The 137509-nt window shown below is 37.7% G+C and overlaps 20 protein-coding genes, 2 long non-coding RNA genes and 1 other non-coding gene across 32 annotated transcripts; 11 read left to right on the forward strand and 12 right to left on the reverse strand.

The window, feature by feature from the left end:
* Window positions 1-2167: 2167 nt before the first annotated feature.
* Window positions 2168-2260, reverse strand: MIR162A (microRNA MIR162a). Its single transcript, NR_120875.1, has one exon. It is a non-coding gene; the product is annotated as a microRNA MIR162a (primary transcript).
* A 5197-nt stretch (window positions 2261-7457) lies between these two features.
* LOC103455577 (probable calcium-binding protein CML15) lies at window positions 7458-8104 on the forward strand. The gene has a single exon (XM_008395163.4). It carries the CDS (start codon window positions 7514-7516, stop codon window positions 7994-7996), a length of 483 nt encoding a protein of 160 aa, XP_008393385.1. The 5' UTR covers window positions 7458-7513; the 3' UTR covers window positions 7997-8104.
* Window positions 8105-8309: 205 nt separating this feature from the next.
* Window positions 8310-14432, reverse strand: LOC103455466 (putative phospholipid-transporting ATPase 9). The gene is made up of 11 exons (XM_008395055.4): window positions 13470-14432; window positions 11688-13024; window positions 11468-11578; window positions 11085-11361; window positions 10879-10967; window positions 10675-10783; window positions 10238-10447; window positions 9997-10122; window positions 9796-9894; window positions 9377-9568; window positions 8310-9255 (listed from the first exon to the last, which is right to left on the reverse strand). Exons 1-11 carry the CDS (start codon window positions 13866-13868, stop codon window positions 8626-8628), a joined length of 3579 nt encoding a protein of 1192 aa, XP_008393277.2. The 5' UTR covers window positions 13869-14432; the 3' UTR covers window positions 8310-8625.
* A 2409-nt stretch (window positions 14433-16841) lies between these two features.
* LOC103415343 (G patch domain-containing protein TGH) lies at window positions 16842-24803 on the reverse strand. Its single transcript, XM_029092479.2, has 16 exons — window positions 24494-24803; window positions 23920-24010; window positions 23725-23819; window positions 23143-23246; window positions 22653-22714; window positions 22470-22544; window positions 22048-22199; window positions 21405-21480; window positions 21215-21301; window positions 20347-20424; window positions 19826-19973; window positions 19154-19643; window positions 18655-18939; window positions 18430-18558; window positions 18114-18332; window positions 16842-18025 (listed from the first exon to the last, which is right to left on the reverse strand). The coding sequence occupies exons 1-16, from the start codon at window positions 24626-24628 to the stop codon at window positions 17279-17281; spliced, it is 2973 nt and encodes a 990-aa protein (XP_028948312.1). The 5' UTR covers window positions 24629-24803; the 3' UTR covers window positions 16842-17278.
* Window positions 24804-26008: 1205 nt separating this feature from the next.
* On the forward strand, window positions 26009-29337 carry LOC103431214 (protein Dr1 homolog). Of its 2 annotated transcripts, none has more exons than XM_008369349.4 (6): window positions 26009-26866; window positions 26987-27048; window positions 27761-27850; window positions 28079-28173; window positions 28544-28612; window positions 28897-29337. In XM_008369349.4, exons 2-6 carry the CDS (start codon window positions 26994-26996, stop codon window positions 29056-29058), a joined length of 471 nt encoding a protein of 156 aa, XP_008367571.1. In that variant the 5' UTR covers window positions 26009-26866; window positions 26987-26993; the 3' UTR covers window positions 29059-29337. The 2 variants fall into 2 exon arrangements, with proteins under 2 accessions (XP_008367571.1, XP_008367572.1); XM_008369350.4 differs by having other exon boundaries at window positions 26011-26866; window positions 26954-27048.
* A 1164-nt stretch (window positions 29338-30501) lies between these two features.
* On the forward strand, window positions 30502-31856 carry LOC103431213 (protein MIZU-KUSSEI 1-like). The gene has a single exon (XM_008369348.4). The coding sequence runs from the start codon at window positions 30636-30638 to the stop codon at window positions 31497-31499; it is 864 nt and encodes a 287-aa protein (XP_008367570.3). The 5' UTR covers window positions 30502-30635; the 3' UTR covers window positions 31500-31856.
* Window positions 31857-37351: 5495 nt separating this feature from the next.
* Window positions 37352-42119, forward strand: LOC103431211 (uncharacterized). 5 transcript variants are annotated; one of them, XR_003768358.2, is made up of 9 exons: window positions 37352-37678; window positions 37773-37835; window positions 38346-38417; window positions 38531-38588; window positions 38933-39148; window positions 39301-39380; window positions 39481-39786; window positions 40461-41198; window positions 41667-42119. It is a non-coding gene; the product is annotated as an uncharacterized lncRNA (long non-coding RNA). The 5 variants fall into 5 exon arrangements; XR_003768360.2 differs by having other exon boundaries at window positions 40461-40569; XR_003768362.2 differs by having other exon boundaries at window positions 40461-40569; window positions 41682-42119.
* A 130-nt stretch (window positions 42120-42249) lies between these two features.
* LOC103455469 (kinesin-like protein KIN-8A) lies at window positions 42250-46591 on the reverse strand. Of its 3 annotated transcripts, none has more exons than XM_070812067.1 (7): window positions 45441-46591; window positions 44751-45024; window positions 44390-44440; window positions 44203-44295; window positions 43752-44117; window positions 42849-43580; window positions 42250-42591 (listed from the first exon to the last, which is right to left on the reverse strand). In XM_070812067.1, exons 1-7 carry the CDS (start codon window positions 46256-46258, stop codon window positions 42562-42564), a joined length of 2364 nt encoding a protein of 787 aa, XP_070668168.1. In that variant the 5' UTR covers window positions 46259-46591; the 3' UTR covers window positions 42250-42561. The 3 variants fall into 3 exon arrangements, with proteins under 3 accessions (XP_070668168.1, XP_070668167.1, XP_017192703.3); XM_070812066.1 differs by having other exon boundaries at window positions 42250-42595; XM_017337214.3 differs by having other exon boundaries at window positions 42250-42663.
* Window positions 46592-49413: 2822 nt separating this feature from the next.
* Window positions 49414-53753, forward strand: LOC103455470 (DEAD-box ATP-dependent RNA helicase 51-like). Its single transcript, XM_008395057.4, has 12 exons — window positions 49414-50029; window positions 50282-50467; window positions 50638-50823; window positions 51167-51250; window positions 51519-51560; window positions 51749-51826; window positions 51981-52280; window positions 52560-52598; window positions 52702-52806; window positions 52930-52998; window positions 53080-53205; window positions 53343-53753. The coding sequence occupies exons 1-12, from the start codon at window positions 49616-49618 to the stop codon at window positions 53517-53519; spliced, it is 1806 nt and encodes a 601-aa protein (XP_008393279.3). The 5' UTR covers window positions 49414-49615; the 3' UTR covers window positions 53520-53753.
* A 1276-nt stretch (window positions 53754-55029) lies between these two features.
* LOC103455471 (early nodulin-like protein 5) lies at window positions 55030-56227 on the reverse strand. The gene is made up of 2 exons (XM_029093070.2): window positions 56001-56227; window positions 55030-55526 (listed from the first exon to the last, which is right to left on the reverse strand). Exons 1-2 carry the CDS (start codon window positions 56182-56184, stop codon window positions 55186-55188), a joined length of 525 nt encoding a protein of 174 aa, XP_028948903.1. The 5' UTR covers window positions 56185-56227; the 3' UTR covers window positions 55030-55185.
* A 2706-nt stretch (window positions 56228-58933) lies between these two features.
* LOC114820843 (uncharacterized) lies at window positions 58934-62651 on the forward strand. The gene is made up of 7 exons (XM_029092089.2): window positions 58934-59109; window positions 59408-59630; window positions 59876-59999; window positions 60125-60462; window positions 60658-61576; window positions 61824-62002; window positions 62291-62651. The coding sequence occupies exons 1-7, from the start codon at window positions 59024-59026 to the stop codon at window positions 62387-62389; spliced, it is 1968 nt and encodes a 655-aa protein (XP_028947922.1). The 5' UTR covers window positions 58934-59023; the 3' UTR covers window positions 62390-62651.
* On the reverse strand, window positions 62565-63996 carry LOC114820844 (peptidyl-prolyl cis-trans isomerase CYP26-2, chloroplastic). The gene is made up of 2 exons (XM_029092090.2): window positions 62904-63996; window positions 62565-62816 (listed from the first exon to the last, which is right to left on the reverse strand). Exons 1-2 carry the CDS (start codon window positions 63815-63817, stop codon window positions 62714-62716), a joined length of 1017 nt encoding a protein of 338 aa, XP_028947923.1. The 5' UTR covers window positions 63818-63996; the 3' UTR covers window positions 62565-62713.
* Window positions 63997-64117: 121 nt separating this feature from the next.
* LOC114820845 (single-stranded DNA-binding protein, mitochondrial-like) lies at window positions 64118-65974 on the reverse strand. Its single transcript, XM_029092091.2, has 4 exons — window positions 65600-65974; window positions 65274-65500; window positions 64492-64592; window positions 64118-64378 (listed from the first exon to the last, which is right to left on the reverse strand). Exons 1-4 carry the CDS (start codon window positions 65888-65890, stop codon window positions 64299-64301), a joined length of 699 nt encoding a protein of 232 aa, XP_028947924.1. The 5' UTR covers window positions 65891-65974; the 3' UTR covers window positions 64118-64298.
* A 5538-nt stretch (window positions 65975-71512) lies between these two features.
* LOC103415346 (protein ASPARTIC PROTEASE IN GUARD CELL 2-like) lies at window positions 71513-73042 on the reverse strand. Its single transcript, XM_008353686.2, has 3 exons — window positions 72385-73042; window positions 71813-72288; window positions 71513-71719 (listed from the first exon to the last, which is right to left on the reverse strand). The coding sequence occupies exons 1-3, from the start codon at window positions 73040-73042 to the stop codon at window positions 71513-71515; spliced, it is 1341 nt and encodes a 446-aa protein (XP_008351908.2).
* Window positions 73043-77067: 4025 nt separating this feature from the next.
* On the forward strand, window positions 77068-80285 carry LOC103455472 (uncharacterized). The gene is made up of 4 exons (XM_008395059.4): window positions 77068-77402; window positions 77641-77762; window positions 79405-79608; window positions 79862-80285. The coding sequence occupies exons 1-4, from the start codon at window positions 77181-77183 to the stop codon at window positions 79962-79964; spliced, it is 651 nt and encodes a 216-aa protein (XP_008393281.2). The 5' UTR covers window positions 77068-77180; the 3' UTR covers window positions 79965-80285.
* A 460-nt stretch (window positions 80286-80745) lies between these two features.
* LOC114821205 (uncharacterized) lies at window positions 80746-81561 on the reverse strand. Its single transcript, XM_029093183.2, has 2 exons — window positions 81144-81561; window positions 80746-81051 (listed from the first exon to the last, which is right to left on the reverse strand). The coding sequence occupies exons 1-2, from the start codon at window positions 81258-81260 to the stop codon at window positions 80833-80835; spliced, it is 336 nt and encodes a 111-aa protein (XP_028949016.1). The 5' UTR covers window positions 81261-81561; the 3' UTR covers window positions 80746-80832.
* Window positions 81562-83344: 1783 nt separating this feature from the next.
* Window positions 83345-85356, forward strand: LOC103455580 (zinc finger BED domain-containing protein DAYSLEEPER). The gene is given in 8 exon segments (XM_070812565.1): window positions 83345-83776; window positions 83840-83983; window positions 83986-84172; window positions 84175-84241; window positions 84327-84447; window positions 84450-84638; window positions 84641-84956; window positions 84958-85356. Coding segments are annotated over 8 exon segments (1500 nt in total). The 5' UTR covers window positions 83345-83478; the 3' UTR covers window positions 85136-85356.
* A 996-nt stretch (window positions 85357-86352) lies between these two features.
* Window positions 86353-90346, reverse strand: LOC103424579 (uncharacterized). Its single transcript, XM_070812206.1, has 7 exons — window positions 89675-90346; window positions 89348-89482; window positions 88550-88917; window positions 87311-88055; window positions 87094-87190; window positions 86962-87016; window positions 86353-86809 (listed from the first exon to the last, which is right to left on the reverse strand). Exons 1-7 carry the CDS (start codon window positions 90150-90152, stop codon window positions 86750-86752), a joined length of 1938 nt encoding a protein of 645 aa, XP_070668307.1. The 5' UTR covers window positions 90153-90346; the 3' UTR covers window positions 86353-86749.
* A 6738-nt stretch (window positions 90347-97084) lies between these two features.
* LOC103424580 (oleosin G-like) lies at window positions 97085-98036 on the forward strand. The gene has a single exon (XM_008362671.4). It carries the CDS (start codon window positions 97200-97202, stop codon window positions 97713-97715), a length of 516 nt encoding a protein of 171 aa, XP_008360893.1. The 5' UTR covers window positions 97085-97199; the 3' UTR covers window positions 97716-98036.
* Window positions 98037-106687: 8651 nt separating this feature from the next.
* On the reverse strand, window positions 106688-107179 carry LOC103455583 (uncharacterized). Its single transcript, XM_008395167.4, has one exon. The coding sequence runs from the start codon at window positions 107177-107179 to the stop codon at window positions 106688-106690; it is 492 nt and encodes a 163-aa protein (XP_008393389.2).
* An 18341-nt stretch (window positions 107180-125520) lies between these two features.
* LOC103424602 (uncharacterized) lies at window positions 125521-131404 on the reverse strand. Of its 2 annotated transcripts, XR_011575322.1 has the most exons (11): window positions 131214-131403; window positions 130967-131089; window positions 129980-130100; window positions 128595-128720; window positions 128284-128393; window positions 128008-128194; window positions 127265-127468; window positions 126886-127122; window positions 126530-126719; window positions 126090-126234; window positions 125521-125736 (listed from the first exon to the last, which is right to left on the reverse strand). XR_011575322.1 is itself a non-coding variant. In XM_029092624.2 (10 exons), the coding sequence occupies exons 1-10, from the start codon at window positions 131234-131236 to the stop codon at window positions 126143-126145; spliced, it is 1413 nt and encodes a 470-aa protein (XP_028948457.1). In that variant the 5' UTR covers window positions 131237-131404; the 3' UTR covers window positions 125521-126142. The 2 variants fall into 2 exon arrangements, 1 of the variants encoding a protein (XP_028948457.1); XM_029092624.2 differs by having other exon boundaries at window positions 125521-126234; window positions 131214-131404.
* LOC139191313 (uncharacterized) lies at window positions 131215-131494 on the forward strand. The gene is made up of 2 exons (XR_011575323.1): window positions 131215-131383; window positions 131436-131494. It is a non-coding gene; the product is annotated as an uncharacterized lncRNA (long non-coding RNA).
* Window positions 131495-132660: 1166 nt separating this feature from the next.
* Window positions 132661-136536, forward strand: LOC103455584 (transcription initiation factor TFIID subunit 2-like). 2 transcript variants are annotated; one of them, XM_017322476.3, is made up of 4 exons: window positions 132661-133414; window positions 133912-134057; window positions 134147-134213; window positions 135138-136536. In XM_017322476.3, the coding sequence occupies exons 2-4, from the start codon at window positions 133973-133975 to the stop codon at window positions 136069-136071; spliced, it is 1086 nt and encodes a 361-aa protein (XP_017177965.2). In that variant the 5' UTR covers window positions 132661-133414; window positions 133912-133972; the 3' UTR covers window positions 136072-136536. The 2 variants fall into 2 exon arrangements, with proteins under 2 accessions (XP_017177965.2, XP_028948815.1); XM_029092982.2 differs by having other exon boundaries at window positions 132738-133414; window positions 134845-136536.
* Window positions 136537-137509: the final 973 nt, after the last annotated feature.

Raw genomic sequence — 137509 nt, forward strand, 5'->3', positions numbered from 1 at the left:
TTCTTTAATTTATCCGATCCAATGGCCGAAAATTAGAAAGGTGTGTAAGAAGTAAAAAAAGATGTGTGATCCCCGAACTTGGAGCAAGGATCCCCGAACTTGGCTCAATTAGAACTTTAGTCGCTGAATTAAAATTTTGAGCATTAGTCCCTAAACTTATTATAATGTGGAGCAATAGTCTTTTTCGCCAACTTCGTTATTCATTGATCCAAAATAAATGGTTTAAAGGGGCAAAAAATGAATGAAAGTTCTAGCAAAGCTAGCCAAAAAAATCATTGCTCCACATCATTACAAGTTCGGAAACCAATACTCACAAATTTTCGTCCAGAGATCAAAGCTCCAATTAAACTAAAATGGAAGGACCATAGCTCCAAGTATCTCTATCGAAGAAAACCAGAAACATGCAACTAACTACTAACATTTGCTCATGTCAGATCAGTGGTTTCTCAAAAGTAGACCAAAAATAGGAAAGGAATACAAAACCCTAGCAATTTTCATTAAATATACACAATCTGACATCACTTTGGTACAAGGAATTTGATACCAGGTTCTACAAGTAAAAATCAAACACAGAAGATTCTCTGGCAACTTGGTACTCCATGTAACTGCAGTTTCCTCTCACTTACATGCAGTCATGACGTTGTGTTTCCCAATTGCAAACCTTCTTTCAGAACACACTTTTTTACCATTAAAAGGGAAAGCAACAAGTTCAAACTTTTAAACCACCTGCTCAATAAAATGACAAATATTTTGGAAGCCAATTAATTGCCCTATCATACATAAAGATTTTTGGCCGCTATATCTTGGTTATTGGATTCTCGATCAAGAAACTAACGGCAAAAAACTTAGCGTAGAAGATATTTCGGAGCATACTACAAAATCTCCGTATATATATAGTTCCAGCAAACACAAATGAGGGAAAAGAAAATATTCCCCTTCTTTATTACAGCCAATCCTTCAGCTCTTTCACAAAAAAAGGGAAAAGAACTGTCAAGGGAACTTAAACAAGTATTAATTACACAGGCAAAAGTAAACGTTAGTGCATTAGAAAGATGATTAGGAAATAATCCAACGATTAAAAACATCGTGTAATACATTACGAGCGCGAATAGGGAAAATTAATTCCGTAATACAGAAGTAATGAACTTAAGAGGAAGCAAAATACTTTGAAGAACATAAAGTCGATAAACAAGGACATCAATTCCAGCAAAAGAGAAAGAACAAGAACATCACAAGACCCCCAAAATTATTGTTCCAGGAAAAGAACAAGTTCGATCAGAACAACTGCGTAAGGTTGGTTACTTGAAAACGAAATTCAACCCACGAACAAAGACTTCTAACCAATTAATTCACCCCAAAGCATCTTACAGAAGAACGAGAAGAACAACTGTTTGGTATCCATTGAATTACAACAACAAAATCTTATCTCACTAAGTAGGGTTGGCTGTATGAATCTAAGAACGCCTTGCGCCAAGTCTTTCATTAGCTCCAAATACTCAATTGAACTACTAGATATAGAAATTCAATCATTACTATCGGTTTCGCCATCATAATCACAATGATGAACACAATAAACTCAAAATTCTGCACCCAAAACGACTAAATCTGAACACAGAACCACATACACACTGTGTACTCCACTTTGAATACACATAAGTTCATCTCGACAGGTAGATCTATACTCTAAAAATTCAATCATCTTCTCATCACATATATTATCAAACACTAAACGTTCTGTTAACCAACATGGAAAATATTAAATTTTCAACCAGTAATTAATAAGTTAAATAAAATATAAAGCTTCAAACTTCAGTAGAAACAAAAGCATGTCATAGATCATAGATCATGTATGTTCAAGTGCAGAATTTAGGAAAGTAAAACCATAATCTAGATAAATAATTAATTCCCCATTTAATTCCCTGCAGTAAACCACCAATAGCACATACAAACAAAATAGCAAACGCAAATTACCCACAAATCTGGTTTTATTTACCTTTTTAAAAAATTGACAAGCTCCTTGCCTTCTGGGTTCAGATCAGAAGCTGGAAAAAACCCCCAGAATTCAATCTTTCCCATATTTTCCCACACTTTCTCGGCAACCAAACAGAGCAGTTCAAAAATACCAGCAAGAAATTAAAAATAAATAAAGAGAAGAATGAGAGAGTGAGCGCTGGATGCAGAGGTTTATCGACCGATTCATGTTCTGTGTTTTTTCACAACAAATCTCATAAACAGATCGATGAACCGCTGCCTCCAGTGCACTCCCACCCGACCCCAACAACCAATAATTATTTCATAAATTAAAAATTAAAAAGAAAAAACAAAGACAAAAATATGTCAATCACCAACCGTAGATCTAAGAAATGAGAGATCTCACAACAAAATCAGAGATCTCACAACAACATTATATAAAATAATAATAATATATACTTACATACATACGCTGATGCATGTATTTATAGGGTGTGAGAGAAACGGATTGAGCCCAGGAATCTGGAGAATCGCATCACGCATACTCTCCCTCTCTCTTCTCTCTCATGAGTTTGTTAATAAGTTAACAAGAAATGCTAAATATACTCTCTCAAAAGTCTCTCAATTAACTCTGTCGTTTTTTGTTTTTAACATAATATTTTATAACGTTAACAATGAAAATTAACGTTAAAATTGAAAGTGCAAAGAGTCGTTTTACTTTAAAAGAGTCTAACAACGAAAATTAACCTTAAACTAGAAACTGCAGAGAGTCGTTTTACTTTGAAAGGGACTGATAACAAAAATTAACGTTAAACTAGAAAGTTCGTAAAGTCGTTTTACTTTGAAAGAGTCTGCTTAACATTTCATTGACTTAGTCACGGACCGGATGTAGTACAGTGTATTTTCAAGGGGTATTTAAGGCAACGTGGGTTTTGAACGAATTAATAAAGAGATCAAAATTATATTTAAGTTACAATTAGGTCTGAGAAACACCGAACTGCAAACCTGTAGAACTCCTGTTCTCTCTCTCTCCCTCCGCAGTTTGCATCTCATCGTCTCTCTCTTGACAATGGCAAACTCATATGCCCTCTTCTCAACTGGACCACCTTCCCTCTCTTAAACCAAATTCCCCAGCAAACCACCACGACGCATCTGCTGTGCAAACTAAGGCGTTAACCAAAGCTTCAGACCTGTTTAACCCAAAGGAAAACGAACTTCAGACGGACAAGCATTAAAAACGGAGGCAAAGAGAAAGAGAGATGAAGTGGCGGGGGCTGGGTTTTAACGGAGAGAACGAGAGTGACGCCGGCGCCGGTGAGGGGCGCTGGGTTTGACCGATGGAGAGGAGAGAAAGGCAGATAGAAAGATCATTCTGATGGGTCACAATTTTTCGTCGTACAGCTTCAAATTTTAATTACAACCGTTCAGATTAATCCAATGGTTATAAAATAAAATGTATAAATAACATGTGTATTTACAAATGTACGCTACAGAAGCCCTCGTTCGGACTACTCCATCCCCCAATCATACAGCCAATACGCAAGTGACCATTTACCATAGTGCTGGAAATATGTTGAGTTTTGTATGCTACAAAAGCCCTCGTCTCGTTCGGGCTAATCCATCCTCCAATCATATAGTCAATATGCAATTGGCTCTTTACTATAGTGGTGGAAAAATATTGAGTTTTTATATGACGGTGTGAATTCAAACTCTATCAATAATTAATTTAACATTTAATATAATAAAATCTATTGTTTGACAGAGAAAAATCATACAGCCAATACATCAAATAAATAGATAATAATTAAATGAAGGTGAAAGATCTCTGCCGTCCATTAATGTTAAATCCATCGAGGGACCCAACGCAGTCCACAGGTCAGATTCGTCTATGAGGATTGACGACCGAAGCTCATACAGACCGATTGGCATATGGCTACAGCCCAAAGTCGTAAAACGGATCGAGCCATGGCAGGCTTTTAATCGTTTTCATCAAGGATGGGTTAGGCCTTAAATCTAAACTATCAAGTACGAGCGTTTTTAAACGAAAGTTCATATTGGAAAATAACTTACTTTAATGTTTGTAAATAGAGTCTCGCTCTCTCTTACTCGTCGCATGATTAATGAGATTTTTAGAGCTCGTTTGAATGTGTTTTTGAAATGATTAAAAATATTTTTTGTGAGGTATTTGAATTCCCTAAGGGCAAAGGAATCAGGAATGCATCTTTTATTCCATTTATGCCCTTACTTGTTTTTTATTATCCCAACATTGCCATTTATTTGACACTCATTATGTCATTTTTAATAAATAAATAAAACCTATTTATATATTTTTATATAGATAATTGTATTATATAAATTTAATTAAGAATTTAATTTAATTAATTAGTATGAAAATAATTTATTTATGTAAGGGCAATTTAGTCATCAACTTAGTTTTCATTCCGATTGAAGTGAATTAGTAAACAACTTATATGGACTCAACATCATTCTTGCCATCTTTTAATAAATAAATAAAACCTATTTATACATGCTTATATAGATGAATTTTATTATATAAATTTAATTAAGAATTTAATTAAATTAATTAGTATGAAAATAATTTATTTATGTAAGGGCAATATAGTAATCAACCTAGTTTTCATTCCGATTGAAATGAATTAGTAAACAACTTATATGGACTCAACATCATTCCTACTCCGATTCCTGTAAGTTTTAGTAAACAACTTCAACAGGAATCAGATTCTGATTCCACCTCATTTCAATTCCTCCTCAATCCAATTCCCCCTCAATCCAATTCCTCTCAATTTGATTACGGATTAGTAAACGTGGCTTTAGTGTTTGACAAGGATCCTTACTCTTTCTATTGGGGCTACATATTATTTGGACTTGCTTTTTTTTTTCTTCACTATTTGGTGTCATCTTATTTACAAAATTGAACTACACTTCACAAATTTGACCTACTCAAATATTTTTCCAACTTTCACAGCTGCATTCTATGTTAAGAATCGACACAACAATTTACCCTTTTGCATTAAAATCAGAGACTTCTATTGTTCAAAGTGGACAAAATAATCCCTTAATTTGATGAAATAACTGATAAACTAACGATCAAATGACATTTGAACGAATATAAAGTTTAGAGAGGTTCAAAGTCAAATTAAAAATTCAGAGGACAAAGTGAAACAAGACCTATAATTTCATTAAATTATTCCCAAACAACGAAAGAGACTTGTCATTTAGATTAATCATTAAGTAAACTTGATGGATAAGAAATTTAATAAAAGGGTGATGTAAAGTCAGCTTTTATGGATGTGGCCATCTCCACGCAAGGCAAAGCTAAAGTAAAACTCCACATCCTCAAATAAAAAAGAAGATTAAACAAAAAGATATGAAAAGAAAAGTCACTGCTTTTGCCACTTTCCATCATGTCTTCCACTCATACAAGCATGCAGTGAAGCTATGGCCACCAAAAATTATACATTAAATTTGTACTATGTACATATGTATACATCTCTCTCTCTCTCTCTCTCTCTCTCTCTATATATAGCTATATATTTGCATCTAAATGCAACTTGATTGTCTGCTTCAAAAATTTCTATAGCCATGGAAACAACATCACAAACATTGCCTGGTTCAGCGGGCGATCAAATCTGGGGTGGTGGTGGTAGCAGTAATAATATTCCCCAAGCAGTACCCTTAGTTTCTTCTTCTTCTTCGTCTTCGGGTTCCATTGGGCCATTCTTTGCAGTGATCTCCGTCCTAACCATCCTCGCAGTTCTGTCGTGCTTTTTGGGCCGGAGGCTGACTCGTGATCAGATGGTACCGACTCCGGTGGAGAGCATCAGGGATAGAATCGATTGTTTCGGGTGGTTGAAGCGCAAGTGCCGGCAGCTGCAGTGCATGGTTGCTCATCATGACCTCGAAGTTGGATCAAAGGTGATGGTCATGGATCTTAGTCAAGAAAAGAAAGGTGATGCTAGGGTTAAAGAAGGTGACCATGAAGTTCCTCCCCAGAAGGCTTGATTGTATATTTTGAAGATGTAATGTTCTAATTGGGAGATGGGGTTAAATTGTTAAATGTTAGGGGGAGGAGATCAATGGGAATTGAACACTATAATGCATAAGTATTATTGCTTTCCGCCTTTGCGATAAAGCGTCATCTGCTAATCTATAACATTCTTAAGGTTCTTGTATTTGGTCACATAATTAATGAGAAATTGATTGATATCATGTACAATATTAATCTTGTATTTGGTCATGTATTAATCTTGTATTAATGAGAAATTGATTAATATCATGTACAATATTCTTTAGGTTCTTAGGAGGTATCATGTATAATATTTAGCATAAATGTTGATTGACTTTGTTTTAATTTTGATAGACACGGTTGCAGAAAATTATTCAAGAAATAACAAAAAGTAAAGTCCGTTACAAATTTAAATGGAGCTCCAATTTAAAATCCCATGTTAATTCTGTGGTTTTATTGATCAATCAAATTATTTCGATTCTATTTAAAACAAATTTAAATTTCTGTGGTATGATTTCTTTGTATTATTATTTGGTATATATATTAATTGGATTGGAAGCAGTGTTGAAGGTTTAGAAAGCAAGACACCTCAACTGGGCTGTACATGGGAATCATGGTTGAAAGTGTTACTAAGGATAAAGATTTGGTTTGACTTGCATGCATGGATCCAGCCTTGCACATCCTTAATTAATCTTTTCCCTTAATTCAGCTGCTTTGATTCAACAATACGATAAAATTTTCAACTGAAATACAGTCACGTTGTGTTATGCAAACTATAACACGTGTAATTTTTTTTAAAATATACAATTTAAAGACGATGTATCAAACTATGTCGTCACTCGTATTATAATATACTTTAGAACTATACACCACGTTTACAGATATTCTAAAGGAAGAGTAATTATCACACCCCTTATAATTTTCGACCATTAAATTAAATAAGTCAAATAGAATTAACGATCAAAATTAAACATGTGTAAGAGGTTAAAATAATTTAATCAACTCAAGAAAAATGGCCCAAAATTTAGCTTCCTTCCAAGAAGCCTTCTATTCATATGATTCCCTATGCGTGTGACAAAAAAGGCAAAAAAGAAACCACCGACTCATGTTCCAGTCCTTAGTTGTCTTCCCCCACACCATATTTTAGCCTTCAAATTCCATTCACCACCCAAAAAACCACCTCTCTCTCTCTCTCTCTCTCTCTCTCAACACGCCAAACCAAACCACCACCTTCATCTCCTCCGCCTCCACAACCACCTCCTAATACCAAATATATTGCCACATTGTGCTACAAACCATACGTTCTCATTAACTGTTGGCGCATTGTATCACTTTTTTTGTTGTAACAATATTTATAGGGGTGTGCTATCCACACCCATTTTTACTTCTCACACCCTTTGTTAATTTCTATGTGTTGATCTTCTTCAATTCATCTAATCCAACGGTCGAAAATTAAAAGGAGGTGTGAGAAGTAAAAAGAGATGTGCGGATACTACACCCCTATTTATAACCCTAATGCCTGCACTACGAGTTGATCAAATCAACCAGCTAAGAGACATATTTGCAAGATTCGACATGGACTCCGACGGCAGCCTCACCATCTTGGAGCTCACCACCCTCCTCCGCTCGCTCGGCCTCAAGTCCTCCGGTGACCAAGTCCACGTCCTCCTAGCCAACATGGATGCAAACGGCAATGGCTCCGTGGAATTCGACGGGCTGGTCAGTGCCATATTGCCCGACATGGACGAGGAGATTATGGTAAACCAAAAGCAACTCTTGGAGGTTTTTCGCTCTTTTGAACATGACGGCAACGGTTACATTACTGCGGCAGAGCTGGCATGGTCCATGGCGAAAATGGGGCAACCGTTGACGTATAAGGAGGTGACGGAGACGATCAAAGAGGCTGATACGGATGGAGATGGTGTCATTAGTTTCAATGAATTTGCTACAATAATGGCGAAATCGGCGTCGAGTTTTCTAGGCCTTGCTGCCTCATGACCTGAGGTTTGATCTATAGAAATCTGATGGTACATGTTCATCTCTACTGCATTTTCCAAACAAAACAGAAAAAAGAACAGAAAATCTTCTCACCTGCTTATTGACTGACGTAGATTTTGAATCCTTGTTACGATTTTGACTAATTTCTGACCAACAAACTGACAATCTGAGTACTTTTTTTTCTTTATACGTTTCATTAATGGAAACTTTAACAAAAAGTTTCAGGTACTGTTCACTAACGAAAAACCACATTTTAACACTAAAAAGTCAATCATGATACTATTCACTTTACCCTTTATTTATATGCAAGCGCTTTTCCAAAGCAATCTCAAACATTCGCTAACCCTTTCTTTATTGAACATTGTGGTTTATGATACATCGGATACATCATACATGATACAATATTTTGACTATACTATTCTCTACATGAACATTAAAGCGTAGATCTTTGGAGCTTCGAGAAACCGAACTATCCTACGCGAAAAACTTGGAAGGACACGAGTGCTTCAGGTTCGAGTCAAACCCTCATCTCTGGGAAGATGCTCTTGAACCATTATGTAGAAGAGAAGAAACTTCTTACTGGTATAATGTACATTCTTTGGATAGGAACGTGAAAATAAGGCCGCTGATTAATGAACCTCGAGCTTCTCTCCAAAGCGTCTAGATGTTGCTTCGATGCGGGCTGTGTAACCTACTGTTGTGCTTCTTAGGGATCTCTGCCGCACCATTTGACAGAACTCGGGGTCATCTGATTGCCCGTCTGTTCTTATCCACTGTATCATCTGGTGAAACATTGGGAAAAACCGCATTTGGATGGCTGCGTAAATGAAGTATGGCAGGAGGGAAGAGATCAAAACAAACAGTGTGAGAAGCCAATAAAACGGAGCCGGTGCGCAGGCTTCAATGAACACCTTATATGCAGTGGTCGATATGTCGGGGTCAAGGGCTCCATATCCCAACTGGAATATATACCATAACACAATGCCACCCCAGATGAAGAGATGTTGTATGTAAGTGAAGTAGTTGATGGACAGCGCCATCTGACAGTTGACGACCCATACCACACATGAGTACATCGTCGCACCAAAGATTTCCAAGCCAACCACTTGCCCGCCTTTACGAAAGGCTTGACTGCCCATTGCCACAAGGCAGAAGAAGAAGACTAGGGTAGCAGTCACCACCCCATTCATTGCCCATCCAAGTATCCGGAGCCAGCTAAATAAGACATTTTGTGTACCTTCTTGGTACAATAGCGGGAACTGTAAGAGAGAGAGAGAGAGAGAGACTAAAGATCACCATAGGATCATATGCTATATTTCTGATTGCAAATAAGACTCATGAATTTCTCACCAGTTATCTTTTCAAGTAAGGAGGACCTACCTTGAGACATAACTTGGCCGAGACATCTTGGTCAAAAACTCCCAAGGCAATCACCGGAAGTGACGTGAAGAAGACATTGTATAGTGACAGATACCAATCATTGTACGCAGTTTGGCCGGAGAATGAAGCATAGATCTGATAGAAGAAAATGGTGAAGCCAAAAGCAATGTTCTTGTAGAAGAAATAGCATATCTGTTAGACAAGAAAAGAAGTATGTCAACAACATATACTATAATTGTACATATAAATTCTAAATATAAGAAGTCTGTATTTCATATAACTAAAGTTTTTGACGTCTAATAGTTGTCTAACAAGAATGATGGAATTCAGAATAGCTTCTGAATGTATTACAGATTAATACAAAGAAAATGAGATGAAAAAAAAGCTATTATTTGAATTCTAGAAAGAAAAGAATTTACCATTGATGAGATTCTTCTGTAACACCAATGGCCATGTACAAGTAGCAGGCGCTCCAAAAATCGGAACTGTGCAATTGCAATGTCGCTTGACATGACTGCCTGAAATTTTTGATTGGCAGAAAGGATAAGTCAGAATTCATCATGCGGAAGAAATTTGAAATAGAAGTAACAGATGATGAGTGCAATTTGTTAAGAATTTACCTGCATTCCTTCAACACCACTGATACCAACTCCGATATCTGCTTCTTGAAGCATTCCAACATCATTTGCCCCATCACCAATGGCCAGAGTTGTGTTGCCAGTTTTATCTTTTACCAGCCTTGTAACCTGCATTATTTTAAATAGAACTATTTAGGACTTAATTCTTTACAAACCATATATCTAAGAAAATGATTTTATACTTTTGGAACTTATTTAGTGGAGGCAAAGGGGAAAAACTTACAAGTGCTTTCTGCTTGGGAGATGAACGACAGCATATAACAGATGCGCAGCCGATGGCAAGCTCTAGAAAGAGGTCCTTGACATCGTTCTCTAAGGCATAAGCGAGGGAATTCCCATCAATGATCAAAGCCAATGCCTCAGAGTTCTCTTCTGGTGCAGCAAGCAAGGCCTTTCCCTGACTTATTTGATGGACTACGCTTTCCTTCAATGCCTGTACAATCAGCATGGTTTCATTAAACTCTCACAGCATGACATTTTATCAGCCAAGAGAGAACAGTTTCGAACCCTAGCATGTTAAAAGTCCGATTTAAGTGTCAATGCAGTAACTAAAACACGAATCTATAATCCATTTACAGCACTACAGCCTGAATCACATATTACGCCATAAGAGAGCTGAAGTGGAAGAAAGAAGAATATTGCAAAAGAAATTAGGTTTACCTTGGTTACTGCCGTCTTATCCTCCACCTTCTCTAATGCTTTAGCTTCTGCAGTCTCAGAGCTTATTACTATTCGTTTCATTCCTTGTCTAAGCAAACTGCACGCATATCTGGAAAGAGAAAAACAAGCAAAAAGGTATGCAGTGAGAAATATTTGTATACTGAAATCCATCTTCTGATACAAAACTGTTCACTAATCATCTACCCAATATTAATCGCTGTCTCCATTTTATCTCCAGTCAAAACCCATATTTTAATTCCCGCCTGAGCAAGCTTGTCAATGCATTCGGGAACCTGTTCAGCACAGAAAAGAACAAAAGAGAAAAATGATATTTAGTCTTGAATGTTATACAAATCTCCAACAAAGTCATCACGAGCAGTACCAGACTACCAGTAAAAATTAAAACGCACCCCATTTTGAAGTTTGTCTTCAACTGCAGTAGCACCGAGAAGAATCAAATCCCTCTCGATCTTCTCTGAAACTTCCTCGACAATTTCCTCCTGATCTGAACTCACCAACGTTTTGGCCTCAGTGAATTCTTTGTTGAACTCATCATATTCTTCTTCGTCAAGTTCGCGATATGCAAGTACCAAAGTCCTCAAACCAGCATCAGCATACTCGTTAATGTGTTCCCTAGTCTTCTCTTCAAACTCCCTTCCGTTATTTGCAAGTCTTTCAAACATGACACTGTTTGTGGAATAAGCACATTATATATAATGCATGATACAACAAACACAATTTCATTTGATTATCAAGAAACTCAATTAGACTAGCAAGGAGTAAGTTAACAGACCTGTCAGCGCCTTTGCATAGCAGTAGTATCCTTCCCTCTTCATTTCTTACAATTACGGACATCCGCTTTCTTGAACTACTAAACTCCAATATGTTCAAAAGTTTATAAGTTCTGAAAAAAGGAAAATGTACACAGTTAAATATTTATTTATGAAAATTCAACAATAGCTTGAGAATAACATATATCATATAGCAGCTAAACTGAAATGCAAGAAGCATACCTTTCAATTTTTCTTCCGTAAATAGGGTCTAACTCATGCAATGAGATGCTTCCTTGACTCCTTTCATAAAATTCAAACCCAAACTCTCTTGCTGCAATCACAAAAGCGGCCTCATCTGGTGATTCAGCTTCATATGATACAATTCCGGTTTCTTCATCAACTTCAGGTATTGCAGTATGACAGATTGCAAGTAACTGCAGAAACTTCTGGATTACATCTGCGCGAGGCTCATTAACCCATTTTCCATTCATGATCCTTTCATCCATAAAATTAAAGCCTTTTATCGATGTGGCTTCACTCAATTCTTCAGCATGGATCTCTTCTTCTGTCAACTCCTCGCCTTTTCTCCTAGCTAAAGCTCTCTCAACTTCAGTAACTCCACGCCCGTAAGCAGTGCCAGCAATAGAACACTTGATAAATTCCATTGAGTTGCAAGTTAATGTTCCGGTTTTATCTGAAAGTATAGTATCAACTTGGCCAAGTTCTTCATTCAAGTTTGAAGTAAGCGCTCGGGCTGGCTTGTCAGTTTCCTCATAGTACATGTGCACATCCTGGTTTATGAAAGTGCATTGAAGAACTTTGACAATTTCTATTGACACATACAAGGAAATGGGGATCAAATAACTATACAGCATAATGGCAGTTAAAAATTGCAAAACTGCTGCAAGCGGTGCCCTTGTCGGATCATAGTAAACTGTGGTATCATCTGGTCTGAGGTACCATCTGATCAATTTCCCATCATCCAGGTCTTTACTAGTATTAACCCCGAAGACAATTGCCCCAACAAAAGACATCAGAACTAAGAGGAAAAACAAGAAGTAGATAATTTTATCCATCCGCTTCTCAACTTTGCTTCTCTTAGAAGGAGGATCTGTTGAATTCTGCATAACTTTTGTATCGTGACCTGTAAAGATTACCACCCCATATATAAAATCAGTGTTTCGCAGCTTGGAGTCACGAAGAAGAAGCTGCTGTGGCGTAAGAGGGTACGGTTGATCTTCAATCTCCATAGTGCCAACAAATGAATACAAATTTGCATTTGGGTCTTCACATCTGATTACAGCCTTGAAATTCTCAAAGCTCGAGTCTTCGTGCAGATTAGAAGTTCCTTCCAGTGCTTGTTTTAGTTTCAAATTAGTCTCCCCATCAAGGTTGGTGGTCTCAACATAGCAAAGCGCTTCATCATAGCTTGATGAAAGTAAGATAAGATCAGCAGGAAAAAACTCGTCCTTTTCGACCTTCACTATATCCCCAACTTTCAAATCCCTCCATTTGGTAAGCTCAAAAGTGCCCTCACCACGATGCACCTTAACTTTTCGGTTGTTCATTTCAATGTCCTGATCACAGTTTTACAAACTAGATTACAAAACTGTTTTACCATTACTAATAGCACTAAATATAGTCAAATCCAGGACGCCCTGTCTTTCTCAAAGACATGACACGTCGAGAAAACTTCACTTCTACTCGATTTTCTTCAATTTTGGTCGCAGTTATTGACATGGTTGATTGTTTTAACCTATACAGTCATTACTCTGAGCTTAGTCTTTTGGTTTCTAACCTCAGATTAGTTCTAAATTTTGATACTCAGAAACTAAAATCGAAGATCTAAACGAACATTCTATACACCGAACAATCAAACCCTGTTACCAAATGAGATCAAAGTTACAAAATTTAAGTCGAAACGAGGTTGTCTCAAAGCGTGACGTTCTGTGCAGAGAATTTCTATACATCTTATACCACATGAAAAATGCACCAAACATGTTATTAACATAAAAAGTATACCTGTTTTTTCCTCCTCCAATCTTCAACAGCCTCCTTCCCCATCGTAACTCCGATCACGACGACGAGAGGGAGGACGGTGCTAACGGCGGTGTAAGGCGAAAGCGGCGTAAAAGATAGAATTGCACAAATGAGGAAGTACAAATTGGCAACCCTTCTGAACTGCTCGAACACTGCCTTGGGCAAGAATGTAGCAAGTGTATACTTAGTTGTTCTGACATAATTGCCCTCGTAGTTCCGAAGCGTGGCCTCCAAGCACTCAGGGTCATTACAGTAAACTACCCTCGAGAACCCAGGGCCGCCAATCCGTGAATGTTCGCCATTGAAGGAAGCTTTCCCACATGAAAAAGCATGGATTCTGCCAAAATGATGCCTTCTTCTTCTTCTACTCCCACCTCCCATTTTGCTCAATCCACCACTTCAACACATAAACGGGTGCACACAGCCACCACAATCCCCCACCCAGTCAAACAATTTTCTCAATCCACCAAAGAACCAGTTTTTGAGAACAAATCTCAGAAACAGAAACTTACCCAATTCAGAAAACAGAATGATCTGCAAACCCAGCAAGAAACCCAGCAAAAGCCCAGCAGGAAAAGAACTTGCTGAGCTAGAATTCTGAAGTCCCAGAAGAAAAAGACTGAAACTTTGCAATCAAAATTCACAAAGTGTTCAACTTTATGAAAGAGGACAAGAAGGCATTGCTTCAACTGTGCTTTTCACCTTATTTTTCGGATTTTGATTTTTTCTTTTTCTTTTCCTTCTGTGTTTTATGTGAAGCAGCTGGGCGATGGCTAGCTTGCCAGTTTTGACTTGTAGCTAGAGAAGCACCAAACTTTGAACGTAAGAGAGAGAGAGAGAGAGTGGAAACTCATCTGCCAAGAGTTGTTAATTAATAAATGTATGAAAGGGAAAGAGATTTAAATAATGGTTTCAAACTTGAAAATTTGACAAGAGTTGTTAATTAATAAATGTATGAAAGGGAAAGAGATTTAAAGAATCGTTTCAACCTTTAAAATTTGGACTCGTGCAAAGAAAGTCTATTGATGCTTTGGTTAGACGATGCAACTACGAAACAGAGGTCTAGGATCGAAGAGATAGAAGAAGACCTATAAAAACTTTGGAAAACTCTAAAAAAAAAGACTCAAAGTACTTGGATCTAAGGGAAGACATGACACAGAACCTAATATAATGACGTTCTAAGATTCGTATAGCCGACCTCACTTAATAGAAAAAAGCTTTCTTGTTATTGATGTTTCAACCTTTAAAATGCTATCTGAAGCAAACTGCTGTATAAAAATTCAACAGCTCTATATCTCGGGGAATTAAATAAACGACTTTTTGTCATTGTAAAAAAGTTTAAGTTGGAGAGAGATACGTGGCGTACGGATCAAGCCTTCTAGAAGGTCTGTAAAGATATTTGTCTATAACTAATTAGGCTTAATTTTCTCACAAGGTAAGATTGAATAAAAAAATATTGACAAAAAAGAAAAATAAAACTTTTTCACATGACAGTGCATATAATTTTTTTCTTTTAAGAAGGGTGTGTACATCGAATGTACAACTCTAAAAAGAAATTAATAATAGGGGACTTTTCAGCTTTTTAGTATCGGTATAACTTCTCATTTGAGTCTCTAACAATAAAAATCGATAGAAATGGTCCATGAGTTTGTTTTGGTCATTCCATGAAAAATTTATAGATGTTATCGTTAAATTGTCAAGTGAACAACCCCGTGACCATGTTTTTAAGGGTATTTTTGTCAAACCAACCCCTTCAAAATGATTTACAGTGGGCAAACTCATAAACCAATTCTATCGATTTTCATTGTCAAATACAAAAGTGAGGAGTTATATCAATTTCATGAATCATTTTGACTAAAAAGCCGAAACATTTTCTCCTTTGCACATATATGATCATTTACGTCATTTGATTCTTCTTTACTTTATCCAATTTAACAATTGAAAAATGAATAATATGAATGAAAAAAAAAATGTGTGAAAATCATATCTAATTAATATTATTGTAATTTGCCACCTAGTTCTACAGTCTAGTGGTTCTTCACTTGTAAGTGAGATGTCTTATGTTCGATTCTTACTAAACGCGATTTACGATTTTGAACTACATTATTATTAGCTCATTGTGAAGCTAAACTCACCCCTTCCTTATTAGTGTAGATAATAACGTTTGTTTCTAAATAAAAAAAATATTATTGTAATTTGGGATCTTTTGAATAAAAATGAAGCAAAAATATTCCTGCAAATAAAAAATGTGATATGCAAGGAAAAGCTAGTGGTAGCTGACTGAAACGGAGCTATCAGAGGAAATAAGCAAAATTAAAAAAAATTAAAAAAAAAAAAGAAAAATGAGAGCGACCAAAAATAATTAAAAACGTCTGTCGTTTAGAAAGTGAGATGGGAGGGTTAAACAAAACCAATCACATGCTCTTCTATTTATCGAGAGCAAACTGCCGTTAACTCCGTGAATTATTATTTTAACAAAATTAACTCTTATAATTATTTTTTTAGTAAATTAATTTCTTAAACTATTAATAATTAGTTAATTAACCCTTAACTGATTAGATGAAATTTAATTCACTTTGTCATTAAATACTAACACGTGAAAGACATATGAATCACTACTGAGAGTAAATTTGTACCAGCATGACGGTAAAGAATGAAACTTTATTAAATCTAACTGTAATGAATTAATTAATTAATTTTAAATAATTCAGAGAATTAATTTACATAAAAACATAATTCAGGCCGTCAATGCAAACTGAGAAAGTATTTGTGGAGTTCAGATGGCAATTTACCTTTGATTAATTAATCAGTGCAGGTTTGCCTGTTAAGTTTGACCAACAGTTATAATTACTCGGCTTAATTGTGGGCCATATAATATACGACAAAGTCTTTTTCCTTTTCTCTTTCATTGAGAGATTTCTACTTTGCCAAAAGTAAGAAGATTCTAGAATGTAATCGACTAAAAATATCTTCCGTTCTTTATCTCACCCGTAATGTCAGCATTTGATGAGTAGGACAGAGAAATAAAAACAGAATTTTAACGAAAAACTTCATATACGGTTTATTTTAACAAAATATTATATTATTACATAAAAAAATCAATCATGATACTATTCATTTTATCATTTATTTTATCATTAATGTTAAAACTCTAAATTTTTAAATCTTTTTCGTTAGTTTACCTAAATAAGAACTACGTATCGAGTTAAAGTGAGATTGAGATAGGGATACGAGTTAAAGTGAGATTGAGATAGGGATATAACCGTCCACGAATCTTGTTTCTTTACACTTTGTTTTATTTTGCTAAGGATATACCAACTTTTTCATTCTCTGGTTCATGGGCGAGCGTTCGAGTCGTAGAAATTTCTAATTTTGCAAATATACCCACTAACTGTACATATATTACCTCAAAGACAAGGAAAGAGATCATCTCCAAATCCTTTCCTCCTAATTCATCCAATCAGGAAATCCGTGTCATTGAAAATTAATCCAACGACTGAAGTTATTATAACTTTTAAAGTGGGTCTCTATTTGTAACCGTGGAATCAAATTTCAATGATACGAATTCTGACTGGATGTATTATGACACAACATTACTTCCACCCAACATTACATCCAAAGTAATGTTTCAAACTCTTACGCATACAAGATGAATCCTGCTCTCCAAGAACAATCTAATTTCAATTAGAAGTTTCGAAAGGCGAGCGCCGTCGGAACATGGGCTGTCATACGGCCGTCATTCCATAACTTGTGCAAATAGTTCCACTGTTTAAGGAAGTAGTACGTCGCGTTCAATCTCGCCTTCTGTGCTTGTCTCTCCTGGATTCTGAACGTTCCTTCTCAGGGGAGTCTCTGCTTCGACGTTTATGATGCTTCGAGCGTTTTCTGCTACTACTGCTCTTTTCTCGAGAGGATCCTTTCTTCTTAACTTTGGACCTAGAACGGTGACGGTCCTGATGATCGCTGGATGAATCGCTATCTGAATCACCGTGTCTATGCCGATGTCCCCTAGAGCGCCTTCTGCTCCTTTCATCTTCTGATGGTGAACTGCTGCTCACATTGTGGTGCCGGCTTGAGGGTGTTTTGTCCTTCCTATCATCTTGATGTGCTTTTCGAAAAATAATCTTGTCAAACTGATTTCCCAAAGCACCCATCTCTGCGTTTTTGCCATTGCTTCTCGCTGAATTACCCGTCAAGTTACCATTAAAAGGTTCAGCATTGTCACGCGGAGCCTCCTGAGAAATTTCTGGTCTGCGCGGAATCTCATGGGTGGAAGGCGGCTTATTATCAACTGGCAGGATACTGGAAGATCCTGAACCAGCTCCTTTGGGAGGCGAAGAAGTCCTGGCTTTGTTCGTTGATGAGGGCAGCTCAGGGGGAACCTCTAGGCCTAGTTCTTTTCCTAAGGATTCCAAAAAGTCGCCTGCGATCAAACGGTTTAATGTTGTATTGGCTGCTTCAACCTTCTTCTCTGGATTACCCACCCCGTTGGAAACAGAGGTATCCTCATCATCGTCCTCGTCATCAGAAAATATAGCCTGCACACAAATGAAGATTAATATTAGGCATGTGTTACGTCTAGCATGTGCATGTAAAAACAAATCACTGAATTTGTGTTTAAAGCACCTTGTAAAGGTCAACTGGCCTCTCGACGTTGTCAACTTCAACCTCAACTGCGCTTTCCTCGTCAACTACATCTTTGCTTATTCCTTGGGCATTAGATTGAACAACAGGGATGTAGTCACTCTTTACAATTACAGTTTCTTCTGCTTTTGTGTCTTTTCCAGAATCTGATGTAAAAATCAGAGTTTCCATTTTGCTCTTCATCCGGGGTGCTGGTGGTGGCTGCATGTGACAGTATCATATGTTTAAGGTATGGTGTTAAGAAAAATGTCGAGAGAGAGAGAGAGCAGGAGTTAAAGAGAAGAGTATTCAACTGCACCTTCCCCATGAAAGGATCGATGAGATCAAAACGTTTGCATAAAATAGGTGAGGGACGCCACTGATATTCTGTGCGTTTTATGCGAACTTCCTTTTTTATAGAATTTTCAGTTTGAGTGTCTTTGGCTTGCTGTTTTCAAAAATTAAGAACCAATTAATTATTTATATAAAGAATAACAATACATGTTTACAAAACCAAAATCTGAAAAACACCAGCAAAACGTACCGCTGATCCCCCAGAAGTAAACTGCATGGCTCCAGCAGATAAAAAATCCATGAACTGTGATGTGGAGAGTTTGCTTTCTTTACTCCACTTCCCTTTCTGTATTGCATCAGCTGCAGCCTCAAAGTCTAATCTCTCACGAGCACGAACTGCTTCTGACATATGACTAGCTCCACCAGACTCAGTAGATCGAAGTCCTCCTTGGTATTTCTCCTTGAGAAACCGCTCAAACCTTTCTTGCTTTGCAGGATCATCGTTGAAGGGTTTTGCAACTTCCAGCATCTCACCCTACATTCAACACATAAAACAAAGTGAGAAAATCTAAAACTTTCCTTGAGCAACACAAACAGCCCAGTTCTTTCATTCATTCATAAAAATATGAAAAACTATTGGTAGCTAAGGCAATGCTTAAGTAAACCAAGGACATTACAATCTAGATTCGCAAAAAACTTGCATACATAAACATTTGAGAAAGCAGACAAGTAAGATGTATTGTACTCACATCTAATGCAGGTTTAGTAAATGTATCTGAAAGGTTGTACTGAAGCTGAATGGCCTCTTCAGAAGCAACAGATGAACTTGACTCTTTGGAGCTTCGTTCCAAAGGCCTTTCCCCTAAAAATTTTCCACGGCTCTCTGCTGTCATCTTCTGCTTTCGTGGAGACAATTTACCATCCAATATCTCCTTGGTGTTATTGCCTCGCTTCTGCCGCTCCTCCCACAGTTTCCTTGCATAATAATCATGGCCATTCCCTCCAACTAGAAAACTAAACAAGGGATTTGACTGATTTTTCTCTCTAGAGAGATCCTCAAATAATTTACCACATCGAGCTACTAAAGTTGCGACCCCGTCAATTAAGAGTTTCAGATTATTATCCTCTGGAGGAGAGACTTCTGTGGGACCAGGATCTCCAAGCTTGCAGCCACTATCAAGAGGCCCAGAAAATTTATGGTTGGGTACAAAATCTTTTGGTACTACAGGAGGATCAAATCTGGAACAAATCCCAGAGTAATAGTTAGTGTTTATGTATTCAGAAATGAACAAGCGGAAGAATCACTCTTTTCTGCATACTCACATGCATACAACAACAACAACAACAACAAAGCCTTTTCCCACTAAGTGGGGTCGGCTATTGCATACTCACATGCATATAAAACTAAAACCTCTGATTACCTCTCATGTTGGTAGTCCGAATTAGATGCAAGTCTAAATCCAGAGAGACCACCTGGTTCCTTTCGAACGGACTTTTGCTTGCTATCCATGATTGATCTTGAAGGCTCATCATCAATATCTTCAACATAAGTTTCCTCAAAGCCATAACCTGAACGAAAAGTACAATTGCAAAAACTTGAGCATTATAACGAATAATATTTCAACAAAAAGGTAATCTGGTTAGCCCAAAATGAATCTGACTAACAGGTCTAATCACTATTGAACCATACCCCTTTACCCAGTAAATCACAAGCTGTAAGATATATCACGCAACTTGAAGAAAAATAATGCAATGGAGCAATCCGTGGTCCGAATAAAGCGGAAGGGAAAGCTTAGATTAAATTAATCACATCTTCAGTAGTTTCTCCCAGAAAACATAGTAGGAAAAGACCAGCACCAAAAACACAAAGTGATTCTATGCAATGACTCTATAATAACTATAATTACTGCAAAGATTGATTATTCGTTACAATAACACTAACCAGAATTATAAACATCCTCATCTTCAGCATCAAGTTCTTCAAGTGCTCCAATTCCAAAACCAGGAGCAACCTTTCCTGCTGATGAATAACAAGATAAATCAATCATAAGTTGAGAAACCAATCCGTGCAATCAAATAAAAGCAATAAGAGGACAAAACCTATGAAGAACGGATACCGTTATGGCAACGATACAATACGACATGGCAATATAACAAATTATTAAAAACTAGGATACTCTTCGGCATGGACATGACAATTTAAATTATATATTAACATTTAGTAATTGTTATCATTACTATTGAAAGTATCTATTACTAACTTATAAGATACAAGAAAAGCATATTATAGATAATTTATGGTATATTTACAGGATATATAGGAGACCAAACAAATTGGAAAGGAATTGCATTTAATTTTTTTTAACCTTTACACGTATGGTTGTGGTTGGGCTGAGTGGCAGTGGCCACTAACTGAGTACGACACATGAAACTGAAACTGTAGCGTTTAGATGTGTGAAAATAAAGAGGATTATCAGATGCTACCGTCTTCTTCCTCACGATATTCAACAGATCTGTGGATCTGCAATTGCGCAGGAAGGCTATAATTCAATCCTTCTCAGCCTGATACGTATCCGAAAATTTGGATAACTGTATCCCAAATGTTGGATACCCGTATCCATTAGTCAAAAGACATATCAGTTCACCCCGATACGTATTGGAGGCATATCTGAGAGTATCGGTCGCGCATCGTATCCAATTAAGTATGGGAAGGGGATACGCGACCAAGTTGCCATGAAAATGCTTCTTAGGACAGAACCCTATATTATAACACCAAAAGGAATGCTTTTCATCCGGATCATAAATCTTACACTTGAAGCCAAAAAGATTATTGTCCATTGAACGGGCACTTCTATATCCAATACCCCTATTCTCAGAGAGGCGTGATCTCTTTTTCTCTGAATATAAAAAATCAAAAAATAGTAGTTAGGATGCATTAGATTGCTCGTAATCACAGAAATATGACCCAGTTTTCTGTAAAAAGAAAAGAAAATCACTTACCTCTGAACTCAGGAGCATGCTTATAAGGATCAAAACCTAATCCGTGAAGGTCCTGCTTTGGGTAGAGAACATAAACCTGAAGGAAATATGTAAGGCACGGAGAGAATCCAACGAAATAAAATGAAATTTTAATCTCATGTTGAAAGAGGTCATTTTTTACCCCACTTAGTGGGAAAAGGCTTTGTTGTTGTTGTTGTTGTTGTTGTTGAAAGAGGTCATTTTTGTAAAAAATTGAATTTGATAAAAGATATAGAATTTCTTCAGTCACTACAGACTCCAAATTGGTGAGACGCAATGGCAATGCTAAGCAATCACTGGAAACCCAGAAGTACAATTAAGTTATATTAGCAAACGGATCCATGGAATAATTTAAGTATTCAGTGGGAGGATCCACAAGCTAGGAAATATTACAAATCATAATGATCAAAGAAACTGTTCTCAAGAACTCTTCGAGAAAAAGTGTACTGCCTAGAAAAAGAAATTTGAAATACCTAAATAATAATTTTTACAAGCTCCAAAACTCTGACTCAACTTATGAATTAAACAAATACACAATAGAATTATCCATTACGGTCCAAATACTGAATCAAGAAATAAAAGAAAACCAAATGAATGACTGACATAGAAAAGAAAATTTACTTACAGGTGTGCTTTGAGAAGATTGAACATCATCACTAGCAGGCAGCTCAATATGATCCTCCATTTCGCCATGAACAGGCTCAGAGTCAGCAAGCTGTGCTTTTGCATCACTGGAAGAAAATGCTAAAAATGCTTTTCGCGCTTCCCTTCGAGCATCTGTACAAAGGACATGAAAATGTTTAAGACTGTAAGCAATGAAAGAAAGACCTTAACCAATAGAAATCAGATGAAACTGTATGTGTTCTGGTAGTCCCGCACATGCTATATGAATTCTAGGTATGCCAAATCTAAATTTATAGCAAAGAACCTCATACTAATGTTCTAAGTTCCATGTCATAAAATAAATAAATAATACATTCACATCAACCGAACCGATACGAGAATAGTTGATTTCAGAACAATTTTGAATTTGCAAGCCATATATACCGTATGATGAATCGGTATGTGAATCCTTGATTGAACGACCATGGCGCCATCCCATCTTCAGCAGCAACTTCACACCTAATCAAAAACAGCAAACGGGTATAAAGAGATGTGCAACTAATAATTAAAAAAATTAAAAAAAAAAACTCTTTGAACAATCACCAACCCAAATTTACTGGAACAAACCTATAGAATCTGTGGCTGGAAGAACTAATTCATCAGGAACTGGTCCGGGAATAGCTGATGGCCTAAAATACATGACAAACAAGATATCAACAAGTTAGAAAACAATGCATGACACTATTTTCAAGGACTGGATTTTAAGAAAAATCTGTCACGGTTATTAACATATAAAAAAGAAAATCTATGTTAAATATGATAATTAATCTTATTCATTTAACCAGAAAAATCATTTTTAAAATGCTATTATTCTACTCTCACCGTAAATTTCCAAGAGAAAGTGGGATTAACACTTCAAACAACCTTATACCTGAAGAATTTAATTTTGTTCAGCAATGGTATGAAAGCATTACAACTCTCTAGAACCTAAAGGTTAGGGTACAGTGTACAACAAGGGGTAGTATTCAGAACCTTATCATTTTCATCCAAATGACTAACTTGTATTATCAACTTGGTTATTGATTAAACTAGAACTGCAATTGACCAACACCCTAACCTTTTCTGTTGTTCCTTCTCAGCTTGTTTACGAGCAAGTTCAGCAGCTGTAGATCCAAATGTATCAAACTGCATAGACGTCCCCAAAGATTGGCCTTCAAGTTCCTAAATGTTAAAAAGAAGAATCAGAAAACTGATTTAATTCTAAAGTAAAATCATTGGCAGTAGTCCTCATCATCTAGAAGAACTCCATGGTCATCGGATATGATATCTATAAGAACTCAACAACATAAGTATGTTACTCATTTTTCAAGAGCTAGAGAACAGTCAACATTAGAAAAGAAAAAAAAAAAACTCTATTTGCTACTTTTAATCTATTTTTTGCTAGATGAGAATTTTCATATAATTGAAACTAACCATTGGAAAAGGTTGTACGGTTTTCCAACCAATAGATTTTCACTCCCTTCGTTGTAAAGTTTATATTAGATAACTACAATAACCAAACATGAAATAAGCATAAACATACATAGTTTACCAATTCTATAAGGCGATGATTCCAACATTGACAGTTTGTAACGTATTCCAAAAGTTGAAGAATATAAATGAAATAGGTGTAATAGGTTAAAGCCAAGATCAAACTTACAGCTCTTTCATCTTCATCTAAAAAGTTCATAATGTCCTGCCGTTTGACTTCAGCTCTGTTCTTCCGCGATGACACAAAGGTCTGCGGTGTCCACCCTGCACGTTTGTTTCAGATGGCTTAAACCATTAGCTACCCTCGAACATTCTTAAGAAAAGGAATCACACATTTCTAGTTCAAAGGACAGCAAGAAGATACCTTCTTTTGAGCCGACTGTATTGTAATAGCCAGCTGAAAACCCTCCACTAAATGCACCATGAAATCTCCTTCTCCCTTCTTCATCTCTAACCTGGAGACATAAAAGTCAACAGAAAAGCAAACCCAGACCATTCATTTAAACATCAATCAGTGAGCAGAACTATTGAAAATTAATTAAAGCCTTAATGCGATGCATAATAAAGTTTGTCTGATAAAGATAGCAAAACCGGCATCCCACATTAATCACACAGCATAATTCCATGTTAAAATTCAAAATGGAAATCAACCCATTTCAATCTGCACCCAGTTCACCCAAACCAAGTCCACATTTTCAAATTCCTTTTCAAACTTTCTCATCAACCAAACACATTACTACAACTACCAATTGCAAACTCTCTCTGATCACATTTCCCTATAAACCCAATCCTCCAATTACATACAACTTCTAAGCTCAACACAACTGACATTAAAACTCAATTACCACACTCCACTACATAACATTGAAATTTCTCCATTGTTTTAACTTTCTCGAGCTTTCTCCGGAACCAAACAAAAGATAAGAAAAAACGCATACCTCTTGCTTCCAAGGAACGAGAGTACGCAAGTTACCGGAGGCCTCGGCAACGGACTTCTTCTTGCGACTGGTGAAATCTTCCTCCCGCTCAATCGGTGTTCCGTAGAACACGAAATCGTCTTCGTCTGAAGCCATTTCTTGATTAACTTCTTAATATCTTGAAGATTAAGAAGAAGCTGGGTAATCAAAATTAATTGAGGATTAGGGTTTCGTCGAGAGTGATTGCTGCAGGGCGAGCCGGCGCGGCAAAGCCCTCCTTCGAGCAGAGAGAGGAGGGAGGAGAGCGAGAGGTAGAAGAAAGCCAGAGAACGTAGTCGTTAACTTGTACTATTGGACCGGAAAAAAAAATGTAATTTGGGTTGGGTTGTTGGGTTGAATGGGCTCGGCAGTCGACCCACTAGTGTGGATCCGACCACTTTGGGCTGCCTATCCAGATTAATTTGGTCTGGGCTGACATGACAATAAAATTAAAGGAAAATTAATGAAAATGGCTTGAAAATTTTGAGTTTTAATGATAAGGACAAAATAAATGGTAAAGTGAATAGTACCAGGATTGACTTTTTAGTGTAAAAATGTGGTTTTTCGTTAAAATGAACAGTACCGGGTGCTTTTCATTAAAGTTCTCTAAAATTAAAGGGAAAGCCCACTACGAAGTCAAAAAGTATTTAGTTGTTTCCAACATTTTTTTGGGTTGAAAAAAGATGTTTTATTAATTACCCTAAATTATTGACCAAAAAATAATTACCCTAAATTAGATTGCAAAGATGAGTTAATTTTAATTGTACTCAACCAAAAGCATCTCTAGGTGTCACTCAGTACTACGGTCTAGTTGTATTTTTCTTTACTTAAAAGTGAGAGATCTTAAATTCAAATCTCGTAGATGATGAATTCAATACTAAATTCGATTGCCCGCTGTGTGATTAAGCTGAATTTTTTCTTTCTGTTTTTTTGGAAACTAACTTTTTATTTCTTAGTCTATAAGATAATCTCCAATCATGGACTAAATGCCAAATTCCCCCTATCCCTCCCCCCCAAATCCAACCAACCCAACCCAACCCAACCCAAATCTTTGGGCAAAAAGCTAAAAGCCAAATTCCTTCCAAAATTTAGCCCAGGATTTGATGTGGGCCTCACCGAAACGAGTGAAATCCAGCATTTGTGCGTCAATCCCCCCCTACCCGCTCGCCTGACGCGTGACCTTTCAAACAGACAAGGCCCCACCCACATGGGCTTGTCGGCCACCTTTCCCAGGCGCCCCAATGGCTACTTTGATCTGACCATCGCGATCAACGCCGTTGGTTGATCCAACGGCCTAGATTCAAATTTTTTTTTTGTTTTTTATATTTATATATTTATTGAATCCAAATGTTGAGATCGAATATAATCAAATTTAATGGTAAAAAAAAAAATCTAACAGCCCAAATTTAAATCCAAAGACTAAAATAATTAAAAAATTATTTAACTCAAAATTCACCCAAAAACTCTATAAATACCTATGTATTTGTTCAAAAATCCACACAAAACTCACTTTTCTCCTACAATTCTTCCAATTTTTCTTTCTACCATTTCTTCCCATTTCCAAATTTTGTGTTTATACATCTCTATCATCTCTATCATGATTTTCATATTCTTCCATAGTGTTTCATGAGTTTTATATATGGATTTAGTGATTTTTCAATATTTTTCGGAATTTGAATATTTTTAGATTAAAATGTTCATAAAATTAATTTACGATAGTCTACATATTTATTTATTTCCAAACGCGCTAAAAGTCTATTTCCATGTAAGATAAAGGGATGAAAATCAATCAATCATGTTCGTTTATTGTACATTATGTGATCCGTTTTTATTAAATACTATTTATATTTAATTATAAATTTAAAATTTAAAATAATTTCTAACTATACGATATACGATGGACGAACTCGATTGATTGATATTCTGAATATCACAAAGAAGAAAAGGAGAGGATGATATTCCGAAGCTGAGAGAGAAGACACTTTCACTAACAAAACCAATCCAAAAAACCTCCACGCGTCCCCACCCCGCGTGCGCAGCACCCGCCAAGCGCTCACCCCGCGAAACACACGGACGTCGAAAACTCCTCAACGACGCGCGTGGTGGACTCGTAAATCAACGCGCTTTTGGGGGAGAATTGTTTCGTTTGCCCTAATCGCCTGCGAGCGAGATCTGGCTCTCTTATCCTGAAGAACTCAACCCCTTTCCCCTGATAAATCCATATATTCAACACCATGTACCCCTTCCGAATCTTGATCTTCCTGCAACTCGGATCTTCGTCGATCGGTTGATTCATTCGTCGTCTACGTGGTCAGATTCGCGCTCGCTCGCTCTCCGATTCAACTCGGTTATCAGGTGAGTCATCTCGGTTCTGCTGGAATTTTTAGATCTGTGATATTTTTTTCCGTTTTGTATTTTTCCGGTGAATTTTTTAATATGTAGGTGCTGATTTTTGGGGGCTTACGGTGTGCGCAGGTCCAGGATGGATCCGATGGACATCGTCGGGAAGTCAAAGGAAGATGCTTCGCTTCCGAAAGGTAGATTCGTAATTTTTGTATATTTTTTCTTTTAATTTTTGAGATTATTGTTGTTAGGTTTATCGATTTCATGATTTTTTTTTTGTTAATTTCGTGTAATTATCTTTGGATTTTGTAATTGAATGATTTCGACAACATCAGTGCCCTAGGATTTGGGGCTTTGCTGTTGTTCTTTATTTTGAACTAATTGCTTACCTAATTGATTGGTTAAAGATTGATTGAAAATAGTGATGGACTAAATCTTGTATATTGAATTAAAAGTTTCAAGAAATTGATTCCTCGGATATGAAATAGTGGGTAGGACTGTATAAACAAATAAATCAGAATAAGAACTCCTAAAAATAACTTTCATTTGGATGGAAATAGGTATGCATGATTTGCTTGCTGGTTAGGGGCCTCGAATTTGCTTGTGAAGGGCTGCTTCCTGCATGTGATTAGAACAGTCATTAGGTCTAATTCGTGTTTTCTTGTGTTGAGGCAAAGCCTTTACCGGGTGTGGCAAATTATTTGTGCGATTACTTGTCTGGTCGTATGTAGTATGTCCTTACAATCATTTATCTGTCTCACTTGGTCATATTTGTCTATACTTTTATCATCTCTCTTTGTGGCTCCTCATGGTTTCTTTATGTTCTTGAATCACCGGTAGGGGCATCTTATACACGATATTGCCACCAGATGTATGTGTAACTTATGATTTAATATTCATTTTCAGCAACCATGACCAAAATCATTAAAGAGATGCTGCCGCCAGATGTACGTGTCGCAAGAGATGCTCAAGATCTTTTGATTGAGTGTTGTGTAGGTGAGAATATCTAAATAGTTTATGTTTTACATTTATACATTAATTCAAAATTGCTTTAGTTTTGCTACTGCTAATGCATCTATCTTTGTTTCTTGATCTCTGTATAGATTAAACCCTTATCCGTTTTGGGCAATAGCATGTTCTGCACATCAAACCTTGTAGTTAAGGGTTTAGGGTTTAGTTTTGATACTGCTAAACCATTCATGACTTGCGTTATTGCGTTTGCAGAGTTTATAAATCTCATCTCCTCAGAGTCGAATGAAGTTTGTGGCAGAGAGGAGAAAAGAACAATAGCTCCTGAGCATGTACTCAAGGCTTTACAGGTTTGTGAACAACCCATTTGAACATGTTTTCAGTTTTATAAATTTGATTCTTTGCGGTTTTCATTTGTTTTCCTAGTTTGTTGTTGTCCATGGTGCATCTGTACTTTCATATTGTGGTATATTAATATATCTATCAGTCTATGCGTACGATGTATATACGTACTTGTAGGCATTATCTATGTGTAGTTCATACTTTTATCATGATAGTTATTGTCACATTCACCTACGTGGATCCTCGAACGAGATGCATATTGGTGCAATAAGCTTAAATCGTTACCCCTATTTTGTGATGAAGAAAAATTATTTTCGTATACTTTGTGAGGTGCTTACAACAGCTGCGTTGTGACATTTTTTCTCTTCTGTGTATCAGGTTCTTGGGTTTAGCGAGTACATTGAGGAAGTTTATTCAGCGTATGAACAACACAAACTGGAGACTATGGTGAGTGTTCATGATGCCTTCTATGTTCATACAACTTATGTGAAACTGAAGTTGTTATAACTTAAAACAAGACATCAGTTATTCAGCAGAACGTTGAGAGTTAGGGATTGATCCCTTGTGCAGCTGGGTTTAACCGGCAGTACCTCTATCTCTATACCCGCACATGTACACTCCCGCACTTGCAACTAGTCAACTAGTTCACATATCTATAAATTGTCAGTCAGTCGTGAAGTTGCAACATAAAACATAAAACTATAGGCTGATGCAAGTGGAATTCCTTGCAGCATGACCTATCAAAAAGTGTCAAATGGGGGAACGGAGTGGAGATGACAGAGGAAGAAGCCTTGGCTGAGCAGCAGAGGATGTTTGCCGAGGCACGTGCCAGAATGAATGGTGGAGCCACCGCGCCCAAGCAACCAGACCCCGAACAAAGTTTAGAGAGCTAACTTTAGGACCTTTTATTTTTCGTGAACCGTAGGCAAGTATCCTCGACTTATCCATATGTGCTTCTCTTATATGTACAAAAGAAAGAAGAAGAAAAAAACCCATTCAGTAGTGAGTGAGCTGGCCTATGTCCGTATGCACGCGAAGTTGTATTTTCTTTATGGATCCTTGTCTATAAGTTCATGTAACTAGTAAGAGTTGTACGACTCCTGGTGCCGCAACTGTATGTAATTATTTGGCTTTGTTTAGTCATTAGTTTGGAAAAAAGTTGTGTTCTTTTAGCGTTGTTTCTTGATAGAGACTGCGTTTACGGGGTTACTCTGTTGCATTTGTGTTTTCTTTTTCCTTTCACAAAACATCCAACAGGATGCAGCAACTTACGAAGGAAAGTTCCTTAAGGGTTTTCTTACGCTTTCAGATCATCCTGCGGACTGTTCCGTTGGGTCACAAACGGATGCATTTTTCGTCGAAAAATCATTCCTCATAAAACTCTTACAGCACCAACCGATGTGGTAAGGCCACATTGAGAGGCTTACAAATAGATTCTGGTCGTTGAGGAAAGTGATGCTTCAATGTTTCAATGTTTCAATGGAAGAATACTGGTTTTTGGGTCCCCACAAACAGTGAAGCGTCAGTTCGCAGGTAGGTGAAGTGTAGACTCTGCACCCAACATAGCCCGTGAGATATCAGTGTTCTAATGAGAACCCCCAACAAACAACGCCACCACCGCCTGGTGCACCTCTCAACTAGAAGTGGACATGGGCATGGGTGTGGTCCATGGTGAGAAAATTACCGATCACACACAACGACAATGTTTCAAACCAGTCACGCACTGTCGTCTAAAACAAATTGTGATGGTATTCAAAGTTAATGACACATCGCAATACGTTTTGAACTTCTTGCAAGACAATGTGTGTGATTAGTTTGAGATACTGTCACAGTGACGTCCCTAAGGTAGATATGTCTCTCATAGTATTGGTATGGTACACAAACCAATCAATCAATTGAACGAAACACAACATGAACATTAACTATCTCACATGATAACGATTGGTTTGGAATATCAGCATGATAATGTGCCCCGTTACATGAAAGTTCTTCTCCTGAGTGTGTTGAGACTTGTGACTTGTGGTGATGTCCGGTGGGAATAGTGATGGCTTTGGGTTTGTTTGGGCTATGGTTGCCATCTCTTTGCTGTTTTGGGGATTTCAAGTCAAAAGAGTCAGTCAAGCAACATCCCTCTTCCTCTCCCTCTCCTCTCTACCCCACCAGAAAGTGAAATAACAAGCACATTGTCTCCTCAGATTCCTTTCTTTTCTATTTTTCAAATCTCCCTCTCTCTCTCTCTCTCTCTCTCTCATTCAGTTGGTGGGTCAGGCTGTGTTTCTTTTGTCAGGATTCTCTTTGGCTACAACAAAGGGCTAGAAACAAAGAATTAATGAAATGAAATCCCCCCAAATATCAATAAAAGTGAAGGAAGAGACCAGAATCCCCACTCTCTATCTCTCTCCTCTCTTTCTCTCTCTACCCACCAAACCATCTTTAAGGACTCCCCTCTTCCCACTGATTGCTTTCTCATATGAAAGCAGTGAGCATGGCAAGGAGCTTGCAGGACTCCTCCTCCAAGAGACACTTCCTCTGGACAAACAAAGTTGGCAACGAAGAAGAAGAAGAGAATGATGTTGATAATGTAGTTCTTCCGAGCCTCAAATCCTCCTCCGCGTCGAAAGCAAAATCCGACGAGGAGGAGAAGAAACAAGAGCATGATCATCATCAAAAACAACAGCATGGTCATGAGGCTCATCAACTTCCCAGGAGGAAACTGCAAGCGGCTGCAGTTTCTAGGCTGCGGTCTGTTCTTACCACATTTGGTAAGAACCGATCTAGCCTACCACTCGGGCTGGGACCCCGAGTGGTAGGCACTCTTTTCGGCTCCAGGCGTGGCCACGTACATTTTGCACTCCAGAGAGACCCTAGCTCACATCCGGCCTTCTTGATCGAGCTTGCAACGCCGATCAGCGGGTTGGTTAAAGAAATGGCGTCCGGCCTCGTCAGAATTGCGTTGGAGTGTGACAAGGATCACAAAGAAGATCTTCAAAAGAAGAAAGATCAGAAATCTCTGAGGCTGCTGGAAGAGCCAGTGTGGAGAACTTTTTGCAACGGTAAGAAATATGGTTTTGCTAGCAAAAGAGAATGTGGGGCCAAGGAGTGGAAGGTGTTGAAAGCTGTGGAGCCCATTTCGATGGGGGCTGGTGTGCTGCCGCCGTCTGCGGCGGTGGAAGGGAATGAAGCTGAAGCCGGGTCCGAATCCGACGGCGAACTCATGTACATGAGGGCCAAGTTTGAGAGAATTGTTGGGTCTAGAGACTCTGAGGCCTTCTACATGATGAACCCTGATAGCAATGGAGCTCCTGAGCTCAGTATCTACTTGCTCCGAGTCTAATAAACCCGAAAAGCTGCACGAATTCGCGTCTCCGCCGCTCGAATTTCCGATACGTACTTCAGTTTTAGCTTTGATCAATCTGGAAATTGGAATGTGGAAGTGTAGCTAGTTCTCTGCAAGCAGTTTTTATTTTTTGTTTTAAATTTATTTTGTTTTTGGTATATTTGGAGAAAATGTTTAGTGGGGTTTATTGTATTTTTCATATTTTGTTTAGTTTAGGTGGTGGGGGGAAATACAATATAACATGATGGGGTAGGTGTGGAGGGTATATGTATAGCTTTTTCCAATCCTTAATGAAGTTAATGATGAGACAAGGATGCTAATGCTTTAATCATCATTCATGATTTTCCTCTTTAATTTGCATTTTTTTTGTTAATGTTGTAAACTATTTTAATCGATTGATTTGATTACTCTACGATCTAAATGGAGGATTCTTTCCTCTCTAAATATCTTCTCCTCTTCTCCCATTCTCGCTCACTTTCCTCTGTCTTTCTCTCACTATAAAGAAGTCAACACAAGATGTTGATGTGACTTAATCGTGAACATTCAAATAGGAAAATATTAGAGGAGAGGGAAAATGGGAGAGTAGATAAGTTGGACCCGATCTGAAGTTCTCTTGAAGCTGACTATCATTAAAAACATTCAACCACCAGCATATTCTTTTGAGAATGGGATGTGCTATCTACACACTTTTTTTTTACTTCTCACATACTCTTTGTTAATTTATGTTCGATGATCTTCTTCAATTCATTTGATATGACGGCCGAAAACTAAAAAGGTGTGGAAGAAGTAAAAAGAGGGTGTGTGGATATCACATCCCTTTGAGAATATCTCCTTTAATCACTGTTCAATCAAATTAAACTAATTTTGTAGTGAATGCATTGGCTTCTAAAGGTCATACTACATATTTCCTTGTATTAATGTTTACCTCTTTAAATCTACAAGGGAGAAATTTGAACTTAAGTTGCATGAGGGACGAGCACACTGTCTTAACCTACAATTACCTAATTAACCTCAAATTAATGCTAATTTTTCTCTCGCTAATTTAAAAAGGAGGCCAAACCCCTATAAAAGGAACTATACATTTTATTTTTCTCCTTTTCCTCCAATCTGCATAAACAAAAATATTTTAGGTAATTATGAAAAACGTATGAGATCACAGACTGCTTAAACTTTAGTACTCAAATCATAAGAAGGCTGCAAATGATGCATAGCAACCAAAAGAAAATAATTAAGGATGAGCAAGTTCCTACCTTTGACATGGACTAACTATATCTTGACACGTGTTCATGTGTTTGATTTTTTTTATTTTAATAAATCCAGATTATGAGTTTGAGCATGATTAGAAGTTTCTATAAATTAGGGTTTTTTATTTTTAGTACATCAATATTTTTACACTAGAGGAAGGAAGAGTTCAACTAAGCTACACAATGAGCAGCCTAATTTGGTATCGAATTCGCCATCCACAAGATTCAAACCTAATACCTCTCACTTATAGGAGAAAAGGAATATCACCAGAACGTATTACTAAGTAACAAAGCTTCTTTGTTATTTGATTTTTCATTTTAAAAGAATGAACACGTGTCAAGACATGATTGGTTCATATCAAATGGAGGAACCAGCTCATCCCCTCAAGGATGAGAAATTTTTCAATATGCCCGAAACACATAACGATACACAATTACAGATAAGTTTTTATTTCAAGCATCCATCCAATTATATAATAACATATGGTGTTTTGCCGAATCTGCCCCATTTTCCAAGCACACTGAAAAATCTCTCCTCGAAAAAACACAAGTATTATCCAATAACTAATGATGCAATTTTTCTCTTTATTTGCTGTGGGATATCTTCAATGATATGTTAGTGTCTAATTTTTTGGTATACTATTTAATTTCCTTTCCCTGTTTAGCTTGGATCCTTGAGCAGTAAAGTTCTTTTTCACACACAATCTTCCCATAAGATTTAGGCATTTGGTCCAAAAGTATAGGCTAATTCCAATTTCCAATCATTGCTTTTGATTATACAATTTTGTGTGACAAATGATCCCCAAGATAAAATTTTACCAAAGTAATCATAGAAGTCATCAAAAGCAAAAACAAACATTTAAAAAGAGAAAAAAAAATTCCAAATCCAATTCCTGACAGCAGAATTTTGGCTTTTCTTATGATTGACTGCTTTTGTTTTTCTTGTTTAATATCTTCTTTTTTTTTCCTTGAATTTAATCTTGTTGACTGCTTTTCCAGTTTGGCATTTGATTCCCTGCTGAATTTAAATCATCCTTGTTACATTGTCCCCAGTAATGTGACCTTTTATGGTACACCGCATCAACTGTGGATACTTGCTGTGTCCGTATACGGCAGCATACTTAAAAAAAGACGAGATTCGAGAGGAACTCATATGAGTGTGTTGGTGTATACGGCCTAGGTGGATTTAAGAATTTATGGTGGAATGAACGGGGCAAGTATGCCAACATGCCCTTGTTTGAAAGCTTTCAAGCATGCCTTTTTTTTCTTTCTTCTCTCTTTACAACTGCGCAATGAAAAGAGTGGGGAGAGAGTCCTTTGGCTTTAAGCTTTCAAAATGGTATGTGTTTACATCTCGACTAAAGCGGAAAATGATTTTTGCACACAATTTCTGCATTCTTTGTACTCCTCTATTTGTTTGGTCATTAAATTGAACAAATCAAATAAGATCACGGCGCAAAACATAAAAAAGAGCGCTGAAATCATTTCCCGATCAAAACCTATTCAACCTTCAGAGGATAAGGGTTATCTTGTCACAGAAACCGAGGGTCGTTTTGATCATCCAGTCATCATTCTTTCAAAGGATGCAAAAGTTGGTGGCTGGACCTAAAGTTGTCTAGGCTAGGCCATTGCTTTATACAATTATTATTCCAATAAATACGACCTAAGCTCTTTAGCACTCAGCACCTGCAATAATATTAAATGAAACCCAGAAAAAGAAACTTGCATATTCACACATATGGAGGAAACATCTTTGTAAAGTAAGAGTAAGGTTACGGCCCCAACTTTCACAAAACGGGAGTGAGAGCCTTGTTAGTTTGATGTCGGTCCTTTTTTTCATATACACACAGTACAACATTTAATTGAATTCATTTCTATAGGGTCATTGTACAATTTTGCGTGTTGCCCACAGCTGCATTACTGTATGCATTTGTAGGCTGTGTTGAATGAGCATTGTACGATGACTGTGAAGTAGGAGAAGGTCTTCAATGCGATGGGAAGATAGTATCTCAAACCAATCACACACTACTTTGTTGAAAAGTTAAAATGGATGGTAGTGAATTGACTTGGGATACCTCAACAAATCATTAGCGTCGCCGTTGTAGATAAGTATGTCGTGTAGTATGTAGAAAGCAAATGAGAAACATTGATCACATGCAAAATGTTAGAAAGCATAATGATATATACATGATTTTAAACTATATATTTCTTTTCGGAAATTCTTGTTAGCACATTAAGAAAATCGTCATGCGCGCTGCTCTTACTGTAACTTATTTCGCATCTCTTTTTATATTTGATCAATGCATGATGACTTATTTTCGAGGGAGGAGGATTCTCTCCCCTCCTATTTTTGTTCCCTCCCATCCCTTCCTTGTTACTAACACCTGTATATTGCAAGTCCAAGGCCTACGCTCTGATGAGTTTACAACTCTCTCTCTCTCTCTCTCTCTCTCTTAATTAGGTGTGCTCTGGCTTTTTTAATTTGGCCCAGCTATTATCTTAATTAATTAAAATGATGAAGGGATTATTTGCTTAATTATTAAGTTGACAAAAATGAAGGCCTTGAAGGTGCAAAAGCATATTTGAGCTGAAATGCAGTTATGGGAGGGACCAAATAAAGGCTCTGAGCCCCGAGCTTGAAGAGCTGCTGAAATGCAGATACAACTTTTCTTTGCGCACCCATGTATATTTTTCCTTAATTAGACAAGTGGATTGTCTAAATTATGCTTCAAAGTTGAAATTAATGGGGGGTTAATTAATATAATTAAGCCGAATTAAGGCCCGGATGATGAGAAGTGGATTGCCTTTTTGAGTCAAGTGGCCTTATTTAGGGTGGATTGCCTTTTCGAGTCAAGTGGCCTTATTTAGGGGGAGAGAGAGAGAGAGAGAAGGGGGGGTGTGAGTGCATTTTTGCTCATCATCATTTAGTGTGGTGTATGCTCACCACCCTATTAATTACTGTTAGATGAGTTTTAATTTTGAGATTCGTGCTTATTCACTACACGAATCTCGAAATTTAAACTCATCTAACGGTAATTAATAAGGTGGTGAGCAAAAATGCTCCCGGGGGAGGGGGGTGTCTTCATATGCACTTCTAGGTTGAGTTAGGGACACAATTATATTGTGACGATATGTCAGACCAATCAAATCATGTTATGTGTTTTAACTTTCCTACATGACATGCTTCATTGTTTTAAGATAACGCCAGCGTCCCATTTCTAGGTAATTACGTATGCATAGATCATTGTTCTTCTAGTCCAACTAACGTGATCCATGCAGATGCATGCAAATAATTGTACTGCATTAAACACTTATCTGTAAATTCTCGCGCCATTGCTGCATTCACGATGGTTGAATTTTGTTCATCAGTAATTAAGGGAAACATGTTTGGTTTAATACCATAAGGCATCAATATTGAGACAATAGTTCGCCTTATAAAAGAGCGATTTAGGTTGTGAGGTTTCCTACTCCTAAATGGAAAACGAAATTACATATATTGCGAACCCTCTTACGAATCATGAACCACGAACGCCACCATTTATAGAATTCGGTTGCATTTAACCCATCCAGATTACCTATCGCACATCATTCTATGTTGTAATATGTTAACATCATATGTGAACTCTTTTCCAATTGCTAGATTCATGGTGGTTGGATTCAGTGGAAAAACTGGAGCAACTTTGCAGCTTATAGTAATCAAGTTAAGTTTACAACAGGAAAAAACATGTTTATTAATGCTTAAGTAATAAACCAATCATCAACTTTCGTGTTCTTTAGTTTTCAAAATTATGTTTACAAATTTAGTCTCCCTAGCATTACCTAGAAGAAAAATAGTGGCGTCTAGAAACCAATAAAAATAGCGATGCACAAGATATTTCATGCACTGCTGTAGATCGATGCTGGTAGATTTTCTTTTGGGCAGTTAGCTGGAATGATCAGTTTTTGACATTAGAAAACGAACCCTTGTTCGTTTATTAGCATTGACGATAAGATAGACTTGCTCCTAAGTAATGTACCTTTGCTGGTTGAGGTATCCATGGATTGTTTTACCATCGACGATGTCGACGGCCTTAGTCATTCCTTCACCCAACTCTCATGCTGTGTTTCTCAGCTAGACACGCTCATGATGAATATTTATAGAGGGGTTAGTATTTACAATTGATATATTTGTTTTTTTTTTGTTGGATTATGCTATTACTCACCCTTTTGTTGTTTCTCAGGAATACAATGCTGGTCTTGTCTTTCCTATTATCTATTCTAAAATTGAGGAAGGATTTGACTGTAGCTTAGCTACAGTCAAAATTTTGTCCCTTGATTTTGCCTTATTTACACACTGCTGCCACCAAATCTGTGGCTGGGTTGGGGTTTGGGCTGCCTCAATTTTTTTCATGGGCTTCGTTAGTTTTCGGTAAAAGCCCGGCCCTCGGTTGGACCCTCTGTCGTTTGATGACAGTTCTGCCCATCAAAGCTTAAAATTCGACGGTAGGGATGATGTGTTTGGAAGGGCAATTTGGTCCTCTAATGTTTTGAGCGAATTGTGGGGTAGGTTTGGCTTCGTTGTCATTCGATGAGGATTTCGGGGGATGGACCGCCCCTGAGATAGAGAGTGTGTGTGAGAGAGAGATATGGGAGGATTTGTGGAGGGATTTTAGGGATTTTCTTAGAGAGGGAGATGAGACAGAGAGAGAGAGAGAGATTTCAGCGATTTGAAAATTCATCCCCTTCACACAAGCTCTGCAAATCAGTCTTCCTTTCTTTTCTATCTGCCGTTTGCATATTTCTCTCGCCAATTATCGACGCCGGTTCTTGGTCAGAAACTTTTGCGCTCTTGCAAAATTCTTTTGTTTGAAAACCCTCAACCCTTACAAGTTTCTGCCTTTTTTGAATTCGGTCGGAATCCAATTTCTTGCTCACATAACCTAGCGTTTCCTGGTGAGTTTTTAGTCTTTCTCAGTGTGCTTGATTTTTACTTTTTTTTTTGGGATTTGTGTGTGGTTGCCTGATTTGATTTGGTTTTTGCTTTCAGGAAAGGCTGGGGTTCGAATTATGGGGTTTTTGCATACAAGATTGGAAGCCCTTTCTTATCAAGGTATATAATTTCTGTTTTTCATATTATATCTTTTGTTGAACAAAATTTAAATATTTTGGGGTTCTGTTCCATTTGCAGATCCGTTTTCTGTAAATATTTTATTTTTTTTCATTTTTGGAGTTTTGTTCCTGCGTTCTGATTTTGAGTGTGGCTGTAGTTTTTTGGGGCTTTTGTGTGCAGGCTTCCAAGCTGTTTGTGCTTGGGCTATATAATTTCAGATTTTCCCTTTGACTTTTTTATTGAAGAAAATTTTAACTTTTTGTGTGCTCTGAAGGTTGAATACGTAGGGATCTATCTGTTTTTATATTTTTGTGCATTTTGAGAATACCGTTTCCTGCTTTTTATGGTTTTGTATCATATTTTATAAGTTTGTGCTTTTTCTTTATCGTTGCAATTGATTTTACTTTCCTTGGTGGGAAGTTAACGGAAACCTACTGCTTGGATTTGGCTCTCCCTCGCATTGAACACATAACTATTGAAACATAACTAGATGCCAATTCCTTTCTTCAGTTGGAAGAAAATGGAAACCCTATCAAAGTCTGTAACTACAAGCAAACATGAGGAGGCACAAATTGGATTGAGGTATAAATGTTTCCACTTATTTAGTGTGCTCAATTGATTATTGCTTTGAATGCATTGTGGTTCGGAACATGATATAGTGCATTACACTGATTTAGTACATATTTGATTGACAGTGAGAGATATATGTTTTGGAATCAGACAGAATCCCTTTAACCACGGAGACTATTTTTGGTGAGTTTTTTTTTAGTGGGACAACAATGTTAGTGTAATGTAGTTGGTAATTCTTTTCTGTAATTTTTTGAACAAATCCAAATGTGGTTAATTCTAAGAAGGTTTTAAACATTCCTTATACTCTTCCTACCGTTTGTTGCCTCTTCATTTTTTACCCTTTTATGTCTCTGCAAATCTGCTTCTCCTATTTTGTGTGTGTGTGTGAGAGAGAGAGAGAGAGAGAGAGAGAGATTTTATTCAAAATTTACAATGATTTCATGTCTTTATTTGTGCTTTGCTTAGCATATGTATTTGGATTGGGAACCATGATTTACTTTACAGTAATCTGTCTCATTGAGTTGCAGTTGCTTCCTTATGCACACGAGGCAATTCCACGAGGTGATTCTGAGCAGAGAGTACTCAAGGAGTGCATGTTTCAGGACCTGAGCTGGGGGAACAAGAAGCATCGGTTTGTTTCGAGATTTTTAATGGTGTGCTTGCTCTTGAATTGGCTAGAGATGGTGCAGCAGCTGCTCAATCAGCTCAGCGTCGTGGTTGATAAGCGCAAGAGGACCTTCCAGGTTTGTGAGTTTTGTTATTAGGGTGCTTTGATTTGTTAGAAAACGGAAGTTCAGTGTTCACATTCTTGCTCTCTGTGTTTTTTGATCTTTTCTAACCTACTACGTTCTGATTCATTATCCTGTTAGTTAATTCTCTATGTACTTTTGTGTAGACAAGTGAATGAAAAGGGAAATAGTTATTGGGAAAAGAATTGCCACCAAATTTTGGGACTGAGAAAGCTATTTGTGCCAAGTAAGTTGTTTTCTAAAATTAATTATGAGCTTTATGTGGAACATGGAGAATGCGTCAGTTATTATTTCCTTCTGCTCTTAACTTTCTTGGGAACTTTCAGGTATGAGGGAAGACTGGGTTGCGAAGAATGCAAAACAACCAGCTCCTAAACCAGTAGATATGAGCATCAGTTCCAATAGTTTGGTAAAGGATGGAGCCACATGTGGAGCTCCAAAGGAAACAAGGAGACATTCTCTTGAGGAAGCGATGCTTTTTACGGTGGCGGAAGCTGCTCCTCCAGTGGCAAGACCCCGTGGGGTAGATTTTAACTAGATCTATCTTTCACAGTTGCAAAATAATGGTCAGTTGGTGCGACGATATTGACTTCACTAATGGACATGAAAAGGAGACATGGTATGGTAAAGATGTAAGTACAAATTTTTTGTTACGTATTAGACGGAATTGATTTGAGCACGATAGAGTTGATTGGTATGAGTATGAATGGTTTCAAAAATTTGGATGAAAAAGTATTGTTTTAGACGTATGATGGCTAGAAGATAAGCACTGGAACTTTTAATAGAAAACATAAATAATTCAAGTTTCAGATTTATATTAGTGAATTTAGTTTGAAAATTGGATTTATATTTGCAATTCACATTTATGTTGTATTTTTCTTCCTAAGTGGTCTTCTCCAATTATGAAACTACATTTCCTGCCCTCAATATCTACTAAATGAATGATATACATACCCAGTATCTAACCATGTTCATTAGCCTCCATATCCATGAGCATGCCTTCATTTATTCTCCATCTTACAAATAAGTAGCCAACTTTTTTACATATTGTTCTTAGTTGGACGATGTTTGTAATTTTATAGTGGCTTGCTTCTTCTTTTCCCTCTACTCTATCAAGACTATTCAATCCTTCTTTAGGTTTTGAACAATCCTATTAAATAGGTTTCAACATTGGATTTAATAAACCTCTAATACAGGCTTATAGTTTTAGTTTGGCTTTTATGTTTTCCACCATCACAAATTTTCTCGGAATCTTTCTAATTATTTTGTATTTTGCTTATAAACGAAATTGTTCCCTGGATTACAGTTACTTTTCAGCATCCGACAACACTGATATGGCATTTGGTGTATACTTTGCTTTTGAATCCCAATCGGAATTATGCCCCTCTCAGTGCTGAGGATCCTGGAAATTCCAGGTCTCTCTTCTCTTTCCCTCTCCCTATGTGTAGTTTAATATAATTGAACAACTCTGTTTGATTTAAGATTTAGTTGGAAGTGTTTGAGATTTAATTAAGTGAAAATTTAGTTCAATAGTAGAAAATAAATGGAACATTCAGATAGTGGAGAAAGAAAGAAGCCTTTTAGGATTTTAGAAGTTGCGGTCCATGAAGATGATTCACTAGAGAGAAGCATTATGATTTGTGGATTTTCATATTTGAATTAGTTCTATTATGTTTGCGATGTGAGTTCCTGAAATGGTTTGGTTCTTCTTGGACCCTGCAATGCAAGAAGGTTATTGAAAACCTTTTAGTAAGTTTGGGACGTTTGTAATTACTAAAATTTTGTTGCAAGAAATTGGGGGATGAATTTGGGTTTCGGGGGAATGTTATCCTTTTTTATTCTTATACTGCACCCAAAAAAAAAAAAAAAAGCATTGGGTGCAAGTATGTGTTTTTTAACATTTATTTCTGTAGTGTGAAAGTCAATTGCGTTTTTTTTTGCTGCGGGTTGCACTGACTCTTGGTCTACCCCCAACATTGGTCTTTAAATGTGGAAGAGGAAGCGCGTCCATCCCACCCACCAAAAAATGGTTAGAGCCTTAGAGGTGAATGGTGTTCTTTTCTTTAGACAAGTTTTTGGAAACAATATTATTTGAATTTTTTATATTTTAACAAGCAAGTGAAGCCAAGTTTTAGTGATTTTGATGCATATTTTATTAGTGATTTTGACGCCACCAACCTTATCTCAGTGTATCACTTTTGACGTTTTATTCAGCTTCCTTTGGTAATTGTACTTAATGAATAGGATTTTAGATGTTTTCATTTGCGGTTCATTTAGTCAGTCAAGGTATTAATTTGTTTCAATTATGTTCATAAAGTTTGATTAAACTCTTCATTTTCAATTGTACCAATTAGGCTCATAAAGTGGTTCAAAGAGCTTCAAGAGCTTGATTCACTCAATTTATACTTTTCATGTAAAACTTTTTTCAAAAAGTTGAAACATCTTTCAGTGTAGATAACATTAATCATTTGTAACAATCTTTTATCCTTTTGAAACATATTTTTTCATGCAGTTTTTAATCTCGCAGCAACGCGCGGGCAATATTTCTAGTATTAACAAAACTCAAGCATTTGGAGTTGGTGGATTATGCAGATCACTTGTTGAGTCGAAGAAATGCTGTTGAACTTGTCATGTACTTGATAGAGATTGTTGTTGGACTCGATAAAATTGTTGTAGATTCTGTCAAGCGGTGTGTTATTCATCCTACTGGAGTGAATAGGACAGAGAAAGTTATGGAGGAGGAAGGAGAGCAAAAGATCATGCTATGAACCGGCTTAAAAATAGAGTGCCTTCGAATATAGAATTTGTATGCCTATCGAAAGTGGCAGCGCTTAATCTATATAGAGAGTAGAGATTTGTGTCAACTCTCGTGTTCTAGACTATCTGATTTGTATAATGCAAATGTTACTATGATCTTCTCTGCGATTGAGCGTTACTATAAAAAACCTGCATTTCTTTCCAGTTACAGATTCTGTTAAAAACCTGAAGCTCCGTTGCAGCGTTTAGTAATCTAGTTTTTATAAGGAAAATAACCGCTTTCAGCGAATATAGTGAAGCAGATACATAATGCCGAAAGAATATGAAGTGAGAAATGATTACTGAGAATATACAGACTGAAATTTATTGATTTGGAATAAATAATGGATAATGCTGAAGATTGAAAAGAACTAATGGAACATGTTCTGCTAACTCCACAAATGAAATTGTATGACGAAAGATGGCATACAAGTAACAGCAGCGCCACCTACAAAGTTACAGTTTTTCTTCCATGTTGAACTACAGGCTTGATCCGTCAGAGAAAATATTGCTGGTAGGAAGTGCTTTTGCCAGAATGCCAACGTCTTTCCATCTTCCAGATTGACCTAAGTAGTCTTTCTTTCTTTTCTTCTACCATCTCCCGTGCTACTTCAAACGCTCGGGCTTTTGTCGTGCAAAACCTGGCTGAATGGTGCGTAATTGATGATGTGCGGTCCAAAAAATATCACAAACCAGAAACATGGATAGGCAAGCTGCATCAGTTGCAGAACTATGAAACTTATACATAAAAGATTAAAAAGGTAGGAGAGGCCACGAGACTTTCGGGGGAAGGAGGCTTTGTTGTGAAGTTTCATACACACATGCGATTCTTTGCTACAATTTTCTTTTATCAGAAACAAGATGAAGGAAAGGAAGACGATGAGAACAATTAGATTACCTGAAGAAGCATGGAGGGAGCTGCAGCAGGTTCAGAAATGACATGGCTTCTAGTTTTTCTTCCATTTAATGTAGCAACTGATGGGCTGTTTGCAGTTGTTATGTCCCAAAAGCTTCGTTTTTTAGCTGTTGGGACTGGTGACCTGAAACGGTGACTTGGGCTCTTCAATTCACCAATGCTTGCCTCCTGTTTTCTCATGCTAGCTCTTGTAACGATCCTCTTTGTGCTCGGCTCCTGCAGTCTCAAGCTAGTCCTTGTCACTGCCCTCTTTTCCCCACCCTCCCTCCCTGCTCCTGGTGTTTTCTCACTTCCCCTCAAAAGCTCACGAATGAGATCATCTTTCTGCTTTAGCTGTGAAGTGTGATCTTTCTTCATCCTCTCTATTTCTGCCTCCAATGTCTTTACAGTCCGGCGAAGATCTCTAACTGCTTCCTCAGCCCCTCTTTTCTTGGACTCTGGTGTGAAGCAAGTCCGGGTCAAGAAAGAGGGTCTGGGTTTCCGCTTGTCATTTGCTTGGGCAGAAGTTGGAGGAGTCAAGAGGGATGCAACCGAAGAAGGCGTTGGAGAGGCATTTGCAGCGAAGGACTGTGCTTGGACAACTAATAGCTTCTGTTTCTGGTGTGCAAGTTGTACTCGCAGTTCACGATTCTCCTTCTGTAATTCAAGCAATAGCTTGGCTTGATCAGTATCAGTTTCCGGTAATTGCAGTGTCTCCTCATTCACCTCGCACGCCTGCAATTGTGTAAAATGACAAGGAAAGAGACATTATCTAGAGTTGCCATGAAAGTATGAAATTTCAAGGACAACAGAAACCAATGTCTGCTGACAAGCAAGTAATGCAGCAAAACAAAATTTCCAACAGCTTATGCCACTTAAAAGATTGGATAAGTTAGGAGGACTGACCTTAGTCCTGATTTCCTTTGCTCGATCTGCCCAATGAAGCGTGTTTTGGGTTTCACCAAAGGTGAGATTGCAAGGGCTGATGTTCGCGATCATCACAGTGTTACAAGCTCCTCCTAAAGAATCCTTAAGAAGTTGGGTTAACTTTGAGTTCCTATAAGGTATGTGCTTCTTTCCTTCCACAAGAGCATTGATGCAGCTGCTCAGTGCTAAGAGTGACCGATTTATATTGGCACCCTCAAGAGATCTAGCTGTTCTCTGGTCCGTGGCAAGGGCTCTCTCTGACCCGGCAAGATCAATTAGTGAGAGCTTCCCTACTCGGTTGACCACATTCATAGAAGCATCTTTTACTCGGTATTCAATCACAACCTGGATATACAAGGAAGAAACAATCAAATTGAGTCAGAATAATTGCAAGTTTTCAGAACTCAACAAGCCATATCTCAATTGTTACCTGCAAAATAGCATGGGACCGTGAGGAAGTTTCATTAGCGCGAGTTGGTTCAGTAGTTCGGTTTTGGTTTCCTTGCTGAAGTAATGCCATAACCTGCCACGAACCAAAAGAAAGACCGAACAATAGATTAACTTCTAAGCAAAGCATCTAACTTTTCAAACCATCCAAAAAGGGACTAAGAAATTACTTCATCGGCGGAATAAGCTCTGTATTGTGTAAGACCGGCTGCCACTATTCCCTGCAATACATTTGAACACAAATTGATTTTCACTAACATCATCAAGAACTTCACCACATTATAAAAATAAGACGCAGATGCGTTTGAGATACCCGTATAGAAACAGTATGTTCTAAGATTGGATTGGTCGAAATAATGCAGCTAGTTTCAATTTAAGAAACTACATAGCTCTTAGATTTTCCCTTCTACATGTTTTCGCATACACACAGCAAACACATACTATATATGACATTACTATTACTCTTACATCAAATACATTTCCTTGTGAGTTGTATGCAAAGTAATGTGAGATGCAAGATAAGAGGCAGACCTGTTTGTCTTCTCGAAGTACAAGAGGCCTTCCGGGGGAGAGCAGATCCCTCACGGTTTCGTTATAGACCTCAAGATAGGACAGATGAACCACATGGTTTCCATCACAGCTCCTCTGCCTTATCTTGGTGAAGAGGTCCTTGATTGCCAAAACCATCACTCCCGGATTCTCCAGCGTGCCGAGCATTGTGTATGTTTTTCCAGCTCCAGTGGCACCATAGCAGAACACTGATCCATTCCTCCCCTGCAGTACTGCCTCCACAAGCTCTGCTGTACTGAAAAAACAGATGACATACCGGTTTTGTTAAAATTTACAAATTTAAATGGAAAGGATTACTGAGACAAACAACATTAACACCAGTTCATTCACAATTCACAACATTGTTGGTTGCTCTTTCTGTTTGGTTACTGAGAAATTTTACGGGACACGAAAATTCGAAACTAACACCACCACTAGCATAGGCTGTAGAGTATTTTCCATTTCTTGGGATCCAATCCAGCGCAACAAGAACCATGCTTTTTCTCAGCAAACAAACACGAATATTGAATCAAACCAAACACGATTACGACTGTAACGACGAATTCGAACATTTTTATATGCAAAGTTCCAAGATTTTTTCAAGCAGAAACCAAAACACCAATTATATCCAATCAATCACTGATTAATAATAGCCAATTAAACCAAACTCACGTGCTGGAATAAACTTCTTGCTGAGAAGTGGAATCAGGGAAAGAAGCATCGAACATGAAATGCCGTCCCCGCAGCCTCTTCAGCCGCAGATAATCGTTCTCGTTCGCAAACTCCGTCAGGTAAACATCCCGCCGGTTCACAATTCGAACGCAGCATCTGGAACCCGCCTCCTTTTCCTTCTTGGCCATCGGCCTCAGCCTAACAAACACAAGAATCCGACTCGTGGGTGTCTCCGAAACCGAAGGGGTCTCCGATTCTTGCACATTCCTAGCCCCCTCCGCCACCCCACTGGACTCCCGCGGCGGCCCCGGCACGTGCTGCACGTGACCTCCCATTGACAGCCTCCTCGCCACCGGGGTTGAAGCCTTGCTCTTTCTTGGACACGAAGTAAAGCTGAGAATCCGGTCGTTTAATCCAGCCGCTGCCACGTTCTCCTTGGCGTGGGTTGGCGGCGGCTGTGGCAGAACGTAAGTTCTGGTAACGGTGGAGTTGTGCATTGCGTTGCTGTTGTTCTCTCTCATCACGTGGTGGCTCCCCTGCTTCGGTTCTTCTCTCTCCTCTTTTTTGCAAGAACCGAAAAGCTCGACGCTCGGGTGGCTCGCGAATCGGACCTGCTCCGGATCGGATTTCGGATTCGGGTTCCTCAGCGCTGCCGTGGCCTGCTTCTGCTGCTCGTAGAGCAGCGTCAAAGCTCTCATCTTTTCCTTCAATCCATGATGTGGGTTCCTTAGCGGAAGATTCGCGTGGCTCGGTTCTTGATCTGAACCGGGTTTGCTTCTCTCCACTGAGTTGGTCTGAGACCGAGTCGACACAGGCATTCTGTAATTTTCTCGGCAATTTTCTCGCTATCCAAACATACCCAGAAGATTTTCCCGCAGACCCAATTGAAGAAACTGCTTAAATTGTCAGAAAGTACAAATCTTTTCGTTGGAAATCAATTGAATGTTCCTCCTGTTGAAGAAATGGAAATCGCGATCAAAGATTATGACTTGGTTATTAATTTAAACCTTGGAGGGTTTTGACTTTTGAGCCGTTGGATTGAGGGAGATGAACGGTGGGCAGTGTCAGCTTTTGAAAGTAGTTGTTACTTCCACTCCAGATTCTGCTTCTTGCTGGTCATGATAAAGTAATTTGATTTGAATTTTTAGGGTAAATGGGGGTGGAGGAAGCAATCAATGTTTAGGGTTGTTGCTTTTGAAAATTTTGAATCGTATATCGTAACGGTCAAAATGTTGTCAGATTTTGTAGCCGGTAGGAAGAGAGATGTGGGGTCCACTTTTAGAAATTTCATATTGCAAGGGGAAAGCCTTCTCCTTTTTATACGGTAAAATCATAAAGATCTTTTTTTTTTTTTGAAAGGAAGGAAGGGGTAACAGAAGCATTGTCTTTCTGTAATTTGGTATCAATCATCATAGAATATTTGATATATCGAACGGTTCAAATGCCCCAATTAATAGATAATCAACATAAGATTAATGTGTAATCATCGACTAATAAAATGAAAAGAGGTCTACGACTCAAGATGATGCTTCAACTTCATATGTAGCATATGGTGAAATGGTGAAATGGTGAAATGATGAAATGATCATTTGTCAAGTCATATTGCACATCTGTTGACAGATGTCAACAATTTTTGAATGAGCATGTCGACTGATGCAATAGGTTTTGAGTAAGCATGTCGCTAAATGTCAACATATACCGACATATGCCAATAGATGTCAACATATGCCGACATATGCCAATAGCAATGCAAGCAAAGACTTAAGGCTAGCAGTTAACCTGCCCAGCGCTCATAGAGGCAATTCATCGAGCTGTTAGAGAAAAACTTTCAAGCACATCTCAAATTTTCAAAGTGCAATACCCAGCTCTTCCGTAAAAGATTTCTAAGCTTAAAGGGTTTTTTTTTAAAAAAAAAAAAAACAAAATCTAGAAGCCCCACATGGAGGTTGGTTGGATAATGATAGATGAACTATATTTTTGTGTCAAAACCTAAAAAAACAGTCTATGTACTTTGCCTTTTACTAAAAAGAGAGACAACATTATAAACTAGTAATATATTTTTGTTCATACCCACATAAACTACTCTTACTTAAGGTTTCCTAACTTTTAAGTAAAAAACTCTTGACATGGCATTGTCTTCTACTATTTTATAAAGCATTGAACCACTAAGCTTCTACCATTGAATAATCAAATTAGGGCAGAGATTGTGACAATGCTCCCGTGTCCATGGTCTAGTCACAGGCCATCTGAAAACAATAACAAGTTATCAAGTTGAAGGATGATAGGCCATAACAAGTTCAATGAGTTACTTGCGTAGTAGAGACGGAGCCATGAAGGAATTAGGATGGTTCCAGGTCCATTTTGATTTTTTGGACAAAAAAATTTAGTATTGTTCTTATAATTTTTAAGGTTTTATCGTAGACTTAGGCTCTTAATCCAACTTTTTAACTTTAATTTCGTTGCTTGTGAGTTTTGAGGAGGACTATGATCTGGAAATCAATGGAAGAAGAGAAGAAGATGACGACGATGACATCATAACAGACCCAAACGATGATAGTCGGTTGCTCACCACATATCAGAGTCATTTTTGTAAAATCAAGATGACGTTTTGAATTGAAACTTTTGGATCATTTCTAGGCTAAAATTTTAACTCCGTCACTTATGCATGGAAGAAAGTTTGGATGTGAGTCTGATGTTTTCTCACAAGGGGCGGAACTCACATGCAGGAATCATTCTATGCGAGAGGACGGATGTATGTACTCGTACAACAATATTTCTCCCGATCAAGATGTAGTGGGTGAGACTCGATGACAAGGGTCACTTCTTGTATATATTTGATGGACAAACGGCGGATCGACCACCTTTTGCTGCATATTTGTGAATACTTTCTGTTAATTTAGCTTTATAGTCAATGAAATTTTGGTACACATGTTTTAACTAGGATTTGGTGGAGTGAGTGGAACATAATTACACTCATGGAGTATGATTTTGTTACTATTATTTTCATAAAATCTGCCTTCCAAGGAACGCCATCTGAGATCAAATCTTTTGCATTCATTTTGTTTTTTGTGATCTTTATTATTAATTGATACGTGTGTTAAGTTTATGACAACCAAGTTAATGACGGTTAAATTTATTAACAGGTGTCAACAAAGTTGAAGACATTTAAGTTTATTCACACATGTTAAACAATGATAAAGACCACATAGAAGCCACACACACAACGGGTGCAGAAGATTTGAACTCAGGACGTCAGGCAACTGAATTATGAAAATTCATGAGTATATTAAAGTGGGAATAGTAGGTCATAATCATATTTATATTTAGTAATTTGTGTGTAATTTGAATAGAATAAAATGATTCCCTTATGATTAAAGCATGGTTTGCTTTCAAACAAAGTACCATTATTTGGTGCGTTTTTGGTGCCACCACATCTTTCATATATGCATTCAACTTTTCCCCACCAAATCATAAAATGGTATGGTATGTTATGAATGTGCTAATTAGGAATAAGAAAATGATTTTTAACACGCTTTTTTCTCACCTCGTACACACTCTATTAGTTTTGTAATCGTTCATAAAATCAACAGTGAAGATTAATATAAAATAGGCATAACGTAAAAACATGAGAACTTTAACAAAAAGCTTCATGTACTGTTCACTTTAACAAAAAACCATATTTTTACACTAAAAAGTCAATCCTGGTAATATTCACTTTATCTTTTATTTTGTCCTTATCGTTAAAACTCAAAGTTTTCAAACCATTTTCATTAATTTTCCTTAAAAAAAGTCTATTGAAGTCACCATCCTACATATTTTATTTTTCACGAGTAAATTGTTGAGATGACTAAATCTCAGTTAGTTAAGAGCTTTCGTTGGGCCCTTTTTGCTTCAAAACTTGGAAAGTTTAAACACCGAGTGAGGCCCAAATTACTAGTTCTAGTAACAGGCTGAGGCCTAGGGCTTTGGGGTTTGTGGCTGTCCGAGTTGAGCGAGTACAGTCGCAGCTAAACCCTAAACCCTAAACCCTTGACAAATAGCGCCCAAACCCTTCTGAAATCTCCACGGTTTCTCAACGTCTCTGTGCTGCGAGAGAAAGCTCGTCTTCTTCCTCTGCGCCTCCTGAAACTGTGTAACCCTAATTCAAACCCATATTCCTTAGAGAGCTAGTCGGCATGACAGACCCAAACCTTCACGCGCATTCGGAGGACGAGACGAAGAAGAAGAAGCGCAAGAGAAACAGAGCGAAGAAACCGTCGGAATCTGCGGGTGTGGAGAAAGAAGAATATACGGAGCCTCAAAACCCTAACGGCGAACCGGCTAAGGGCGAGAGTGAGAAGAAGAGGAAGAAGGTGAAGAAATTGAAGGGAGAGGAAGTAGAGGATCAAAGCCCCGTGGAGGACAAAGATGAAGAAGATGAGGAGAGGGAAGAAGCAATGGAGGAGGAGGAGGAGAAGAAGAAGAAGAAGAAGGTGAATAGTGGCGGTGGAGGGACTGGGATTATGACCACAGAGTCGTTTGCTTCCTTGAACTTGTCTGAGAACACTTACAAGGCCATTGAAGAAATGAAGTTTCAGTATATGACTCAGGTAATTTGCCGTCTCGAATTCGATTCGGTAACTTCTAGCCTAATTTTGTTTATGGGATTTCTTATTATGAGTTACTTGATCGAAAAGTATGTTTTTTTTATACGAATTGAGAACTTACTAATTTCAGAGAATTTTAGGGTTTGTACTTGATGAGAAATGTGTGTGTTCGTTGAGATATCTTTCAGTTTTTAGTTCTAAAAAAGTTGTTGATGATTTGGGATGAGTTGAATTTACAATATATTACTAATGCAGATTCAAGCTAGAGCAATCCCACCGCTCTTGATTGGAAAAGATGTCCTCGGAGCTGCAAGGACAGGGTCTGGTAAAACTCTTGCTTTTCTCATACCAGCTGTGGAGCTGCTATATAACACACATTTTGCTCCTCGTAACGGAATGGGTGTTGTTGTGATTTGCCCAACACGGGAACTTGCAATACAGGTGAAAACCCCTGCATTTTGTTCTTTTTTGTAGTGGCATGTTAAATTTTCTTCCAATATCATGATGGAGCTTGGTCCAGTTCAAGAGACTTTTATATGACGTCGCATCGTGGGATATACCATTGAACCCCTTTATTCGTCTCTGACTATTTCTCTTTCCAATTAATTTAGACCCATGCTGTGGCAAAGGACCTTCTAAAGTATCACTCTCAGACTCTTGGCTTGGTTATTGGAGGTTCAGCTAGGAGAGGGGAAGCAGAACGTATTGTAAAAGGAGTGAATTTATTGGTTGCAACCCCTGGTCGACTTCTTGACCATCTTCAGAATACCAAAGGATTCATATATAAGAACTTGAAGGTGCTTCACATCTATTCGTCGGAAATATTGTTTTAGTTGTTCCAAAAAGTTTTTCAGTGGTTATTTTCTGAAATGGTTCTGAGGGGTACAGTTGACTTTCTGATTCGAAGCAAATTCTAACTACTGTTTCCCTGACTTCGGAATATTCTGCTGTTGTTGTTAATCCTTTTACTGAAATATTGAACCGTATTTTCTGATCCTATTGCAGTTTGTGTTGTTATGTTAGAGAAAAGAATTAGCTTCTTGATGTGGTTAAGCTAAATATCTTTGATTGAGATGTAGCGCATCATGACATCACAGAAATTTGTCAATCTTTGATTTCATTGTTGTCCTGGACTTGCAGTGCCTCGTGATTGATGAAGCTGACAGGTTATTGGAAGCGAACTTTGAGGAGGAAATGAAACAGATTGTCAAGATTCTGCCAAAGGTAAATTTATTTAATTTTCTACCTCTTCTGTGACAAAGACTCGAGTGCTGCAATCCTTAGCTGTAAAGCAACATATGCTTCTGTTTTTTTTTTTTTTTTTTTAATTTTTAATTTTTTTAATTAAGAGGAGCTTGAAGTATGGTTAGTTGAGTTTGATTTTATTCAGAAATCAGCCTGGATATATTAGTTTTATGGTTTAGGTGCCATTTCAAAATGAGTTTTACTTGGTAATATGCGTTGGCTAATCGAATTGCTAATGGATGTGCAGGATAGGCAAACAGCTTTATTTTCAGCAACCCAAACTAAGAAGGTTAGTGTATTGTATCCTTATTGGATAGTATCCAATATCTTGCTTTCTGCATTGTTTTTAAATGTTTTTGGCTTAAACACAGTTAAATAGTTCTATAACTTTTGTTTCTTTGAGTCAACAAATCTTTGTGTGCCCATTTGTTACACGAGTGCTTTGTTCTGATAAATCTTTTCTTGTTAAACCTATAGGTTGAAGATCTTGTTAAGTTGTCATTTCGAAAAGATCAGAAACCTATCTATGTTGATGTGGATGAGGGGAGGTCAAAGGTAGGAATCCAGTTTGATTATGTATTCCTCATTTTACATGCATTTGATGTTCATATCTGTTATGAATTAAATTTTACTTTGTACTCTCTCCAAATTTTTTATTTCTTGTGATTTAGCCCTAATCAGTGGAATGACGAGATTGTGTGAACTGTAGGTCACCAATGAAGGGCTGGAACAAGGCTATTGTGTTGTCCCAAGTGCGAAGAGATTTCTTCTCTTATATTCTTTCCTGACAAAGAATACATCTAAGAAAGTTATGGTCTTCTTCTCGTCTTGTAACTCAGTGAAATTCCACTCCGAACTTCTTAGATACGTTAATGTGGAATGCTTTGATATCCATGGAAAGCAAAAGCAGCAGAAGAGGACAACTACTTTTTTTGACTTCTGTAAAGCAGAGAAAGGAATCTTACTTTGTACTGATGTTGCTGCTCGTGGACTGGATATTCCTGCTGTGGTAAATTTCCTTTTCCTTTCTGTAACAGAACAGGATTAAACTTACGAAAATTATGGTTATCATTAGTTTTTTTTTTTCATCATTCAATTATTTTATGTACCAGTACCGCAATGAGTATGTTTATTCATTTCACCACAATGGCAACATTCATCTTGATCTATCAGCCCCTTCCCAGACATCTCCCTTGCCCACTCCTCTTTATCCTATTAACAATATTTACAATTACGAATGCTCACGGTAATCTATGCTGCTTCTTTCTTTTCTTTTCTTTGCTTGTAGGACTGGATTTTGCAGTTTGATCCTCCGGATGAACCGACGGTATCTATTATTCCTTCTTTTTAACAGATTTCTAGTAGTTTGAGTATCCAGCGATTCTTCATCCATGCTGAATAACAGCGTATCATGGGATATGTACTTGCAGGAATATATCCATAGGGTTGGTCGAACAGCTCGAGGGGAAGGTGCAACAGGAAAGGCATTACTTTTCCTCATTCCCGAAGAGTTGCAATTCATTCGCTATTTGAAGGTATGATTTGCAGCTAAAATGTTTTACAGAAGGTTGTAAGCAATATCTAGCTTTTGTTTAGGTTTTCTATCTGCGGTGTGATGCTTTTTCTCCATTTCAATCCATATTCATTTTTGTCTCCAGGCTGCAAATGTGCCCGTTAAACCATACGATTTTAATGAAAAGAAGCTGAAGAATGTGCAGTCAAAACTGGTAATTTCGTGTTCGATTGTTTTCCATCATCATGCAATAACTAGGCCCATGGAAACTTATGCATTGCTTCGACTGATGCAGGAGCAGATGGTTCAAAACATTCACTACCTGAATAAATCAGCAAAAGAGGCGTATACATCTTATTTATTAGCATACAATTCACACTCTATGAAGGACATCTTTAATGTACACCGGCTTGATCTGCAGGTACCCGTCTTTTTCTTGATATGAAGTTGTTCATCTTTTCATCTAAACGTTTACTGTGTAAAGATTAAAGAGATTTTCGTAGGGAAACACGAATGTTATCCATACTGACATCTCAATGTTTGATGGAATTTGGGCAGGCGGTTGCAGCTTCTTTTTGTTTTTCTAATCCGCCCAAGGTGCATTTGAACTTAGACAGCAGTAAATCGAAGTTCAGGAAGAAGACGCGTAAAGAAGGAAGTCGAAATGGATTCAGTGAGAGCAATCCTTACGGCAATCGAAAAGGCGGAGATGATAGACAGTTCATAAGGCATTAGAGGAGCCTTGTGTGTGCAGCAATTCTGCTCCTTTCTTTTCTCTTGCAACAGTTTTGTTATTTTCTACCGAGGTTTTGAAGCCGAAACTGAGACTGTAAAACGCAATTTTGATCGATGGCTTCAATGCGCTTCGTCTTCCCGAGTTATTACTGTGTAAATTAAAATTGATGTTTTTATACATGGATTTGTCTTTTGACATGTTTTGATAGTATCAATTCGTATTGCAATCCCAAATCGTTTGATTTTTCTATGTGCGGTAACTTACAAGATTATTATTTTTTTTTTGGTCAAGGGGATGATTTTATTCCAACCAAAACATAAACTTACAAATAGACAAAGGCCCGACAAAACCTATAAACAACCAAAAAGGGCTTAAACGGAAAGAAAAAAAATAACAGAAACAGAGAATGAGCCCAAAAGCCCAAAACCAAAGAACATCCAAGAAGCGCCCACTGCCTTCTCCACCGATGTTCCAAGGAACTACTAGCTAGCCAATTCTCCGACCATCGCCGATCATCTCCTTCACTGACGTCTCTTGCGCACAGCCATAAGTTAAGGGTAATCGGCATCCAAGCGAAAGAGGCCAATCACTAGGTGGAAGCTCATAACAAGTCCCGAGCAACACTGCCGCAAGTGGCAGACACAAAGGAGAATGTGGTGGTGTGGAAAACACCGGAGCCGGTGCAAGCACCATAACTCTACACATGAACTCGACAGAGGACATGGCTGAAAAACAAAGCAAGGAAGAATTAGGAAGAAGAAAACCCACAGAGTTGGAGGAATTGGATAGGCCGAATTGAAAATTGGGGAGAACCAACAGTAGATGTAGGGAGAAAATAAGGAGAAAATGGAGAAGAGGACACATCACATGACCCCAGTCGAAGCTAGGGTCGGTGCCACCGAAAAGTCTGGAAGAAGGTCTCACAGAAACACTCTCACAGCAGAAAGAAAGAAACTCTCACAGAGGAGAAACTTTTTCAGCACCATCTTCAATCAATTACAAGATTGTTGTTGCAAGGTTGCAAGTGTTGGATTGTGGCTTTTCTCTCCGACTTGTCGAGTTTCGGGTTTAAACTCTCTCTTTCCTTTATATAGCTTGGAAGAATAATGTCGATTGTAATAAAATTTTGGGTAATCTCACTTTACTACTCGTCTTGAAATTCACACTTTGTTACATTTAGTTATTTTCGTCATAGTTTCAGAGCTAAACTTTGATGTTTCTTAATATTTTATTACTTCCGTTAAGTGATGATATTGAATCTCTCATCACTTGACAAATATGGTAGACCAAAGTTATGTCACTTCATCAATTAATGTAGAACTTGACGGAAAACATAACGGAAGTACTAAAGTGTCAGAAAAATCAAAGTTTAAGCATGAAACTGAGATGAAAAAAAATAAGGATATCAAAGTCCGAATTTCACGATACTTGAGGTTAATAAGGTGAGAATCACCCTAATTTTTTTTGAAATTATGTGAGAACGATTGAGGCATCCATCAACATTTATCCTAATCTATGGAAAAATTATCATACTTCCAAAAAAAAGATTAAAATTCATAAACCCAAATTAGTTCAAGTCTACACTCTTTTAATCTCAAAAGACCAAAATCTGATTAGGGGTACGGAAAAACACAGAAAATTAAAAACCATCGCGTATCACTGCAACTAGAAGAAAAAGACCACAACAAATGACACCATGCAGAACACAAGAGTTGCTGCAGAGGAGATGGCCGCCGTTGCAGCCGAACCATGCTTCGGCTGCGACGGGTCCGTTGCGTTCTGATCAGCAGATTGAGGCGGGGTTGCCGGCTCCAAGACCTTGATGATCATCTTCTGCCCTCTCTCGCAGTGCCCGGCAACTCCGCTGATGAAGTAGAACAAACCAGGCCGGTCCAGTGTGAACGTAGTTGCACCGTTGTTGGAGTAGAAGATGGGATGGGCAGAGTGGCATTTTTCGTACTCGTCCTTGGTCACCACCATCACCGAGTCTTTCGTGTAATTGAAAGCTAAGTCCATGAAGAAAGCATAGCAAAACGTTACTTAAAACAAATTAAACAGGAATCTGATCTTGGCCAAGAAGCTTTAGATTTCAATAGAAGAAAACCCGACCATAGTTACTAACATTAGTTGCGCAAAATGAGGTGGGTAAAAGGCGCCTCAATGACTGATGTCTTCATATATATGATTTGCTTCTTTATCCATCTTATTATGTGCAACTAATGACAGTGACTATTGTCATTTTTTCTTGACAAGCAAAACGTTACTTAAGACAGATTAAATAGGAATCTTATCTTAGGCAAGAAGCCTTTGATTTCAATAGAAGGAAAACCCAAAAATAGTTACTGACATTAGTTGCGCAAAACAAGGTCGGTAAAAAGCGCATCAAGACTGATATGTCATTGTATATACCATCTTATTCCATGCAACTAATGACAGTGACTATCGTCATTTTTTTCTGACATAAGTGAAGAGTGACTTACAGAGAGCGTCGTCGACCTTGAACCGGTTTTTCGAAGCCCATTCGTTGTACATTTGTTGGCCGTTCTTCGATTTCGGGACCTCCCATCCACTCTTGCCTCCAACTTCGAATTTGGTACCAGATACAAAAAGGACTTGGGATGTAGAAAGAAGAAAAAAGAAGAGAAATGCTTTGGAGGTTGCCATTTGGACTGTGCAGGGAGCTCACTCTTTGCCTATCAAGAACAAAACGAGCCGTATAGTTTGATGGAATGTGGGAGGGAGCACTGCAATTTATACAGTGCTGGAGTCAAGAAGGGGTGAGGCTCGGTAAATGGATAGCTAGGTTTTTACTGAGGGTGGGTAAAAAGTGAGGATTCTTGGGAGTAAAAAGTGGAGGTGCATGGATGTAGCGGTTTGAGTTTGAGAGGAAAACAAAACCCTTATCTCTCTATCTTTGACTTGGTACGAGTGTTTTTCAAATGGCAGCTGAGATGATGAGGCTGTTGAGTGAAACTAGCTTTCTTACCTTAATTCAAATTTCCGGATATATGGAATTGAATATTTTAGAATATCGTTTGTAAAAAGAATTACGAAAGTGATGTAAGGTACGTTAGTCTAGTAATGTAAATGGGTCGTTTTCAGTTAACACATGAATGCATCTTCCATCATTCAAGCCATGGATAGTACTTTAAAAGGTTGAAAAGGAAGAACGGAAAAAAAATGTTATAGAGATAAAAAGTTTAACTTTTATCGTATGTTGATCTTTGTGTCATACCCTATCATTTTATAATATATAAAGATCTAAATATTTTGATACAAGATAAGAGGGGTGACATTAGACGTGTAATGAAAACATTGAGAAGAGAAGACATGATTTGCACTAGAAAGTAGTAAAAAAACATAAAGAGAGGTGCCGAGGGATGAACCTAAGATGTGGTGGGATTCGAGATATCGAGCGAGACCGGATCAACTTGTCATATCACGAATGTTGCATAAATAACGTGTCACAAAACATACTTAAAATAGATACCTAGAATCACTTGGCAAGCATGCATATATCTCTACATTTAGCTCTTTATTTAACTGCAGAATCATAGTCAAACTTGATGAGACTTGTAAGTTATTTAGTATAATATTTAAGCCGAAAAGTAAAAAAATAAGTGAAAAATGTAAAGATGTTAAAATGTATATTTAGTGCATATTTTTGTATTTTTTTTAAATTAGAGATGTTAAAATCACTTTTAATCTTTTAGGTGAGACTTCAATAAAAAATAGCAAAATTTTGTTTTGTTAATTAGTCTTTCAACCTCTTTTGGTTGACAAAGAGGATTCTATTAATATATAATTTAGATTTATATAAAAGAAAAATTAAAAAAATAAAAGAAAAGTTAACAAAAATGTGAATTCTTGGGGTGGCAGAAAGTCACGCGTGACTTTATGTCACCCAAAGAATTTGAATCATTTTTGCCCATTTTTGTTAATTTTTCTTTCATTTCTCCTACCACTACAACAAACTAATATATTCATGTTTTTCAAAATATATTTTTCCTTACATGGAGCATGACTCGTTTTCTGAGCACTTGGGACGTCTCGTTCTGCGTGCCCAGCCCGCCTGGTCTTGTGTGCCTGGCTTCGGCTCATTCTGCATGTGAGGTGTGCACATCATTTTGCGTGTCAGAAGCCCACCCATTTTGCATCCACAGAGCCTACGTCGTTTTTTGCATGCAAGGAGCTAGACTCGTTTTTCTTGTGCGAGCTAGCCTCATTTTATGTGCCAAAAGCCTACCTCGTTTTCTATGAACAGAGCTCACCTTGTTTTGTATGCCATGGTTCGCTTCATTCTACGTGAGCTAAGTCCGACTTGTTTTGTGTGCGTCGAGCCCGCCCATGTTTTTTGACAAAAATGCAAATTTTTTATTTTCGCAAAATATTTTTCCTGATCATTAAGTTAATTTTTTTAAGGAATTTGGAAGCAGTTTTACAATTTATCGAGCAACAAATGTATGTTTAGTAGTATATTTGAGCCGAAAACTAAGAAAATAAGTGCAAAACATAGTAGTGCGTCCCAGAACATTGTCAAATAGAGTTCGACACTCAAGAATCTCAACGGAAAGTCTCGTCTTAATTTTTAAACTTCACATTGAGGCGAATGTGAAAATAAATAGATTGAGCGGTGATTTAGGTACGAATTTGCAAAATCGACGAAAAAGCATATTTTGAATAGTACGAATATGATAGTTTGATGTTGTAGTAAGAAAAATAAAGGAAAAATTAACAAAAATGTACAAGATTGTTCAAATTCTTTGGGGTGGCAGAAAGCACGTGTGACGTTGTGGTTGTCAAAAAGTCACGCGTGACTCTCTAGCACCCCAAAATTTTGAATCATTAATTGCCCGAAAAAGCAAATCAAATTAATGAATGATTCATTATCATCATGCAAGATCAAAATAAATTGCCAAATGATTCATGAATTGTGTTTTTGCCCCTAAATTTAAATATTAGCTTTTGGAATTCGAAAGTTAACAAATATATTGCACACTTGCCCTATTCGTCAATTCGTGCAATAATTCAGAGACTATTTCTCCAGTTACGTCTTTTTACTTCTTCAGTTCGTCAACTTTGCCCTAGCCATCATGGCCCAAATCTTATTTAATTGGATCATGTTCTACCCGCCCAACCCAAACTCTCCTCGAGGCCCAACGAGTCAATTACCGCTAAAAAATTGCACAGAGATTTTCAATATGACCGGCACACGAGGTGGTACATCATGTGTTATTATATAAATTGTAGAATATGTGTGTTAAGAAGTTAACAACTTAAAAAATAAAATTTTCCATCACTCACATAAAAACACGTAAGTGATGTACCACTCTTGTTCTCATTACAATAAAAATTTTCTCCAAAGAAACAAGTGAAACGATGTCTACCCCACCAGCAAACGACGTCGTATCGGAGCGCTTTGCGCTCGCTAGGTTCTGAACTCTGAGCTCTCTGAAACAAATTTCGTAGCTTCTTCTGGAAAAAAGAGAGAAAAAATAAAAAAATGTCGAAAGATTCAGAGAAAAAGTTCCACTCGATCATGGACAAGCTATTTTTCGCTCCCAAATCTGCGCCTAGCTCCGATTCCAGGTTCGTGTATATATGTGTGTGTATATATATATATATATTTTTTTTTTTTTCAGTTTTGCTCTTAATTTTCTCGCTCGTTTTCTGTTTGTTTCCCGAGAAAATGAGCTGCAAATGGGGAATTTTTATACTTTTGTTATTAAGTGCTAGTTAAATCCCTGATTATTTCATATAAATCCAAGATATTGAATAATATTACGATAAATCGAGTTTTCTGTTTCTTTTTCTTCAGATTTTATGGCAATTTTGATGTAATTAGTGGCCAAATCATGGAAATCTGGCTTTTATTTTTTGCTAACAGTTCATCTGGTGTACAAACTTCGAGAGGCAAAAAGCGAGCAAATCCCTCATCCGCATTGGCACTAGTAGAACCGAAATCGAGAGGCGATAGAATGGGGGTCTCCCGGCATTTTTCAGCTCCGGCTGTGGCGGCTCATGCTCCGCTGTGTAGGCCGTGGGACCGTGGGGATCTTATGAGGAGGGTAGCTACATTCAAGTCCATGACTTGGTTTGCCAAGCCTAAGGTTAGAATTCTGTCTTCCAATATGACATGTTTTGTAATGTTAGTGTTTACTTGTTAGCTTGCAAAAATAGCTCCGAATAGGCGAATAAAAATGCGGTCTGGAAATTAGCTCCTGGTTAGTGAAATTTAGGGTAATGTTGAAACAACTACAGTGGTTTTATTGAGTCGTTTGCAGTGGAGCCGTTGTTTGATACAAAGCTTTAATCTTTTTGGATGCACAAACAATAATTTGCCAACTTTGAACAGGTGGTGAGTGCTTTAAATTGTGCCAGAAGAGGCTGGATCAACGTGGATGCAGATATATTAGTGTGTGAATCGTGCGGGGCACGCCTCTTATTTTCTACTCCTTCGTCTTGGAATCAGCAGCAAGGCATGTTATGTCTCTCTTTATGTGAAATCTCCCTCCAATTAAACCCATGCTGTAAAATTAAGTAACGCTATATTGTAATTATCTAATATTCATAGTAAAGTAAACCGATTTCCTGTGTTTCCCAGTTGAGAAGGCAGCTTTGGTGTTTAGTTTAAGGCTCGACAATGGGCATAAGATACTCTGTCCATGGATTGACAACGCATGTGATGAAACACTGGCAGAGTTTCCACCTATGCCACCTCCAGTTTTAGTTGATAAGTTTAGAGAACGCTGCTATGCTCTTTTAGAACTCTCAGTTCTCCCTGTGATTTCTTCTTCAGCCATTGAGTACATGAAGAGCCCTCAGCTAGAGCAATTTCTTGGACAGTCTTCAATGTTTTATGGCAATGGGTCTGGAGACATTTCTAGAACAGAACATTCTGTCAATGAAGACAGTGCAGATTCTGCCAAGTTATATTATCAGGTATGTGCCTGTTTAGTTGCACGCCTGTTCATGTTCATGTTCTTTTGGATGTATTTGTGCATCGCTGTTTCATATCTTCTGACTTTAATTCTTTAACACTTTTGGATTTGTTTTTTAGAAGTCTGTCTTATCAGTTTCTAGCATTCTTGCTTTCTTCATGTAGACCAATGACGTTTTAAAGCATTTTTTTTTCAGGCACAAAAGCTCATAAGTTTATGCGGCTGGGAACCTCGTTTACTACCTTATGTTGTTGACTCTGAGAACAGACAGAATTATTCAGCTACCAACAGACAGAATCTGGGCATCAATGTGCACTCTGCTAGTAATGATGAACTTATGAAGTCACACAATACCAGTATACAGTCTGAACACAATTCTGTTGTTTTAGACTGCAAGCTTTGTGGAGCCAGTGTTGGATTATGGGCATTCTCTACCGTTCCACGGCCTGTGGAATGTTTCAGATTAGTTGGATTTGCAGAAGTAAACTCTGAAAGTCGTTCTGGAACCCATGATTCAAACACTGAAAGTCACTGCGACAGTAGGATAGATATTTTAAATGCTGGCGTAGATGGTGCAACATTGTCAAAGGACAGATTCTCAAATTTAAATTTGACAATTGCAGGGGGTCCTCCACCTACAAATCAGAATTTCAAAGCAAAAATCTTGTTGCCTGTTATTGGTCGGAATTTAAGGGCTCGGATTTCATATGATACTGAATTGAGAGATTGTTTGTCTGTTGGCCAGGAAGGTATGCAATCTGATTCCCAGATGGAGAAAGAGGAAGATCACTACCGAGAAAATGCAGGGCATGGTGGACTGGAGAATTCAGAAGTGAGTGGCCCTGGAACCCCTGATGCGGACATCACACATTTAAATGGTGAAATCGACAAAAGTGACTCACTTGTGATGGTTTCTAGCAAGGGAGACTTGTTACATTCAGGAACCATTGTAGAGCACAGCGAAGAACATGAGTCTCCTAGTGTTCCATCTAGCTTTGAAGCCAATGCAGATCTTAGCAGCTCCAGAAATGATCCCCAACCCACCTCAAACCAGGAGGCTAGTGAAGGCATAGTGCAGATTCCTGCAAACAATGAACTTGTGGCCTGCAGTAGTGGTAAGCAACTTTCTTATTGAATGCAAACATTAACGTAAACTATATAGCTTTTGCATCTGTTATATTTGGTCCAACTATAACCTCAAGCTGATGCCATTTGGCCAATTGGTCTAGATTTTATAATAAAAAATGATGTTAGCAGCCTGTAATTCGTATGCAAACATGCCCTCTTACTCTCTTGTCAGTGCTAGAATTCCCTTATGGTACCAAAATATGTTTTAATAATATGCTTTGTCTATTCTTCCAGGGAAGGACCTAAAGCATGTAGTGCCTGATGGCAGGATGGAGTTTGATCCTATCAGGCAGCACAGATATTTCTGCCCTTGGATTGCATCAACGGTTAATGGGGCACCTGGATGGAAGCAAACACTATCTGCATTACAACGTCAGGAAGGTGGCTCTCCTTCATCCACATCCATAATTAAGGTATTCTGCAGCCCACTTCTACTGTCCTAGTGACATGCTAGGGTTCTAAATACTAAATAGTACCTTGTGTGCCTACGTGGCTACATGTTGATGGAGATGGGCAGCGCCCTTCTCAGCCTACGTTTTGGAACTCCTCTACCAGACTGGCACTTCTAGTTCCAGTTCCCATCATAGTGTAGCACACACTCGCACGCATCTTTGCACGATTGTAGCCTGTCTGTGTTCTTACACGTATATTTAGGTTTGCTTTCTCAAGAGTCATCATTTGATATTTGATCAATCATGCAGGTTGATGACCCTATCACTTCAATTAGAAATCTCTTCATGTCTCCATCTCCGAAAAGAATGAAGCCAACTGTTTTAACAACTCGAAGTTCGGATCAATAGATGGGTGATTTCTGGTTGCCTGTAAAATGGGACCCAAGCAGGTGCAGAATCGGTTGCTAATAGAGAGGTTAGACTGTAATGTCTCCATTCGAAAGTCCCTCTCGTGGCATTAGTCCCACTCGAGAGCTTAAAAATGTGGTATTTATAAGATTAGAGTGTAAGTTCGTTACGTTCCTTTATCGCTCAAGTGCAGCTCGTGCATTAAACTGTGACGTTCTTACAATTTTGATAAACATAGCATTTGAAATTTTGATGGATAGAATGGTGAAGGTCTCTTGTTACAAAAATGGAAAGAAAAAAAGAAATGCCGCGACGGAGATTCTGTTACATTATCAAGCCGCAGTTTGTGACAATCACCTTCGCGTAAGGCCGGTTGAATCCTCTTTCTGCCACAACAGCTCTCTTATCTCCGATCAGCTTGGCCACCCTGCCAGCCACCGGAAGGGGGTGGTTAGTGTATATCATCACAAATCGGGAAAGGTGATGCGTAACAGTACAGAGCTGTAGTACTCACCTGAAATACGGTGAACTAGTGTTCTCCTGCACGGTTTTTACCTGTCCCAGCCTCTCCACGACCTCCTTACCTTCTAAGACTGTTCCGACCACCAAAGCTGAAGCATCGAGCTCAGGCGAATCCTTTGTAGTGATCACGAACTCCGTTCCATTCGGGCCTGTCCCAACCTCCTCCTGATCAATCTCCAGCTTCCCTTTCCGCGCAACTAGCTTTATCTTCGGTGGTGGTTTCAACGGATCTCTCACGATAATGCTCACAGTTCCGGCCTTGTTCTTGATGCCCGGACACTTTTCGTTCAATCTCTCCCACTCTTCATTGAGACTATCAACTTCCAAATTGCTTCCTGTCTTCTTTGCGAGCTCAGCGTCTACACCGAAAGATCTCACTCCGCCGTGCTGAACATAGCTGGGCATAATCTTAACGAACTCTTTCCTCCGGTAGCTAGTGCCAGCAGCTCCACTGACAAGACTACCGAATCTAGCAGCGCCAACCGGAGCATCGTCTTCATGTAGCCCAATTATAATCCGACCAACAGGCTCTCCGTCGATGGATATATCGAGAAATGCACGCTTTGTCGGGCTTCTATCAATGCAAGTGGCACTCGCAGAAGGGTTTGAAGTTTCTGCTGCTTGTTCGTTGTTATTGGTGTCTTCCAAGTTCTCGGCTCGTGCTTTAGACGGCAACAAACCCTCTACACTCTGCGAGCCGAGGAGGAGAAGTAACAGAGAATTGCTTCGAATCGCGAGCTCTCTGCGCGATAATTTGCAGCATTGTTTGATGGAAGGAAAAGATGAGGAAGTGGATACGCCTTGGAGTTGTGGAATGGGCGGCGGAGGCGGCGGTGATGGCGTTGGAAGATGAAGGCATTGAGTGGAGGTCCTGGACGCTTGCAAGAATTTCGGGCTTGGTAACATCTCTGTTTTGGAAGAAGAAATCTTCCTACAATTTTCTTTATTCTCTTTCTTTTGGACGTGGAGATTTTTCGTGGATAGGAAAGACCCAAATCTTATCCAAATGCATTGGAAGGTCTGAATTTTGTGGCCTCAACATACGACCACGGTCAATCCGAAATACCAATGTGGGTTAGGCTAGTTCGTCAGGGCAGTGTGCCCGCCTTTTTTGCATCTATGTTCGGTCTCCTCCTCCGTAAATTATAGCATAGAATTTCACCTCGTAAAAAGAATGCAATCTAAATTTGAGCATGCCGAAACAGATTGAAAAGAGAGCGAATTGTTGAATCGGATTGAGAAGTTCAACAGCCTTGTTTGGAACAAGAAATCTCAATCTCAGCTACTTGAGATGCAACAGAAGAACGTTAATTACAAACGAAAAAAATTGGTCTTTGGTCGAACAAATCTGCGCCACAGGACAGCTTAAAAGTTAAAACAAAGCCTTTTAGTAGTAGCCAACACCTTTGAGCCCCCATTTTGGTGATTGCTCAGCACCATCACCTTTGCCCAAAAACACAAGGCGACCTGCGAATTACGGGCAATAGAACGTATCAACATGATGAGAAGTATAACATACAGATATTTAGGTCGAGTATATAAAGCGTATCTTAGACAATTGTAAATCGATAAGTACATACCGTTTCTGCGAATAGAAATCTCTCTAACTCGTCGAACAAGCCCACTAACCGGATCAGTAAAGATTTTAGTCTCCAGATTACCTTCCAAATATATAATCGAACTGCAACACATCAAATTTCAATATGTTATTGCCAATCGCAGAAACGATTATAACTCCAAATAACAAAACCAAAGTTCTGAACTTGAGGAAGGAGGCCTTGATCAAGATAAGAAAGAAGCAGCGGAGTTAAGTTATGACAAATTACTGGAAACGCAAAACGGAAACATACTTTGCAATGACAAACCAGAATGATATCAAACTGAAACCTTAAACCTCAAGCCTACGAATCGTTATTTACTTTCCTTCATCACGTCCAGAATTACGGCAACTCAAACAACTCTTCTCCCATCAATTTGATGCATCCCAAAAGACACTATTCCCCACTCCCTCTATACGTCTCCACCTGGTCGCTATGTTACAATTTCGACCGATTCCAGCAAACCGTCCTTACTCCCTAATGTTCCATTTCGAATCAAATACCAAAAATTGCTGGTAACCCTTCCAATTTCTGCCGATATCAACAATTTTCCTAGTCTCCCTTATACAAAAAGCACTACCAAATCTTCCCAATCACATAAAAGCTAGTCCAATCATCCATTTTACACACATTTGTACAAAAATGATTCATCCTTTTTTTCGAAAAACACGAACTTTTTCGAAAACATGGTCATATATCATACACAATCAGAAAAAGTAACGCAAATTAGAACATGATAACAAGCTGTAGAAAAAACCTCTCACCCAGGCACAACATTCTTCATGGCAATCATGCTAAGCCGGTCCGGATAAACGCACACGCGGTGCCACTGGACGTTGCAGCGGTTCGCATACTCCACCGGGTCCTCGTTATCCAACGGCCGCCGGTTGTTCCGAATCCCGCCGGTCCCAATTGAAAACATGGTCACCGATGCCCCGCTCTTCAGCCTCTTCTGCAAAGGACTCTGCCCCACCTGCCCCACCAAAATTGCCTGCACATACACACCCGCGGATGCACACAATTAAAACCCTAAATCCTTAAATTCCGAGACTATGAATCATCGAAACGGTGACACTGAATCGAAATGTACCTTATAAATGCCGGCGTCGAGGCCGTTCTCGAGCTGGCGATCGTAGATGAAGCTTCTTCGAACGGGTTCATCGGACGGGGGCGGCGGTTGGGAGGCGTCGCCCGGGGCTGACTCTGCCTCTGAATTGAGAGGATTGGACTCGTCCGAGTCGGAGCTGTCACTGCTGGAGGAGGAGGTGCCAGTGATGGTGGTAGTGGTGGTGTAGAAGCGCATGGAGAGTAAAGTCCTGGAGTTTGCTTGCATAGAACGAGAGAGCGTCCTCGAGAGCGTGGCCATGGAGGAGGAAGCCATTTTTGGTGAGAGGAAAATGGTGATGGTGGTGCCTTCCCCTTTTGATTTTTGAGGGTTTTTGGTTGGGCAGCTTAAACCCTTTGGCACTTCGGAGCAAGAAAGATTTTGGGTTCTAGATTTAAGCCCAAACACCAAGTTTAATAATGGGCCTACTTTTGTACCCAAATAAAAAGAAAAAACAAGAATTGTCCCGTCTCGGGATAATTTCCTTAAACGCGGGTTTTTTCTAAACCCAATTCTTGCACGTCACTGAGTATATCCCTCATCACGTGACAGTTAAGTGTTTCTCTATTCTCTTATCTGATAATGACATCACATTATTATATCGTACGAGATTTGAGGATTGTATTTGTTTTGTTTTGGAGGTAGGGTGCTCTATCAAGGGCTTCGGTTCCTCTTAATCGTTTTGGTGGGCAAAGGTAGGTTACAATAGTTGTTCAACGATTGAGCCCATCATGTATAGTTCGGCTTGCCTAATCCTTCAAGCCCATGCCTTTTTTTGTTCTTTAGTCCTCCACTCGCATTAGTTTTTCATTTTTACAAACAATAGCGCTAGTGGGTTCAATTGTTAGATGTTAGGAGGAGGGAGTCAATGAAGATCGAACATGCATTAGGGTGCATAAGTATAATTATTTTTTGCCACTGCAATAGAGCGTCATCACCTCTACTCATACTAGTTCATTCTCCATGTCGACTAAAAGAAAGTGCAAGATGTTACATAATACATGTCAATTCCTTAGGCTATAGATACCATGTTTGGAATTTAGTGTTTGGTTATGTTTTTAGTTTCTGGATTTGCAAAGAAATTGAAGAAGAAATAAAGGAATGAGGAAAACTTTTCAGATAGGGGTGGGTACGGTTCGATTCAATGCGGTTTTGAGTGAAATTGAAACCGAAACCAAAACTTTTTACGGTTTGGTTGGGTGCGGTTTTGAAACAAAAAAAACCGAAATGAAACCAAACCATTTGATTCGATTTCAGTGCGGTTTCAAATTGTTTTGGTTTGGTTTTTAAGAAAAACATACAGTTTAAAGTTTACACCTATCTATGCATAAGACGGTTTCAAACGGTTTCAAATAATGTTAGAGATGTGATGAGCCTTGTTGTTTAAATAAATTTTCCTCTCTGTCCAATTGGCTACATAATTCCTCTTCTGGTAGTGCTCGTACGTACGTACATTTTGGGTTGCAGCCTGGAGAACATATGTCTACTCTGACCAAATATAGCTGGGAAGAGACCAGAAATTAAGATCCTTTATGTGTGGAATTTGGAATTCTATTATCAGGAGAATTAATCTTCTCACTCTACTAGTTAATTTGATATTCTGAGAGAGTTTTGAGAGAGAGACTGATGAATGATTATATTCTAGTGTGGTTAAGTTTGTTTATACCATATTTAGGGCCTCGTATTTAGATCTCGTACAAATACTCAGGGGACTTAAATGTAATTATGGGATAAAGGAAGGGGCAAATATGTAATAAGTGAGGAGTCCTTATTCTATAAAAGGACCCCTCACCCTCACAATTGGGGGGAGGCCTCACTCTCACTCTCAGAGGCCATTTCTGGAGCCTTACCCTTTTCAACGCTCTCACTTCTAGAGCTCTCTCTCCCCCTCACTTCTCAGAGAAATATAATACAATCAGTGTGGACGTAGCCCAAACATTGGGGTGAACCACGATAAAATCCTTGTGTTCTTTACATTACTTGCAGATTCACGGTCGGATTTACATTGACTAAAGACCTCCGGTTTTGTGCATCAACATTTGGCGCCGTCTGTGGGAATCGACACGAAAAATTATGTCGGTTCTCTTTCATTTTTTCACCTTCACCGTGAATCTGCATAAACACCAAACCAAAATCCTAGTCCCATCTCTCTTTCTAGAAGCCCAGAAATGGGTAAGCAGAACAAACACAGACTCTAGTCTCTCTCTCTCTCTCTCTCTCTCTCTCAAAATCCCTCTACACCTTCGCCGCCACCACATTTTCGCACCGCCGTCTCCGTTTCCAGCGAAGCCACCCGCCCAGGAGCAGCCCCAAGTTTCCCATTTCACCGCCCGAACTTCTCTTCGGTTTTGCAAGAAGCAGAAAGAAGTATGGTTTTGACAAACTTCATACTGACAGTCGATGGTGTAGGCGCGGTGATTTTTATGCTGAGGGGTGATGTGCGACAATTAGCTACCATCTTCACCGTCATTTACAGAGGTTCTTAGCCCTTCCGGATTTACGATACAGTTGTGATGTTCTGCCATTGAAGCTCCTGCTTCCGAAACGCGAAAACTTGCCCGTCTCCACCGGCGACAACCATCGTCGATCTAAACGAGAAGTTGCTGGTTCAGTGCGCTAGCTACCTCAGCCTTCAGGACCTCTCTAACTTCGTCTAGACCTGCAACTATCTCAAAAATGTCGCATATTCCGACTCCATCTGGCAGCGCTCCTACAGGGAGCGGTGGCCGCGGCAACAACAGTCCTCCGCCTGGGTTCTTGCAGATCCGATTTCAGGCAACAACAGGCGGCTCGGCTTCAGATAGCAATTTCTGGTATTTCTGCGATCTAAGAAAAGCAGATCTCGCGAGTTTCGATGGTGGTTGTAGAGGGAAGCAATGGGTTAAATCTTCAAGCTGCAGCGGCGGGTTCGATCTCCAAGACGGCTTCGGTCAATGAGGGGTTGATAGATCAGTTTCGATGCGTGCGGTAGTTTGACAACAGATTGTCGCGCGGTGCAGGAATACAATCCAGTAGGCGTGCGACACAAAACGAGAGAGAAACCGCCTGGTAGAGAGATTCTAGAAACATCTGCAAGAAAGCTCCTTCTCAGTGACGGGACTAAAGTTGCTGTCAAGAACAAAGAAGGAGTGGAGACAGCGCAGGAGCCAGCATTACACAGCACTTGGCCTTACGGATCAAGGACAGAGAAGGAGTGGAGAGATAAAGAAAAGCAAATGGGTGGTGTCTGTCCAAGCAACTGTCATTCTAGAGAAAAGCAAAAAAAAAAAGCAATGGCAATTAAAAGCTTAAAGTCAGATGGTGGCCAAAGAACATGGGTGGACAGGTATAATTGCGGAAGACCAGAGATAATTGTGAGGGACTCGTGGACGGAAAAGCATAAAGGAAAAGAAAAAGTAAAAGCAAAAGCTTCGCAGCCATCTGCCATTCCACTACCCAACCTTCAATTGTGCAGATATCATCATATTATCCAACCATTTACCATACTCACCTTCTACAACAGTATTTTTGAATGATGTAATTTATTATTTTTCGCAGACATCTGTATAAACCCTATCAGAGAGTAATATGTATAAACCCCATCAGAGGGTCAAAAAAAAAAAAAAAAAAAAAAAAAAAAAAAAAACAAGGAAAAGCCCAAAACAAATGGGCTGACATGTTGTGGAGGGCAAAGGCCCATAGGCCTGAAATAGCACCAACCAGGTCATCAAAAGTACGCCTAGTACTCCAAATTATACTTGAGCACTACTCATGTCATTCATACATTCATGAGCATCACTCATGACAATCATACATAAACATTCATGACCATCATTCATGTCAACATTCATGAGCATCACTCATGTCAACATCCATGAGCATCACTCATGTCAATCAACATAAACATCCATGAGCATCATTCATGTCAAATCAGCTTCAAAGACTTCATTTACAGAGCTCTAGCTTCAAAAGCTTCATTCACAAGAGCTATAGCTTCAAAAGCTTCATTCACAAGAGCTCTAGCTTCAAAAGCTTCATTCACAAGAGCTCTAGCTTCAAAAGCTTCATTCACAAGAGCTCTAGCTTCAAAAGCTTCATTCACAAGAGCTCTAGCTTCAAAAGCTTCATTTACAAGAGCTCTAGCTTCAAAAGCTTCATTTACAAGAGCTCTAGCTTCAAAGACTTCATTTACAAGAGCTCTAGCTTCAAAGACTTCATTTACAGAGCTCTAGCTTCAAAAAGATTCATTTACAAAAGCTCTAGCTTTAAAAGCTTCATTTACAGAGCTCTAGCTTCAAAGCTTCACTTGCAAAGCTTCACCTACAAAGCTTCACATACAGAGCTTCAGTGCAAGGTATACAAAGACCGCCTCCGAACAACCGCCACTTCGGCCCATACATGGATTCAATTTGAAGTCTCCAGCCAACAGACTCTATTGACCGAAGACTTGGGGGACTACATTATGTACCATATATTGGGCCTCAACTGGGCCTCATGAAAAATACTTGGGGGACTCTAGCCCATGATTTATGTATTAAGGAGCGAACCCTTATTCTATAAAAGGGACTCCCTCACTTTCATTGAAAGATCACCCATGATTTATGTATTGAGGAGCGAGCCCTTATTCTATAAAAGGGACTCCCTCACCACCATTAGAGAGCATCGCCGCCTACTGAGCAACTGTCTCACTGCGAGCATCAACTCTAACTCATCACTTATGTATTGAGGAGAGAGCCCTTATTCTATAAAAGGGACTCCCTCACCTTCAAACGCCACAAGCCGAGCCAACCAAGGCAACACAAGCTACAAGCAGAGCGGCCTCGCAACATGTGCTACTTCTAGTTGAGCATCATTTCAGATTGGGCACCGCCTCATATCAAGCATTAGTTCTAGACGACATCTAGTTACTTCGGCCCACACATGGACTGAATTTCAAGTCTCCAGCCAAAAGACTCTCTTGACTGAAGACTTGGGGGACTACTGTTTATACCATATTTAGGGCCTCGTATTTAGATCTCGTACAAATACTCAGGGGACTTAAATGTAATTATGGGATAAAGGAAGGGGCAAATATGTAATAAGTGAGGAGTCCTTATTCTATAAAAGGACCCCTCACCCTCACAATTGGGGGGAGGCCTCACTCTCACTCTCAGAGGCCATTTCTGGAGCCTTACCCTTTTCAACGCTCTCACTTCTAGAGCTCTCTCTCCCCCTCACTTCTCAGAGAAATATAATACAATCAGTGTGGACATAGCCCAAACATTGGGGTGAACCACGATAAAATCCTTGTGTTCTTTACATTACTTGCAGATTCACGGTCGGATTTACATTGACTAAAGACCTCCGGTTTTGTGCATCAACAAAGTTCATATTGAATGTATGGACTCTAACAAACAACTAATTAAAACATGACATTTAATATGGACATTTAATTAAATGTTTATTAATATTTGCGGTGCAGTTCGGTTTCGGTACGGTTTTCAAAAGCTAAAACTGAAACCAAATTATTTCCTACATTGGGGTTCGGTTTCAAAACCGCAACTGTTTCGAAACCGCAAAACCAAACCGTTCCATGCAGTCCGATTTAGTTCGTGTTTCAGTTTCGATTTTCGATTTCAAATGCTCACTCCTATTTTCAGATATTTCTGTGTGTATTGTAAAACGAATGCGGCACAAATGCTCTTGCAGACCTCACATCAAAAGATTCTCTTACACATTACACAATTTCCAATCCAAGCCATTCATACTAGGTCATCACTAATGGCATGACACTTGGCTATCATCTAAGACCTGTGAGTCATACAAAGATGGATTGAATCTAGACCGTACACTTGTTCTATTGACTTAAGTAGACTATGTAACTTAAATCAAGTAAAACCGAAGACATTTATGTGGTAGCAACATATGAATGAATTAAAATTAGTAAGAACTTCTAGGTTGAATTCCTAGAACATGACTAGGAAGCTTAAATCCAATATAAGACCCCTGAAGCTGCCAGCTTCCAATTATTGAGGTTCTTCCACCGGCGGCAAATGCAAGGCAGTACTTGTCGTGGCTCACAGCCATGACAACCTGACGAACGTCCAACTTCAACGGCGGATTCCTCACCTTAAACAAAAATTTAACCTGTAGAACGGTAAATGAGTTAAGATCAGTTTCGAAATCTAATTGAAAATAAGTGTAACTCTTAAAAAAAATAGATGACTCTAACTATTTAACCTTGGGAACGAGGTCAGTCCACTCGTAGAGACCTTTCACATAAAAACAAGTGTCTAACTGATCTTCGCCGGGCGCTCGGGGCAAACCCTGAGCCTTGCGGATGAAGTAGTCCTTGAATATGTCATAGGCCTTCTCGGGAAACTTGGTGATTGTAGTCCCTGTGTCAATAGTCACACCCCCAACACCATCGGAATCAAATTCCCAGAATTCAGGAGGAATTGGAATTGCTACCTCGTTCATTTCTATCCCACTGAACAACAAATAATAACGGTCCATTCTGATGTCCAGAATTGCTGTACTCGAATGTCGAAACCGGAATTCGTCGTAATAATTCAAGTCCAACGTTCCACCGTCGGTTGTATTGTAATAAGGCAGAAAGAAGGTAAAATTGTTAGCTTGGAGTTGAGTCGGAAATGAATATCCACCCGGTACGAAGCCTATGATTCCAGTCGCGGCCTCATTGAACATGTCTATACCTAAGGAACGATCATGTTAACTTTTAATCACCAAATGATGCGATAGTTTATTTTTCATTTCTAATCCGAGCGTTAAAGTTAATATATTATATGTACCTGTAATACGACTTCCACATCCGAAAGAGAAATTGTTACTGAGATGCACACCCTCATCGGTAGATATGGTATCTGTGGCCATGATACCTTCGGAGACAGATCGATCTACATAATGAACGCTGAAACGACACTGATGCTCACCACGACGAACACAACCTTGTATGTAGAGCTGCTGTACATCACATGATCCATTAGAGCAATCAGTCTGAGTGTACGTGGATGACATGCTCGTATCAAAAATATGGTGTGGTGTTGAGTAGCATTGGGTGCACCCTGGTTGGCACTGCCACCATGTGAAGGGTGTGCCCATGTCTACAAGAAGTTGCACTTTTTGTGGTGGATTTCCCACTTTCAAAACGGTCACATACTCCCCGCCTTCCTCGAACACGTTGGTCTCATTGAAATCGACGTTTGGGCGTAGAAATGGAGCAGAATTCGAGTGCTGGAGATGACGTTGATGAAGGAGTTTGAAGCGTGCCCTATCCCGGGCCAATCGAGCTTTGACGAGGGAGTGATGGTCCTTGAAATGTGATGCCATGAACTTTTCTCTATGGTATAGAGGAAACCTTGCGACTCCTTTGTCACTTAGGGCATTCGTGCCCAGGGAGATCAAAACTACAAGCACAAGAAAAATATTTGGGATTAGGGTTTTGGCCATTGTTGAAGATAAATTTGAACCAGCAGCAAGCAGGTAAATTTAAAGAAAAATGAAATGGAGAAGGAGATGATTTCATATATATATGATTTCCAGATAAGTACATACAAATTTTTTTTGTTTCGGATTCGGAAATTAAGTTTTATTTTTCTTGTTTTCTCCAAAGGCTTTCTGTACACACATAATCATATTGCTTTGCAAATTTGCAAGATTTGCTTTCGATATATTTATATGTATATGGTAGTATGGATTTTCTTTTAGGTAATTAAGCTTCTGGTAAGTTTACAAATAAGCACAACAGTACAGCAAACTGGATCTTATATTCTACGAGTACTGCTATATTTACCACCTATTTGTATTATCATATATAATAATTTTTTATATCCTCCGCGTCAAACTTAAAAGTTTATTCTTTTCGTCACCTTAAATAAAAAGAGGTCTTATCCAACATTTAAAGTATTATTTATAGCATTACTAGAAAAAAATTATTTATAACATAAAAGTAATTATTGCCGTTACCCTAAGGTTTTAGCACTGAAGTTAAAAATCAATATTGAAAACAAAGAAAAAAACGTCTAGCTACCAAATAGCAAGCAAAACTTATGGCTCGAGATAAACTAGAAGAACTATTAGGGCAATTTGACCAAAATAAATAACATACAAGGGTGTGGTACGTGAGTAATCCCTTCGATTTTCTTTTACTTGGTAACTGGTGAAGACAAATATGTACCATGTAATATGACATTGGCCTAAAAAGTATGTAGATCGATAAGAAGATAAAAGGATAATTATAAAAACACATGCCTGCTTTTTTTTTTTTTTTTTGGGAAACAAAAACACTTGCCTTATTTGGTGTTAAGGATTTATATAGATTTGATACCTCATCAGATTCAATGAATTTCTCATGGATTATCGCTAGCTTGCAATTGTACCATCTTTGTAGATATTAAAAAAAGTTGAGTTTCAATTTCATGACTAATTTATATTTCACCTTCCCTTTGACAAAATAAGTAAATTTGTTTGTCGTCCAACATTCACTAAATCTAATAATTTATTCAAGGCTTTATAGTCAAAATAGTTCATGAGATTTGCATAACTCTTCCGTTTGGTCCTTGAAATTTGAAATCAATACAAGTGGTATTTGAGATTGTTCACCATCAATCATTTTGGTCATTCCGTGAATAGTTATGTTAAATAAATATTAAAATGATAAAACTACCCTCAATTTAATAAACAATATGCCAAAATGATTTGACAAAAATTAAGGGTATTTTTGTCATTTTATCCTTATTTAATGGAGATTTTTCACGGAATGATCAAAATGATTGATTGTGGACAAACTTAAGGACAAATTCTATCGATTTCAAATCTCAAGGATCAAAATGAAGAGTTATGCAAATCTCATAGACCATTTTGGATAAAAAGCCTTTATTTAATTCAAGTCAATTCTAGACACCAAAAGAAACCTTTAAATTGTTCAACAAAATACGTGAAACTAAAATTGTATCTATTTTGCAAGTGGGATTTTATCACAGTGGTGGAAATGTATTGAGCATCTGACTACAACTTCATCAAGCTCTCTTCCCCATGACAAGAAGGAAAAGTGGAAGACATTAAAAATAGGACTCATTACTAAATCCTATCTTTAATACTCTCCAAATGGAAGGACAACTCTATCAAAGAAGGAATCACAATCTTTTCCAATCAAAGATACTTCAGAGATAATTCCAAGATGTTATTTAATATTTTTGGGATTATTATTTCCTCATCCATACTCCGGATGACTCACCTAGGTAATTGGAAAGCCGCCATGTGTAGGGCAAAACCCTACCCCTTATGGCCGACCACCTCCTTGTAAATAACTCATATGCACTAATTTCTGGTAATTAAGCTTTCGGTACGCACTTAAGCCTAAACTCTCTCTTTTCAAAGAAATTGACTTAGGTATCGGAGATCCATTGACCAAACCCCCACCTCGTGGGCACGTGGCTTTGGCGCCCTTGATCAAATGTGTTTATTTGTTTTGTAGGTACAATTTCGTCAATATTGAAGACTACAGAAATTTACCACCATGTACAGAAAGTTTATCTGCCGGTAGTCGAACCTGGTATTTTAATTGAAGTTTGCTACGGCGGATGTTAATATTATAGTTGGCGTAAAAATTCAAAGAACGAAATTAGTGAAAAATAAAACTTATAAAATGAAAATGCTTTTCCGTCCCCAATTTCTTCATACTACCTAACATTTTTGACGACTGTTTCTTAACTTAACACTGTTAAGTCTAATATTAACTCCTAATTAACAATATAGTCAGAAAGTCAAGAGAAAATGAAGAAAATTAACGAGTTGAATATGATTAGATGCAAAACATGAACTGATTTGGCAGTTTGCTGATATGGATTTCATTTTCTTTGTTTTTATACACATTTCTGTCTGCTAAGATGCAACTAGGATTATGAATTTCATGCATATTTTAGGAAAGCAATTTTCACTACCCTACCTTTGTGCACTTGGAACCACAAAAACAGAAGAACCAAAACAAAGAGATCGATGCAAAAACACAGCGACAGAACAGTAGAATCAACTGATGATACGACCCCTTTTTCCCGTCGTTTTGTGATTAGAAAAGCAATGCGACGAAGCCCCCATGACTTCATTTCCAATTTATATAAATTTTTAATGTAAGTGGTGTATCAGCCAGAGGGAGATACTATTTTGATTTGTACTTTGTGTAGCTAAGCATCCATGAAGTGCGTTAGAAAAACACTTTTTATTATTCTTTTTCCATAAAATAATTCATATTATGTGGGATTAGGGTTCTTATTTGTCATGTAATTATATAAAATAACAGGTGAATTAGGTGGCAAATAATTTTTTAAAATTTTCAAATATCCGAAGGAATTTGTCAATTCTGTTTTATCCCTTGACATATTTTTTGCCCGTATCCGAGTTTCTGTTTTTCAATCATTAATTTAATTTTTGAAATGTTGCTGGAAAAGTGGAGCATAGTTTTGACATGGTTAATGTGGGGAAGAAAGTTTAAATGATAAAATTGTTTTAATTTTAAAATAAGATGCCAATTTTCTAGGTTTCAGATTCCAAAAGCACTAACTGGCACGATCCATGCAGTTTAAAACTTCTAAAACAAATCAAGGTTAGTACCCAAAATCTCATCAAATCATGAAAAATAATCAGTCAAATAGTTAAGGGAATATGTAAGGCGGCTTGAAATAATATACTTATTTTTAAACTTGGAAAATAAATATTTAATTTGGCATCTGTTTATAGAGAGTTTAACAATATTCTTTTACTCATGAAAGCATAAACTCTAGACGTGAGTTCGAACTTCATCGGTGACTAATCTGACATATAAAGATCGTACCCAGTGCACAAGGCTCCCGCTTTACGCAGGGTATGGGAGAGGTGAATGTCGGCTAGCCTTACCCCCATTTATCGGTGATTAATCTAACATATAATCTAACAAAATCTATCGTTTGACAAAAAAAAATAATTAATGCATAAACTTCCCGTATTTTGAAAATCACTGGAATTGAAAGTCACAACTATTACGCAATGTACAAATGCATATATTATGATTAAGTGGTGACATAGTTATGTTTTATCGATTTGTGCATGGTACGTACTAATTAATAGTCATACGTGTTTGAATATAAATGTTTTGTTAACACAATATGAACGCATGACAATTACATCGAAAATTAATAAGCATTACATTGGTCCACATTTGTGACCTTTAACTCGTCAACCATCATAATTTATGTCATGTTAAATATAAATTGTTGAGAATATGTGAAAATTTATCTAAATAGCATAAATATCAATAATAGATATGATTAAACGATCTGTTTATGTCATCTTATAATTTGTGCACGCAAAAATAACTGAGGAATGTTGTACAATACCCTAATATAGTAATATTTTTTGTCAAATTAAATATTGTGGTGAAGGAAGAAAGATGATTGACGTGTATACCAAACTCATTTAAAAGAAGCTGAGAAAGATACTGCTCATGAATGATCTGTGTTTGGAGAGTTTTGGCATATATTTCTAGAGAGAGAGAGAGAGAGAGAGAGAGAGAGAGAGAGAGAGAGAGAGAGGGAAGAGCAGGTGGGTGGCGGTAATGGATGTGAGGAGAATAGTGGTAGTAGTTGAAGAAGTGGAAGCAGCAAGAACAGCTCTTCGATGGGCACTCCACAACCTGGTTAGGTTTGGAGACTGGGTAACTCTGGTTCATGTTTTTCCAACCTCAAGATCCAGAAACAAGAACAAATCCAGGCTTCTCCGCTTGAAAGGCTACCAGTTGACCCTCTCCTTCAAAGAAATCTGCAACACCTTCCCCAACGTACGTGTTTTATGTGTGTTATAATACGGGTGATCAACGTATTGAAAACTGATCATTTCAGGAATTCGAATTTGAAAAACGATCATTTCGACCAATTTTCCTTTATATATTAACCTTACATTAATCGTTTTTCTCTAGTATTAATTAACCTTTTTTATTTGTATATATGTGTGAGTTAATGTTGCTGATTATATATATGTATGTTCAAATTACCAGTGTATATGATGATGATTTACAGACCAAGGTTGAAATGATTGTCACAGAAGGTGATCAAGATGGGATGAAGATTGCAGCTTTGGTCAGAGAGATTGGGGCTTCAGCTCTTGTTCTTGGACTCCATGATCACAGCTTTCTCTACAAGTAAGTTTGCTGAGATTATTGGTTTAATTAGAACATTGCTTTTAATCTCTATGTAATTATGTGTTTGATTTTAATCATTGTGATGATCACGATATGGGATTAAGTTCTTGATGGATATAATTTAAAGCATTTAATTTTGGAATTGAGAGATAGGTAATGTGAGTTTCATTGTAAGAAGAGAAACTTTGATAAGATAGCTCTCAAGATAGCTGAGATTAAGGTAGAATTCGGTGTACTTAAAATACGAAACGTTTCATGCTTCTGTGAGAATCATCCTATGTTCATGTGCCATACACAATTTTTTCTCCATTGGAGATGAAGGTCCTGCAGAAGAGAAGAGTCAACTGGCAGACATGGGTATCCAATTATTCATTACCTCATCAACTCTTTTCTTGTACGCCTTATTTAATATGTGGCGTCTGATAGAGCAAGCATGGCCGGAGTGGGTTTGGAATGGGACCATATATGGTTCAATATTTGAGTCATGTATGACCAATATGTTGCTATGCATGTGGCATGCTGGTGGAATAAAATAGCTAGCCTGCATACATTCGTGTGGGACCCTATACTAAGGTGGCTGTTTTTTTTTAACTGTGTGTGATCGGACGGGTAACGTGTTATCCATAGCCGACTAATTAAAGAACTTCTCCTACAATTGGTGTAGATTGGAGAAAGATTTCTTCTGGTGCGATGAGTTATGTATCACTTTGTGCATATTTCTTCTCATGTCATCTGTAAACGAGATTAATAAAAGAAGAGAGATATACACACAAAAATCTAGTTTTTCTTTGTAGATTGCCTTTTTGGCTTTTGGACAGAATACGTGGTTCATCAAGAATCATTGGACAATAATTTAGAAAGACCATACCCACTTGTCCATCTTTTAGGCAGATAGTGTATATTAGTAAATAATGCCAAGTTTTCAAATGTTAATTAATGAGAATATTTCTTGAGGAATTTGAATTGAATCCAACAACTCCTTGAGGTTGAATAATCTTGTTAGATAGTTTTCAGTCATATTATTTACAATTGCAGATGTGGTCCTGAGTTTCCCTATCAGAATTTTTGGATGTTTCTTTTATTTGTTCTTCACAAATGATTCTTTCCTATTAATTTGAACTGATACATGGCCCCAAATAATATAACTTTTGGAATATTTCTTGAATGATTATTATTAATGTTCATTCAAATGAAATATAAGTATTTACAATACTCTAAATCATTATATCCATTTCATTTTTTTATACTAAATTCTTTTAAACTACTGAAAAGAGAATTCAAGGTTATATGCAGAGGGAAGAACACATTGTTCTAGTCACGTCTTATATATATTGATAAATAGAGAAATGCTAAGGAGACTCTCTCAAAAGTTGAAATTGGCACAGAAATTACGTTAAACTGTGAGATGAAAGAGAACCTCACTTTAAGAGAGTCCCTTAACATTTCTTTTGATACATAATACATGCTAGATTTGACTTTCTTGCTATGCTTCACTATCATAGCGACATTGTTTAATCCAAATTCCTTTCATATTAAAGTTGTCAATTTTCATGCACAATATATTATAAACACAATAGGTTGGATCATAATTGAGGTGATAGTGATTAATTTATAATTTGGTATAATTGGTGTGTATATGTAGGTTGGCAATGTCCCACGGCAGTACTAGTGTTGCAAACAACTTGAATTGCAGAGTTCTGGCCATCAAGCAACCACCACCTCCCTCATCACCATTAAGTAGTAAGAGGACAAGTAGTAGTAATACCAGTGGAGCTGCCACACCAGCCCTCCTCGATAGTTCAACCAACAACATGGACTTTTCACAGATTGACATTGCTGGATTACGGTAAGAATATTTCAAACCTAAATTTTTTACCTGCTTCACACACACACACACAATGTGGTTAATTACAATGCGGCTAACTGCATCTTTTCAAAACCCGGGTACTGTATGTCGTACATATGTGGTCAGCATGATATTGTTGATGCATCGACTTCACTTTACAATTGCCGATTTTAAAGTGTAGTTAACCACATTGTAGAAAGACCGATATTAGCGATTAATGGATATTTTGTTTTGTATATGAATAATATTGCAGTGTCCCTGATGTTCCTCAACCAAAAGTTCCATACAGAATCTGCCCAAACCCTTATGCAATCTTTTGGAAATCAAGGAAGTCAAGGAGAAAGAGAAATACATAGTTCTTCAAAGGAAGCACAAATACACATTTCATTTCAAATGGCATGGATTTTCCAACCTAGAAAATGTCCCATTTTGCAATTTTTTCTCGATATGATGGAGACTTACATGCACTCGTCGAGATGTCAGAGTGGGATCTCGAGAGGTGCATGTAAGTTTTTCCCCACCAACCGACCGACATATACAAATTTACAAACGAATTAGTTTTAATTGCAGCTGACATGATCTATGAAGCAAAATTTTCTGGGTTTTATAAAATCTATTAACGTCATTTTTCTTGTAATTATAACGATTGTAATTATTGTCTACATCCCCTTCATTTACATTGCATGGGCAACCCGCGGTAGTACCTAAAGCTAGCCTCTCATTAAGTCAAGTTCAAGTATTTGGTAAATCCACTTCCCTAATTTCAGTGATATATATCAATATATATCAAGTGTGGCTCCAATGTTACTTATCAGTTAATGGTACGAGTGTTTTAGTCTTTAGATTTGATTTTCATAAATATTTAGATATTCTATTTTCAATCTTATTGGTATACAACATCGTGCACTTATTCATTTCTACATTTATGAGTAATGCTCTACTTACTACATTTTTCGTGCTATGTAGAGTCCATCAAAACATGTGAATTGCGTCTTTGTTAAAATGGTAGCACAAACGTGGTATAAAAAAATTATAATTGTAGTATTTTTGTCGAGAACCATTGGCACAAGTGAGGGTAAAATGTACTATCATATTTTATAGGTCAAATCGGATTATAAGGTATTCGGAAGATAGTCATGTGCTAAAAAAATTTGGATTTTAATTTCTGTGATGTACTTCATTAGCAAATTTAGTCCTAAAATGATTTTTCCTATTAACTATCTGTTAATACATGGATAAAATTGTACTTCGACATAGAAAATTACAGTCAACGGTAGTATCCAGCAAAAGCCGCAGGCGATCCAACTCATCCATTGCGTAATCCTCCGAGCAATCCACAAACTCCTCTTTCCCCGAATCCTCCGTCACTTTGCCTTTATCTTCCTCCACCTGCTTATCACCGTCTGCTACCGATTCCCCCACCGGCCATGCTGACCTTAATTCCTGCAATTAAAACCGATAAACAAACCTTTACCACCCGATCAAAATGAACCGGCACCGTTCAGCAAATTGCAATTCCAGAATTCTCCGATTACCTGATTCACCGGCTCGGCGATGTAGTCTCGAATCGATTGATCTCCCTCCGCCTCAGCTACCGAGTCCTCCAGAACCTGCTTCAAGCCAGGTTTCTCAGACATCGGAATGGCACGCATAAACCAATCCCTCCTCCTCCGCCACAAGGCAAGGATCCGAAATTCAACCCAACCGGATTATTTAATCCCTGTATCCCTAGAAATCAATCTTAGAGCTCTGAAATTGTCGCCAATTGCCACCAAAACCATAGAAATTTGTCCTGTGGATTCCGGTAGAGTTGAAAAGGTTGGATTTTGATGAATAAAGACCACCGCGGGCGGTGTCTCTCCGATCCTGCAGACCGTGGAGCTGATGTAATTTTCCTACGTCACCCCCTATTCAGGAAAAAATGAGTCTTTTGCACGAAGAGTGACATGATACAATTTTATCCATTAATGGAAAATTTATTTTTAAACTAAATTTGTTAACGGAGTACACCAAAATGTTTTAAATCCGAGTTTTTTTAACGTAAGAATTATCTTCCAAATACCTTATGATCACATAAATCTGTATCCGATTTGACGTATTTTATATTATACTTTTCAAACATGATGGGTAACTTTTGAACAATCAAGTCATCATGATGGGCAATTTATTCCTTCCTATTCAACAACTGTTTTGTCCTGGTAAATTAGGAATACATGATTATCTAACCGGTGTTAGTTGAATTTAAGATGTTGATTTATAAGTATTATAAAATTAACAAGTTACAAAAAGACTGATCCAACGACTATAATGGTGTGCCTCACATAAGCCTAAGTTTGAACTTCCCTCTTTCCTATTAGATTAGACTAGAATATCGTTCAAATAAATAATTAAAAATTAAAAATTGAACATTTAATTCCTTTCCAAAGGAAAAAAATAGAGAAAAAGTGAACGTTAAATTTGAAAAATGGGCTGGTGGAGCCAGAAACTGAAGCCATAGATACATATATATATATATATATATAGCTTGGGCCTGGCCGCCTGGGGCTCAACAATTCCATATAATTCACTCAAAAGTTAGCCGCCGCAAGCCCACCGCAACCAAGCTGCCGAGCCCTCATCATTCTCTCTCTCTCTCTCTCTCTCTCTCTCTACTCAGTCTGTGAGCGAGTGAGCGGTTACTTTTGTAAGCCGTCGAAAATTTTGAGATTTTAGATCTACGGTTCGGGCGTCGTTGGCGGCTCTACAACTCCACAATCTTCACTGTCTCTCTCTCCTCGCTCGGCTGCGATCCGGCTCACACTTGACGCCGATCCGCTTCCAACTTCCATCTCCCTTCATTTTTTCCCTCTCTCTTTGGTCACCTCCTCGATTCAAGCTGCTGACTGATTCTCTCTTTTAGAGCTATTCCACCGTTGCTAAGACCTCCCGGCAATTCACTATTTAGTCTATACAATGAATAAAAATTGTCATTAATGAATAGTAATTACATTTTGCATCTTCATTCCTACATTGAATAGTCCTAGCAATAAGCAATAAAATATTAGTATTTTTTTTAAATAATACAAAATAATTTTATTTGTAATTTTAGATATAATTTTTAATCGGTCTCGTTGTACCACTTTCTATTAAAAAAATTATTTTTGTTTTTTTAATTTTTAATTTTCACATGGTGCAGCACACCATTCCAAAACCTTTGTTTTTTTCACATGGTGCCGATGCACCATTCCAAAACTTTTTTTTTATTATTTTTTTTCTTCTTATTTTCACATGGTGCCTACGCACCATTCCAAAAGCTATGTGTTTTTTTATTAATATTTTATATTTTTATTTATTTTATATTGTAGCTGACGTCAGGACGACGTCAGCACATGTCACATTGCCTTCGGGTTGGCAACTCGTGCCGGGCCTCTTCCTCAAACCTGCTCGGACTCCCTCATCAGCACACACTAGGCTTGATTGCTCAGGTTCTCTGGCCCCTCGCCTGTCCCTCGGGCTCTAGCACACGCTGAAGCTAACTTAGAGCCAGGTGACTGACCGAGTCACTGAGTGAGGGACTGTTTGGGCAGCTGCCCCACATCCAAAAGCCTTAAACTTTGATCAATTTGTTGAATTTCAGGTTTGTTGGGCAGGCGCAAAAGCAGCATATCGATTGAACTGGGCAGCAAACAGCGGTTTGGAAACCTTCAAACGTACTTTCCCAAATCGCCAAATTTCGGCTTTTGTTGCCAAGGTTCTCTCTTTCTGTATATGTTGGATTGAGTTTCTGAGCTGAATTTCAAAAAAGTTCAAATCAAACTCATATTTTTCGTTAAATTTTGTTGTTGGATTGCAATGCCATGAGCTGATTGCTGAAAGCACTTGCCGGATCAGATGAAAGTTCACGTTTTTCTTTTCGTTTTTCGATTCGAGATTAAAAGTCGTTTTGATTTGTTTCTTGGTGGATTAGAGGTGGAACCCAAATCAATGATGGACATGGCGATGATTCCAATCGTTGAGCCGGTGTATATCGGTTTGGTCTCCTCGGACCGGGGAAATTCTACCCCTTCAACCAAACCCAGAAAGAAGACTATGACATCGGTTTATCTCAAGTTTTTCGAGACGGCTTCTGACGAAAAAAGCCGCCGGTGCAAGTTTTGTGGACAAAGCTATTCCATTGCAACTGCCACTGGTAAACTTCTTTGTCCCCTCAATGTAGTTGCTTGTGGTAGTTCATTTTTCCTTGTCGTTGAAGGTAATCTGGGAAGGCATCTAAGTAATCGCCATCCCGGTTATGATACGTCCGGCGATGTTGTCACCAGTCCTGCACCACAACCCGCCACTGTATACCGGAAACCTCAACCTCAATCTCAATCAAAAGCATCACAAATGGATTACAAACCAGGAGTATGCAGGAAGTAGTAAGATCGTCGCTGGAACATGTTTCTTCGAAGGTCTCTATCACGCTTGAATTCTGGACTTCCTATGAGGAACTTTGTTATATGAGCGTCACATGTCATTGGATCGACGAGAGTTGGTCTTTCCAAAAGATGATGCTCGATATCTGTCACATACCTTGCCTTTTTGTTGGAAAATGCCGCTTGATACATCAACGCGGTGGAGTGGCGATTGTCAGATGCTAGATATTGTGTGCAAGGTATGATATGAGGATGTTACATTGCTCTCTCTCTCGATCGACACTATATTGCGGATTAAGTGACCGCGATGTATTTTTTATGCAGGCTTCGAAGTCCATGGATGCTGTTATCAGGAAGTATGAGACACTAGACAGTAGGATGCTGCTGAGTTCTGCAGAGAAGAATGCAGTCAGTCAGGTGCATCGATATCTCGAACCATTCTACAAAATCACATATCCGAAACAATTGCTGCTTGCAGAGATTCTCACCTTTACCCAGAATCGTTAAGAAATGCCGCTAAAGAAATGGCCGAAAAGGTTAGTGGTTACAATAACCAGGTCTGCAACATAATCATATACATGACAGCGGTTCTTGATCCTCGAATTAAAGGAGAGCTATTTCCCGAAAGCCTCAACTCGATAATTTTCTTGACGAAGTGAGAGCTCATGTCATCAGAAACTATTCGACCAGCCATTTCCCATCCGTGGCTGGCGGATATAGTGCTCAAGAAATGGAAGAGGGATGCAATGTCTAGTTTGCAGAGGACATTGCACGAAAGAAACGAAGGGCAAGCATGAGCAGCGCAACGGATGAGCTCACTCAATGTCTGTCGGATCCTCCAGCTCCACTAGCAACTGATGTTCTGGAGTGGTGGAAAGTCAATAGTATGCGCTATCCACAGCTTTCTCTGATGGCTCTGGATTTCTTGGCTGTGCAGGCGGTTTCAGTGGCACCTGTTCTGTGGCAAAGGCGACGAAATTTACAAGCAACGATTCTGTATGCCGCGCGACAGCACGCAAACTCTCCTTTGCATAAGGTCATGGCTCCAGAGTGGGATGAAATTGAAGTACAAAACAAGTGAAATGGATTTTGAGCGGTTGATGGAATTGGATTTGGATCATCTCCTAAGCTAATGGAAAGGATCATCTTGACCAGTTATCATGAGATCCAACGGCTATAATTATTATAACTTTAAAGGGACCCTCCTATTTGTAGCCGTTGGATAAAAATCCAACGGCCCATGATAACTGGTCAGGAGGATCCTCTCCATTAGTTCAGGAGAGGATCCAAATCCGATGGAATTGGCAACAAGTGCTGCTGCAGCTGATAATACTAGTCATGGCTCTAAGAGGAAACAGAAACATTGACAGGAACACATGGCAACACATGATTGGCTTGGAATGCCGTCAACTTGGCCATGGCAACTACAAATCCCACTTAAAAAGGGGGAAATTGTCATCTTTAGGCATTTGAAATACTTTGTTGTATGTTAGACCTCAATTTCATGTACAGTTTAAAATTATGGTACATACTAAATGTAATCCGATGATTTGAAAGAGTAAAAATTTGTTTTATTTCTACTTATATGAACAATTTTGCCCTCTAATTTTCCTCCATTACTGGTATAAAACATGCATTTGTATTGGTTTGCAACGTTCATGCTTAGATCAGTTTGCCCTCGGCACAAGGCCGGGCTTAGAGAAGAACGAGCTTTAAGGCGGGCCGTGGTTGGTCCACCTCTTGTCCTTGCTTTTTTGTATTGTTGGAAGACAATATTGTTGCCTTTGCCCTTGCTTTCTATCGACGAGTGGACATGCTCTAAGTTTGGGTGCTCAAGAAATTAATTTGTTTAGACCACTAAGTCCTTTGTTGTAATTTTGTATGAGATATATGTGACATTTGCTTAAGATAAACAGCACAAATGGGAGGTTACCAAATTTACTAACAATTAATTCTTTTGGAAGAAATTATGGTAATTATATATATATCCCCAAGCCTAAGTAATATTATCAGGAGGTCCTGCGAAAAAAAAAGCTTGATGCAAGAACGATGAAAAGCTTAACACCTCTTACTCTTATTACTTTTTCAATATGAAAATAAAATTTATAATGAAAGGCCGTCTTATTCAAAATCCCAATTCAATTATGAAATCCCTTCTCTCCCACTTCACAGCTCAGGATGCACTCTTATATAGATAGAGGCACTTTCACATCTTCTTAACCAGAAACAGCTAGGGAGAGGAATGGATATCCCCCAATTTTTTGTAATATCTAAAGAAGAAAGTAAGAGTTGAGGTTCCACCATAAAACTATTGACAAGACGTGTGTGGCAGTGTACCTTGCCATACAAGTTACTCTCAATACGCAAGGAAATTTTCATTAATTAAAATTATCCCAAAAATTCAGGTTAAAAAGAAAATAACATATTCCCAAAAACATTTGTATAGAAAATTTGTAGACAAAAATGAAGAATTACATGATACGAGAAAGCAAAACCCCCAAAACTGTCAGGAGAGGCTGCAAAATGCACTCTTCACTGGGTTGTATTTACCAACAAAACTTCATTACCCTCCTGCTACCATCATGTCTTTAACATTTGCTTACCATTAACGTTTCGATTCGCAAAATCTCCCAATCAAATGTTCAAAAAATCGAGTTTTATTCTCTCGCGCCGGCAAGACAATCCTGCCATAGGACATGTGAATACTTTGTTCATACACCGTCGTCAGTCTACTTCGGAGTTCCCTATCACCACAAGTGCTCTCTCCCATATTCGCGGACAATGACCGGCACGCTTGTGGGTGGAATCTACAGTAACACCAAAAAACAATACGATGAAGACTGATCGTCAGGAAAACTCTTACGGATCCTTAACAAGAAAAGAAAGGAGAGATTACAAAAGGAATAATAACTGAGTTTCTTGTTTCACGGTTTCAAGTAGGAGCGTAAAAAGGACTTACCATGCCGTAATCTGTGACAATCATAGATATATAATCTGACGGAGTAGCATCATACCTGTTACACATCCAGAAGCGTATTAAGAATCATTCCAACTAATGTTGTTTTGTACGGTGAACAATATGAAAACTTACATTAAATTCAGAAGTTGCAGATTTTCCTTGTTCGCCCAATTATCTAGATAGTTTACATCCGTTCTTCCAGAAACCTTCGCAATAGCATTTGGATCACCTGCAAGGATTACGACAATGCTACTTAATCACTTTCAGGGAAAAAAGAAAATGAAGTTAAGCAAATCAAAGAAACAAGATCAATACAAAAGCTCAGGGCCGCGTATGAGAACCAACGTACCTAGTTCGTTAGAGCAAATTGAATCAAGCTGTACCCTTTCGTGAAACTTATAAGCTTCACAGCAGATCAAGACTGGAACACAAAATGCATGAGCAACCATAGCAACACATGCAGTTCCCACTCTCGAATATACAGTTCCATTAGATAATACTGAGGCGGCTCCCAAAAACACTCGCGTTACTTCATGCATGATATAAGACACGGCGTTTATATGAGTATATGTACAACTCAGGCCCTTTGCGACCAGCCTACGAAGTAAGGCTTGGCCTTCAAGCTTTGGACGGGAGTCTACTACCACAACACGAAACTTTTTTCCGAGTTCATGGGCATATAGCAGAATCATCTCAACAACACATGATGATCCGTACGTGAGAAGAACATCTCCGTCCCTAACCTTTGTAGAAGCATGCCCGACTATCACCTTATCAGCAAGTATTATCTTTTCATTTATAAAACGGTCAATTTCTGAACAAAGTGTAGATTTTGCGTCAGACTCGGAAAGATTTAAGGGGAGCTTGGCAATACGACTCTTCAGAAACCTTACTGCATTTCCCATGCTGATCGAAAGTGGCCTGCATTCAGTGAAAAATGAGACATAACTACTGAGTTTTGCAGTTAAATCTCTGACAAGAAATTTCTTTGGCGGTGTTGAGTAGTCTCTAATGGCTTCTTGAAATGCTTGGAGCATTGCAATACAACGAGCATTACCCCCTGATACTTCTCCAGCCAAATACTTCAGTCCAACCTGACAAATGTCCATAATTGCATCAACGTTATTAGCCATGCAGATGATAATGTATAATGATACATTCATCCACTCCTTTTAGTTTTGAAACATTCAGGTAAATGTTATCAAATGTTCACTAGTAGAAAGATCTTTACCCTTGAAACGAGATAAATACTGGAACTCTTTCAAACGCATCTAGGACTGTCTAGATGTGCTCATACTTGTACGAAATGCTTTGAAAAAAGTGTGTGCACAGAGGCAACATGTAAATGAAAAAAACATACATTGAAAGCTTTGTGACGCGTTTTATTTCTTAACAAAAGTTTGACAACAAAATTTATTCAAAACGTACGTGATAGCTTACTTCTGTTGACCTTATTAGGAAAAGTTCCATTTAATCATAAATTGAAAAGTCACAGTTTGAATGACTATTTTGAATTTTTGCAACAAAAGCCCGACTGCATAAGCACAAACGATGAGCCAGCAATAACTAGTTTCCTAAAAGGAAATACCTTATAAATGGCAGGATGCATTGGATCAAGTTGGAAAAACTTTGATTCAAGATCAGGAAGCTGAGTTCCACGCTCGTATTGAGGCAAATGCCGGAACAATTCAACTCTGTTTTTAGCTTCTGTTTGATGGACCACTGCACGCCTTTTTGCCTTCTCCACTCGGCTCTTATCATCAAACTGCATACGTGGAGGAGGAACATCTTTCTTCCTTTCCTTATCTGGTGGTCGATCACCCCCCTTTCTATCAGAAGCAGCCACCGAAGGCGCAACTTGAGAAGTATCCTTCTTTTGCACAGACTGCTTTGCAGACTTAGCTGCCTTACCAGTAGCGCCACCTCCAGTTACAGCAGCAGGTTTTTTACCCTCACCTGTAATATTCCAAGGTTGGGGAACCATAAGAACAGTTAATACATGGATGGTATTGAGGGGAGCTCCAAACATACAAATAAACCAAATTGAAAGAGGTAAAGAAACAGATCAGTATTTCATACTAAATACACAATTAGACTCGATTTTACATAATCTTTGTTAAAATATAAAACAAATAAATGATGTTTACAACATGTATGCATGCAATTAACAAGTAATTTAGTCGCTCCTTTGAGAAGTCGTCAATTGAAATTGAGCAATCATTAACACGTCAAATTGAGTGCGAGCCACGGTACAAATTACGGCATGTCTAGATTCACAAAAATCTTTTGTAAGTGACTTGATTTTTCGTCTAGAACACGCATTAATCTGGCAATAGCAGCTACACAACCAAAATACTGCGCGATTAAAAACGGATCACTTTCAAACCTCTAGCAGCGGCTTTTGCAGCGCGTTGAGCCTCTTGCAAGGCACGCCTTTCCGCTTTTGTGGTCTTGGCTGTCAAAGGTTTTGAATTTGCCGGAAGTTCTTTCTGCGATTCGGCAACCGCCTCTCCACTCTTTTCTGCACAGAATTGCAAGCTTTAACTAATTAGCACAAACACTATAACCAACTTAAACTTTGCATTTGCAATACTTAACTAATTAACGAAAATATCAGCATATAACTACACAATGCACTCGTACAAATACTCAAAATTTCAAATTGGCCCCAATGCAATAACTTCAATTCAATTTCTCAATGCAATTAAATTACCAGGAACTTCAGCAGCCGTCTTCAATGCTGCGGATTCGAATCCTACGCCGGGCAAGCTCGAGGCCATCTTTCCGGAGCCGCTCTGCCGATTCCAACGGGCCGAGGACTCATCGGAGAACTCGAGTCCATCCCCAACGCGACTCGAAGGCGAGGCTGACACCGGCGAGGTCCCTAACAACGACTCCAAGGGATTATAGCTGCCCACCGGCACGTCGCCGGATTCCGTGCGCCGCAACGCCGAATCCGGTACCGGCACGGCTGCCGTACGGATCACGACTGTGTCGGAGAGGTGACGCGACGGGGGGATCATGACGGGAGAGAGAGAGTTGCTGGCCGGAGATTCGGAGAGAGGGGAAGGGGCTGTGATTGCCGGGCCGGACTGGGTCCGACACGGTGGGGCTTCGGCTACGGGGGTGAAGAACCCGACTTGGCGGACCTTGGGGTCGATCACGGTACGGGAGACGCGACGCGCGTCCATGGAGCGTGAGAGAGAGTCTCTAGGGTACGGATTTTGGCGGTGGAGGGAGAAGGAGGTGGCTGTTAAATTGTTACCGGTGAAGGCGGAGGAGGATGGGATGCCGTGGAGAGTTTTTCTAACGTGGACTCCGGTTTCGTATTGGTCAAGTTTTAAAGCTTTCTGTTTTTGACCAGTAGCAGTTAATAACTTTTCAAATTTTTAGTCTTCAAACTTTTTTTAATACAAGTGATATTATTATTTTAATTTATCCTACATTCTATTCTGATTCAAATTTTAAGACGTTTTCGTTGAGAAAAATAAGTTCTTTTGACGGATGATTAGTGATTTTGAAGTTTTGAATCTGTATAAAAAAATAACATTAAACATAATTGTGAATATTTTTGTGAATATTTTTGTCTTCAAAAGAGCCTATTCTTTTAAGTTTTGAATCCGCATACAAAATAAGCTTTTTGAAGACAAAAAATATTTGCATAAAAACAAGTTCTCTAATTGTGTTCTCTTTTGAACACAATTTTCATTAAGTGACACTAATTATATTCGCAAAACAAAATGGCACTATAAACATAATAATAAAGAAAAAGGACACTGAAATATTTAAATAAAGTTACAAACATAATCAGTATTAGTGGTACCCAAAGGTACTTAACAGTTCACATGCAATTATTTGCAAATTCTTGACCATTAGGATAAATGCATTTTTAGGTATATCGACAATGTGGTTACCTTTAATTATTCATTTATGGACCACCAAGGCTAATGATCCTTTTTTAGTCACTCATCAGTGTCATCACTTACCAATCCTTAGCAAAATAATGTCCTTGTCTTCTACTACTACCTTTATTTTGATCTGATCTAATCTTCTGCTACCTGCTAAACACCATGGGACCAACTAATTAATTGGTGTAAAGATGAAGAATTGATTGGTGTTAACATATGGAAGACTTTGCGTGCAACTTCATGTTATTTGACGGTATTTTAAGTCAATTACATATTGTCACGTGATTAAGTTAAAACGCATGAAAATAATAGTGTGTGATTAACTTAGAAGAATGTTAGAATTGCGTTTAAGCATCTTGGTGTGGATAGGTTTCTCTCGTTAAGATGTATCATGTAAGAACAAGAATTCATCTATCACATTCTTTCTATTTGTCCCCATCTCCAACAAGAAAAAAGAAGAAAAAAAATCTCAAAGTATTAATTGTCTGGGACAAGATGAACCACTACATGCGGTCTTTACATATTTTGATGGTGAAATAAAACAAAAATTGCAGAGTTTCTGAGGATGTGCTAATCATAGTGAGCTTTCGGGCTGCAGCTACACTTGCAGCATTTGCAGTTTCTCATAAAAACTGCAACTCCACCAGGAAGCAAGTGTGCTCTGCTGTCAATCCTCCAGGCACCATATAAAGAGAAAACTGAACTTTTTTTTGTTCACACTGTTTGAACTTGTATAGTGTTCTAGTAGTTTAGCGGATAAATCGATCAGCTACACATTTTCTGTAATAACTCGAGTCCTATATCGGAAATACACTGAAAAGAGCTATGGTACTTACGCAAGACTCATGAGCCTAAAAATCACCGTCAGCTAGCACTTTTGGGTTAGACATTGTGTTGTTTACATTTTTGGCCCATCAAGCGAAAATGGTGGTTAATTTCTTGGTCAAGACCGGCTAGAGCTAAAGCTTCATTAAGGATTGTTTTGTAGAACTTTACGGGTTTAGGAGAATTGTTTTTGGTGTAAAAGTCTCAAATTTAGGATATTCTGCTGCACGGATTTCTTGAGAAACGAAGTCATAGTCACGTAAATATTTAGTAATTGATGTTGGTTTCTTGTACTGCAGAGAAAGATGACTCAGACTTCCACCAGCAGGAGAAAGAAGGAGAGATGGAACATGAGGAGGCGGCTGAAACTATTATCGCAGGCGAACAATTGAACTATGCGAAAGAAATAGAGTTGTTGCATAATCTAGTGAGGGAATTGCAGCACAGGAATCTGAGGATTGAAGGAAAATTGTTATAATTATGTGTTCTAAAAGAAGAGCAATCATACATGGCTCGGTTGCAAAGGAGTCTAAACGAAAAGGCAGCGGAGGTTGACATGCTCGATCAATGCCGCCGTTGCTTGTTTGTAGGCTGAGAGCCAGAGAGGAAGGTTCTTGTGGGAGATGTGAAGCAGTGTGGTTTGGTGAAGAAGCAGCTAGAGGCGGCCAAGAAAATGATAGCTGAAATGTAGAGGGAGATGGAATATTCCGGCGAGAGTGAGGTGAAGGGGAGGTTGTTGGTGGTGGGAGAAGAAGTTTCTAGGTTTCCCAAACAGTTGAGAAGAAGCTGAAAGGTGTGAAAAATGGTGACTTGGAAGTATTGAAGATGAAGAGGAGGAACAAAGAGCTAGAAAATAGGGAATTGGCAGTCAAATCGGTTTGTGCACAAACCAGAATCACTACTTTATCTAGCATGAATCAGGTACATAATTCTTTGTTTAATTAGTTTACAGTCTCTACAATAACTGCAAACATTAGTGAAGAAAACTTAGACTTCACCCCAACCCCCCTTCTTTTACTCAAATATTGATCTATTTCTTTCGTACATTTGTTTACACTATGTTTGGATGAAGAAATTTAAGATTACTAAGGAATTTTAAAATGACGGAAATTGAAACGAAGGGATTTTATTTTCTAGAATTTGTGAATTTTGTTGTTTGGTTAACTTAAAAGAAGAATGGAATTGAAAACGGAATTTGTTAATTTTAAACTCTCAATCATAGAAATTGGAAAATGACACCTATTTACATGAAATTTAAACTTGGAAATTGGAGGCCCCAAATTCCAAGTTGTTTTTTCCACGCAGAAATTCTAAATTTCTATGTTATAAATCCAAACAAGGGAATTTGTGCATATCAATTTATAAATTCTGACTTTTATCCAAATTCCAAGTTTATTTTCCTCATCCAAACATAGTGTTAGTCTATATGTTAAGTCTTTTGTTAATCGATGATACGCAGTGTTTTTGGCCCACCCAAATTTTCACTTTGCTATCGAAATTTATTTTGTTTCATTTTTGCAAACATAATTAGTTAAAAATTAACGAAAAATTAATTTAACGGATAGAATAACAGACATATAGAAAAGTAGTATGATTAAAAATTAACGTAAGCGAGATGAGAAAAAAAAACTTTAGGTACGTAAAGTAGGAAATTGGGAAATTTAAAGGTAGGAAAATGAGAATTACTACTATCTGATAAACATGCCATAATAAAGGGCATTTTGAGAAATAAGCTTCATCCGTTCACCAGATGCGATCTGTCCATCTAATATTCACCAAAAAGATTTGGATCAACTAGATTTCATCCGCCATCCAACTGTCACAAATCCATGATTAATATATATATATATATATATAGGGTTAAACTTTGTTTACGACCCTTATGTTTCGTAGTTTTCAACATTTAGTACATAAAGTTTTTTTCATCCTAGAGTCATACCTAAATTATTAATTTTGGGAAAGTCTTATACATCCGTTAGTCAAACTGTTAATTTTCCCGTTAAGTGATGATGTGGCGCCCATGTGGACAATGACTGGGCAACACGTGTCATTAAATATTAATTTAAAAAAACCCATCCCTTCTCCCCCCCCCCAACCCAGAATAAGAAAAAAAAAAAAACCGAATCTGCAACCCAAAAGAAGAAAAAGGAAGATAGGTGGGTCGCGTTCACGGGACCCAGGGGGACGAACTGGGTTTGAGCTGCTTTTTTTTTTTTTCTTCTTCTTCTTCCTCCTTCTTCTTTTTCTTCCCAAATTTGGTTTTTTTTTTTCTTCTTCTTCTTCTTCTCAGATTCGTTTTTTTTTTTCCTTCTTCTTCTTCCCATATTCGATTTTTTTTCCATATTTGTTTTTTTTTTTCTATATTTGTTTTTTTTTTCCTTCTTCTTCTTCTTCTTCTTCTTCTTCTTCCCAGATTCGTTCTTCTTCTTCTTCTTCTGCCCATATTCGTTTTTTTTTCCTCCTTCTTCTTCTTCGGGAGAATGGATGGGTTTTTTTTTAAACTTTTATTTAATTAATTAATTTAATATTTTTAATGACACGTGGCACCCAGTCATTGTCCATATATGTCACAGCCCGTTCCGGAATTTTTAATTCCGAGGACGTGAAAAGACGAAAATGCCCTTAAACGGGACTAAGGGGCGAAAATTTAACAATTTGGATTGAGTTGGACACGTGGGATCCCCACACCCCTCAATCCTCTCCCTATTTTCTGCATACTGTCTCTCTCTCTCCTCCCTCACGAATCTCTCTCTCTCTGTCACTCTTCTTCTCCGTTCGAACAAACCAACCACAAAACAACCTTAAACTTCCACCAACGACGGAGTTAAGACCACCATCGAACTCCTGGAGACTCCACGATCACGTAGACACCAATTTCAGGTAAGTTTTACTTCGGAAAACCTAGATTCTAAACTCCCCGTGAAAGTGCACTGTTCATGATCTTCGAATTGACTTTGTTTTAGGACAATCCAAGCTCACAGTGAGCTTAGTGAGGTTCCAAGGAAGCTCGGAGTGCTTCGTTGGAAGTTTTTGGACGTAAGAACACGGAGATCGATAAGTTCAAAGTTTGGCCGGAGCTTTCGAGGCATTTTCCGGCGAATCCCCGGCGAGTTAGGCGTCGAGGTAGGTATAAATCTCTTCGTCTCGTCAAGTACTACAACTTTCCTTTTTGTTTCACTCAATTTCGTTGAGTATTGAAGAAGTTATACTCATTTGAAAAATACCCAGTTTCCGGCGACCTCCGAGGCTTTCGAGGCAGTTTCCGGCCAAACTACGGCGAACTAGGTGTTGGGAAAGGTACCATTCTCTTTGTCTCTTCAAGGGCTACAACTTTCGTTTTTGAATCACTTGATTTCGTTGAGAAATGACAAAGTTATGGCAATTTGAAAAACTGCCCAAAAAACGGCCGCCGGAAAAACCAGTCCGGCGACCCAAGGAAGAAGGTGCTACAGTAAAAATAAAAAATAAAAATAAAATTATTTTAAAAATATGTCGACGTCCGTGACGTCGAGTAGATCACTGTGGTATATTCATATACCTAAATTGAACACCGTATGAGAAAGTTATTGAAGATTGTTGGTTAGGTGTTCGAATAACGTTTTATAGTTTTCACATTTAGGTAAAAATGTGAATTGACGATCCGACCGTTGGATGGTGATGAAATTTTAGGATGTTGTCCTAGAGGTATAATGTGGACCTCTGGAAGTTATGGATTTAAAATCTGAGGGGTGGATCTTCCGGATCGAACTACGTAGTGACGTATTTATATAAGTTATATATTCTATCGATATGAATTCTGAGGTTGGATTTGATTACTATTCTAGGCGGCGATCGTCGTGACGCCTTGATGTGTGGTGCTAGGGAGTTGTTGGACGAACTCCAGGTGAGTGGGCAGTTTTGTTTTCCGTATATATATATACTTGACGTTTCCCAGAAATTGAATTGAAATGAAAATATGTTTAAAATGAAATGCATATGAGTTATGTGGAAAAACGGGAAGTGAAATACCATGCATAGAATTGATATGAAAAGTATATAGAAATGTGAGTTGAAATGCCATGCATGAATTAATATATGATGCATATGTATGAATTGGTGCGGTGGACGCACAGGTAAGAATTGATTTATGATGCATATGTATGAATTGGTGCGGTGGACGCACAGGTAAGAATTGATTTATGATGCATATGTATGAAATGGTGCGGTGGACGCACAGGTGAGTATTTAATTACTGTTATGATGATGATGATATATATTGAGCTCAAATCCTGCACCATGGTTTAGTGCTTATAGTATTCACCGCATCGCACGCTCGCCTTGGATCCAAGTAGATGCTAGTCGTACAGTCCACGCGGAGTGGGTACGACAGACCAGTCGCGAGAGTGTTAGTGAGATTCCGACTGGTGGGTGACCTTAGATTATGTGCACAGATGATTTATGAGAAGCACTAGAGCGTAACTTGTGTGCAGAAGGCCGGACGGGTCACAGAGGTGACTCCGGTAGAGTGATAATGATAGATTTTGAGCTCTAGGTTCAACCGTACAGGGCTATTAGAGGGCCTCCGGTTGATTACTTTCTTGCACCTGATATGATTATTGTTGATGCATCCATACTTAACTGTTGAATTAGACATGGCATGGCATGATTGATAAAGAAAAAAATGTTGAGTTAATGAATTAAAGTATTGAGAATATATATGTATAATTATATTTTACATTTCTGGGAAAATATACAGGTTTTACGGAGAGGGGTTACAACGTTTTGAAAAATGTTTGGATTTGGAAAAGAATGGTTTTACTGACCCACTCAATTTTGGTTTTGCGCCCCTCCAGGTTCAGGAATCACAAAGGTGTGGTGACTACGAGGAATTCCGCGGGGTTCTGACAGAATGGACCAAATTAGGACTCACCTTCGGGTGTATCAACGTATAAATTGTATAATTAAAGCTTCCGTACTGTGCAAATGGTTACGTCACTCTCACGTGACGGCCAGCATGCCCTCCTTCGGGACGGGGTGTGTCAATATAGACGCCACGCTATCATTTAACGAGAGAACTAACAGTTTGACTAACAGATGTATGAGACTGTCCTAAAATTAACATTTTAGGTATGATTCTGGAATGAAAAAAACTTGATGTACTAAATATTGAAAATCACGAAATATGAGGATAGTAAATAAAGTTTAACCCATATATATATATGATGATGATGATGAACTAGTAATTAGTGTGATTAAAATTGATCTGGCTTTCTACAGTTTACCCACACCACATAGAAATGGAGTCCTCCACGGAATTCCATGAGCTTTGTGACTAAAGAAAAGGTCAAGAGTCTCCCACACACCACACTCATCTAGGTCTCACAAAAACTTGTTTCCCCCTCCACGTGTTCCCATGCATGTCCCCATACTCAAATCATCCCCACACCTGTCCCCCTCCACCCACCTTAACATCTCCCCCACATCTCTCTCCCTAACATCACTATCTCTCTCTCTCTCAGAGCATCCATGGCTGACCGTCACCAAAACCCAACACAAACCCACCAGCAGCAGCCGCAGAGAGCTCCGAGACCCAGCCCTAACACCCCCACAAATTCCTCAATATTCCTACGTAAACTCCAAGGCCATGCACCCAACTCCACCCAGCTCGTCGGCTTTCTCACCCTCCTCGTCTCCGGCGCCATTCTCCTCCTCCTCACCGGTCTTACCGTCACCGCCACCGTCCTCGGCCTAGTCATCTTCACCCCTATCATCATCATCTCCAGTCCCATATGGGTCCCCCTCGGCGCCATCCTCGTCCTCACGGTCGGCTTCTTCGTGTCCATGTGCGGGTTTGGCGCCGCGGCCGTGGCTGGTTTGTCTTGGATGTATAGGTATTTCAAGGGGATGCACCCGCCCGGTTCGGACCGGGTTGACTACGCCAGGAGCCGGATTTACGATACGGCGAGCCATGTCAAGGATTATGCTAGAGAGTACGGCGGGTATTTGCACAGTAAGGTCAAGGATGCAGCTCCCGGTGCTTAAACCAAAGATCAAGCTAGAGGATTTGGGTTTTTCTCACCGGTCCGGTTTATTGTTGAATGTTGAGCCTGCAGATATGTTGGGCCGGTTTTGTTTCACCTTTACGTTTCATGTCTCTGATATTTGGGTTGTGTTCTTTTTTTTTTTTTTTTTTTTTTTTTTTGTAGTTTAAAAAAATTTATTTTTCATTTTGTGCTCTGATTTTGAGGGCTTTTATCTAGTACATGGTTTGGGCTTTGGCTATTTGTTTTGGACCTGGTTATGGTTTTGGTGGTGGAAGGAATCAACTTTTGCATGGACCCAAAAATATTCGACCTTTCCTTACCTTTTTTTTTCCTTTGATTTAATGGAATTCATGAATTATTAATTTTTTTTGGTAACAAAAAGTTTAGGGATGGGGAGCCACCCCGTTCCAGGGCTAGAGCATACCACAGCCCTCTTTTAACAGGAAATAAGGGCGAACAAAGGGACTAAAAAGATAGATTAGCGACCGGACTTATAGAGGGGCCTTAGCTCTTTTTATGTTTTTACGTTCTACTTGAATTGGAAATGTGGAACAATAGAATAGTTTTGCTATAAGACCACACTCCACTTATGGTTGGTAGATACTAGACAAGCCCTATGCATAAAATAACAAAATAAGCAACGTTATAGAGAAAACGTTTTAAATTTATTACTTAATTTAGAAACAAATCCTGCAAATTAACTTGGTAAAATGGGGAAGTCCAATTTTTCATCTCACTGACATTGAAAATAAAATATTTAATAGTTAGTAGAATAAATTTAACTGTTAAAAGATGCGTAGCACAAAGTACTACGTGGCATTGAAGATAGGTTTGGTAAATTGGTCGTGTCGTTTTTATGTCATACCTCGTTACTTGTTATGTTCGTGTCGTTTTCATTTCATACCTGTTATCTTATCTTGTTATCTTAATGAGTTGTTAATAGATAATCTAATAACGGCCCAATTAATTAACGGGTCGTGTCATTTTATGTGAGTTAATGGGTTGTGTAAGAAATTGTTATACCTAATGTCTAGATTTGGTATCTTATTGGGGTTTCAACTGGTGACATTGTAAAGACTCGACTCGTTAACGGGTGGAACGTGTAAACTAAGAAGAAGAGAATCACAGACAGTAATCTTAGAGAGAGAAGTCAGAGAAAGAGATTCATAGAGAGAGAAAGATATTTCTATTTCTTTTCTTAATCACCAAGCTATTACACTATAAGAGTATATATACTACACCCTACTTACATTTGCATATTCTTAACAACTATAACTAACTCTCTTAATCTGTTTACAAGTGTCACCATCCTATGTGTACATTATCTCTAACATCCCCCCTCAAACTCATGCATGGGAGAAGAACCAAGCATGAGATTGGTACAATGAGTCCGAAAGAGAGGAGCACTAAGACCTTTAGTAAGGATATCGGCAAACTGCTCTCCGGAAGATACAAACTGCACAAGTAACTTCTTTTGAGCAATCCGTTCACGAACAAAATGAACATCAATTTCAATATGCTTGGTCCGTTGATGTTGAACGGGATTGAACGAAAGAGCAATGGCGGACAGGTTATCACAGAAAAGCACAGGAGCACAAGACAGAGGAATGTGTAGGAATGTAAAAAGTTGCTGAATCCAATCAAGTTCAGCAGCAGTGGAGGACATGGCTCGATATTCGGCTTCAGTTGACAAACGAGAAACTGTTTGTTGTTTCTTAGAAGACCACGATATGGGATTGGAGCCCAAGAAAACAACGAACCCAGTTGTAGAGCGCCTGTCATTCGGATCACCAGCCCAGTCGGCATCACTAAAAGCTTTTAAACCAACGTCACCAGCAGCATAAGTAATGCCAGAAGACAAGGTGCCTTTCAAATAACGCAGAATGCGTTTGACAGCAGTGAAGTGAGACACCATAGGGGTTTGCAGAAATTGAGATACTTGATGGACTGAGAATGCAATGTCAGGACGAGTGAAAGTGAGGTACTGCAGGGCACCAACGATACTCCTGTATGTCCCAGGTTCTGAAAATGGAACTCCATCATCCTTCAGTAAACGATTATAAGGTAAGCATGGAGTGTCACACGGCTTGCAATCACTCATTTCAGTCTTGTGTAACAAGTCTTGAATGTACTTGGTTTGTGATAAAAACATCCCAGTTGCTGTGCAGGATATTTGAATGCCCAAAAAATAATGAAGTGTGCCCAAATCCTTGATGTCAAACTCAGTAGTAAGGGACTGGATGACCTGTTGTATAGCAGCTGTAGCATTCCCTGTTAAGATAATGTCATCTACGTAAAGCAGTAAAATCACTATCTCAGAACCAACATGCTTCACAAATAGAGACGAATCAGAATAGGTGGAGATGAACCCGAGAGAAGGAAGGAAAGCTGTGAATCTCTCATTCCAGGCCCGGGGGGCTTGCTTCAATCCATACAGAGATTTATGTAACTTGCAAACAAAATGAGGATGCACAGGGTCTGCAAAACCAGGAGGTTGTGCCATGTAAACCTCCTCCTGCAGTATGCCATGCAAAAATGCATTCTTGACATCAAGCTGCCGTAAAGACCAATGAAACTGAGCAGCTAAGGCCAGGACAAGCCTTACTGTGGTAGGTTTAACCACTGGACTGAATGTCTCCCCATAGTCTAATCCTTCCTCTTGACTGAAGCCCTTTGCAACTAAGCGAGCTTTATGTCTTGCAATAGAACCATCCGAGTTCTTCTTTATTTTAAAGATCCATTTACAGCCGACTAAGTTTTTCTGAGAGGGCAGAGATACAAGAGACCAAGTACCTTGAGAGTGCAGGGCAGCAATCTCTTCCTTCATAGCAGCCAACCACACAGAGGATTTCATAGCAGTCTTATAAGAAACTGGCTCAATGAGAGACATATCAACATCTCCAGATGGCGCTAAAGAACTGAAAAACACCTTGGGTTTGACTATACCATTTTTACTCTTGGTCTGCATAGGATGCATATTCAATGGTGCAATAGGTAACACCACTTGTAACCGATCAGGGCTGAACTCATGATCCACAGGGAGAGAAGGAGTAGTACTTGATGGAGCAGTAATGGATGAAGAAGAATGTAAGGAGGAAAATGGAGGTGAAGCAACCATATGTGGAGAATGAACAGCAACACTAGAGTCAGGGGATGGAGGGACATGTGGAGAGGTTAAGGAAGAAACCAGAGGAAGAGGCACCACCAAAACATTCTGATGGTTAGGAACAGGTGTAAAAGATGAAGGTGAACAAGGGACATGGGACACACTATTTTGTTTGGACAATTGAAGAAGACTAAGATAAGGAAATTCAGTCTCATTAAAGATAACATGTCTGGAGATAAAAAACTTGGCTTTGGACACCTCATAACAAATATAACCCTTATATTGGGAAGCATACCCCAGAAAAACACACTTGGTGGTCTTAGCTTGAAGTTTGGAAGTGTTGTAGGGTCTAAGTAAAGGATAGCAAGAACAACCAAAGACACGGAGGTGAGTAATGACAGGATTTTGACCATACAAAACTTGAAAAGGAGATTGATTCTGTAAAACTGGAGTTGGCATCCTATTGATTAAGTAAATTGCTGTTTGACAAGCAAAGGTCCAGAATTCAGAAGGCAGTGTGGCATGTTGTAACAAAGTGACAGTAGTTTCAATGATATGCCTATGTTTCCTCTCAGCTAATCCATTCTGTTCAGGTGTATAAGGACAAGATTTATGATGTACAATACCTTTGGATTTCAGAAAAGTGTGGAGCTTATTACTAATATATTCACCCCCCCCATCAGTTTGTAGTATTTTCACAGAAGTAGAGAATTGAGTGGAGACAAATGCACAAAAGGTAACAAAAACATCAGTGAAATCAGATTTACTGGATAAGGGAAACAACCAACAAAACCGAGTGCACTCATCAATGAGAGTAACATAGTATTTATAGCCATCAATGGATGTACATGGTGCAGGACCCCAAAGGTCACTGTGAACAATTTGAAATGGTATGACAGACTTGACATGAGTGGAAGGAAATGGTAACTGTGTGAATTTACCCTTGAGACAACTTTGACACATATGAGAGACAACATCCTGATTACATGGAATATTTGCTTGTTTAAGAAGTAAAGAAACTATATTATTGGATGGATGTCCGAACCTAGTATGCCATAGACTGGAACCAACAAGATGTCCAAGAAAAGCAACATGTGAAGATTGAGAAGGTAGGAAGCTAGTAGAGAGTGAGTGAATAGGATAGAGTCCATTACTGCACGGGGCCTTGTACATGATTTTCCCTGTGACCTTGTCCTGAATCCAGAAGTAAAATGCATCAAAGATTAGCCAGCAATTGTTGTCCAAACACAACTTATGAACTGACAATAAATTCTGTGTCAATTTAGGAACATAGAGAATGGAATTTAATGTGATAGGATTTGTAGAAGTGTTAAGAATAGAACTGCCAATGTGAGAAACTCGCAAACCTTCACCATTGGCAGTTTGAACAACTTCATTGCTGGGATATGGAGAAGCTAAGGACAAATTGTTAAGATCAGCTGTCATATGTGTAGTAGCACCGGAATCTGTCAACCAGACTTGTGGTGATTGAGAAGTAGATGCCACAGAGCCCATATGAGAAGATGGTGATGTGGGAGAAAATACAGTATTCATTGCTTGCAGGGAAGAGGGGTGAGAGCCATGCAACACATGAGGCACATTGTAAGAGTATCCCTGCATTGGAGTACCTGCCCGTTGAGAATACTGAGGTCCCATATAGGAAGGCCCTTTTTCATTGTAAAAACAATACCAAGTTGTATGATTGAACTTGCCACAGATTTGACACTGTTGGCGATCAGAAGAATTATTGTAACAATAAGGAGCAGTGTGACCTTCAACATTACACAATTGACACGTCGGCAATAGAGGTGTTGAGGGCGACGAACCAAGAACACCAGGAGTAGGTGTAGGGAAGACATGGGTTTGTGTATGATACATTGGCCGAGGAGTGTAGTATCGCTGACCTCCATTGAACTTGCCCTTCCCTTTGTTCTTGTGAACATACGGCTTGAAACCTCCTGAAACACCATAGGACTGACCCCCAGTATGATGAAAGGAATGACCACCGCCAGAGTTAAATGCCTGATTAGAACCTTTGTGCACAGGGGATGAGGTATTATTGGCAACCATCGCAGACAGAAAAGGAACATGAGAATGACTATCAACAATTTCTTCTTCAGCAAGGAGTTGAGTCCGAAACTCTTTCATAGTCATAACACTTTCTCGGCCTCGAACAACCGTGCGGAATGTATTATACTCTGAAGGCAAACCATTAAGAGCCAAAATAATAATGTCTTCATCATCAAGAAACACACTAGCAGCAGACAAATAATCCCTTGCTTCTTTGATCTTCTGTAAATACCGAGTGACCGAATCTGACCCCTTTTTAATGGTTTGAAGATTGGACTTCATCTGAAAAATAATGGTCTTGGAAACAGTAGAAAACTGTTCCTTAAGCCGAGTCCACAACTCCCGAGAACTAGCACTACCAATTGCACATGACATAGCTACTGGGGACAAGGTGGCAGTAACAAGCTGCATAAGTGCGCGATCATGTAATTTCCAAACAGTATATTCATCTGTTTCTAAACCAGAGGAGGAAGTAGCAGAATTAACTCCAGAATCACCAGAATTAGGAGCAAACCGAGCAGGACAGGGTGTTGAACCATCAACAAACCCCATGATTCCATTACTTTCCAGTAACAATTGCATTTGGAAATGCCAATTAAGATAATTCGAATCATCAAGCTTAACATTGATAGATGTTGAAAGAGTAGAAATGAGAGCAGTAATAGGCGACTGAAGGAGTTGTAATTGAGATGCAGACACCATTTATACAGAAAGAAGATAGAAATCCAAGAGAGGAAATATCACAAACACCTGGTGTGCACACTCTGGAAACACCGATGCAAGAAGATCAAGAAACACCAAGAACCTTAGAAATCACAGAAGACGAAGAAGAATACCAGAATACGTCCAAGCATACAGAAAAGAATCGACGTCGAGGACGAGAAAGAATCACAGAGTGAGAAGATGAGCGGAAGCAGCCGAAGGATCGAAGAAAACAGCAAGAGCGAAAATGGCTCTGATACCATGTAAACTAAGAAGAAGAGAATCACAGACAGTAATCTTAGAGAGAGAAGTCAGAGAAAGAGATTCATAGAGAGAGAAAGATATTTCTATTTCTTTTCTTAATCACCAAGCTATTACACTATAAGAGTATATATACTACACCCTACTTACATTTGCATATTCTTAACAACTATAACTAACTCTCTTAATCTGTTTACAAGTGTCACCATCCTATGTGTACATTATCTCTAACAGAACGGTCATACTCGTTAACATGTAGACTTTAAATTTGTTATTTTCGTATTATTTCTGGTGACATTGTAAAGATTCGACTCGTTAACGGGTGTAACGGTCATACTCGTTAACATGTAGACTCTAAATTTGTTATTTTAGTATTATTTTGTGTCGATTCATTTTAATATGTAGATTATAAATTCGTTATTTTCGTATTATTTCGTATCGATTCGTGTCGGGTAAGGTTTCGTAAAAAATTGTTAGCTTAGCCCCAATCGAAGCCATACTCGGGAAAGTCATCAAATAAAAATTTCATAATTATTGTAAATTGAGGATTAATCAACTAAGCTATAGATTTGCATATTTCCGTTGAGCTATGGTATAATAAAATTGTCGGAACTTACTCTGAGTTGACCTTACGAGTCAAACCCAAGGACTTGGTCATTGAAGTGTACTTGCTTCCTATCTTTTCTCATCAACTACCAAAAATCAAAGTCAAAGAGAGAACCAATTATCAGCATGTCGCTGGTGTGGCACTAAGCATTCGTTTTGAACAATGGACAACTTGATTTTATTATCTACTACAAATAACTTGCATGTAATTCAATATTCAACGAAACCTTTGTTTTTTTGGAGATATCGGCAGACCAAAGTCATTTTTACATACATAATTAAAGAATAATTAATTAAGTTGGAAAGTATTCCTCAAATTTATCGAGGTCGACTTCAAATGATAAGTTTGTAAGAATCATGTATGTGATTTATATACAACCTTTGGGCAACTGGTGGCGCCAGTCTTTTGTGTGTGTGTGTTCCGAGTACTTTGTAGGGCTAAAACTTAGGTCATTTTATGCCTTTTATTTTTTCTCGTGACATTTCATGTGAGAAGAGATATCATGTGGGGAAGAAATAGTTATGTAATGTGCCACGTGCAAATTGTGAAGAGAAATAGGCATATTGTGCAGAGAAACATGCATAGAATAGGAGTACATGATATTTTACGTGAGAAAGAGATATCACATGGGGAAGAAATAGGCATGTAACATGGCATGCACAAATTGTGAAAAAAAATAAGCATAGAGATTATAGGAGAGAATCTGTCACATAATGTTGCACGTGAAAAAAAAAAGATAGGAGCACAAGGATATTTCATGTGGGAAAGAGATATCACATGAGGAAAAAGTAAGTATTTAACGTGCCATGTGCAAATTGTGAAGAAAAATAGGTATAGAGATTACGTAGGAGAGAATTTTGTCATGTAACGTTGCACAAGAAAAAAAGAGATAGGAGTATGCACAAAAACGTTAAGGGTATTATGTGATGAGAAGATACACAATCTCTCAATTTGTAGGTAACTTGATTTGTATGGATTATTTGTTCGCTTCAAAGGTGGGATTTGCATATGTTGTTTGTGTATAGGTTTTGGTAAAGGATTCTTGAGGGTATATGTGTGTGTGTGTGTGGGTTCCCCCTTGACATCACATTAGAGAGTAGAGATGATCTTTTGACCTCTTCTAAGTGAGAGTAGAGATTATCTTTTGACCTCTTCTAATGAATGGTTATTTGTTGAATTAAATAATGTAGAATTTGAATATTGCACACTGAATTAAAAAACAAAAAAAGAAGGAATGTGTAACATCAGTATTTCCTACTTGCTATCATCTTTAAAAAAGATAATATATTCGGAGAGAGATTGAGAAGCCACCTGTGCACCATTAGTGGATCAAAATGAGGCATAGCTAAGCTATCTAGTGTTAGTGCCTCATTAGTCGATCGCAATTTATTCCAAGTGCAGTACTTGACAATATTGTGTTTGTAATTTGTTGGTTTAGAGTTTAGACCACACATTCATTTGGTAAAAAAGCCAATAAAGCAGACAGGTAAGCTAGTGGTCTAGAGTAGTGGAATATGTGCATCCGAATTTGAATTTCTCTACTCGTAAAAGAGTTTCAAATATTACATTAGAAACGAATAAAATAAAATACAACGGGATACTAATTTAAAGATGACAAGGTCATACATTCGGGAAAAAAAAATTACCTAACCAGCTAATTAATCTTAGTTTGATGAAATAATTTCACGTTATTAGTTATTTGTCTCATAGACTTCTAATAAAAAATCTCTCGATAGTATCGATAACTATACAACTATTGTATTGTCGATATCAATGTTATAAACGACATATACAATCAATAAAGTGTCAATATTGAATAATCGAGTCAGCCAACTGCTTAAGCGTGTTGAGCAAATAATTAACAACTAAAAACCCACGAGCCTTTTTTTATTAAAATTTAAATTCACCCATAAATTTAAGTGGTTGCAAAATCCACTTGTGCTCAATATGTACACAAGACTCCGCCCCTAAACACACGGGGGGGAGGAAGTTCGACTACCTACTTCCGACGCCAACGACGTCGTACGTTGACTGTGGCCCTAAAAACCCATACATGCGCCCACCAATAAGAATTCACATGCGTGACACGTCACGACACAACAGTTGCAAACCACGAAAACAAAACCAAAATTATACAAAAAAAAAAATATTAAAAAAACAGACAAATTAACGCCGGAAAGCATTTCGCTTTCTCCGACGAAACACTTGAAATTCATCAGCGCCGTCAGTTTCGGTTGACCCTTTCGAGGTACCCCGGCATCGGAGTTGCACGTGGGGACCGGAGGGGAGCTCCGTTAAGTTTCTTCCCGTTACTATCGTAGTAAATGGCGCCCGAGAAATCCAACGGCTCGCACTTATCCCCCATCAGGATCGACCTCTGCCATACCCCACCGTCCCCCCACTCCTCCTCCTCCGCGGCGTGGGCCTTACCATCCGATTCCTCGCCGATCTTTTTCAGGTGCAGGAAGGTGATGGCCTTGTTGCTTATGGTCGACATCAGCTGCTTCGGCTTTCTCATCATCGGCGACTTATTCGGCAAGACATCCGAGTGGTTGTTGTTTTTTATCAGCTTGGAGTTGGTGGCTTTCAGCTTCCCCGAGAGGCGGCGGCCGATGGCAAGGAGTGCCGAGATGGAGACCAGCATACGAGTTTTGGACTTCAGGTGCATCGACGAGTCCGAGTCGGAATCGGCGCTTGCATGCAGATGACGAACCATGTTAGAGATTTTCCAGTATGTCTAAAATACTGACGGAAGGAAAATCGGCGGGGAGGGAGGTGTTTGGAGGTATGACCGTATGGGGGTGTTTTGGTGGTGGTGGTGGTGGTGGGTGCAATGAGAGAGGTGTTTAAGTGTGGTGGTGGGTATAAATAGGATGAAGTATGAGTTTAGGTGACCGGTTATTGCCGGTGTATATTATTTTTTTCCTTTTTTGGGTGGAAGAGTTAGGGGGTGAACCGGTGGGTTTTCGGGTTGACTTCCACTAGGGTAAGAAGTTGGTGAAGAACCATGAGAGCAATGATAGGGTGTAGTGTGACACATTGATATTTTGATGTACTTCTCAAAAAAGCAAATAAATTTCTATATTCTCATAAAATTGCGTAACCAGTGCATTGTATTTGGGTTTATGATTGTTTTCATATTTGTTGCATTTCGCTTTTGGATTTTAATTTGGGTTGGAAATTAAGGAAATAAAATCTCAATTTTTGTTGGGGTTGAAATTTTTGTTTCCTATAGTATGAAAAAATTACCAACTTTCCTTCGGTAGATGTTTCTTACATCTTAAGTATTGTGTACTATTCTAAAGCATTAAAGAAAATTACAAACTTTCTTAAATGGTATGAGTCGTTTATTCTTATCTAATAGATAGCAGATATCGGCAATGCTAGAAAAACAACAATTATAATCGCTTAATAATTAACAATCATATAATTTGCTTTTATTTTTTTGTTGACAACGAAGCATAAGCCTAGAAGAAAAAGAAAGATTACATAAGAATATCACGAAACTCTAGCTATATTTGTAATTAGCAACTGACGACAATAAGGAGGAGCTTACTAAAAAAAGATTGGACCCAAATTGCATGACAAACCCAAACGAGTCAAATCATCATAAAAAAAATAAAAAAATTATTTTCACAATAAATATGTCAAATTTTATAAGACCAACTTTGATAGCATAACAATTCATTGCCAAACTTTCTAGAGGGTGATTATCTACTATAGCATTTAAAATCAATTGTACTACAAATGCACGATCCAATTCCGCCATAATCTTCTTTATTATTTATTCTCAAAATCCACTTGTTTTCTTTCCTTTTATCTCATTACACAATGTTGTCCCTATATTGCTAAATTTAAAGTTTATATTTATCTACAAAGATGTGTTTGGTATATAAACTTTTTTTTTTTTTTACACAAGTGTGAGTTTTTGAAAGAAACTTTTCCGATGAACTTAATGGAATATGTTCCAGGCACCTGAGAGCCACAGTATATCTACTGTAATCCTGCTGAGTGCCGAGTCATAGTAATTAAAATCAAATTAACAAAAGTGTGCACTTTTTTTTTTTTTCACACAAGTGTGAGTTTTTGAAAGAAACTTTTCCGATGAACTTAATGGAATATGTTCCAGGCACCTGAGAGCCACAGTATATCTACTGTAATCCTGCTGAGTGCCGAGTCATAGTAATTAAAATCAAATTAACAAAAGTGTGCATCTTGCTTATGTAATATATCAAAGTGGAGGGCCAGGATTAATTGGATATATAATTACAACTTGTAACTTGCAGATGAGATGGGGTTCCACTTCTAGGGTCGTGATTGGTCCGTGTGGATTGAGGGCCATTTTGTTTTGGTCTGAGTAGATTGGAAGACCTTTTTACCTCTTGGCATGCAAATAGCTTAAGCTGAGAAAGAGAGGAGGACCAAATGGTTGTTGAGTCAACTCCCATTGCAACTAGTTTCAGTGAGGTTTGCGATCAAAGACATAATCACGCCAAGCTTGTAACTTGTGGTGGAGAACGACCGACAAGAAACAAAATTTCAAAGTGGCTGGCGGTCTTTTTCATCAATTACGCGACCGTATGTGAAAATTTTAAGAAGAAATTAGGTTCACATTCTTATGTTTGCTACTCCATTAATTAAAATCTTATTTATTTTTAATTTTTTATTAAGGTCCTTGGGTATTAATAATATCATTAATTATTTGAATATTAAAATATTTTTATTTTTAAATATATTCCTTTAGAGTTAAAAATGTTACAATTAGTATATTTATATTTATGGCTAAATTTTTTATCATATATTTTATTTTTAGTTTGTACCTATTTTTAATTTGTACCCATATATTAGTTTATTTTTGTGCCCATATTTTTTAAAGTTTTGTTTGTGTTTGTACCCATGTGTATACCGTCATGTGACATTGTATATTTAATCAATGATAGAAAAATTACATATGGTATGTTTTATGCCTAAACTTTGTATCATATATTTATATTTTTAGTTTGTACCCACTTTTAATTTGCAACATTTTTTAAATTTGTAGTATTTTCTTTTTAGTTTTATTTTGTACCCATGTATTAATTTCTTTTAGCGCCTATATTTTTTAAAAATTCATTTGTACTCATAATTTTTTAATCTTTTATATGTACCCTAAGTTATTTATAATGTACCCATTCTTCTTTATTAATGTACCACTTTGTTATATGTGAAAATGCGCCAATTTGTTTAACACTATGGATACATTCTTTTGCCATTTATTATTTCTTATTTTTACATAGTTTTTATCCATTTATTCAATCAAAATGTTTGAATTTTTTTATTGTAACCATTTCTAATAGTATTATAATGAGGGATTTTAAATTTATAGGATTATAAATCTCATAAAATATCAAACAATTAATGTCAAAACTATAAAAATATAAATATTGATTGTAATATATATAATGAGGTGTACAAAGTCAAGGGACTTTGATCAAACTTTGAATATCATTAAGGTTTTAGTCAAACAATGTTAAGGATTAGGGACCGCATCCAAAGTATCCCAAATTTTAAATATGTAATGGCGTGTTATTTGATTCAGAATACTATGATAACATTTTAAGAGTGTAAGCAAGTTTGTATCCTAATTGTGGTTGGAGGCAAAAAATTATAGTGAGGCAGCAAAGGATCCTTAGCGGCAGCAGGCCATGTCTGAGGAATTCTTGGTGAGGAATAGTGCGGAAAGGGAGCGAGACCAAGCCGAGCCACTAGGAAAGTAAGCCCTTCCCGCGTGCCAAAATGAATGTAGCCTCAACCATAAAGATCAACCTGCGCCTTTGATTTAAGGATGCCGGCGACGCCAACAAGCATTAGCTCTCCATAAAAAGGAGGTGATCCAGCCGCACCTTCTAATACGACTACCTTGTTACGACTTTACTTCAGTCACTAGTCTTGCCTTCGGCATCTCACCCCTGCAGTTAAGGTGAATTTGGGCATGGCCAACTCCCATAATTCGAATTGAAGATTGATAAATAAAAAATAAAAAAAGGGTCTATTTCCACGTCATATCAATAGTTAACTCACTTATCATAGTTAAAAGCGGCAGTTCCAGATACATTAGTGCTAAAGTCTTATGTTGGACTAATTATTGCAACTTGGAAATGTGTTTGCGTATCTCATTCATTTAGGAACCCACCAAATTGCGACCTGGCCTTGCACGGCCGCTTTCATACTTCTATTGACTTTTTTCTCGTATAATCTTCTGGCATCATCTCCCAACCTCTAATTAAGTAGTACTAGTCATGAAGCATTAATCTTGCTCTCGTTTGGGCACCACAAATATTAGCTCCCTCGATTTTCTACCATATATCTAACTACTCAAAGTCAGAAACTAAATAACTGGTCATCAGGAATTTAATATTTGGTGACCTCCATCACCTTACAAGCTAACTGTTTTTTTTTTTTTTTTAACAAATCGATAATGTTTTGACAAAATTATAAGCAAGTCTCATTCGTCTCTTTATACTATCTATCAAGTACACAATTTATTAGCAAGACATTGTTGATTAAACTGCACAAACCTTCACAATGAAAGGAAAAATTGTATATAAAAAATTGTACATAACAAATCCTTGCTGTCGAATTGTATATAAAAATTGTATATATTAGTTTGTACCTATGTTTAATTTGTACCTTATCATAAAGAAGGTACGATGGCCAATTCGACAGCAAGGATGACAGCATGGAGCTCCGCATAGCAAGACATTCGTTGCTCTCATATTTTTCGAGAAGGGAATGTTGTTGCTGACAAATTAGCCAATTTAGGGCTTCTATCATCTTCACTTGTCTGGCATTCCACTCCCCCAATTGAGATCCTCCCTCCTCTGCACTCAGATTTCTTGGGCATGCCAACCTACAGGTTTGTCTCCTCTTCTTGATGTGTCTTCTCCTTTCTTTTCCTAACCTTTTTGGATTCCCTTTTGTTTTGCAGTTTGTTTTGCAGGTTATTACCTTTTAAGGTTTATAGAAGGGTTTGGGCGTATGTCCGCCTAGTCTTTTCCTTGTATTTTCTTTTCCAAGAGGGGTACGGTCTATGTCCCCCCTCTTTTTCTGGCATTTCCTTTCTCAAAAGGGGTAAGGTGCATGTCCCCCCCTTTTCTTTTGTATTTCTTTTCTCTTGTTCTATGAGGGGTTAGGTTTATGTCCCCCCCTGTCTAGGTGTAACTTCTTTTTTCTTATCAATAAAATTCCCTCGTACCAAAAAAAAAAAAAAAAAAAAAAAAAAAAAAATCTATTACTTGTAGGAGTTTTCTAATTTTGCGAGACAAAGCTAAGGGTTTTAGGGTGTAAATTTTTTATAGGCTTTTAATCATTTTAGCTAAAATTTAACTTGAAAACTGAGAGCATAATTAATTATGTTCTAGCACATTATAAATGCCATAAGATTATATTGGAGATTTAAGATTTAAGGGAGATTTTATTAAGTAAACATGGGGTATAGTAAAATGGTTATCAAGTGCTCCTTCTCCTTCTCCATTTCCATCCCATGGTTTAATCCACTTGTCATCCTCCATCTCATGGTACAAGAACAAAATTCGATTTGTCTTGGCCCACAAAGAAAAAGTTTAAAATATGGATTGATTTTTCAATGTGTTCAAAACACGGGACGATACACCTTATGTTATTATATACAAGTGGAGGAAGTTTTTATTTTTATTTTTATTTTTTATAATCCCTCCATTTGTACAATAACAAATAACGTATGTGCCCGTGTTCCGAACAAATTGAAAAATCTAATCAAAATATGTGCATGAGCTAGGTTGGAATTAATAGGGAGAAAACACAAAACTCACAGGCTGTAGCCCATACAATCGTTTGGTCCCTGATTTCCGCATACGTACAGTTTTCATTTTAGGGTTTCATAAAGGTTTGAATTATGATCAGCAGTAGGATTTAAAATTGGAAACCCTAATATGAGCAGCATGAGACAAATTTGGCAGATTGAAATCATGCATGAATACTTTGAAGGGACATGTAGTGGTAGGCTACCTTCCATCTCTAATATTTGTGTGATGAATAATTAGCAATTTATAGAGTGGTTTATTAGGTCAGGTAAGGCTTATAAGCTATAATATATATTATGGTTCATTTGATAATTATTTTGTTTTTTAATTTTTAATTTTTTTGTGTGTGAGAAATAGAGAACAAATACATTAGAAAAAAAGGAAACTTTAACGAAAATCTTATAGTACTGTTCACTTTAATAAAAAATCACATTTTTACACTAAAAAGTCAATCATGGTACTATTCATTTTGCTCTTTATTTTGTTCTTATCGTTAAAACTCAAAGTTTTTAAACCATTTTCATTAGTTTTTCTTATAAAAATAAGGAATATAAAAGAGCGGATGAATGAAGAAGAAATGTGCAGAGAATGATCACAAAATAATGAAAATTTAAAACCAAAGACTATTTAAAATTATTTTCTCCCGACCATATACAACCCTTTCCCCTATAACCAAAAGCTATTTAAAGTTGTTTTCTCCCTCCCACACACAACCTTTTCCCTGATACAATTTTCTCTTGTCTCAGACGAAAAAGGTGAAAACTGAAAGCCTAAAAAATGAAATAGTAATTAAAAGTCTCATTTTATTCAGTTTCACGCATATATCATGCCAATATTAGTCAACTTAGGATATGAGATATACAAAGAACTAATTAAGCCACACTTTTGAGTGACATATTAGTCCGAAGGGTAAATGTACCTCTCATACACAAGTCATTATAATGGCCACTAAGTAAATTAAGTGGCATAATCACTTGCGATCGATGGCGGCAATGTTGGAAAAGGATCCTCACCAAATCCTTTTCTTAGAGATCTTGGGGATCCTGCAATTATATCAGTTCATCGTATAATGTGCGGTCATAAATAATTTAAATTTTAAAATTTTAAATTCAAATATAAATACCTAACGAAAATTAACCGCACGATGTATGATGAACAAACACGATTGCGGGATCCCTAGGATCCCTAGGAAAATGATCCGGTGAGGATCTTTTTCTAGCAAAGTTGACATGAAAGAGAAGGGTTAAATCAGATTATTTTAAACACTTAGATTTAGGTGAATATTTAGTCATTAAATTATAATCTTTCAGTGATCGCGTAAACTATTTCTTTAATATAGTTTAGACTGATGTCACAAACTCACAGAGATTGTAGATTGATGCCGGTTGAGCTAGGCTTCTGACCAACATATAGTAGGATATCAATTTTGATTCATAAACCACCATGAGGTGATTTAGTAGTTGGGGAAAAATTTCAAGCATGTATTGCATATGACACGTTCTGAGTTCGATTCCTAGCGCGTGTGAACTACACGATGTTAGTCACGGAGAAAATGAAATGCCTTTTGTGAGTCTTTTGGCCCCCAGAAGAATAGATTGATGTGAGGATGGGAAGGTAAAAAAGTCCCACATCGATAAAATAATGAAAAACTTTGTAAGGACTTATAAGAGGTTGAACTACTCTCTATATTGCCAATGGTTTTATGGTGGAATCTCAACTTTCTTCATGGTATCAGAGTAGGTTAGCCCACATGTGAAGCTCAACGGCCACACATGCTCGACGTCACCCAATTTGTGTTTTCCACGTGTTTGGCTTGAAAATTCGTCATATATGAGGAGCGTGTGAGAATGTAAAGGTAAAAGAGTCTTACATCAGTAAAAGGAAAAACTTTGCAAAAGCTTATAAGAAGTTGGGTTATTCCCTATATTGTCAATTAGTTTTATGATTTGAGAATTCTATTATGACGACATCTCAAATATATTATACATTATTTACATGCCAATGCGTGCGTGATTAGTTTATAATAAAATTTCAGGGGAGTTCTTCTAATAATTTGATACATGTATGACCAACAAGTTTCATAAGTTGCAAATAACAAAATGTATGCCCCATCCCCTAATGACTTATCTTTATGTCAGATTGATTGTTGGGCACCTTTGCGGCTCACCCTGGGCTATATGCCATAAGAACCATTTTCTTAGGTTTTTCAAGCCCAAGGTCTATTAGTTTGGGCCTAAATTTAACAGTTCCCACCCAATTATTAGTAGGCTTGTATTCTGACAAAATTAGCCCATGCTTAAAATACATGAAAAATTGATATCGAATTCGTTATTTAACGAGATTCGAATTTAAGATCTCTTACTTTACAAGTGAAGATAAATATTGTTAGACCTTAGTACTAAGTGGAAAGTGAGCAAAGCTTTGGAATCCCCAATTCGAGTTCGAACTCCAACGAATGCATTTCTTGGGATCACTGACTCTGTTTTGGAGTACCATTTAACCTGGAAGCCAAATGTACACTGCCATCTCATGTGGTACCGGAACTTCATGGAAAGGAGGATTAGTCTGCCCTTGATTTGTGATGGGATACCTCCATTGATTTAGATCCAACCAGGTGACAATGAGGTTGACAGTTGGTTCATATGGATATGTTATCCTCCTTGTAGAAGCTTCATAAAATACAAAGTCTTGTCCTTTCATTAAATTGGCTAGCCGCCCTTTTTTTTTTTTTTATTAGTTGTGTTTTTTTGTTTTTTGTTTTTTTGGGATGTCACCTCATAAGATGATATCATATACGAAACTTAAAAAATGTATTTTACTCTACACATTGCTGATCACTAGTACTTTTCTAATACAAATCGATCTCACATACATATATAAAACATCATTAATATAATCAACAAATGTAATATTACAAGCAACGAAACCCCTATTATCTGCACTTTTGTCGGTGGGATTCACTACTGGTATTAAAGTGGATATGTTATAATAGAAATAAAGTATACATAAACCATTTCTTAATTTCAGATTATATCCCTCATCTTTGGTGGTATGACCACTAAAGATGAGGGAAGAGTCGGTGACCCCAAAAAATGTATTCGTGGGAGTTCGAACTTAGATTGGGGATTCACAACCCAAAAGGGAAGATGATCATCTCCGGATCCACTTTGTAGGAATCTTAAGGATCTTCACATTTTAGCTGTTCATTGTATATTGTGTGGTCAATTTTCGTCAGATACTATTTGTGTTTAATTTTAAATAAAAAAATCAAATGATTTCTAATCGCACGATACACTAGGCCTGGCAAACGGGTCGTGTCAGTCGTGTTCGTGTCGTTTTCGTGTAACACCTGTTATCTTAACGGGTCGTGTCGTGTCACACCCGTTATCTTAACGGGTCCTTAACAGGTCGTGTCACTTTACCCAACGGGTAAAGTGACCCGACCCGTTATGACCCGTTATGACCCGTTAAGAAAAATATATTTTTTTTCTTAAATTTGCACATACCACACATTGCCACATAAATATTACTTCAAAACATTAAAACACATTTGTCGTTTAAGTACTACATCTACACTCGAAAATAAGAGCCTAATAAAAAAATAATACATACACTACTAATCTATTACAAATTTTAAATGTGCAAGGATATGCAAAATGAAACAGTTTTTGTTTTCAAGGTTGTGAAATTTTTCTCAAAAGTGTAAACCTCAATTTACAAAATCCTCGATTTACATCGATCATCATGAAATTGCATTGGAACTTTGGCTTGATCTATTGCCTTCAAGAGTTATGTTGATAATGTTTTCAGTAAGGTTTTCCACGTCATAACTATCTTCTGCATAAACTAAGCATAGAAAAACCAAACATTAAAAATCATTCAAATTATGAGAAGTTTACCAAAATAATTATGAAAAAAAATAAAACAATAGTACTATACCATACTTTTATTAAGTATAAACATAAGATTTTGTGGTATCCACTAGTGTAAATATTTTAAATTGAAGATCGAATTCAATCATTGTATTCATATAAGGTCAAGGAGTGTAGTTGTAAAAAATCATCAAAATCGGAGTTAAATTAACCGTTAAATCGTGATTTTTCGTTTATAACCGTCGAAAAGTTTTGTCCCGTTAATTGATCTCTGAATGTTTGTTTTTTGTAATTTTTGACGTATGGGATCTCGAAGTATATACAAACATGTTTAACGGTTGGATCTTTGAAACTAGTTTCATAGAATGAGTATCCCATCAAAACAATAGATTAACTAATATTTAATAGTTTATTCATACTTTTATTAAGTATAACATAAGATTTTGTGGTATCCACTAGTGTAAATATTTTAAATTGAAGATCGAATTCAATCATTGTATTCATATAAGGTCAAGGAGTGTAGTTGTAAAAAATCATCAAAATCGGAGTTAAATTAACCGTTAAATCATGATTTTTCGTTTATAACCGTTGAAAAGTTTTGTCCCGTTACATGCTCTCTGAATGTTTTTTTTTTGCAATTTTTGGCGTATGCGATCTCAAAATATATACAAACATGTTTGACGGTTGGATCATTGAAACTAGTTTTGTAGAATGAGTATCCCATTAAAACAATAGATTCACTAATACTTAATAGTTTATTCATATTTTTATTAAGTATAACATAAGATTTTGTGGTATCCACTAGTGTAAATATTTTAAATTGAAGATCGAATTCAATCATTGTATTCATATAAGGTCAAGGAGTGTATTTGTAAAAAATCATCAAAATCGGAGTTAAATTAACCGTTAAATTGTGATTTTTCGTTTATAACCGTCGAAAAGTTTTGTCTCGTTACTTGCTCTCTGAATGTTTGTTTTTTGTAATTTTTGGCGTATGCGATCTCGAAATATATAAAAACATGTTTGACGGTTGGATCATTGAAACTAGTTTCGTAGAATGAGTATCCCATTAAAACAATAGATTCACTAATACGTAATAGTTTATTCATATTTTTATTAAGTATAATATAAGATTTTGTGGTTTCCACTAGTGTAAATATTTTAAATTGAAGATCGAATTCAATCATTGTATTCATATAAGGTCAAGGAGTGTAGCTGCAAAAAATCATCAAAATCAGAGTTAAAATGACCGTTAAATCGTGATTTTTCTTTTTATAACCGTCGAAAAGTTTTGTCCCGTTAATTGATCTCTGAATGTTTGTTTTTTGTAATTTTTGACGTATGGGATCTCGAAGTATATACAAACATGTTTGACGGTTGGATCTTTGAAACTAGTTTCATAGAATGAGTATCCCATCAAAACAATAGATTAACTAATATTTAATAGTTTATTCATACTTTTATTAAGTATAACATAAGATTTTGTGGTATCCACTAGTGTAAATATTTTAAATTGAAGATCGAATTCAATCATTGTATTCATATAAGGTCAAGGAGTGTAGTTGTAAAAAATCATCAAAATCGGAGTTAAATTAACCGTTAAATCATGATTTTTCGTTTATAACCGTTGAAAAGTTTTGTCCCGTTACTTGCTCTCTGAATGTTTTTTTTTTGCAATTTTTGGCGTATGCGATCTCAAAATATATACAAACATGTTTGACGGTTGGATCATTGAAACTAGTTTTGTAGAATGAGTATCCCATTAAAACAATAGATTCACTAATACTTAAGAATTTATTCATACTTTTATTAAGTATAATATAAGATTTTGTGGTATCCACTAGTGTAAATATTTTAAATTGAAGATCGAATTCAATCATTGTATTCATATAAGGTCAAGGAGTGTATTTGTAAAAAATCATCAAAATCGGAGTTAAATTAACCGTTAAATTGTGATTTTTCGTTTATAACCGTCGAAAAGTTTTGTCTCGTTACTTGCTCTCTGAATGTTTGTTTTTTGTAATTTTTGGCGTATGCGATCTCGAAATATATAAAAACATGTTTGACGGTTGGATCATTGAAACTAGTTTCGTAGAATGAGTATCCCATCAAAACAATAGATTCACTAATACTTAAGAGTTTATTCATACTTTTATTAAGTATAACAAAAGATTTTGTGGTATCCACTAGTGTAAATATTTTAAATTGAAGATCGAATTCAATCATTGTATTCATATAGGGTCAAGGAGTGTAGTTGTAAAAAATCATCAAAATCGGAGTTAAAATGACCGTTAAATCGTGATTTTTCGTTTATAACCGTCGAAAAGTTTTGTCTCGTTACTTGATCTCTGAATGTTTGTTTTTTGTAAGTTTTGACGTATGCGATCTCGAAGTATATATAAACATGTTTGACGGTTGGATCATTGAAACTAGTTTCGTAGAATGAGTATCCCATCAAAACAATAGATTCACTAATACTAAATAGTTTATTCATACTTTTATTAAGTATAATATAAGATTTTGTGGTATCCACTAGTGTAAATATTTTAAATTGAAGATCGAATTCAATCATTGTATTCATATAAGGTCAAGGAGTGTAGCTGCAAAAAATCCTCAAAATCAGAGTTAAAATGACCGTTAAATCGTTATTTTTCTTTTTATAACCGTCAAAAAGTTTTGTCCCGTTAATTGATCTCTGAATGTTTGTTTTTTGTAATTTTTGACGTATGCGATCTCGAAGTATATAAAAACATGTTTGACGGTTGGATCTTTGAAACTAGTTTCGTAGAATGAGTATCCCATCAAAACAATAGATTCACTAATACTTAATAGTTTATTCATACTTTTATTAAGTATAATATAAGATTTTGTGGTATCCACTAGTGTAAATATTTTAAATTGAAGATCGAATTCATTACTTGTATTCATATAGGGTCAAGGAGTGTACTTGTAAAAAATCATCAAAATCGGAGTTAAATTAACCGCTAAATCGTGATTTTTCGTTTATAACCGTCGAAAACTTTTGTCCCATTACTTGATCTCAGAATGTTTGTTTTTTGCAATTTTTGGCGTATGCGATCTCGAAGTATATACAAACATGTTTGACGGTTGGATCATTGAAACTAGTTTTGTAGAATGAGTATCCCATCAAAACAATAGATTCACTAATACTTAAGAGTTTATTCATACTTTTATTAAGTATAACATAAGATTTTGTGGTATCCACTAGTGTAAATATTTTAAATTGAAGATCGAATTCAATCATTGTATTCATTTAGGGTCAAGGAGTGTAGCTGCAAAAAATCATCAAAATCAGAGTTAAAATGACCGTTAAATCGTGATTTTTCTTTTTATAACCGTCGAAAAGTTTTGTCCCGTTAATTGATCTCTGAATGTTTGTTTTTTGCAATTTTTGGCGTATGCGATCTCGAAGTATATACAAACATGTTTGACGGTTGGATCGTTGAAATTAGTTTCGTAGAATGAGTATCCCATGAAGTTCAATGGTGTGTGTGTATATATATATATATATTTATTAAGTATATTTAAATCTATTTATTTTGTATGTATAATTATTAAAGTTTTTAGGGGTATAAAATTTAATATATATATATATATAATTATTATAGTTAATATTTTGGGTATAATTATTATAGTATATATAATTATTATAATTATTATAGTTAATTTAATATATATATCTATAATTATTATAGTATTTTTTTAGGGTTATAAATTATTAAATTAATATTCTGCTTATCGTGTATCGTGTTACCCACGTGTATACCCGAACAAACCCGTTATCTTAACAGGTGCTTATCGGGTTACCCGATAACGACCCGTTTCGTTATCGTGTCGACTCGAACACCTGTTAATTTCGTGTCGTGTCGTGTCGGGTTATCGGGTCGTGTCAGGAATTGCCAGGCCTACGATACACGATAAATGACTAAGATATAGGAATCTCTAGAATTCCCACACCCCCAATTCACAACCCAAAAGAAGACTTGCTACTTTTTTCTAATTTCACACAACAGTATGAATCATCATTGACCAAAACTTTCATATCACACATGACCAGAGGATGGGTCATTGGATGTCCTAAAGCCAAATGAGCGTTAATCACGTGTGAACTCCAGATTAGCGGCAAATAAGCCAAAGTCTAATGGGAGAAGGCATGTGTGTTTAACATATTTTGACCTCCTTCTTCGCAAATACCAAACCCCATGTTGAAAAAATTGAATCAAGATCATAAAGCTCACAAAAACAAGAGGGTCCTACCCTGAAACTGAAAGTTTGATGATCGAATCAATATTTGGCATGTGTTTGCTGTCATTATTCAGTAGAGGAAGACTTTAACCTTCTCGTTTCACGTAAATCATTCTTCTATACATAGAACTGTAGCTGGTGATGTTGGATGCATGATCTTCCATCAATTCATATCTTCAAATTTTATAGTCTTCAAATTAATTTGTGTCTTAAGTCAACCCTTTCTAGTAAGCCTTGCATCAGCCATGCATCAGGTAGTAGAAAATTAAAATCTGATTTATATATTTAATTTCGAATTGCTGTTTCAAGTCTCATCGTGCTGATTCATAGCAAAGCTCAATAATAAAATATGAATTCATTTCTGTTGCTCATATTTTGATTACCGTGAAAATTGACATGCCGTGCCTTCACAACCACTCTAGTTGCTTTCATTTTGCATACCTAAAATCAATTATTAATTAGAGTAAAGACAGCCAAGAAATCATGTAATTGAGTGAGATCGATCGACCTTTCCTCTATTTCTGGTCAGAATATTCAATGATCGGTCGATTAGCGTGTTGTTTTTTTTTTCTTGTTAAAAAATGACTAATTGGTTGTTTTGTTACGACAATACACTTTTCAGTAGTTGGAAAAACTGATAATGCATTCCAGCTTCTCTGACCACCATCGTGTAATTCACTAACACCAAAAATTGAATCTAGGACGTGCATGAAATTTCTCTCCCAGCACTATATCACCCATGATGATTAGCGTGTTGCACGGTGAAATCTCCGTAGTTAATTTTGAAATTTAGGTAATAAAACATTCAATAATACCAAATAATGCAAAGGTTGTCTCAAAAAAAAAATGTTAAACAAGTATTCGTTCACATTACAGTCAGACATGCACATGATGATCATATGAATGGAGTGTATATGAAATTTTTTCGATTAATTGGGAGGATTTTTCATGAATAATAAAAGTAAAAAATTCGTGAAAACTCCTCCAAATTAATCGAAAAAATACTAGTAAAAAAATTCAGAAATATTTCACTATTATTATGATATTTATTTTCCCTTTGGAAGAATATTTGATTACAAATTCATGAATAATACACAAAAGCTTATGGAAAAAGTTAAAAATAAAAAATAAAAAATGAAAAAACCTTGTGATCAATGGTGCAATGGGTTTGGACCGGTGGGAACAATGCGCATTTCGGAACCATAACGATCGATCTCCGTTCCGCCCGGCTCCGGCCGCACAGGCACATGTTTGTAAGGATGATGCTTCTGATGATGCCGGTGCCGGTGGACAAATGGGGAAAAGTCGAATTTAGAAGCCAGTAGTACTTTCCGGTTGCTCAAAGTGTAACGACGATCGGAGCTGCTGAGAGGATATGCTGCTGCTTGCGTAGGGTTTATGTGGCTATTTTTGGAAACGAGATGAAACCAACCGTGGACGGATAAGAAGAGCAATGAGAGCCAAAGCATGAGACTAAAAAGGCGAGGGATAAGAAGCTTGGAAGCCATGGAAGGGGAGAGAGAAGATGAAAATTAGAGAGTAGTGCATGGGGAACAAAGAAGATAGAGAATTTGATCTGAAATTGTGGGAATAAAGTAGCTAGGTTTTCTGTGTTTTTTAGAGAGAGAGAGAGAGAGAGAGAGAGAGAGAGGAGTGTTGAGGGTTTTGAAGCTTGACAGCTCAAATGTGCTATAAAATGTAAACCAAAAAGCTATCTAGCATAAGAAATGCTAATGTATATTGTACGAATGCTTGATAATCTGGTTGAATATTTCATTTTCTAGTATTTTAAGAGAGAGAGAGAGAGAGAGAGAGAGAGAGAGAGAGAGAGAGAGAGAGAGAAGAGAGAGATGGGTTTGTAAGGCAAGGCCAGTAGGTGCGAGGAGGGGGGCAGGATTGTCGAGCATTCTTCTACCAATGAAACTTCCTTTGCGTTCAAGGAACCAGTTAATTAGGCCATTTTTTTATTTTTTATTTTTAAGGAAATAGAGTTTTATTATAATTACTGTTCTAAAAATTCCCACCTAAGCGTTAGACGGTTGGTCACCGTCCCGATTAATACCTAGACGTTTGAAAATTAAGAAAGCCCGCCTAGACCGCCTAGGCACCCGCCTACCTATTCAGACCCGCCTAGACACCCCCTAGGTTGCGAACTTGCGACACACATTATATACTTGTTTTCCATGTTTTCATTGTGTTCTAATAGCTCATAATATATATGTCATTCTATTTTGTAATTTATGACGAAATCATATATATTTTAAATATAAACAAACAATTATTTACACGAAATATAATAGATTTAATTAAATCCGTCTAATCTACCTAGGCGGCCCGCCTAGACCCCGCCGCCCGACTAGAGCCTAGCGTCTTTTAGAACCTTGATTATAATATATTAAAAATTGATTCAAATATTAAAGAAGACAGAGGTTCTCAATCCAAATAAATATTAATAAAACATAAAGGCTAATTTGGCCAAACTAATTGTTACCGTATTGGTGGATTTGAAGGCGAGACATGCTTAAGAATAAGCAAAGGAACACATCCGAGTCTTGAAATCATTTACAAGCAAATTTAGAGGACTGAGGCGGCACTCCATATTCAAAGAAACTCCATTCCTAAAGAAAGGGACAAGCACTACGCAAATTAGCATCAGAGAACTATTAAGCAAAATTTTAATATAATAAACATAATGATACTTTTGACGAGTAGTGCCGACTCTAAAAAGGAACTAACAACAAACCAATTAGCGTCCATACCAACATGAATTTTGCGCAACACTATCAGTCTGGCCTTCGCTTTGATCACACACTAAGCTACCGATCAATATCTGTTTGTTTCATGCTAAATAAACAAAACTGGAAGATTGACTCTTTCATTTTTTTTTCTATTTTAAAATGACATGAGGTGGTCTGCTAGTTTGATCTTATTGTCAAAGATTAAGGCGGTGCTATCGACACACTAAATTTTACCTTTCAAATACTCTTTGTTAATTTATGTTATTTGGTTTTCTCTAATTCATTTGATCTGACTGTCGAAAATTGAAAAAAAAAAAGTGTATACAAGGTAACAAATAATGTGTGGATAGCACCCTCATATTGTGACGAGAGATTGAATTCAATCTTTGAGTTTTCAATTCATATTCACACTGACACGCTTTGCTACATATATGCCATAAATATGTTAATGTAAACCAAGTAATTGCATGGGAGAAAACAACTCCTTTACTCTTTCTTTTTTAATTACTCTTCGATATGTTTCTTTGGTTTTTGTAAATTTAGTCCTCGCTCTTTTGAACTAAACAACAAAAGTTAACTACAAGACAAAAAAAACACAACTCAACTTTTCTTTAAATACCGGGTTGACTAATTTAGCGGAATCCAATCTTACTTGTATTTACCATTTTATATCACATAAAGAATATCAAATAACAGATGTTTTTTTAATTTGAATAAATTTTTACATGGAGGTAAAAGATTATCAGTTAAATTATCAGAATATTATGAAATAAGCTAGAATGTATTATTAGCGTTGTATTGACCTAAAAATTAATTAACGATGTATTCATTTACAAATTAGGTAGTATTTAAGCGCTGTTATTATGACGTGGAGTAAAAATGTCAATACACGTGGCTTTTTTGGTTGCATAAAATGGAGTGGAATAAGCAATACCAATACAAATTTAGCAAGTTACACAAATATCGTAGTGTGTGCAAAGTGCAAACATGACCTCCAGAGGCATTATATCCCCTCTTCTCTCTCTCTCTCTCTCTCTCTCTCTCTCTCTCTCTCTCTCTCTCTCTCTCTCTCTCTCTCTCTCTCTCTCTCTCTCACATTGGCATATCTTCCGGGGGTAGACCAATTCCATGGAGACCTTGCATTCAGATGGCCGGATCGTTGGCAAGCAAATATGTACCCTTTTACCTTCCTTTTTCAAGGAGAACTTTTAGTGTCTGATTAGGTTAACTCTTATACGAGGTGATACTAATGTGGAATGCGTGAGACCAAAATACAAGAAATTGGTTTGCTTTGCTAGAAGTGCCCTATGTGATCAGGAAAAGTTTTTAACTACAACTTAGCACACAAAATATATCCCACCCAAACCTGACCTCTTCTAACCTGCACCACATAGTGTCCAGAGTCCAGACCCCAGATTCCCTTTTCTACTCATTTTTAAGAATAACTTACATAGCATGAGATATTATTGTTACGTCGCCTGGGCCACGTAAGTTCTTTACTTATTATCTACTCTGTCCAGTGTGTCCACCATCTGCCACATGGGTTGCCGACGTGGCCCGCCACTTTTTATCTACTTTTCCTGGATGATATTAACTTTTTTTTTATTTTAACTTTTTAACACTATTTTCCTTTCAAATCACAAAGTTCAAACAAGTTGTTGGCCATCTCAAAGATTGGAAAATGATAATTACCAACTTAAAATGAAATTTAAAAAAAAAACTAATGAAAATGATTTGAAACTTTGAGTTTTAATCAAAATGAAAAAAAAGTGTTGTAAATGAATAGTACCATAAATGACTTTTTAGAATAAAAATGTCATTTTTCATTAAAATAAACAGTAACAAAAATGTTTCGTTAAAACTCACAATTTAAAAAGCAATCTACCCACTGACAATGAACTATGCTATTCCTTCAAAACCAAAAAAATTAAAAATAAAAAATTAAAAGAAACAAAAATAATAAAATCCACCCAACACCTCTGCATCTTTATTTCTTAATTACCTATCTAATTCTCATCACGATAAATTGTCATCGTCGTCCGTGAAAATTGAATCCAAATTAAACTTCGAATTCGATTCACCAAAACTCCAAATTGAATCTCGAATTCGATTCACTAAAACTTACACAGAAACAGAAGAGGCACCAAATCCATCTTTTAATATATAATGTTTCAATTTGATATCCTTTTTCTATATATTTATAAAGATTTTCTATTCAACAAAAAATTAAACCTTTTCATAAATTAGAAGGCTAAATTAGCAAATTTATAAGCAGATTTTTGCTCAAGGGGTTATATGAAAGGCATGAGGGAGAGTGAGTGTAATCTTTCAAACGTGAGATAATTTTGTGAAAACTCGACAAACCTCGAAGTGCTAGTGTAATTAACCCTTTTAAAAACACAAGAATGTCTACTATTTTCCCTAAATTACACTTAACTCTGACGATATTTTCAATAAACTTACAAAAGTTAGTCTTAAATCCTAGCAAAACGAACATAAATTTCACAGTATACAAATCCTTCAAAGGATAATTAGTCAAACAAAAGTATGTGAACTCTCGCATTTGTCACACTAAATCTGCCAGCAAAGACGAAGTAAAAATCAGCAGTACTCCACCTAATACACATGACAAGGGAAACTACACCAACGCTGCAGACCTAAAGTCCGTTTGGATGTACTTTTAAAATTACTGAAAGCGCTTTTGATGAAAATATTTTTGAAAACAGTCCTTAGTAAAAATGTTAGTAAATCTTGAAAAAATACTTAAATTGCTTCCTTAGTGCTTCTTGTAGAAAGCACTTAAAGTGTTTTTGGAATCCAAAAATATTTTCTATAAAAGCGGCTTTCAGTCATTTTAAAAGCACATCCAAACGAGCTCCTAAGCGCTGCTTTTGGTTACTTTGAGCCATTCAGATCCTCGAAATCCATACCGTTGGCTATATCATCCTCAATAGCATCAGCTTTGGCATTCGAATCATGTTCTTTAGCCTTCCTCCCAGTCTATATCGTCCTCATCGTCTGCTGTAGCATCAGCCTCAACGTTCAAGTCATGGACCTTATAATTTTCTGCATTACCTGTAGCGTGTATGGAGAAAAGATGTAAAAACAAGAAAGCTGTGCAGCATGGGAAAATTCAAGCACATCAATGAAGAATCTGTCACAATGCATTGCAAAATTTGAACTTCTATACTGATATGAACTGCGAATCAAAAGCTTGAATATGCACACAAAATAAATCGACACATTCATTGGCTATAAGTGACCATCGTGTGCCATTCTCATTGTTCGTCAACATTAACTTAAGAGGACAGGAATACAAATTGAAGAACAATCTGAAATTGAACACTGATTGCCAAATAATAACATTTACCTGTAACTAGAGCCTCTTCCCAGTCTACGTTATCTTCTCCTTCATCCTCGCGCTTTGACTTCATGCCAACCTGACGATTAGGAGACACTGCAGAGGGACCATCAGAGATGTGTGTTTCCTGTTCTTTCTTTGCTTCTTCTTCTTGCTGTCTTTTTATTAGAGCAGCATAATATGCTTTTAAATACTCATCCTGTAAAACAATGAGGATACAATTAACTCAAAATTTTAATTAATTAATTTATTTATTTTGACCTCTCCCAGACCCTGCGTAAAGCGGGAGCCTTGTGCACTGGGTACGACCTTTTAATTTATTTATTTTGAAGGGGGATCTCAAAGCAAGAAATTATTGCACAAACCTGTATATTTTTCTCATTATTTTCAGTACTGAATTTTTTGTCTTCTGAGAACTCTGGAGCTGCTACACTTCCACTGCCATCCATCTTTTGCTCCTGCTTGACCTCTCCACGTTGTTCTTTCGTAAGGTTCATGCCTTGCTTGATCATCCAAGGTGGCAAAACTTTCAGGCTTGTACCATCAGCTTCAGATTTTATATCCTTGCCCTTTCCTTCAACCCCAGAGAAATCAACTTCAACCTGCAAACCAAAGATATTTCAAATACTTACAGCTCATTATATTTTTGCCATATAATCATTACTGCCAAATCAAAAATAGTTATCCCAAACACACCTCAAGGCGACATGATTGGAAGTTTGGAGGGAGGGGGACAAGAATTACCTTTGTATCTCCAAGAAAGGGCATTGGCGTTCCACCATATCCCATCCCATGCGAAGATTTGGAGGGATCCATGGCACTAGACTCACCGTTCTCTGCACGTCTGGCAGCACTTGCTCGCGCTTCCCAAGCTTGGAGACTTCCAAATTCAGGAGGAGATAAGTCTTTAACTCTATTAATTTGTTCCATTAGAGGCTTCAGCTGTACCTGCATTCATTTCATTTAATTAACTCATAGAAGAATGACAACGGTAGAACTGTAGAATACACAAGTACAATAAAGTGCAACAATTTATGTTAAATGTTAACTTGAATGATGCAGAAGCATAAACACAAACATTAAGGAGTGGTAATGCTCGCATAATAGTGAAGAATTAGCAATCAAGGGTTGCCCAGTTGAAGACTGGCATATTCATCGAGTATACAAGTGCAATGAACAAATAACACTCTACACAAGTCAAGCGATTGCGATAATAGAATGAAGTAGAGACATACAAAACACTTAGGACAAGACCTTGCAACAACCCTCAGAAAATAAATTTCTTGAACTTTGACCACCAAAACCATGAGGTAAATTGGCCATGAAATATCAGATTATTCACCCGTATAAATGTTCCCTTGCATTTTTCATATCCACCAATGTATGTCATAAGACATAAACATATAAAAATCAAGAAAAATAAATGGAAACCGTAAAATTATGAGACATTTTACTATAAGAAAAAACAAAGCTAAAGCCAAACAAACCTCCATCTTTTGAAGCAAGTCCTTTAATTTTTCACGCCGCCGCCTCCTTGCATTGTCATCTCCATCTCCTACCACTTCTTGCGAAGCTAGTTTGTCACTCTCAGCCACAAGTTCTCCATTGCAATTTTCACAATGGAAGTACTCATCCTCCATAGAAACCAGTTGCAGAGCATCTAAAGCGTTGTATCTAAATATTTGTGCTTGCAGGCATAATTCAAGTATCAAAATGAGGAACACACATAGAAACACACAGGAAAAAGAAGAAACAGTTGAGACCTTTTCCCACAGTTAGGGCATACATATTCCTGAACTGTGTTCTTGTCCTCCAACTCATCTTTCAATTTTTTCCGCAAACGGTGCAGTCTGTACCTTACTACATCGTATATCTGAAACACATTCTAGTTTAGGCCTTAATGAAAAAATAGAAGCCAATATTTTATTCAACAACCGAGAAATTATTCAATCAAGTCAAACCAGCAAAACTACAACATCGGTTCACTCACCACCTAGTTATTGACCTAATTTTTTTTACAATTACATAACTAAAACAAATAGATATATATACACACAAAATATACAAAAGTAACCTGTGCATAGTCCAGACAGCAGTAAGAGTGAGTGTGCATCTTAACTTTCTCTTCCCCTTCTTTTACAGGTGGCCCATCTCCTGCGGCAGCGACAGCAGCATTATGCATCTTCGCACCCTTAGCTGTCTGCAAAATTTTTGATATAATGAATAAAAATACATAAAGCATTACTATCTACATCAGCTGGCTTGTTAATCCATATCAATCAACAGCAAAAAGGAGCAAGATTTGTTCCATACAAATTACTAGACTTCATTCTTTATATCTAAGGGAAAGACTAATTCATCAAATAAAGCGCAATGGACTACTAGAACAACCACAATGCACGAACTATGAAACTTAATTGGAACAAGATAATCATCTAAAATAACCTAAAATGAAATTCACAAAAAGCAGTCCCTCATTACATCTTCAAACATAAGATTAAAGGTGCAAAAGACCCTGAGTGTCCAATATATCAAAAAATAGTGTAAAACAAGAACCTAACATAAATACAGAGTAAATTTTATTTTTATAAGATAGTGTAAAATAAAGAAGTGCAACAAGGTGTTCTGGCAGGTTTAAGCAGGTTGTAAGTGAGAAAATTGATTCCCTGCCTTCACAACCATATATAATAACTTTTTCTGAACCTGGTAAGGCATGGTATAATTGGTCCCTATAAACTTGATTAAACCCTTATATCTGAAGACTACAATAGCCTGGTACACCCAGGTTGACCTGCCTCAGGTTAATCAAATGCAGTCTAGTTCCTTCAAAAAAAAAAAAAAAAAAAAAAAAAACAATACAACCATTTCTTTTTTGACTCGTTTATACAAGGGCCTTTCTTCTTAGCTTCTGGAATTCAAGAAAGGAAATTCTCTTCGAACACGCGTGCGCACACTGGTGTTTATCTCTTTCTCTTGTACCTCATATTTTAAGAGATGTCATTTCAGAGTTTATCTGGTCACTGTTCTAATCACATGGATTGGACTTGGAACCCTCCTTATGCTTTTATCATATGGTTGGGCCGAAGTAACAGCTAAGAGCCTAAGACCATTCACATATAATCAGCAAACCCTTAAAGCCATTAGACAATTTGGACCGAGGGGCCTCGAAGCTCCACCATTGCTTTACAAAATCTTGGTTTATTCCATTTCTATTTGAAATGACTAACGTTACAAACTAGATTGAGCACTAGGATCACTTACAAGTGACAGATATCTAAAAATTACAGATACCTACATTGTTAATATCCTTCTTGGTTTAACCTTTCAAGCATGTTTCTTGTAAGAAACTTCTCTTTGTTTTCATATATTAATAATCATAAAATGAGTCAGAATGATACATAAAACTTATCAGATGGACCAAACCAAATAAAACACAATAACTAAGATCAAACAAATGACCTCTCTCCTATGATCTCTGGTGACCAGTTTTTCCTCCTCAAAGAATCGCAAAGTACGACGAAGCTGCTTCGAGTGCAGTTTCAAGTCCTTTGCCAAATCTTCTTCTCTTACCCATTGTCGTCTGGCATGAAAAGATCTAAATATTACTCACAAGCAAACAAATGATGAACTAAAAAATTCTTGAGCACCTTCACCCTCACACACACACATACACAGAATCATCCATGTAATACACAATAAAATTCCGCATAGCAAAGTCTATGCTAAGTTTTGTAGGGCACGTTTGGGATTGCTTCTGGACCAGAACAACTAACGTGTTTTCAGATAACCAAAAGCACTTCTGACTACGAACTCATTTGGGGCTGCTTTTGTAGGAAGCAATTCTGCTCCCAAGTGCTTTCACTCAGAAGTTTAAAAATTCAAGAGCTTCTTGGAAAATCACTTCTACGACCCAAAAGAGCTTTTAAGTTTTTTCCGCCAAACATAGTGAGAAGCGCTGTTGGTTGTCAAGATTCACTGTTAGTGCTTCTAGAAGAAATCCCAAACATGCCTACGTTTGACAGGAAACTTAAAATGTTTATGGGTCGTGGAAGCGCTTTCTGGAAAGCAAGAAACACCAAGTATTTGCGAGTGCTTTTCAAGGAAGCACTTGGATTTTTAATAAAGATTTCGGCATGCATATAGTAAAGGTACTACTAGCAAAAGCAATAATAAGCAAAAATGATTCCTACAATACGAGCCCGTAGTATTTGGCATGATCAAGTAATCAAATTCACACACGAATTCAACCAAAGTAGTTGCTCATAGCTCACTTCACCAGCCCCAATTCACATTTCCCCTCTCAATTTACTCATTCAATAATCGTAGTTACCAATACTCTAACACTCCACATTTCTTCGATTTCGGGTTTTAATCAAATTAAAATTTTCATTTTTCAATCTAAAAACGCTTCCTTTATCCAAAAACAATACAATTAACTTCACAAACCTCGACAGCGCATCGAGCACCACCACCGCAATCCCCCGATTGTCGCTCCGGCCGGTCTTGGGCTGATTCTCCCCTTTCGCCGGTATGTCATCGTAGAACGCCCTCGCTGTAAGCTTCACCAACCTGAATTCCGATTGGAAACACCAAAAAGATAATAAAAAACCGCCATTTAAATTTCTGTAGTTTTCATTAGATTGCAAATTGATCGAATTAATCACAGAAACCCTAGGGGAGAGTTGAAGAGTACTTGTTAAACGGCTCGATGCTCATCGTCCACGAATCAATTTCCGGCGAATTTGTTTCGATTTTTGAATAATTTTCTCTCTCTCTCTCTCTCCGCTGTGTGCGCGGGTTCAGTTGGGATACTGCTCAGGAGAGAGAGAGAGAGAGAGAGAGAGGTCTGAAGCTCTCTGGTAGGTTATGGAGGGACCTATGGTAAATGCCTTATGCAGTTGAATTTTCTTAAAAGGCCTTTGAGAATATGCGATTCACGAATGCGGTCGCCAGGTTTTTGAACTATTGTAAGACAACCCACATCCAATGATCCAAGCCACGGATTTTGTTTACTTACTTTCGTAAATTCATGGTACGAGAATTCGAAATTGGAATATCTTCCAAGTAATGTTGATGGTAGTAAATATTTGTTTGATTGACTAGTAAATTATATATATATTTTTAAATATGTATGTTGTAGCGCGCCAACGCACGCAATATTTCTTTATTTATCGTTCGTAAATTTCTACCACTTGTTGGGTGATGTCTTTTCTTTTAATGAGCCATATGTGATTGATAAACTTTGCCAACTTTTGCCTCTGACACGACCAGCATCTTGTTCGATTCAAAAGAAAGATTTGAAAGTGAGTGACAATGAAGCTCTCTAAGTGTTCTAATTGGCATTACAGCTATGAGACAAAATTTTTGTGCTTTGAGAGTTGGTTGACAATTGATAATATACGTCACGTAGATACTACATTTCTTCTATTCATAAAATAGTTTGAGATCATTATAGATATAATAATTGAAACAATGAAACTTAAAGAGATTTTTTTGTTTTGAATCACTTAACTTGCTATAATAGCGAGAGATTTCAATCTAAGACACTATCTGCATAAATGGGAATTATATTCATTTTCTGTTAAATAAATATGTCCTTTAAGTTGCTAATTCAACTGTCGTTTAGTTTAAGCATTGATTCATGATACTTTAAAAAATGTACACTACAAGTAGGAGTCTTAAAAAGTACAATCCACCACCATGTCAAGCATATAAGATGAAATTTATCACAATGTCTACGCTAAATAGGGTAAACTGAAACGCGAAACGAGAGTATATGCGGTAAGTGAGACACAATCGGCAAAGAGTATAATGGTGATTGCAAAACATAAGCCGAAAAAGTATGATCCGCCACCATAAGTGGTAAATTAAGAATATAATATGAAATATATGGGCATTTCATAATTTCCAAACTTTGTAGACCTCACATAACAAATTAGGCTTCTTTCGATTGTATGATTGTATGATGTGACGCAATGCAATTTAAATAAATAGTTTTGCCGTCCCAAGGGTCCCACACATACAATCTGGACCCCACTTTGAATTCAACAAAGATCTTTCATCAGCCGTTAGATCAGTATCATCAACACGTGTACGGTTCTGACGAGAAGAAAAACGCAGTGGTCGAGCTCCTAACGATCCTTCTCTCTCTAACTTTCTCTCACTAGGCCTCTGTACTTCCATGGCGAAGCCTCGAAAGCCCAAGAACGAAGACGCCAAGCCCGGCAACTCCGGCCCGTCGTCCGCCACCAGAAGCTCTACCTCTCCATCGACGTCGATAAGCGTCGCCTTTACGGGTTCGTCTCTGCCCTCCATTAACACACAGACTAGGAAGAACACACTGTTGCATGTTCACTGAATTCGTGACGAATCTCTATCTATTTTGGGGAAATTCGATTGGGTTTTGAGATTCGGGGAAATTGTGAATTGGGCATTGTTTTGGTAAAAATTGATCGTAGATAAGCAGCTTTGGGAGCCGGAAATTGTTGCGATTCTGCATGGTTAGTGTTAAAGTTGGTTAATTTTGTTGAACTTTGATGGGATTGTCGGTACACTGAGTTGAAGATTGTGGTCCCAGAAATTGGGATTGTGGGGTTACACGCAGAGAATTTGGGGATTGAGAGTGTTTCAGTCGACGGTGAGCAGACCGAGTTCGAATACTACCCACAGAGTAATCATAAAGATGAGGAGAGCGAGAGGAGCTGGAGCTGGGTGACGTCGCCAAGCTCCGCTGCCGATGCGGCTGGGGTCAACATATATATCGGCTCTTGAGAGAGAGAGCTGGTCCCGAATTTACTGATCAATTGCTGTAAGGCTTCCAAGGCCGGAAGTGAACTGCAGGAGCAACTGGTTGGGGATAATGAGGTGCAGCATTCTTCTGGAGAAGTCAAGCAGGTTATGGTTTATTTTTGGAGTTGTGAGTTGAAAATATGTGGCGGGTTTTCAAAGTTCAGGATTGATCAATGTAAATGGTTAGGATGGCATTAATTTTCGTGTTTTGTATCGAATTTAGCTGGTAGGGATCATTGTGTATGCGCATATGGACTTACACGTTTATGCATTTATACTTGTACATATTGACTGAAAAAGAAGAAAAAAAGACTTACTTGTGCATGGTTCAGATTTCTGTTGCCCTGCAATTTTCTAGAATTTTCGTGGTGGGTTTTTAGAGTTCGTGATCGATCAATGTAAATGATTTGATGGCATTACGTATGTTTCAGATTTTTGTTTCCCTGCCCTATGTAGAATCTTTGTGGTGTGTGTTCATAGCTTAATAGACGGTGAATGTTGATTTTATTCCAATAGTTATTAGGAAACGATCAGTTGGCGTGGTGTGTTGTGACGGTGTTTATCTTGTCTATGGCTTCTCATGTAGTTTGGTGTTGGTGCAGAATGCGAGGTTAGTTCGTATTGATTATTGGGTAGAAAAAGCAGAGACAGGAATTTATTTTCATGATGCTGTTCTACATACTGATAACCAGATACGGCGTGCACGGTGCTGGTTCCCTTGTAAAGATGACAATTCACAAAGTTGTTGGTACTAATTGTCTAATTGTGCTATTCTTTTGGTAGTTTTGCATATTATTGACAACACTCGGTTATTCATAATGACTATTACATGTTCAGCTATGATCTGGAGTTCACCGTTGCACAAAATCTTGTGGCTGTTAGCACTGGCAGCTTACTATACCAGGTGAGATCAACGATAGAACACGAGTCTATTCATGTTTAAGTGCCAACATATTGTGTATTTTTCATGACAGAAGTGCATATTCTGTGATTTTTATCCCTTAAAACAGTAGTTAGCAAACAATAGAAAATTAATGTTTGAAGTAAATACTTCTCATAGAAAAGTAAGGAAATTTGTCACAAAAAGAAAGAGTTATTCAGTAAGTAATTACTAGACAAATTGTAAACCGATATATAGTTTTCTTATCTAGTCAGCATTTAAAATATTTGTGGAAACGAAATGTCTCATTTACAGTTGTTATTACATAGTCATAGGTACCTTTCTAATTACTTGACAAATTGTAATCCAATATATATTTTTTTGTCTCTTCACCATTAGTCATTATGCATATAATAGTATGACAATTAGCTAATAGAAGTCATATAACCGAGAAAAAAAAAAACAAACTAATGTTTCTTCATCGGACAAGGATTGTCTGCCCTCCACTTCCGGTGCCCTTCCCGTGCCCTCCTGTTTTATGTGGTCACGGTTAAGTCACGTCAACATTTTATATTATTTTTTTATAGATATAATAAGACAAAAATAAATAGTAATATAAAATGTTAACGTGATTTAACCGTGACCATACAAACAGGAGGGCACGGGGAGGGCACCGGAAGTGGAGGGCAGACAATCCTTGTCCTTCTTCATCATCACTTATTCTGGATCCTACAAATCCTTGCAGGAAGGTCGGAACACCGTTTTCCCTTATTTATTCTTTTTCTGTTTTACATAAAGTTTTTACTTGATTATGATTACTTTTCAGGATGAAAAACATTACTCAGTTTTTTCTCTTTTGCCACGTATGGAGTTCATTTGTTCTTCGTTAAGGCTCGACATTTTTCATTATTTTCTATTAATTGTATATGAACCGAGACCCATTTTCAGGCCCCCAACGCTATATGGAGTGCCAAAAGATCATAAACCATTTCATTTAGGTGAAGCGGAAAGCTTCCGAGAGCAGAAAAACATCTTTGCCGCTTTCATCCCAGAAAGTAAATATGTGGAACCACCTTCCGAAGCTCCAAACCTTTCTCATGGTGATTTAACTGTTCCTGAAACTTCCAGCGATGGGTTTGCCTTTCCAGCAGCTTCCAAGGATGATTTGGGTGCTCCAGAACCTACAACCGATGGTTTTGGTGCTCCAGAACTTCCCAGTGGTGGTCTTGGTGATCCAGAACCTTCTGGTAGTGGTTTGGTCGCTGAAGAACCTTCCATTGGTGGTTTTGCTGCTCCAGAACCTCGGATTGGTAGTTTTGATGGCTTAGCGGTTTCAGAACCTTCCATTGTGAGCCCTAGCAATCAAAATCTCGAGGAAGTAAACTCTTGGCATGATCTTGGATCCCGGATGACTGCCAGCATTGGTTGCGCAAAACTTGCTAGTGATGTGGATGATACAGGAAAGGAATTACAATGCACTGCCGATTCAAGCAAAGTTTCTGCGCTGCCTCGGCCCGAAGATCCATCACCTAGCTTTATCCAAGATAACCGAGATGCAGAAGTACAGAAGCATGCAGGTGTCCAAGCTCTTTCAGTTCCTAGGAACGATGTTATTGGTGGTTCATCCGGAATGTCGGATTCTCTTCCTCGCGGGAAAGAAAAGGAGAAAAAGAAAGACGAGAAACGAAAGAGGGATGGCCATAAGGGCCACCGAGATGATCCTGAGTATTTGGAGCGGAAGCGTATAAAGAAGGTGAAGAAGCCGAAGGAGAAAGAAATGGCGAAGCTGTTGAATGAGCGCGCGAAAGTACCTTCCGCGGAGTTACCAAGTCCGCAACTGTGCAACTCAAACCGGTCGAGCCCAGTGGATCCAACAAGTTAGTGATCACAGGGGTTGAAACCACCAGGCCCGAGCCATCCGAAGGTACTTACTTCCGCCACTCCGAAGTTTCGTATTAAAACAAAGATCCGGACGTGACTGAGGGTGGTTTTCCCTCATCGTAAATTTTCGAAACTGGCGAGGGTGGTTGGTTTAAATTTTTGTATCGTAGCCTCTCCATAAAATTGGGGTAAGGCTAGCCGACATTCACCTCTTCCAGACCTTGCGTAAAGCGGAAGCCTTGTGCACTGGGTCCGACCTTTAGTTTGTTTTGTATCCGGCAGGCAGTGATATAGGTGTGTATAGTGGTGAATGGGAGACTAGCTGACACTAGAATTAATATTCTTTACAATTTTGTTTTTTTTTTTACTGCCTTTAATTTAATTTTTGCGAAGTTAATTCTTTTAATAATGTGATTGTAACTATTTATGCCGATGTCATTTATGAGATAAGGTTTCGTTGTTGTTATTTACTTTGCGTCCCCCCAATCAGTTTCAATGCACACAATGGTGATATTATAATTTTCGTTCTTAGTCAATAATTTAGAAATAAAATCTTAATTTAATACACCTCACTGTCAATCGTTTTTTGAAAGTGGGAAATGTGCGCTTGATGCTTAGGGGTGCTAAACCTAGGTGCTGTTTACAGTTATTAGAGTGGTGGTTTTCTTATTGGGCTCATGGAGTATACTCTTTCAGTTTCAACAAGTGAATTGCATTTGGTATGCGAAAATGAATTCATAGAATTTTTCTAGAGGGAAGGAATGCAAAATTTCGTTCACATGTTTACAGTGGTGGATCCAGGATTTCAAGATCAGGAGGTCTCAACATAAAAAATAAAAAATAAAAAGTAAACTAATTTGGTTTCATATCACTATTTTCTATTGAATTTGGTTAAGTGAATAAAGCAAGATTAATCTAAAATGTAATAAAACCAACAAATTATCTTCAGCAACATAACACAATTAGTGACTCTACAAAGATAAAATTTGTTACTGTACATATATATTATTAATTGGGAGTTGGCACTACAGTCTAGGATTAAAAAACTTAAATGAATTTGGAAGAAATAAAATTAGGCAGCAAAAGGCGGTGGAATGGCAAATGGTGGTAGGGAATAGGGTAACTTGGGTTTAAAGTTGGAAGGTTGCGATGATTTGGGCTGAGAGTTCTTAAATATAATTTGGGGATACTGGAAAAGACCGGGGTTCTCAAGCTCTGTAGAAAAAATAGAGATATTTTAGTTTTTAAATTTTTTATAATGACCTAACTCAAAAATGTTGTCGTTTTGGCTAGGTCTTTTAAAACAAAAATTAAAAACCTCTTCTTCTTCTTTGTTATAAGCACTGCTGCCTGTACATCCATGGAGGCAACAAGCCTCTCCACTGCACATGCCCAAATTGTTGGAGGGTCCCAAAGGTCGATCACAAGTGTTTCTTCAA

Source organism: Malus domestica, chromosome 14 (assembly GCF_042453785.1).
Source record: "Malus domestica chromosome 14, GDT2T_hap1".
In the NCBI taxonomy this organism is placed as follows: domain Eukaryota; kingdom Viridiplantae; phylum Streptophyta; class Magnoliopsida; order Rosales; family Rosaceae; genus Malus; species Malus domestica.

Bases quoted from the DNA above. Each gene is read 5' to 3' on its own strand.
- LOC103455577 (XM_008395163.4), top strand. From the start codon at position 7,514: ATGCCTGCACTACGAGTTGATCAAATCAACCAGCTAAGAGACATATTT.
- LOC103455466 (XM_008395055.4), bottom strand. From the start codon at position 13,868: ATGGGAGGTGGGAGTAGAAGAAGAAGAAGGCATCATTTTGGCAGAATC. The intron at 13,025-13,469 runs GTATACTTTTTA...AACTGTGATCAG, and splicing joins ATTGGAGGAGGAAAAAACAG to GACATTGAAATGAACAACCG. The intron at 10,448-10,674 runs GTAAACCTAATT...CTGATTGTACAG, and splicing joins ATAAGACGGCAGTAACCAAG to GCATTGAAGGAAAGCGTAGT.
- LOC103415343 (XM_029092479.2), bottom strand. From the start codon at position 24,628: ATGGCTTCAGACGAAGACGATTTCGTGTTCTACGGAACACCGATTGAG. The intron at 24,011-24,493 runs GTATGCGTTTTT...TTATGTCTCCAG, and splicing joins TCGTTCCTTGGAAGCAAGAG to GTTAGAGATGAAGAAGGGAG. The intron at 21,481-22,047 runs GTAAGTAAATTT...TATTTCCTTCAG, and splicing joins AATCTTCTCAAAGCACACCT to GTTTATGTTCTCTACCCAAA.
- LOC103431214 (XM_008369349.4), top strand. From the start codon at position 26,994: ATGGATCCGATGGACATCGTCGGGAAGTCAAAGGAAGATGCTTCGCTT. The intron at 27,851-28,078 runs GTGAGAATATCT...TTGCGTTTGCAG, and splicing joins TTTGATTGAGTGTTGTGTAG to AGTTTATAAATCTCATCTCC. The intron at 28,174-28,543 runs GTTTGTGAACAA...TCTGTGTATCAG, and splicing joins ATGTACTCAAGGCTTTACAG to GTTCTTGGGTTTAGCGAGTA.
- LOC103431213 (XM_008369348.4), top strand. From the start codon at position 30,636: ATGAAAGCAGTGAGCATGGCAAGGAGCTTGCAGGACTCCTCCTCCAAG.
- LOC103455469 (XM_017337214.3), bottom strand. From the start codon at position 46,258: ATGCCTGTGTCGACTCGGTCTCAGACCAACTCAGTGGAGAGAAGCAAA. The intron at 45,025-45,440 runs GTGAGTTTGGTT...CTGTTTTTTCAG, and splicing joins CAAGAAGTTTATTCCAGCAC to TACAGCAGAGCTTGTGGAGG. The intron at 44,441-44,750 runs GTCTGCCTCTTA...AATGTATTGCAG, and splicing joins TACTTCGAGAAGACAAACAG to GGAATAGTGGCAGCCGGTCT.
- LOC103455470 (XM_008395057.4), top strand. From the start codon at position 49,616: ATGACAGACCCAAACCTTCACGCGCATTCGGAGGACGAGACGAAGAAG. The intron at 51,561-51,748 runs GTTAGTGTATTG...TTAAACCTATAG, and splicing joins CAGCAACCCAAACTAAGAAG to GTTGAAGATCTTGTTAAGTT. The intron at 51,827-51,980 runs GTAGGAATCCAG...TGTGAACTGTAG, and splicing joins TGGATGAGGGGAGGTCAAAG to GTCACCAATGAAGGGCTGGA.
- LOC103455471 (XM_029093070.2), bottom strand. From the start codon at position 56,184: ATGGCAACCTCCAAAGCATTTCTCTTCTTTTTTCTTCTTTCTACATCC. The intron at 55,527-56,000 runs GTAAGTCACTCT...TCATGGACTTAG, and splicing joins CAAGGTCGACGACGCTCTCT to CTTTCAATTACACGAAAGAC.
- LOC114820843 (XM_029092089.2), top strand. From the start codon at position 59,024: ATGTCGAAAGATTCAGAGAAAAAGTTCCACTCGATCATGGACAAGCTA. The intron at 59,110-59,407 runs GTTCGTGTATAT...TTTTGCTAACAG, and splicing joins GCGCCTAGCTCCGATTCCAG to TTCATCTGGTGTACAAACTT. The intron at 59,631-59,875 runs GTTAGAATTCTG...AACTTTGAACAG, and splicing joins CTTGGTTTGCCAAGCCTAAG to GTGGTGAGTGCTTTAAATTG.
- LOC114820844 (XM_029092090.2), bottom strand. From the start codon at position 63,817: ATGTTACCAAGCCCGAAATTCTTGCAAGCGTCCAGGACCTCCACTCAA. The intron at 62,817-62,903 runs GTGAGTACTACA...GGTGGCTGGCAG, and splicing joins ACTAGTTCACCGTATTTCAG to GGTGGCCAAGCTGATCGGAG.
- LOC114820845 (XM_029092091.2), bottom strand. From the start codon at position 65,890: ATGGCTTCCTCCTCCATGGCCACGCTCTCGAGGACGCTCTCTCGTTCT. The intron at 65,501-65,599 runs GTACATTTCGAT...GTGTATGTGCAG, and splicing joins TCGACGCCGGCATTTATAAG to GCAATTTTGGTGGGGCAGGT. The intron at 64,379-64,491 runs GTATGTACTTAT...CGTAATTCGCAG, and splicing joins GATTTCTATTCGCAGAAACG to GTCGCCTTGTGTTTTTGGGC.
- LOC103415346 (XM_008353686.2), bottom strand. From the start codon at position 73,042: ATGGCCAAAACCCTAATCCCAAATATTTTTCTTGTGCTTGTAGTTTTG. The intron at 72,289-72,384 runs GTACATATAATA...ATCGTTCCTTAG, and splicing joins ATGTGGAAGTCGTATTACAG to GTATAGACATGTTCAATGAG. The intron at 71,720-71,812 runs GTTAAATAGTTA...ACCGTTCTACAG, and splicing joins GGACTGACCTCGTTCCCAAG to GTTAAATTTTTGTTTAAGGT.
- LOC103455472 (XM_008395059.4), top strand. From the start codon at position 77,181: ATGGATGTGAGGAGAATAGTGGTAGTAGTTGAAGAAGTGGAAGCAGCA. The intron at 77,403-77,640 runs GTACGTGTTTTA...GATGATTTACAG, and splicing joins TCTGCAACACCTTCCCCAAC to ACCAAGGTTGAAATGATTGT. The intron at 77,763-79,404 runs GTAAGTTTGCTG...GTGTATATGTAG, and splicing joins GATCACAGCTTTCTCTACAA to GTTGGCAATGTCCCACGGCA.
- LOC114821205 (XM_029093183.2), bottom strand. From the start codon at position 81,260: ATGCGTGCCATTCCGATGTCTGAGAAACCTGGCTTGAAGCAGGTTCTG. The intron at 81,052-81,143 runs GTAATCGGAGAA...TTTTAATTGCAG, and splicing joins TCGCCGAGCCGGTGAATCAG to GAATTAAGGTCAGCATGGCC.
- LOC103424579 (XM_070812206.1), bottom strand. From the start codon at position 90,152: ATGGACGCGCGTCGCGTCTCCCGTACCGTGATCGACCCCAAGGTCCGC. The intron at 88,056-88,549 runs GTATTTCCTTTT...GACATTTGTCAG, and splicing joins TGCATCCTGCCATTTATAAG to GTTGGACTGAAGTATTTGGC. The intron at 87,017-87,093 runs GTAAGTTTTCAT...GATGTGTAACAG, and splicing joins CTGCAACTTCTGAATTTAAT to GTATGATGCTACTCCGTCAG.
- LOC103424580 (XM_008362671.4), top strand. From the start codon at position 97,200: ATGGCTGACCGTCACCAAAACCCAACACAAACCCACCAGCAGCAGCCG.
- LOC103455583 (XM_008395167.4), bottom strand. From the start codon at position 107,179: ATGGTTCGTCATCTGCATGCAAGCGCCGATTCCGACTCGGACTCGTCG.
- LOC103424602 (XM_029092624.2), bottom strand. From the start codon at position 131,236: ATGAGCATCGAGCCGTTTAACAA. The intron at 131,090-131,213 runs GTACTCTTCAAC...ATCGGAATTCAG, and splicing joins AGCATCGAGCCGTTTAACAA to GTTGGTGAAGCTTACAGCGA. The intron at 127,469-128,007 runs GTTTGTTTGGCT...AAATGAATGCAG, and splicing joins ACTTGCTTCAAAAGATGGAG to GTACAGCTGAAGCCTCTAAT.
- LOC103455584 (XM_017322476.3), top strand. From the start codon at position 133,973: ATGATGCTGTTCTACATACTGATAACCAGATACGGCGTGCACGGTGCT. The intron at 134,058-134,146 runs GTACTAATTGTC...TTACATGTTCAG, and splicing joins GACAATTCACAAAGTTGTTG to CTATGATCTGGAGTTCACCG. The intron at 134,214-135,137 runs GTGAGATCAACG...ACCCATTTTCAG, and splicing joins CTGGCAGCTTACTATACCAG to GCCCCCAACGCTATATGGAG.